The 142030-nt window shown below is 40.9% G+C and overlaps 6 protein-coding genes across 13 annotated transcripts in view; 5 read left to right on the top strand and 1 right to left on the bottom strand.

Moving 5' to 3' along the window:
- The window catches only part of LOC102104294 (Fc gamma binding protein), a 30450-nt gene extending 27686 nt beyond the window's left edge, over positions 1 to 2764 (top strand). Inside the window, exons 21-25 of the mRNA XM_088061143.1 lie at positions 1 to 139; positions 1050 to 1188; positions 1637 to 1765; positions 2116 to 2227; positions 2577 to 2764. The exon at positions 1 to 139 is cut by the window's left edge and continues 61 nt beyond it. Coding sequence (XP_087917269.1) covers positions 1 to 139; positions 1050 to 1188; positions 1637 to 1765; positions 2116 to 2227; positions 2577 to 2730 — 673 coding nt within the window. The 3' untranslated portion in view covers positions 2731 to 2764. The remainder of the gene's footprint in view (positions 140 to 1049; positions 1189 to 1636; positions 1766 to 2115; positions 2228 to 2576) is intronic.
- A 2740-nt stretch (positions 2765 to 5504) lies between these two features.
- On the top strand, positions 5505 to 7846 carry PLAAT1 (phospholipase A and acyltransferase 1). 3 transcript variants are annotated; one of them, XM_088061195.1, is made up of 4 exons: positions 5505 to 5588; positions 6394 to 6604; positions 6800 to 7068; positions 7433 to 7846. In XM_088061195.1, exons 2-4 carry the CDS (start codon positions 6487 to 6489, stop codon positions 7553 to 7555), a joined length of 510 nt encoding a protein of 169 aa, XP_087917321.1. In that variant the 5' UTR covers positions 5505 to 5588; positions 6394 to 6486; the 3' UTR covers positions 7556 to 7846. The 3 variants fall into 3 exon arrangements, with proteins under 3 accessions (XP_087917321.1, XP_087917322.1, XP_087917320.1); XM_088061196.1 differs by lacking the exon at positions 5505 to 5588 and adding an exon at positions 5800 to 5950; XM_088061194.1 differs by lacking the exon at positions 5505 to 5588 and adding an exon at positions 5800 to 5957.
- A 2158-nt stretch (positions 7847 to 10004) lies between these two features.
- LOC148183601 (phospholipase A and acyltransferase 3-like) lies at positions 10005 to 11782 on the top strand. The gene is made up of 4 exons (XM_088061197.1): positions 10005 to 10122; positions 10559 to 10763; positions 10962 to 11230; positions 11510 to 11782. Exons 2-4 carry the CDS (start codon positions 10652 to 10654, stop codon positions 11612 to 11614), a joined length of 486 nt encoding a protein of 161 aa, XP_087917323.1. The 5' UTR covers positions 10005 to 10122; positions 10559 to 10651; the 3' UTR covers positions 11615 to 11782.
- A 2116-nt stretch (positions 11783 to 13898) lies between these two features.
- Positions 13899 to 15612, top strand: LOC102112842 (phospholipase A and acyltransferase 3-like). 2 transcript variants are annotated; one of them, XM_088061198.1, is made up of 4 exons: positions 13899 to 13951; positions 14388 to 14592; positions 14791 to 15059; positions 15339 to 15612. In XM_088061198.1, exons 2-4 carry the CDS (start codon positions 14481 to 14483, stop codon positions 15441 to 15443), a joined length of 486 nt encoding a protein of 161 aa, XP_087917324.1. In that variant the 5' UTR covers positions 13899 to 13951; positions 14388 to 14480; the 3' UTR covers positions 15444 to 15612. The 2 variants fall into 2 exon arrangements, with proteins under 2 accessions (XP_087917324.1, XP_087917325.1); XM_088061199.1 differs by having other exon boundaries at positions 13917 to 13944.
- Positions 15613 to 27976: 12364 nt separating this feature from the next.
- On the bottom strand, positions 27977 to 68282 carry LOC102100803 (putative cation-transporting ATPase 13A4). 2 transcript variants are annotated; one of them, XM_005527102.3, is made up of 30 exons: positions 68157 to 68282; positions 60523 to 60696; positions 57942 to 58076; positions 55661 to 55731; positions 55488 to 55568; positions 54610 to 54679; positions 53661 to 53795; positions 53183 to 53255; positions 52425 to 52556; positions 51045 to 51215; positions 50459 to 50616; positions 48838 to 49026; positions 48460 to 48521; positions 47586 to 47736; positions 46906 to 46992; positions 46100 to 46253; positions 45395 to 45506; positions 43693 to 43817; positions 42705 to 42868; positions 41582 to 41704; positions 40875 to 40954; positions 40070 to 40112; positions 39365 to 39474; positions 38476 to 38572; positions 37687 to 37759; positions 36244 to 36418; positions 35617 to 35825; positions 34561 to 34649; positions 32402 to 32482; positions 27977 to 31905 (listed from the first exon to the last, which is right to left on the bottom strand). In XM_005527102.3, the coding sequence occupies exons 1-30, from the start codon at positions 68217 to 68219 to the stop codon at positions 31684 to 31686; spliced, it is 3609 nt and encodes a 1202-aa protein (XP_005527159.2). In that variant the 5' UTR covers positions 68220 to 68282; the 3' UTR covers positions 27977 to 31683. The 2 variants fall into 2 exon arrangements, with proteins under 2 accessions (XP_005527159.2, XP_087917342.1); XM_088061216.1 differs by lacking the exons at positions 60523 to 60696; positions 68157 to 68282 and adding an exon at positions 59509 to 59562.
- Positions 68283 to 72066: 3784 nt separating this feature from the next.
- On the top strand, positions 72067 to 121392 carry OPA1 (OPA1 mitochondrial dynamin like GTPase). Of its 4 annotated transcripts, XM_005527101.3 has the most exons (31): positions 72067 to 72195; positions 75132 to 75450; positions 75754 to 75850; positions 77119 to 77226; positions 78448 to 78501; positions 79441 to 79508; positions 83019 to 83117; positions 87292 to 87345; positions 88404 to 88508; positions 89410 to 89496; positions 90362 to 90475; positions 90839 to 90919; positions 91321 to 91395; positions 91728 to 91799; positions 91939 to 92038; positions 92571 to 92701; positions 93230 to 93302; positions 93394 to 93466; positions 94223 to 94338; positions 94903 to 94967; positions 95556 to 95632; positions 95864 to 96029; positions 96545 to 96697; positions 97296 to 97404; positions 98048 to 98127; positions 99238 to 99378; positions 100712 to 100828; positions 102101 to 102194; positions 102508 to 102618; positions 118869 to 118946; positions 119466 to 121392. In XM_005527101.3, the coding sequence occupies exons 1-30, from the start codon at positions 72167 to 72169 to the stop codon at positions 118931 to 118933; spliced, it is 3033 nt and encodes a 1010-aa protein (XP_005527158.1). In that variant the 5' UTR covers positions 72067 to 72166; the 3' UTR covers positions 118934 to 118946; positions 119466 to 121392. The 4 variants fall into 4 exon arrangements, with proteins under 4 accessions (XP_005527158.1, XP_014111645.1, XP_014111646.1 ...); XM_014256170.2 differs by lacking the exon at positions 78448 to 78501; XM_014256171.2 differs by lacking the exon at positions 83019 to 83117.
- The last annotated feature ends 20638 nt before the right edge of the window (positions 121393 to 142030 follow it).

Raw genomic sequence — 142030 nt, 5'->3', positions numbered from 1 at the left:
CAACGACCTGACCAGCCCCTCTCAGTGTGAATCACCCTGTGTTGAAGGCTGTGAATGTCTCCCTGGTTATGTTCTTAGTGGCTTTGACTGTGTGCCTTACAAACAGTGTGGCTGCACATACCTCAACAAATACTATGAGGTACAGTCTCCCTGTGGCTCAGAAAGCTCCCACAGCATTAAACAGTATTTTCTCTTGTTAGTTATTTTGACCATCTCCTCATAATCCTCAGCATGTTGTTTTGCAGTAGAAACATTAGAAACAAAGAGCAATTGTTTAATAAAATTCTGGTTTCTGGAGAAAGGGAAGAAAGGTCAAGATCTCTTGGTCTCCCTCTGCCTGCCAGTCCAAGGCAGACACTTGAAGAAATTATGTGATTAAATTTATGCTAATTCTTGACCTTTATTACACTCATAGACTCTAAACTTTACAACACACCAGTTACAGAAAAATTGGCTTTGCTCCTCTCAATGAAGAGAGGTTTAGGCAGGGTTGAGAGTCTGTAGAGATGGGTAGGACATGAAGAGAGCCCTGAGCAAAGCTGGATTCTGAGGAGAATCCTCCATTGTCACTGCAGGATAGAACAGCTCCATTATCTCACAGAATTCTGGTTAACCACTAGAGATTTGTTACAAAAAAGGCCTAAACCAGTAAAGATTTACTATTAACAGGTGGCACTTTTAAGAAAAATGGCAGATAGCATTTCCACATTGCCTTGGAGGTAGGATGTGGTTCATCTGCCACTCATCTCCAGCAACAGTTTCCCATTTTGGGTTGCACATGTACCCTGCCTAGGGCTAGGATCTCATGCCCCAAACTCTTCTTTTGCTTTCTTTCTTTGGCCATCCTCTAGTTTCAAAGAACTGCATTAGTAAGCTGTTTGCTTTCTTTTTGTTTTACAAACTAGTTTAAAAACCCCAATCTTCCCTATTGCCATTCATCAGGAAAGCATTGGAGAGAGCATAATGAGGGTTCCAGTGCTACATTAATGGTTTTTTTCTGGCTGATTCTTTATTAGATAATTTTTAACATCTATCTCCTGTTCTTCCAGATTGGAGAAATATTCACCACTGATGACTGCTCTCAGAGATGCCAGTGCACAGAAAGTTCCACTGTTTTCTGCTCTGAGATAGTGTGTGGGTTTGGTGAAATCTGTGGCATTTCAAACTACAGTCATGGCTGCTACAGGAGTGAGTCAACCACTATCATATTGTCTTTGATGCTATGAAGTCTTGACTAACTTCAAAAGACATCACTGGGTTAGGGATAGTTGCAGGAGAGAGTGTGCAGCAGAAAACTGTGGAGACAGGTGAGCCTGCCAAGGCTTTCCCTTGGAGGAATGTGCACTAAAGGAGCTGTGATAAGCTTATCTCAACCCCTCAGGGCACATTCTTCCAAGGGAAAGCCTTGGCAGGCTCACCTGCCTTCACAGGAAACCATGCAAGGGATCTTACTCTGATGTTTCACTGGAGAAACAGTATTTATTTCCCTTATTCTTGTTGTCAGACACAAGAAACATGCTAAAATACAAGGGACGGGCAGCATTAGGAGTCAGCATAATCTAAGCAAGAACAATTCTCTTCCAACCTTCCAGGGCTGGATTATCTGAGAGTCAAGTGTTTCTCCTTTTTTTCCCAGGTGGCCCATGTATGCCAAATCCTTGTAAGAATGATGGCATTTGCTCTGAAACTTCCAACAGCACCTCTCTCCACTTCTGTGAATGTTCAGAACTCTACACAGGACCAAACTGTGAGGCTGAAAAAATAGGTAATAAAACTATTCTGGATTTCCCTGTCTGCATTAAACACGATGTTTTAAAAAATGTATGTTGTTATTGAGAAGACTGGGCTTGCTTTTCATTTTCATGATGTAAGTTAGTAACCCAGTGGGTGAGAGCCTGTGGTCATCCAAGCAGTGAGAAGGGTCAGAATTCCAGTGGAGAGGTACCAGAAAGCAGGACAGCAGGGCTTGGTACAGCACAGGACCTGGGTCTGACACCATTCCAGAAAGCCACAGAGAACACAGTAAAACCAAAAAGACATGCAAGGGTGGAGAAAAAACATTTATGTTCACAGCACAGTTAGCTTCCAGTGACAGGGCTTTTGTTTGTTCTTCAGCTGAAGATCCTGACACAGAGGATTCGGGTCACACAATTGCCATCGTCATTGCAGTTGTAGCAGGTGTAGCTGTTATTGTCATTCTCATCTCTTCTACAGTGTTTCTGTTCAGGTAAGGCTTTTCTCAGCTTTACTACACTCAGCAAATTAAAGACAACCTCTTTTAGCACCTGTAAACCTCAAAATTCCCAGCAGTCATATACCTGCAATACCAGAAAGGAGCCACAGCACTGGGGATCTCTCCTGAGGAAAGTGAGAGAAAACTTACCTTTTTTTTTGTTAATCAAGAATGAACACATGCCATTTCTTTTACATAGGGCATATGTGTCACTTATCATAAGACTCCAGCTTCTCCAAAATCCAGTTCCATTCATGCTCACAGCACTGTATGATCTCTCACTATAAATAAGAATGGAAATTAAAATTTATTATTCCTTTTTTTTTCCCCCTTCATTGTACAGAAGGAAGAGAAAGGTGGATACAGTTACAATAACAAGGGATTCTTCTTTGAAATGGTCCAGGGATGAATTGGATGCCAGAGTACGTGAGCAAGATTATGGCTGCATCGTGAACAGTGCATTTGATCAAAATGAATCCCCAAATACACACCTATAGTTAACAATATTATTATTTGTCATACTTTTTACTCTTGTATTTTAATTGTATTTCTAATACTTTGAGAAGAAAGTATTGAGAAGATAAATAATAAATTTGTCATTGCATTTGTTGAAAAGCTTTGAAATTGTTCATTTAAAATGTCTCTCAGATCTCATGTTGTAGACCCAAACTGAAATGTGTTCTAATTGACAGAAGAGACTCTGTTGTCTTCAAAGGATGTTTGAAAAACACAAATTCCACACAGACCTTGATGGCACAAGTGGGCTGCACAGCATCACATACACACCTCTGAGAGATGCACAAACCGTAGATTGATGTGAATTCTGTGATGGTCAGAATTCAAACTGAAAGATAGTAAGTTAAGGTTAGAAGTCAGAAAGTAGGTTTAGGCTAGATTTTAGAAAGAAATGCCTTACTATGAGGGCAGTGAGTCACTGGAATGGGTTATCCAGAGAAGCTGTGGATGCCTTGTCCCTGAAAGCGTTCAGGGCCAGGTTGGATGGAGCTTTGAGCAACCTGGTCTAATGAAAGGTGTCCCTGCCCATGGCAGGAGATTAGAACTGGATGATCTTAAGGTTCCTTTCAACCCAAACCATTCTATGATTCTACAAACTAGTTATAGCATCCCAGGCAGGTCTTCATGAGATCTTACCCAAATCTTTCCATGGGGAGGGGATTAGTTGACTGACATGGACACAGTTCTTTACCCATCTTCTGGCAAGACATGTACAACTGGGAAGAGAAGGAAACAAGACACTGAGCTCACCTGAGGACAGATGTAATAAAAAAAGGATGACCCCCATTATTCCCTTAGAGTGGAGGGGACAAGAAGCAGGCTTGTCATCAGTCCCCCAAACTGTGGGGGCTAAGCAAGTGCATAACAAAAACTTTCAGCAGAATAAGATCACATCATAAACTCTCCTTGGGGGTCTTTGCAAACTCAAAAGCTGCCACACTGATGAATGTGAGAGGAGCTCTGCATCAACTCAGCCCCAGACTATACTGAGGACTCCCCTACATCAGGAGGTATTTGCAAAGGTATTTGCAGCAATGCCTAGTTGCATGCTGTGTGTGAGACCCACCTCACGACAGACCACTCACAAAGCTCAGGGACTGAAGCATTGCCTGAGCCTTGTCCAAGCCCAGAATGGATTATCAGGGCTATGAGTGAAGCTTTGAGATGTAAAGCACCATGAAAAAATTTTCTGGTGATTTTCTGGTTCATTGCAGATTACTTTTTGATTGTTGAGAAAGACATATAGTGCAGGTAGCTCACTGTACAGCTGCAGTGTGAGATGCAGACTGAGCTCTGGATGGCAAAGCCTGACAGAACTGGTGCCACTCTTTACATAACAAAGGGCACGGGGACCTGTGACACAGGCATGTGGACAGACATTCAGAAATACAGCAGGGGCTGAGGACCTCAGACTGTGAGGCCACAAAATCCACAGGGTTTATTTTGTTTGGGGTTCCTCCTCAGGCATCCAGCTCAAGCTGTTGCTTTGTTGTTGCACCAAGATTAATTTATTTTAAGGATCCAGATGTTTGAGACTCCGCTATGGGAAAACTGGGGCTGAGCAGGTAAGAAGACTTTGAATGTGTGTGAGGTGTACAGGGTAGTCAAGGGGGACACCTCAAAGAGGCTCTGATGGGGCCTCCCGTCCCAGCTCAAGTGCAGCAAGTGTGACTACTAGAGTGGGTCCTGGTTGGTCAGAGAGCAGGGTTTCCTTAACAGGGCTTGCTGTTGTTCCTGCTGTAATGTTGGTTATTATTTACTTACCCTTTCTCCTTTCCCTTGTATTCATAAACACATGTGTACTGCTGGCCAGAGAAGTATTTGCAGTGTCCATGGTGAGTTAGGTTATTCTGGTCCATTCAGGAACACCAGCTGTCAATACACACAGGCCACATCTCTTTTGGAGAGTATGAATAGAAAGGGCCTTTCAACCTCATTACACAATGAAAATGAATCAGTGAGAGAGACCTACTCGTGCACAAATGAGCTGTCAACTTTATGCTGGAATTTCACTGTGTTTATAATGCCATCTCTGCCTCCTGTTCAGTGTCAGTTGCTTTTGCACTCTTGCGCCTGCTACAGCGTGATTCAGTGCCTGTCGAGCAGTGCTGACCACGCTCACCTCCCTTTGCACTGGGTGGGAGCACAGGCCAGCCCCTGCCCTGCAGGATCCCAGCTCAGGCTCCCCCAAGCAACAGGACCCTGCTGTGCCCAGGTAAAGCAGACATCTGGATTTCCATGTATAAGTTTTTTGGGTTTTTTTTTTTCCATACCACAAGATACCATTTACATTACCATTTACTTACATACCACCAAGATTTCTATACTTTGGTGATTCAATTTCCACTGCAAAGCTTTGCAAATACTTCAGACTTAAAGAAAGGAATGATACAGAAAGTGGAGCTGCTGTTCAATGCTCCTCTGAATTAACAATTTCATGTCACTGGAAGACTGAAAGATGACAAATCTTCCACTGCTCTCATCTCTTAAACAGCTTGCTCACCTGACTTTTGAAATGCAAGGCTTTAAATATGCTGCTTAGTTCAGCTTACCCAGAGGACAGTTGTCTTGCTTGTTTTAGCACACGGTGCCAGCACCACTAAAGGAGATGGCTGTAGGGGCTCAGCTGCGCTTATCTTTTGGATCAGGACCTTTGCTGGGCACAATTATGAGATTCCACTGATGTCCCAAAGGAAATGCCCAGGCCAAGTCATAAAAACACATCCTGAAAATCCCTTTGCCCTAAAATTATTTTACTCAGGGCTCCACCTCCTTTCTTTCTCATCACGGTGAAGAAATAGAACGACAGCACCCCGTTCTTCTCTCGAAAGGTTTCCTGGTAAGGGACGCTCACTCACCGCTTGGTCGAGTGGGATGGGAATCCCTCCGCGACTGGCGGGGCTCGAGGGGCAGTGGCAGTCTCCGGCAATGGCACGTCCTCCTCGGGGATAGGATCGGATTTTCCACTAAACGATTGGTTTTGGCAACAATCTCGGGAGTGGAGCGTCCGCAAGGGAGGGGGGGTTGGAGGGAGAAAGCGGGGGCGGTGGGACAGGCCGGGAAGGAAGAGAACGGCAGAGACTGGACAGCTCTCGGTCAGCGCCGCCAGTGAGCACGGCGGGATCGGCTCAAGCGCCATCTTCTTGCTATTTATAGCGGGACCATCGGGCCGGGAGCCCGGGCGCGGCAGCAGCGGGACAGGTGCTGGGTGAGCGGAGCTCGGGGGATGCGAGCGGTCATTCCCAGCAGGATGCGGCCCCTCCAGGCTGCGGGCGCGGCTCTGCCGGGCGGCCGGAGGTGCCCCAGAGCCCGGGCACGGGCTGGGCAGCGCGGGCAGCCCCGGGCAGCGGGCCCGGCCCCGGCAGCAGCGGAGCCCCGAGCGGAGCGCGGCCGGAGGGGAGCGCGGGCACCGTGGGCGGGCGGGGGCAGCCGGGGACGGCGGCAGGCGCCGGACGCGCAGCCGGCCCGGGCTCGGCCTGCGGCGGATGCCCTGGTTGGCAGCGGGGCCGTTCGGTGCTTCGCCCTGCGCCGCCGGGCGGCAGCGGCCCCGAGCCGGCTCCGGTGCTCCGAGCGGGGCCGCCGCTCCGGCAGCCGCTGCCCTCGGGGCCCGGCACTGACACCCTCCGTGCCTGCGCTCCCGGCAGGTGCCCCTGCACAGCCCTCGCCTCCCCGCTGCGCTCTGCCCTGCGCTGAGCCCGCACAGCCACAGCTGCACGTCCTGACTGCTCGCTGCTGACATGGCACAGGACAGGGGCCACCCCGAGCCTGGGGACCTGATCGAGATCTTCAGGCCAATGTACCAGCACTGGGCCATCTACGTGGGGGATGGATATGTCATCAACGTGACACCTGTAGGTAAGGCTTGTGCCACCTGGCAGGGTGCCGTGTGGGTGTTGGCATGCCCCAAGAGCCCTGTCTCCCTCTATGGGCTGCTGGTGGACACTGTGTGTGTAGATAACCTTTCCAGGCACAATCAGAAACTCGTCTGAGTTCCTGGGGAGGCCAGAGAAGGTCTGCCTGCCTGCATTATCTCCTCTTTGGCTTATCCAGATGAAGGAGCCCCATCCCTGTCAGTGAGCACCACATCAATATTCACCAGAAAGGCTAAGGTGAAGAAGCAGCTCCTGAAGGAAGTGGTGGGAAATAATAAATGGCGTGTCAACAACAAACACGACTGCTCCCGCACTCCTCGCCCCGTGGAGGAAATCATCCGACGTGCTGAGGAATGGATTGACAGGGAGGTGCCGTATGATGTGCTTGGCAGCAACTGTGAGCACTTTGTGACAGAGCTCCGCTATGGAGAGAGAGTCTCTGATCAAGTGAGTGACACTGGCTGAGCCCCCGGTGCCTCCCAGGGCCCCTCCTGGCTGCTCGCTGTGAGCCCACGCTGGGACACAGCCGGCAGCCTGCATGGGGACAGCTCCAAACCAGCGCTGCCTCTGGCCTCCCAGAGCCCCTGGGCCTGGAGGGTCACTGTGGTCTGTCTGCACCCTGACAGTGCCCTCTCACTGAATGCCAGCACCTAGGGGTAAAAACCTGGGTATTACCCTTCTGCTGCTGGGGCACGTGTCCCACTGCTTTATTCACCCTGATTGTCCCTGCCTATTCTATGTTATCATGTGGGGGAGTGTAAATGTAGGTGCTCCTCATGTTTCCAGCCTGTGTTTTACTTTCACCTTACAGGTCACAAAGGTAGTTATTGGTGCTACAGCAGCCGTAGGAGGTATCATTCTTGCTGGACTTGCCACTGCTGTTGTGAAGGGTTTCTGTGGGGACTCATCCAGGAAAGAGAGAAAATACTACTGATGGGCTGTCAGGAAGAGCTCAGAGCAAGGCAGGGGGAGCACCAGGAAACAGCCATCACTGGTCAGCTTTTGCTACACCTGCCATCAAAGCTGATTAACTACCATGCCTTCTGTATACATTAAATAAGCCTTAATAATTGTTAGAAACCCAAACTTTAATTGCCCCCAAAACCTCTTTTATCTGAGAATAACTTTGTGTCTAAGTTCAACAATTCAACCATGCTTTTCCCTGCTACCTCTTTAATAAATAAAAAGTCAAGATTGGCACCCTTTAAGGTGACCTCCAGCAGCACTAGTGTGGTTGCCTGGTTACTTTTATTTCATTATCTATGATGATTTTTGTAGTAGTCTGGGCACATTTACACTGATGCAGGCTTTTCATCGCTTTCCATCAAATGGTTCCTGTAGCCTTTTTCCGTATATCCCTTATTTTAACTTCAACTTTCCAAAAAAAGTAAGAAAAAAGTACTGCTGAGTGTTCTCCAGCGGAGGTTCTATGTAGGTGGGAAAGCCCTGGGGGCAGTGTCTGCAAAGGAGCAGGCAGGGCATGTGCAACGTCTTGGAGCCTGTACTTGTTCTGCCTGAAGTGAAAAATTCCTGGGAGGTCGGGAGGTCGGGAGGGCAGGTAGGTCTTTGTAGCTGTATCCTTCAGAGTTTTAAAGGAGTGCTCTTTTAAAGGAGTTGGGCGTAATGGTGTTTTGCATGTTTTTTCCCTGCCTACAAAGTGTTAACAGATGTAGAGCCACGCTGTTTCCTTGTCACAAAGTTGATGTGTGGATTGTCTTGGAAGAAAACCTCCAAGGGAAGTGTGCTTTATTTTCCTTTACCTGGAGTATCTGCTTTAAGTGTTTGGAAACATGTTATCTGAATCTCACTTGTGAGACACAGAATGCTGTGCTGCTTTTCTTACAGGCAACTGCCTGGACTGCAGGGAGAGGTGAGAGCAGAACAGCTGTCTGTGAGAGCCTGCCTGGTTTTGTCTGCTCTGAACAGGTTGCCCAGGGTTAACCCCAGGCAGCAACAAAGGACCAGGCAGCCACTCCCTGCCTCCCCTGCCAGCCCCATCAGGGAGGGAATCACAAGAGTTGAAGTGAAAAATCTGTGGCTTGAGAGAAAGTTGGTTTAGTGGGTAAACTGATAGCTGTGCAAGCAAGCAAAGCAAAACAGGAAATTAACCAATTGCTTTTTTAAATGGCATTTTCACAATGTTTGAGATAACCAAGCATAGAATCCTTGTTCTGTTTTGGACTACCCTTTGTTACTACATCTATTTAAAGTTCTTAGTTTTAATACAAAAAATATACTGTAATGAAACTGAAATTTAAAATCCTTTCTGAACTCATGAAAATGGAATCAAAACTTCTTTCCTGGCTAAGCTATTGAGGTGGTTATGCAGCAACCTGTGAGCTTTAATCTTTCTGCATGCAGAGCATTCTCTCTGCACACCCTGGCAAGGGAACACTGTGTGTAGGCAGCATATGGACATCTCTCATCTCTACTTCATCCTGTAAGGGAAGAATACAGCAATACTGGAATTACTTCATCTGGGGACTTACCTTGTTGTTCTTGGAAGCTGAAACATTTCACAGAATGCAGAAGTTTGCAATTGTACCGTGCTTCTCTTTGCTGTCAATGTGATGTTGCTCATTATGGGGCTGCCTTTCCATGGAGCCTGCTGAGTGCATTGATAGGATTTGGTGCAACACTGCCTGAAGCATGAACTGAGAGTGTGAGGAGGAGCAGCAAAATCCACCACTTGCTGTATTCAGAACTTCTGAGCCTTTCTGGGAAATGTTGGCAAGGCCCAAGACCTACTCAAGTTGCCGTGGGGTAGAGTCAGTGCTATTCTTTTCCCAACAGCTGAAAGAACAATCTTTGCCTGTGCTCTGGGGCACAACCAGCACAGGTACAGTGTGTCCCTAAATGGAAGGGCTTTTTTAGGGATTTCAGCTATCTGAACCTGGAGCAGAGCAGAGCATGAAAACCTGGGCTGATTCAGTGCAAGCCCAGGAAGCCCCAGCAGTGCGCAGCCCCGAGCCCAGCTTCAGGATGTCACCTGCTCCTCTCCTCTGTTTTTGTAGTTGGTCTTAACATAAATGAAATCCATGCATTTGCTGCAAAGTCCTTTGCCTTTACACAAGACCATTTGAAATCCCTCAGCAGCATCCTCTGCCGTCTGTGGTCCTGACTCGTTGAGTGGTACCCAAGGCAGGTTTTACTCAGCATCCAGAGGTGATTGTTCTGCAAGATAATGTCCTGTGGATTGCAAAGGCACAAGGTCAGTTGTCCATCAATGGACAGGAGGAATTCTCGAGGACAAACGGACCATGCAACGAGGCAGTGGCCCGACTTTGTTGGGTAAAAGATTAGATTTTCCAAAGCGGGCATGGTTTTGGCACCGGCCTCGGAAGCACAGCATTCCCAGGAACAGAGGCTCATATGAGTCAGACGGGATGGGTCCGGGGCGGTGCTCTCAGTCATGAAGCTCTCAAATTCTTCTACCATGGTATTTATAGCGGGACCATCGGGCCGGGAGCCCGGGCGCGGCAGCAGCGAGACAGGTGCTGGGTGAGCGGAGCTCGGGGGATGCGAGCGGTCATTCCCAGCAGGATGCGGCCCCTCCAGGCTGCGGGCGCGGCTCTGCCGGGCGGCCGGAGGTGCCCCAGAGCCCGGGCACGGGCTGGGCAGCGCGGGCAGCCCCGGGCAGCGGGCCCGGCCCCGGCAGCAGCGGAGCCCCGAGCGGAGCGCGGCCGGAGGGGAGCGCGGGCCCCGTGGGGGGGCGGGGGCAGCCGGGGACGGGGGCACGCGCCGGACGCGCAGCCGGCCCGGGCCCGGCCTGCGGCGGATGCCCGGGGTGGCAGCGGGGCCGTTCGGTGCCTCCCCCTGCGCCGGCGGGCGGCAGCGGCCCCGAGCCGGCTCCGGTGCTCCGAGCGGGGCCGCCGCTCCGGCAGCCGCTGCCCTCGGGGCCCGGCACTGACACCCTCCGTGCCTGCGCTCCCGGCAGGTGCCCCTGCACAGCCCTCGCCTCCCCGCTGCGCTCTGCCCTGCGCTGAGCCCGCACAGCCACAGCTGCACGTCCTGACTGCTCGCTGCTGACATGGCACAGGACAGGGGCCACCCCGAGCCTGGGGACCTGATCGAGATCTTCCGGCCAGTTTATCAGCACTGGGTAATCTACGTGGGGAATGGATATGTCATACACGTGACAGGTAAGGCTTGTGCCACCTGGCAGGGTGCCGTGTGGGTGTTGGCATGCCCCAAGAGCCCTGTCTCCCTCCATGGGCTGCTGCTGGTGGACTCTGTGTGTGTAGCTGGATTTTCCAGGAGCAATCTGAAACCCATCTGAGGTCCTGGAGAGGCCAGAGAAGGTCTGCCTGCCTGCAGTATCTCCTCTTTGGCTTATCCAGATGAAGGAGACACATCCTCTTTGGCTAGCAGCTCATCAATATCTGCCACAAGAGCCAAGGTGAAGAAGCAGCTCCTGAAGGAGGTGGCCGGAAAACATAAATGGCGTGTCAACAACAAGTACGACCGCTCCTACACTCCTTTCCCCGTGGAGAAGATCATCCGACGTGCTGAGGAATTGGTTGGCAAGGAGGTGCCCTATAATGTGATTACCAAAAACTGTGAGCACTTTGTGACAAAGCTCCGCTACGGAATAGAACTCTCTGATCAAGTGAGTGACACTGGCTGAGCCCCCGGTGCCTCCCAGAGCCCCTGAGCTTGGAGGGTCACTCTGGTCTGTTAGTGCCCTCTCACTGAATGCCAGCTCCTCGGGGTAAAAACCTGGGTGTTGCCCCTTCTGCTGCTGGGGCACATGTGTCCCACTGCTTTATTCACCCTGATTGTCCCTGCCTAGTCTATGTTATCATGTGGGGGTGGAGGTTGAGGGCTGGGTGGTGTAAATATAAGTGCTACTCATGTTTCCAGCCTGTATTTTGCTTTCCTTTTGCAGGTCGAAGAAGCCAAAGAAGCCGCTAAGGATGGTGCTGTATCAGCAGCAGTAACTATTTTTACGGGTTTTGCTGCTCTTGCTCTGGCAGCATTGTTGAAGAGATAGTACTGCTGATGAGCTGTCAGGAAGAGCTCAGAGAGGGCAAGGAGAGCCCCCAACAACAGCGTTCACTGATCAGCTTTTGCTACACGTGCCATCAAGGCTGACCAGGAACAGTGTACCCTTGGTGCTAAGGTGAAATAAGCCAAAATAAAATTTCTGAAATCGAAACTCGTACTGCCCTAAAATCTTCTTTTATCTGAGTATAGCTTTGTGTGCAAGTTTAACAGTTGAGCCTTGCTCTTCCCTGCCATCCCATTAAGAAATGATAGATCAAGAACATCACTGCTCAAGATGATCCTCAGCAGATCAAGCCTGGTTGCCACATCTGGTTTTATTTCATTGTCTGTGATGATTTCTGTCATAGTTGGGGACAACTTGCAAGCAATTTCTGCCATGCTTTCCCCTTCCCCACACCTCCCCACCAGTGCTTTGCTGAGGACTGGTGCAGACTTTTGTTCCTGTTTTGATCAGCTGGTGCTACCCTGGAGGCTCTTTCTGTGTATCACTGAAATAAAAGTACTGCTGAGGGTTTACTGTGCTTTCCAACTGAGGCTCGGTGTCTGGGGGCGTTTGGGTTTAAAAGACAGATGTTTGCCAAAGAAGGTGAGAACCTTCCTGGAAGAGAAAGAAGACCCCTCCCTCCAAATGATTATGACTTCGACATTACGGGGCTTCCAGGCAAAAATTTGGAAAGAGAAACAAGAGTTCTGTACTGGATGTACAGAACAGAGCAGCCAAGAGTACAGTCCCTGGAGCTCCCGAGTCGCGGAGCGCCGCTGTCCCTCTCGGTGTGTTCTGCAGGCAGGGGCTGCAGTGCCACTGCAGCGAGGGAATCACAAGAGTTGAAGTGGAAAATCTGTGTCTTGAGAAAATGTTGTTTTAGTAGGTAACCAAAAGCTATATACATTAAAGGAAAGTAAAACAAGGAATTCATTCACTACTTTTTATCATCTGTTTTAGGATGTTTGAAATACCCAAGTCAAGACTTCTGGTTCTAGGTTCTTTTTTGTACTGCCCCTTTTTATTACACCTCTATAAAATTGCTAAGTTTTACTACTGGAAAATACATAATAATCAAACTGAAACTGAAAATTCTTTTTGATTTCTGGAAATGGAATCAAAACTTCTTTCCTGGCTAAGCTATTGAGGTGGTTATGCAGCAACCTGTGAGCTTTAATCTTTCTGCATGCAGAGCATTCTCTCTGCACACTCTGGCAAGGGAACACTGTGTGTAGGCAGCATATGGACATCTCTCATCTCTACTTCATCCTGTAAGGGAAGAATACAGCAATACTGGAATTACTTAATCTGGGGACTTATCTTGTTGTTCTTGGAAGCTGAAACATTTCACAGAATGCAGAAGTTTGCAATTGTACCGTGCTTCTCTTTGCTGTCAATGTGATGTTGCTCATTATGGGGCTGCCTTTCCATGGAGCCTGCTGAGTGCATTGATAGGATTTGGTGCAACACTGCCTGAAGCATGAACTGAGAGTGTGAGGAGGAGCAGCAAAATCCACCACTTGCTGTATTCAGAACTTCTGAGCCTTTCTGGGAAATGTTGGCAAGGCCCAAGACCTACTCAAGTTGCCGTGGGGTAGAGTCAGTGCTATTCTTTTCCCAACAGCTGAAAGAACAATCTTTGCCTGTGCTCTGGGGCACAACCAGCACAGGTACAGTGTGTCCCTAAATGGAAGGGCTTTTTTAGGGATTTCAGCTATCTGAACCTGGAGCAGAGCAGAGCATGAAAACCTGGGCTGATTCAGTGCAAGCCCAGGAAGCCCCAGCAGTGCGCAGCCCCGAGCCCAGCTTCAGGATGTCACCTGCTCCTCTCCTCTGTTTTTGTAGTTGGTCTTAACATAAATGAAATCCATGCATTTGCTGCAAAGTCCTTTGCCTTTACACAAGACCATTTGAAATCCCTCAGCAGCATCCTCTGCCGTCTGTGGTCCTGACTCGTTGAGTGGTACCCAAGGCAGGTTTTACTCAGCATCCAGAGGTGATTGTTCTGCAAGATAATGTCCTGTGGATTGCAAAGGCACAAGGTCAGTTGTCCATCAATGGACAGGAGGAATTCTCGAGGACAAACGGACCATGCAACGAGGCAGTGGCCCGACTTTGTTGGGTAAAAGATTAGATTTTCCAAAGCGGGCATGGTTTTGGCACCGGCCTCGGAAGCACAGCATTCCCAGGAACAGAGGCTCATATGAGTCAGACGGGATGGGTCCGGGGCGGTGCTCTCAGTGAATCTAACAGGATGCACGCAATTTCCTCTGCCCGGATAGTTATAGCGGGACCATCGGGCCGGGAGCCCGGGCGCGGCAGCAGCGAGACAGGTGCTGGGTGAGCGGAGCTCGGGGGATGCGAGCGGTCATTCCCAGCAGGATGCGGCCCCTCCAGGCTGCGGGCGCGGCTCTGCCGGGCGGCCGGAGGTGCCCCAGAGCCCGGGCACGGGCTGGGCAGCGCGGGCAGCCCCGGGCAGCGGGCCCGGCCCCGGCAGCAGCGGAGCCCCGAGCGGAGCGCGGCCGGAGGGGAGCGCGGGCACCGTGGGCGGGCGGGGGCAGCCGGGGACGGCGGCAGGCGCCGGACGCGCAGCCGGCCCGGGCTCGGCCTGCGGCGGATGCTCTGGATGTCAGCGGGGCCGCTCGGTGCCTCGCCCTGCGCCGGCGGGCGGTTGGGGTCCCGCGCCGGCTCCGGAGCTCCGTGCGGGGCCGCCACTTCGGCAGCCGCTGCCCTCGGGGCCCGGCACTGACACCCTCCGTGCCTGCGCTCCCGGCAGGTGCCCCTGCACAGCCCTCGCCTCCCCGCTGCGCTCTGCCCTGCGCTGAGCCCGCACAGCCACAGCTGCACGTCCTGACTGCTCGCTGCTGACATGGCACAGGACAGGGGCCACCCCAAGCCTGGGGACCTGATCGAGATCTTCAGGCCAGTTTATCAGCACTGGGTAATCTACGTGGGGAATGGATATGTCATACACGTGACAGGTAAGGCTTGTGCCACCTGGCAGGGTGCCGTGTGGGTGTTGGCATGCCCCAAGAGCCCTGTCTCCCTCCATGGGCTGCTGCTGGTGGACTTTGTGTGTGTAGCTGGATTTTCCAGGAGCAATCTGAAACCCATCTGAGGTCCTGGAGAGGCCAGAGAAGGTCTGCCTGCCTGCAGTATCTCCTCTTTGGCTTATCCAGATGAAGGAGACACATCCTCTTTGGCTAGCAGCTCATCAATATCTGCCACAAGAGCCAAGGTGAAGAAGCAGCTCCTGAAGGAGGTGGCTGGAAAACATAAATGGTGTGTCAACAACAAGTACGACCGCTCCTACACTCCTTTCCCCGTGGAGAAGATCATCCGACGTGCTGAGGAATTGGTTGGCAAGGAGGTGCCCTATAATGTGATTACCAAAAACTGTGAGCACTTTGTGACAAAGCTCCGCTACGGAATAGAACTCTCTGATCAAGTGAGTGACACTGGCTGAGCCCCCGGTGCCTCCCAGAGCCCCTGGGCCTGGAGGGTCACTGTGGTCTGTTAGTGCCCTCTCACTGAATGCCAGCTCCTCGGGGTAAAAACCTGGGTGTTGCCCCTTCTGCTGCTGGGGCACATGTGTCCCACTGCTTTATTCACCCTGATTGTCCCTGCCTAGTCTATGTTATCATGTGGGGGTGGAGGTTGAGGGCTGGGTGGTGTAAATATAAGTGCTACTCATGTTTCCAGCCTGTATTTTGCTTTCCTTTTGCAGGTCGAAGAAGCCAAAGAAGCCGCTAAGGACGGTGCTGCAGCAGCAGCAGTAACTCTTCTTACCGGTGCTGCTGCTGCTGCTGCGGTGGCATTGTTGAAGAGATAGTACTGCTGATGAGCTGTCAGGAAGAGCTCAGAGAGGGCAGGGAGAGCCCCCAACAACAGCGTTCACTGATCAGCTTTTGCTACACGTGCCATCAAGGCTGACCAGGAACAGTGTACCCTTGGTGCTAAGGTGAAATAAGCCAAAATAAAATTTTTGTAATCCCAATTCATATTGCCTTAAAATCGTCTTTTACCTATTGGAGGATAGCTTTGTGTGCAAGTTCAACAGTTTGGCCTTGCTTCTCCCTGCCATCCTGTTAGAAATAGTCAGTCATGAATGTCCCCATTCAAGGTGACCCCTGGCAGCACTAACCTGTTTTCCACATCTGCTTGTATTTCATTGCCTGTGATGATTTTTGTGGTAGTCCGCAAGCACTCGCAAGCAAATTTTCCATTCCTTCCCCCCCACCCCACTACTTCCCCTTCAGTGCTTTTCTTCAAGACTGATGAAGGCTTTCTACCCACATCCTGGTTTTATCAGCTACATTCTATGGGCTCTTTCTATGAATCATTGATTTTAACCTTAGCTTTATGGAAAGGTAACATAAAAGTATTGCTGAGGGCCTGAGGAGGTGGAAAAGTCCTGGTTGCCAGGTCTGCTAAACCGCAGGCAAGGCATGTGCACTTTCTTGGAGTCCCTGCCTTTGGTGTCTAAATTGAGCAGCTCCTGTGAGGGTGTGAGGTAGAAAGAAGGGAGTTGAGCATCCTAAAACTTGCTGGCAAGATGGATCAACAGCTGCCAAGGGCTTCCTGGCAAATTGCTAGCTGTTGGGGAGGAGAGGGGGCAGAGCTAAATGGGTGGTCAAACCAAGGGAATTGCCCTTTGATTTTTCCTATGGGTGGTTGCTAAACAGAGCTAAAACACATAGAAGCATGTGCAGATTTCACAGCTGATAAATCCTCTATCCCATCTCAGCCAGGCTGCTTGTACCTTCTTTCTGGTCTTGCCTGTCTTCTGCATGGGATAAATGCTCTGTGCAATGGGCTTGGTACCAGAATGGTACCAACAAACTGAATCAGGCCCTAAATGATCAGGTGTTCACAGCAAAGGCAGCAGCTGGACCTTCTCTGCTCAAAACACAAAACTAACAATCCTACTTACAGCTACAATACTGTGGGTTTAGTGCTGCAGATGATTTCTGTGTTTAGGATCTACATTTAGTCTCTCTCAGAAGAGCAGAAAACAGTTCAAATTTCATAGACAAATATTTTTGCCTTAAGGTATTGCAGAGCTACTTAACTACCCTTCATCTGCAGCAGTTTGTTTCTTTTGTTTTACTATGCAGCTGCAATTTTAATACCCAGATTAAGCTGCTGTTGCTTTTACATTACTAATTTGCTCAACAGTTCTGGGAATCAATCAATTTCTACACAAACAGGTTATTATCTTCACATACATTTGGTTAAAAGGCATTGCTACTGGCTGCTCCATGTCTGTCTGCAGCATATGAATTGAAAATTTCTTTAATGGCAGACAAATCTGTTCTGTGGTTACTGTTATATTTTTCCATTTCACATGATTCCACTTCTGTACCTGATCCAGAAATATTAGCTACCATGCACAAAGCTCTTCTAATATCACAAAGAAACTCCCAGCACTGAAATTTGAGGGTCAGACCAAATTCAGACTCCTATTATTCTATATTTTTTACAGTTCCTGAGGAATTAAGATGTTTTATCAACACTTTTGAGAGCTGTGCTCTCCCAGTCACAGCCCCATACACCAAGCTCAGAGCAGGCAGTAGTACCCCATGACCAAACTCACCTGATCAGCTCCAGCAGACAGTGGAGGTTGGGGACCTGGGAGGTGAAAGATGAGGTCACAGACACCTCCTGTTCTAACAGCGACATCACTGCATGGATCACTTTCAAAGCCTGAAATCCATGGCAGTCACAAGATGGAAAAATATCCTTCCCACCTTGCAATTAATAAATAATTAACTGTTGCTTTTTCAGAAAGGTGTCGTGTCTTGTTTATGCTTAAAATGCAATATCCATAATTAGTAAGAATCATTTCTGGGGGAGAAAGCTATCCTTTGGGGAACCCGGAGAAGCATCTTTGGGGTCAAACCCCCAAAGTATTCCAGGTTGTTTTCAGCTCTGCTAGGCTGCTGGACAGCACCAGCAGCCTTGGAGGATTTGCTGGAATTTGGGCTACTCGTAAATGTGGGGGTCTGCCTTGGGGTTTTTCTCTCAGCCTCATTTGGTGCTGCCTTCTGTGCTGTGCTGGAGAGAGGCAGTGGCTCTGTCTGGGTGAGGGGTGCTGGTACTCCAGATGCAGAGGGATGCTTGTAAGGCACCTGGAAGAAAAGCAGCTGCAAAGGATGCAGAAGGGGATTGCTTGTGAAGAAAGGGAAGGTGGAAACGATCAGCCTGGAGCAGCACTAGATGGGATAATCACACTTCAAGAAAATACATTACTGATTTGGTTCCAGCAGAAAAAAAAAGGGACCCTTATTTGAGTTCTGAAACCCTTCAACAAGGCTGGACTTGCGGCCAGGAGACATCCTGCCAAAGACAGGCACATTCACCATTATCTGCAAGAAAAAGCAATGGCCTGTCATAGAAGTATTTGTGCTTCCATTGCTCCACTGAGGCAAGATTAGATCTCCCTGGTGGATCCCTGACACTTGTAAAATGCCCTAATCCCAATTCTTAAACCTTGATGTGGTTTTGCTTCCCTTAGGGTTTAGGTGTCCTGTAACTTCATATTTATTCTGCTGTTTTCTGCCTTGCCTGTTCTGTCAGAGGTGCTGCAAAGCCAGAGATCACCACTGCAGCAGTCTTTAGAGTAGCCAGGCATTGTAAGGGCTTCCCAAGTGCAGAACAGATGGTTGATGACAGCAGCAATAACACTGCTCACCCTGAGGTTTCTTACACATGAAAATCTGGCTAGAGAGTATAAAATCTGAGAATCTGTCCCAGCACCAGCTATTTTATGGACTGAATGATAGGAACCGAAGTTCTCTTCTGCTAGAGGTGTTTATTTCACATTCCTGATGGCCCTGCTGAGCAATGCCATTTCTGGCTGTAGAAGCGGCACATGGTTGTGGGGTTGATGTTTTTAATTACACTGGAATTGAGAAGGTGACCATGGAGTAACTCCACTGCACAGCTGCTCACAGCACCACAGCCACCCCTGTCATCTGAGGTGTTACAAGATGCTGAAAGCATGCTGTTCAGGTTAAACCTCAGGCATGGTGGGAGGTTGTTTGGAGTTGTCAAAATGTGAAGTAATGTTATAGCTGCTGACAGAAAAACACTTTCTCCCCACAGAACACCACTGATATGAAGTAAAATAGGGGGACAAGTGCATTGCTTTCTCTGAACCTACTTTTGGCAGCAAGCTGTAGAAGTGCTTGACAATAATCTGAGAGGACTTTCCATTCACTGCAAAATGGTTTCAGTCTTCTTCTTCCAAGGTGATCTTACTTTAGTATGAGCTTATACCTACTAGAAATAAGACAACCTTTAGTTTCAGGCTGAAACTAAACATGCCATAATAACATGCCATTTCACTTTCACCTTGTCAGCCTCCCTCCAGGAAGCCAGGGACTCAGCCTTCTGCAACACCCCTTTGTAAAACTTTGGTTTTAGTTTATAATACTTGATTCTTTACACATTTTCACACATACCAGCCTGCTGTTAAGCCACAGGCTGCTGGTTCAGACACTGAAATTTGGCCCAGCAAATTGTCACACAGACAAGTATGTATAACTGCTTTAATTCTGTACGCTTCAAGCATGACTGAGATGGCCACTGCATCTGCAAAGCCCTGCCAGTTAGTTGTGTAGTAATGTCACAAGTCCTGAGGAAAGAACCACTCTATTAACGATTTCTCCCCAATGGATGCATAGTCCTTTCCACTCTTCCATATACCCTGGGGTAGATATGAACTAGCCCCCAGGTTTCCTCTGTTCCTTAGAGCTGCTTCTGAATCCTCAGCGAGGAGACAGTTATTAGGCATTAAAGGCATTAAATTCCCCTTGGCTCAAGAGCAGCTATCCCTGGCTGTGCTTACATAGCGAGCAGCTGGGTTTGCCTTGCATTTTTCTGCCAATCGCCAGGCAGTGGAAGCTGGAATAGAACCCTCAAGTTTGTCTGCCACAATGAGCCTGACTTTGCTGCCTGTCAATAGTAAATCACATGACGGAAGAAATTGCTTTTATGCTTATGTGTTAATGTAAGAATTCTTCCAAATACTAAATTTTCAATTTTCTGATAACTCCTGTGATTCTAAAAGCAAAGAGTTCCTTTTAACTCTGCAGCATTTTTCTGCATATACTCACTACTACACACTGCAATCACAGCTTTACAGTGCAGTACCTAATGATTCATTAAGCTGCAATTAATAGGAAACAACCTAGAAAGTATAAGAGGAGCTATTGAGAAACCTAGAAAAGTAGAACATAATTCTGGAGACATATCTTTTGCTGCTGTTGGCTTGTTTGGAGGCTTGTGTCATTAGATCATATGTGGTTCTAAACTAAATCTTTCTATTTACCAGTCTGTTAAAACTGTTTTCACAGAATCACAGAACTGTTAGAGTTGGAAGGGACTCTAGAGATCATCCAGACCAACCCCCCTGCCAGGCAGGGTTACCTGGAGCAGGTGACACAGGAACCATCCAAGTGGGTTGGGAACATCTCCAGAGAGGGAGAACTCCATGACCTCTCTGGGCAGCTCTGGGTGCTCTGCTGTCTTCAATAGAAGGTTCTCCCTCGTATTGAGGTGGAACTATCTGTGGTTTAGTTCATGGCCACTGCTTCTCCTATCACTGGGCACCACTGAAAAGAGTGTGGCACCTTCCTCTTGACACCCACCTTTGAGATATTTATAATATTAATTAATGAAATTTCCTCACTTTTTGCCCAGACTAAACAGGCCCAGCTCCCAAAGTTTCTCCTCATAAGAGATGCTCCAGACCCCAAATCATCTTTGTGGCCTTTTCTGGACCCTGTCAGGTATTTCCTTGTCTTTCTTGCACTGAGAAGCCCTTCACCTCTTTGCAGGTCTGTGTTTGTTACTTGAAGTAACAAACCACGGAGTCACAGATCATTGGTTCTGTGTTTGTTTGGGATTGTTTTTAGGTATTCAGTGAATCACAGAAGTGACCTGAGTTTCAAATTTGCAGACAAATTTGAGTGCAAGCTTATAATATTCTTGACAGACAAAACAGAAAAGCCTGTGCTTATTTGCAGCAAGAGGACAGAAGCCTTGGCTCAAGTATTAATATCAATTATCCTTAATAACAGTAATTTGCATGTCCACAGTGAGCTTTGCACTGATAAGATTTAAAGCCTTAACAAGCTGGGTCAGTAACTCAATGCTGAATTTACACAGCAATAAATTAGGAGGAAATTCATGAACTTGTACAGCACAACACACTTGATGTGACACACAATTACTGTGATCCTACATCTGCTCTGAATATTTTGACATATCAGTATTACTTATGCACTAAATCTTCAGCAGATGCAAGTCAGCTAAGAGATGTACTACAGCTGAACTTGAGGTTGTGCAACCCTCTAGTTGGGCTCTGTGAATCTTTAACTTACAAGCAATGGAAACTTGTTTGTAGCATTAACTAATGGAATTTATTGAGCCCAAAGCTTGTTTGCAGGAGGGGTCAAAGACATGCAGTTGCAGTGGGGCCAGTGGAAATTCTTTTAGAATTTGAGCCTCAACATAAGCCCTGATTAAAGTTTTGGTTAAGGTCAAAAACACAATAAAGTTTCTCTTTTTGTGTGAGTATAGAAACTCCACAAGAGTGTCTTGAATGCAAAAGCTGGACAGTATTTCTGGTGGTAATTTCATGTACATGTTGTACTGTTCCTCCTCAATCTTCTGTGAAACAATGACTACTCTCCACAGCCCAGAAGAAAACGGGAATTGACAATTTCACATTCTGGCTGTGTAATCAGACCACTGATCTCAAGTTTATGAACCATTGTCTCAAGAACGGTCATCTCAGCATACTTCCCAGGAATCTTGGTGTTTTTCTTTCTATTTCACTTGTTTTCCAGATTTTGTCCTAGCCTTTCTCTTAATCAGCACACATTAACACAATATTCCTGAATCTACAGCACTGTAAAACTGGAAGCTGAAATTTGATGAGTTACATTGTCATGGGAACAGAGCAACCTTTGAAACAAGACAGGTTTCATTGTTGCCATAGCACTGTCTTCCTGGTATTGTTACCAGGAAGAAATCCAGCTCCTCCTGCTTGGAAGAAGCTGGTTGGGTCTATGCTTTCAGCTGTCGGAACACAGAGCTTCCCAAGGGCCTTTGAAGATGAAGCCCATAGTGTGGTCTGATCATCTGCTTTCAGCAAGCAGCGACCAGGCTCTCCCTCCCCTGCCTTACACTCCAGTGCTTCCAAGTAAAATTAAGACAGCGAATGCAGGCAGCCCCGAGTCACTCAAAACCTTTTCATGTCCAGGGGATTTCCCTGAATCTCCTTATCCAAAACCAGCGGATGACAGGTCTCCATGCCTTCACATACAGCTCCCCAGGCAGAGGATGGAAACTTAGGGATTTTCTGAAACTTGAACATTGAAAGCATATTGTTAGTGGGAGTGCTTTTAAGAGGGCCAAAAAGTACACAATGATTAATTCTCATAAGTTCAGCTTGATGTGGAGTAACTGAGATGGTAAAACACTCTGATGGGCTGGGACAGAAGTCCTATTTAGCAATTGCTGTTTGAGCAGAAACAGCCCTACTGGAGAGGAAACAACTCACAGCAGGGATCTCCCAAAAAATCCTGGCAATGTGCCCTTGGAGAAGGGTTGTGAGGCTGCAGAGAGGGAATGCATCTGCTCAGGCTGCTGCTGCTCACTCAGGGCTGGATAAGCACTGTTAGCCTGCTCCCAGTGACCCTGGGAGCAATTTGAAAGCCATAAGGAGGCCCAGTTTCACTTCCAGCTGTAGATTTTACATCTGCATAGCCACAGGCACTTGTTCCTCCCACTCTGGTGTTAAAAATGGGTAAATTGGTTAGCCCCTATTGACACCATGTCTCATCATAACTCCAAGATTCATGCCCCAGTTTCTTTCTTTCTGGTTCTTTCTTTTCTCTCTCAGCCCAGCCTTGAGGTTTATTCCCTCCTGGGCACAACTGAAGACATGCAAGGCTGGGCTGGGTGAAGACACTGTAATTTCATCACAGAAGTTATTTAATGTATCAGAGTCCTCTCTTTTCATACGCACACATTCCCCCTGAGAAGCTGCTGGCTGATAAGGTGTGTCTGCCAGACCACAACACAGCCATCACCATTTATTCTGGCCTGTTAAGGAGAACTTTAAATAGATATATTTATATTTGGTCACCACTAGCATCCGCTGTTGCTAGCACAGGCACAGTGAAATGAATCTGGAATTAAGCAGCTCTATTAAAAAGCACAATGAATCCAGGACCTGTTGTGCCTCTGGGCCATCAAAGCCTCTTCTGTTTCCAGCGCATTATACCTTGTTCTCAGCCTGATCATAATTGGCTTATTAATTAATTAATACTTCAGAGACACCGTGAAGTTGCTGAACATCACATAAAACCAACAAATATTTATATCTTATTAAACATAAAATAGGATATTTTGAAAGAAGAATTAAATTCCTTTACTGGCTCACAGTTTTGAGCTTAGCTGACAGCTAGATTTACAATACATTTAAAAATGTGAACATTTAGGAAAGAGTAATTATGCAAATAGACTAATGAGATCCATGCACACAACAGTAGCTCCTCCTTGTGTTCCTGGCAAGTGGTCAGCAGCACATTCTGAGTCAGATGCACATTGGACACGTCTGCAAAAAGAGCTTTACATTGTGATACCTTACAGGGGATGTTTTTTCAGATTAATTTATTCTGACACATGGATCCAGTTTTGTTCTGCTGCTTATGTGAGACACTGCCTGCAAGGGTATCTTGGTGAAAATCACTCTGGTGCTGCTTGAGCTGCCTGCCTTTTGGTGGGCTGTGAGCCTGTTCAACATGCACCTCCTCAGTGGGGCTTCCCTGGAGCACTGGAGGAGGGCCAAGAAGAGATTATACGACATGCCTGCAGTCTGGTCCCACTGGAGGAGTATTTTATTGGTTGACACTTATTAATTTAATCTCATTAATTTACATCAGATAGTAATTTCCTCTCTGCTTTCTTAAGAAGTATTGGGAATGTGATTATTCTCCTCTTGCAATGAATTTCTTCTTTCATTCATTATGGCATAATTATCTTTGTGGTGTTGAAGTATCTGGTACTAATAACTACTAGTGATCCTGGGAGTTGATATGGGGTGTATGATTTCTCCTGGCCACTGGAAAAGATTAACATTTTGAGTTCGGCACCTCATGCACTGAAGTGCTGACGTCTGTTATTCTATTTTGCAATATGAATAAAATTTAATATAAGTAAAATTTTGAATATAATCCACTTTCATGTTTATACTGTTATTCCTTTAGGATTTCAATGGTCTTTAGGCTTGGAATTGAGATGTAGCCTGCCAGGGTTTAGGGAAGTCCCTAAAGAAACGTGACCTTTGCAGCTCTGATCTGTGGTCTCATAGATTTTGCAGAAGGTAGGTGATATTTGGCAAGCACCAAAATCAGCAAGACTTAATTTCAACAGAAGGAGCATTATCCTAACATTTACAAGATGAAAGGTTTATTGACTAGACTAAGAATATTTATTAACTGTGCTGAGAATGATATAATTGAACAGCCCTGTGCATAGTCTCCTAATGCCCTCAGGGTAATTAAAAGCACTCAGGATGCTGTTAAGTTCTGTTTGCCTTGAATTAGCAGCCTCCTTTGTGGCTACACCTGCCACAGTAGTGCCCAGGTGTATTCCTCAGAGGGAAGGAGCTGAGCAGGAAGCAGGGACACCCATTGCACTCTGCCTCCCCAAACATATCTGGTATCTCTCTTGAGAAAAAGTTGACAAGGAAGGAAGAAAAATGACAAAGTAGTTAACTGTAGAGATCCAGAACCACTCCAGGCCAGGACATGGCAGAGAGAAGAGCAGCTCCTTTCCTTCTCTTGCCTTCTCCCACCCATGGTATGATAGGTTTTTCTGAATATTATGTATGAGGAGATTGGGTCACATTTTGTCCCTGAACCAAGTTTATGCCTTGCAGTGCCTTGATGTTTAGGGTTAATACTGGCCTCTCTGCTCTGAACTGCTGCAACATCAGAATCCAAAAACTAAAAAATACATATTCAGTGTATTTGAGTGTTTTCACTTTCTACTCCTAACAGTACATTAATGCTACTTGTTTTTAATGTGGATAAGAAATGCATATTAGACAATGGCAGTGTCCAAAAGCTTAAGGCAGCTGTGAATTATTCAAGCCACAGTTTTTCTCCTCCTGCTGCAAACTACACGAATAAATAGTAAAAAACTTGCTGTCAGAACAGATAGAGACACTTCCCTTTCAGAGAACCTTAGCATTTCTATCTCCAGTTGCACCTGAGAACATTCCTTCATTCACAATGTGGCTTCTGTCAATCAGGACAGCACCACAGGGGAGACAGAACTTTTTAACACCTAAATGAAATGTGTCTCCAGGGACAAAGTAACAAGACTCCTGTAGAACAATACAAAAACAAACTTTACTTGTGCACAAGTTTTGGGCAGTTAAGTCTCAAGACACACAGAGTATCAGTAATCTTCTCCACTGTATTATTTTAAAACAGTGCTTCTTAGAAATAATACTGGCTGTAAAACAACAGCTCAAAGATCAGCCCTTTAAGCCTCTCTCTCCAAGTGAGCATCTTCAGCTTCATTTGCCTAGTGTCCTAGTGAAACACCCTGACCAGGAAAACCTACCCAAGGCCTTCACATCTCCCACCAACCTCAATATTGCTCATCTCAATGCCTTTGGGAGGCAAAAATAGCCATAACCCTTATTGTATGAGTAAGGAACTGAGGCTGAGAAAGAAAACACATATCTGGATGGAAGCCATGTGTCTAGACTTGCTAAAAAAACACTTGCAAACTGCTTGACAAGATTGTGTAAGCAGCCCATAGCAGAGACATAGCATAGGAAACAGGTCTTGGAAGGCCAGAATTGTTATCTAGTTGCTTGTTTTTGAAATTAAATTTCCAAGCTGTTCTTGACTCTTAACACAAATTATTTGGTTTACTTGTATAATGACAGATGCTGCAGATACAGATGCATCATTACTGCATCATACAGGCTGTGTCCACACTTCTTGCTGCCCTGCCCACCTCACCTCCCTCTGCCCCATTTCTCCTTTGCTGTGCAATTCCAGATACATTTCAACATGTTAGTTCATTATACAGGCTGGTGAGGAAAAAAAGGTGCAGGTGACTCACTCCTCTCTTGGTGCAGATGGTAACCTGAACTTTGTTATACTCCTCAGCGATGTGATGCAGCTTGGGAGGCTGCTGTGGATGGGAAATCAACTGCACTGTTGAACCACCAGTACTCAAACAGGAAGTTACAATTTGGTGGCCATGCTCATAGCATAGAAACTGAACTTGGAGTTATCCAGGGAGGTTTCACATCACTCACGAAAAGTCAGGATGTGAGTTAATTAACATAAGACAAGCTGTGGTGGGAACATAAATTTTCTGTTTCATTCCAATTCATGTCCCTATATTTCCCCTGGCCTTCAAGGAGCAATTCCTGCTTCATGCCAGAGTCAGCCCCCTTAACTGTAGCATTGCTATTTGCAGTCCCTTAGTAGAAGGTTTATTTGTGCTCAACAGTTGCAGGATATCAACAGAACCACCAAGCTGTAAAGACTATCATTACAAAACTGCCATTTCAGGAAGAAATACAGAAATTCTAATTTAGTTGTGTGTCTGAGCTTTGCCAGTTATTGCAATCTAATTCATACAATTGGATCTCCTGAGATAATGATGAAGTTAATTGTCATTGCAAGGCCATTAGAGAGAATGCCTTATCTTGATTTAAGAGTTACAATTGCAAAATAATGGAGAGCAATACTTTAAGTACAAAGGTACGCTGGCATCTCTGAACACTTGTTCAGCGTGGGAGAGCTACTTATCCTACAGATATTGCAGATACAAAAACATGATGTGCAGACAACACACCTGTGCTGGCAAAAGCCCCAGCTCTTCACATGGACTTTGCCAAGATCAGTGAGAGGCAGCAATGACAGTGCTCCTGGGCAGCACTCCACAGATAGCACTTCACCTTCTCAAGTTACTTCTCAGAAGGCTGAATCTTGCCCTTGCCCAGTAATTCAGTTCAGGAACAATGATATTAGAGGTGAATTTGGAGGCAACATAAGCTGTGCCGTGCTCTGAGCAGCACGTGATCGTGACAAACAGGTCAGAGCACCTCAGAGCTGCCATCCCATCTTCAGAAATTGCAATGCTCAGTGTTGACCTCTAACCCTTATGTCTTCCTGAAGATAAATAAAACATTAATCAGGAGTCAGGAATCCCCAATTAATTTTTGCTTTTAAATTTTAACAATACAGGGGAGCAGGATTTCTAATATCCAGACCTGAGAGACTAAACTGTTCTCTTCATATCACTCCTTCCCATACTTCCATTCACATAATTTCTCTCTTTTTCTCCCTATTATATAGTTTCTTCATGTGTTTTTACCTTCACTGAGTATTTTTAAAGTGGACTCAGAAATCATGGAAATGTTTTCCAAATTCTCCAAAAGCACTCAGACCAAGTGACTTCAGCCACTTCTCATATGGCTTCCCCTCAAGACCCTTTGCCATCTTCTCTGCCCTCCTCTGGATGCTGTCTAATAGTTTGGTGTCTTTCTAAACGCTGTGATGCCCAAAATGCCCCCAGCCCTCGAGGTGAGGCTGCCCCAGCTCAGAGCAGAGCAGGACAATCCCCTCCCTTGCTCAGCTGGCGATGCTGTGCCTGAGGCACCCCAGGACACAGTTGTTCTTCCTGGCTGACAGGGAAAATCTTATCAGCTTTCACATGTCTGTAACTAGAAACTGTTGATAGCCAATTCCTCTTTGGCAACAGAAACTAAAAGTGAGACTTTGTCATAACTGTAAGTCATGTGATTTCCCAGCACAGCCATCTAACAGAGGTGACATTTCTGATTGCTATGTAACTGCTACTCAGACAGTACCCAAATATGCAGGAGGGAAAAGACTGAATTAGCACAAAAGTCTTCAATATTTTGGGATTTAAGAAAGTCACTGTGAATATATTTATTTGGAAAAAAGAAAACCTGTCTGTGAGGTCAGCAGTAATCAGCCTCAGACTACTGCTAAAACGATGGTTTGATTTCCTTGTACTTCCACACTTTTAGCTATGTTACATTCTGTCAGCCTTATAACAACAGTCATCACTCACTTTTATGTGTTATGTCAAAACAGGCCACAAGCCCCACAGACATCTGAGAGCATAATTTTTGTTATTCTGGTAGCTAGCTAACAGCAAAAAGTTTCAATGAAGTTTTTCAGAGATTACTCATCACTCAGATTCTCAGAAGCAGTGACTTCAGACTATTCTGTAGAGCTAGTGGAACTAAAATAGCCAGTGAAAATGTTTTCTGCGTAAAGATTGGAACTGAAATGAATTATTAGTCTGACAAATTTGGTCCCTCATTGAAAATTTAATGCATTCTTCGACATTCACTAGAACAAAGAGACAGACACTAAATCAGGGTGCCAGCCCTTGGACACTGAAGCTGCATCTGGCCTGAACTACCACAAGCTTATGAGGACCAGTCTGTCTCCAGGCACTACCATTAGTATTTCAAACATGAAGTTTCAGTCTTGAATGGAAGTACAAAGTTCAAATTAAATAAACTTTTCAGAGTGCCATGCTGGAGTTCTCTTCAAAACCCCTTTCCAGAGGGCACTGAAAGGTTGGTAACATCAAATCTAACCAATTTCAAAAGTCCTGGAACTTTTCATTAATTTTGTAGGGTTTCAAACATACTTCACTGAAAGTTCAGGTATCCATAGGTGTCTCCCATTTTAAGGACACTCGTGTAGCATCCATATCCCAGTAAAGTGAACACAAACAGCATAACAATATCCTGTATGCAGAAACACATGCCTGGTATTTCTATATGCAAACTCAGCAAGTAATTATCCATAACTATTTCCCCTCTTATCCACAATATCTGTTTTGTCCTCTGTAGAGGAAGATCAGTCCTGCAGTGTGTCCTTATTTATGCAGAAAAAAAAAAAACAACGTGTGCCTATGTCAGGAGAAAAGGAAGTTATAAGGTGAAAGAAGCAATTAAAAATAGTAATTCTGCAAATATTTTCCTCTATTCTAAAACATGCTTTTGCTTTACCCTGCTGTTGAGGCCACAGGCAAGTCCAGCAGCAGCAGCAGCAGCATTTCTCTGGTGATTTGTAGTCTCTGGACTACTAAACCAAGTCTGTTAAAGAGGAATGAGTGTGCCTCAGCTATGCTAAAAAATATTCCACTAAAGATCATCAGCAAGAGCCTCCATGAAAGGGCAGCTATGATTTGGCTGCGGTCCCAGCAGCTGCAAAAAGCACGAGCTCTCCAGGTCTGTGTTTTTGTTCAGTCAGGAAGCAAAAATATCCCCGTCCACAGGAAAAGTTCTGTCAGGAATAAGGGCCAACAGCAGAGGAGGAGGAGATCAGTCTTCGACAGTACTGCTCTCCAAGAAGGGACACAGTCAACACAAGGAAAATATTTAGCTGTTACAAGTATGCAGCATCTCCTTAGCTTCCTATTAGTCCCTGCACCCTTCTGCCAGGAATGTGCGCTAACAGCCAAAAAAGAGGTTCACCACCATGGTTCATTTCCACCATGGATTGTGTCTATGAAGTATCAGTTACCCCATCCCAAAGCATCCAGGTGAAATCTTCGTAACTGTCCCCCCAAGTGCTGTGCTCAGAGTGGCAGAGGTTAATCATTACCTACCATCTGAATTCTGTTCTCTTGCAGGTAAGGCTGTATTTCAGCAGCAGGCAAGCAGGTCTTTATCTCCCCAACCCAATTATCACAGGTTTACCAAGACTTGATACTTTCATATTGTCAGTGGTTTCTATAAGTCACATGCCCGGTCTGCAATACTACTGCTGCTGTCACTGAAGCACATGCAGCAACATTTCATTTTGTGGGGGAGTTCATTGTACAACAGTGAATTTTGTCTTCAAGAAAAATGTTACTGTATCTAAAAAGGCAGGATGGCAGGAGTAACTCCATTAACCTGCTCTTTGGTGCCTCAAGCTGTAAAGAATGCAGAGAGCATCTAGCCTTCCCCTTCCAGTGGATTTTGCTGTGAACTGAGAACTCATGAAAACTTTGGAGTCACTTCTAGGAATTAATACAAAATATTTCTAGTTTGTTTCAGGTTGTGTGGCTTTGTGACAGACATTTACCATTAGGTAAACTACTGTAGGTAGGAAAACATTTACTCCATTTGCTTATATCAGACTTGTCAAAAACAGATGATAAAATTGCTTTGAGTCAAATAAATGTTTTGTTCAAGTTTTGAAATATTGTTTGATTGAGTTTGTTGGGGTTTTGTCTTTTTTTTTTTTTCTTAGCTATTATTTCTTTATTTTCTTGGTTATTTTTAGATTCAGGCTAGATTATTTTCAGACTCTACTTTGGTGCAGATATGTTGACTCAAAACAATTAAGAATTTCTTCTGATTTGCTCTTTGTTTTCCAAGCTGCTTTTTAAGTGTAAAAACCAAAGAAGTCTTTCCCATGATTTCCAGCTTGCCTGATTCCTGGCTTCCTGTGACAGCACAAGAGTGTTTTAGCACACAGTGGTGGGAAAATACAGTTTCCAGTAATAAAGTGCTTCTCAGCCCCACCCAGTAAAAACATGGAAAACAACCTGTGAAGTCAACTCAGAAGGCACAGCTCCCCTGCACACAGAAGGAAGTGTTCCTCTTGGTCCAAAGCCATTGTGATTGACTGTCTTATTGTTTTATGCAGCTGGGGACCAAGATTGCAAAATGCAGTGAGGAAAAAGGCAGATTAACATCAGTAGGCTAAGAGAGTATGTGCAGGTAGAAGCTGCATTTTTTTTTTTTTGAGTAGGTAACACTTGCAGGAATGTGAAGTGTTGTTGCATTTATGTATGGCAAACACAGCACAGCAAATTGGGTAAAATTCTCCATCAAAGATTAACAGATGAGGGGTATGAGCTGATGAATGAATTGCACCTGCAATTATGGAGAAACCAGAGACTAAACCTCAGATGGTTCAACTTAAGAATGTTCCACGGAATTTTAAAAAGTTATTTTGAGACCTGGCTGGCTCCACATCTTTTATTTCAGACCTTAGGTCTTTGGGGTTAATAACCCCTTCGATGTTTGCTTCTTTTGGCACTGGTAAAGCTGATGCCAGGAGGCAGCCCAGCTATGCAGCACCTGCCCTAATAAAGCAAGCTCACCCCATAAGGGACACAAGTGTCTCCTTGAAGACCCACAGGATGAGATCATAATTTGTAATTAATACGATCTACTCTAATTTTTTTAATGGATATCCTGAACAATACCTCCCACCAAAAGAAAAGAAAAAAAAAATAAGGTTAAATAGTGAAATCATTCTGCTTTGCAGGTAAAAAAATTTTAGCCATAAAATACAAGTATCACTTGCTAAAAACTAAGAGAGCAAACAGGTTTCCTGGTAGCAGTGAGCTACCTAGAGAGCTCTTTTTGTTCCCATCATGAGAAGAGCACAGTGGTGCTGGGAGTGGACACTTCTAGAAAGCTTTGCCTGTTTGCAGCTCTTTTTAGCTCTGGAAGCCAGTTATTGCCAGAAAGGTTAAAACCTCAAAAAAAAAAAAAAGCAAGACACTGAATTGCAGTATCTGAAACTCCGTGAAGAATCCCAGGAATGCCTGTGCTCAGCAGCCTCTATCAGGAGTAAGTTCTACTTGTTTTCTCAAAGAGGATCTGCCCAGAGGAGTGCTGCTATTGCAATTAGCTACTTTTCATCCGGAGCATCCCCCACCCTTAGGGACTGCATAATGCTGTTCAACAGAGGGATGCAGCAATGGAGTGTTTCAACCACAAATACTTTACCAACATTCAGCAAGGTGTTCGATTTACAGCTGGCAGCCATTTGTGTATGGGCAAGGGAACAGAGAAAACATCATTGTGACTTTATGTTCTGCAGATTTCATGCTTCCAGTTAATTTAGATGTAAGCAAGAGAGCTGGTTATTCCTAGAATGGGAGAGCAGTAATGAGTCAGACCTTCTTTTTAAGTCAGGTTCCTTTTAAGGTGAAATGCAACTGTCTTGGGCGTGTGCCCACTGCAGTTTCCTTCAGAGTGAGTCCTCACTGCTGTCAAACGTTGGATTGCTATGGCCTCCCATATTTCCTTCTACTGTTACTGCCACAGAATCTGAGAAGAAGGTTTCATTCAGAGGTGGCCAGGCTGAGTCCTGCTCCAACACGTGCTGCAGCTTCTTGTAGTGGCTCTTTGAGCGATACCGGAATGTCTTTTTCAGAAGCAGCCACAGGGCTCTGTTCTCAATAACAGCTTCCTGTACAGGTAAAAGCAAAATGAAGGTTTAAGAGGAGGTGGACAGCAGTTTACTCTTCATCCAGAGTACACACATATGGCAAATAGTGAAAACCGAGATCTCACACTTGCCCTGCTCATCCACGACCCTTAAACAGCCTTTTATTGACCACATTTCATACCAGCTCCTCCAGAGTTCTCCACCAGAAAACTGTGACCAGCTCCTCCTGAGAACCTTCAGGATCTGAGCAGAAAACACCACACACCACCCATATTTTTCTAGCCTGGGGCAGGGCTTGATAGATCCCACTCACCAGAGGAAAGAAAAGGTGGCCAGGCCTTGCATTCCCTTATCATTGAGGACTTTAACAAAAGGGAGCAAGGGTGAAGTAGCAGCAATTACTCCTGCTTTACTAGATATTCCAAAACTGGGCTGTGGAGGAGGGAGAAAGAGCAAGACTTGACCATTTTGCCTCTCCAATTAGTGCTGACCAGCACATCCAAAGATGCACACTCACCTCAACAAGGAAGGACACAGCAAGTGTGACTGCAAGCATTATCACCATGGAGACTCGCCACATGGTAGGGGTGCAAACGAGCTGGGAAAAAAGCAGGAGAAGGTATTCAGCAATGTGTCCAAAGTAAACACTGGTGGGTACTTGTGCAAAAAACACAGAATCATTTAGGTTGGGAAAATCCCTAAAGGTCATTGAGCCCAACCATAAACCTGGCACTGCTAAGTCCACCATGTCCCTAAGTGCCACAACTACACTTGTTTCAAGTACTTCCATGGATGATGGCTCAGCCACTTCTCTGAGCAGTCTGTTCCAGTCTGTAACAATTCCAGTTTAAAATTTTTCTTAATCTCCAGTCTAAACTGTCCTTGGCAGAACCTGAGGCCATTCCCTATCCTCTCTATCACTTGTTACATGGGAGAAAAAAGTGGCACCCACCTTGCTGCAACCTCCTGTCAAGTAACTGTAGACAGAGTTGAGGTCTCCCCCGAGCTTCCTTTTCCCAAGATTAAACAAACACAGCTCCCTCAGCCACTCCTTACATGACTTGTGCTTCAGACCTTCAGCAGCTTCATGTTATAAAAAGCCAGACTCCCAAACTGGCTTACCCTGCTGCTGAGCTAATACTGCTATTTGTCTTGAGGAATTACTGATAAAGATACTTTAAAATCTACAGTGCTGTAGAGAAAACAAAGGAAAACATTCTTTAGAACTGAAAGAGGAATTCTAACTGCCTTTTTACTTTCTAACATTAAGAAATAGTTCGAAGTGAGTATTTCAGCTGCAAACTCAGTTCCAGCTTCCTAGAGATGGGACTGACTTTCTGTCTGTAGCTCAACTGATCCACAATTGATCAACAGTTTCTCCAGGGCTAGGCTATTGCACAGGTTTTGATTGCTACTTCCTCCTTTTTTCTTCTCAGCAGTTTCAGTGAATTCCCTCCAGACTGCTTGGCCTGGGAGTTTTTAGTTCTCCCCAAAAGCATTTTATCCCCTTGCAGCTGCAGTGCTGAAAAATGTCCTGCACCACCTCAGTCCACAAGAGAACGATGACTTGCTTTAAAGTGCCATCTCGTGGCAGGTTCTCTAACTGGGTCTGCCCGCTGAGCCGGGCTCTGCAAATAGTTACAGGCAACAGTGAGGCAACTTTAGGTGGGCTGTTTGACATTTAAAATCGAAACCCGGACCCTTTGACTCTCTTTCCATATTTCATTAATTCCATTTCTAAACCGACTTGCTAACTGACATGCAAACATACAGGACTGGAAACTGCATTGTGTTCAGCACTTGTGGCTCAAAGCCACTGTTCCGATTGCAAATGCACAAAAAAAAAAAAAAAATAGCTGTGTGGTGCTTTTCTTGTTTTGTTCTGTGACTCCTACTCTGTGAAAGTGTCACAGCAGAGAAGGTTAACATCTCCCAGTCTTAACATACTAATTGTCAGGTCCACTGACAACCCTGTCCTTCAGCTGATGTAGATATTATCCTTCCCTCACATTTCCCTTGGGACAGATTTACACAAGACAACTCCCAGCTTGCATTCTGCCAGACTACATAAGTCAAGCCTTACTGGTATTTATTAATCAAGGATCAAGATAGAGCCTCTCTTGCCATGGCAAGTCTTTCTCTTCTAGAACAGTTGTTCTAAACACAAATCCTGCTTTGGGAAACTGCAGGCTCTCTAAAATTTAAACAGGGAGCCTGAAAAGATTTGGGACTGGAACTGAGAGCCGCTCTGAGTGCTAACTGGCAGATTTTGGCATGAGGGCCTTTGTTCAGAGCAGCTCAGCTTGAGAAACATAAGAACATGGTGCTTTATTGTAAACTCACAGAATTCAGCCCTGTTCTGCTCCTGGCTTCACAAGCCATCAACATACCACACATAAGCTTAGCGATGTTATCTTCTGTTGCTTGGACAATATGTTGAAACAATCAAAATTACATGTGTAGCTGTCCTGCTGAATGCACAGATACTTGTTTGGAGCCACCGTATTTCCAGAAGTTCCTACAATCCCATCATCTAAAATCCACCTCTTTAAATATGATTTGTCTTTAGAGATGCCATGTCTCCCTGCAAAAGTCTGTGCCTTTTGTAAAAACAATCCCAGTGTGCTTATAATGGACTGGTAGCAGGAAGAAAATGCTCTTTGGAACAATACTCACATCCATCTTGGAGTAGAGATCATCAATGTCAGCAAACATCAAGAAGAGGCAAATGCCCAGCTGCCCTGTGAGCACCAGTATGAAGACATCTGAACGGGTAAGAGCAAAGAAAGAAACCCACAAGTTTATGAGTAATTTCAGGTGCTTGCCTTTACTGTAGAAGGTTGTAATAATTTCCTGTGTTACACAATCATCAAATAATATGTGGGATAGAAAGGAATTTTCAGCAAAAGAGAAATGAATAGAGGAAAATCCCAGGTTTACTCAGTCAAGTAGCTATACACAAGTGTGGGACAAGCATTGTACCCACAGGTTTAAAACAACAAATGGGTATTCTGAATATCTGGTTTGACCTTTCACATCTGAGAAGCTTTACAGCCTTCCAGTGAGTCTCTCTCTGATCACAGTATAGCCTGTGATTCAGAAAAACATCCAGGATGTAGTCTTGATCTTGTTAATATGGTTAGGAGCACTGCCTTCAACTTCAGTGATGTCAAGACTTTGCTCTTGATCGGGATTTAGAGTCTAAGTAATGGAGAACCTATTACCTTCTCTATCTGTAGGCAAAGGCTCCAATGATGAGTAAATTAAATTTCTCTTCAGTTGGCATGCACTGAACTTCATCCTCCACCCACTCATTTGTGTTTTGCCTTGTTCTGGGAGACTGATGACCAATTTTTCTGCTCTCTACAAGGAATGCCCCCTCCTCACTATTACTATACCTAAACATCAAAGCCATTAAATCTGCAGCATTATGTTAACTCTTCAGTACAGAAATAAAAAAGAAAAGAAAAGAAAAAAAAAAAAAGGGCTTTCTCTAAGAGCATGCTGCAGGATTTGTCCAAATGAGAAAAAGAACAGCTCTTCCATGACTCACTTCATCTTCTGGAACCGTCACAAACATATGTGCTCATCTTCCCTTCACATGATGGTCTTTTTCTTGATTTTTTGACTGACGTAATTTTGGTCAAGTTTAATTTTTCCCTATTAAATTTGACTATTAAACTTGACTATTAAAATTGACTTATATGTCCCTTCTTCTCTCCCCATACTTACAGTTGGTGTAGATAGGTTGCCTGAAAGGCTTTCCCTTGGAAAACACTAATGCTACAATGAGGCAGTTGATGGTACTTAGCAGCCACACTGTGGTGTTTTCATAGCTCTTGAAGCCATTGTCTGTTTGCTCATGGGCTCCATCTTCCACCCCGTGGAGCCCCAGGCTGGAGGATGAATTCCTCTCATGGTTGTTCACTGACAGGCAGGCACTGAAAAAGAGTGACACACTGGTCAGGGAATGATCCTGGCTATTTCCCCCATCTTCCACTATTAACTCTCAGGAATCCTCCCTTACAGCCATGATATAGGTTATTGGCGATGCCCTCAATCTCACCACTGGTTGAGCTTGCTGAACTTGTCAGAGCTTGAGCTCACACCTGGTTTCTCTTGCAATCAAACTCTCTCTGTGCTCAGCAGAAGCATTCTTACCGTATGAACAGTGCATGAAGGGTTGCTGGAGAACTTAGGGAGCCCAGACAACACTGGTTAAAGTTTGCACCCTGTGGGCAGCACAGGGTCTGCTGCAGCTGCTCATCAGGCCTGCAGTTACGCTGATCAATAGTTTCACACTGACCTGCCCCACTAGGTCAACCCTGTGGTATCCAGAGTCCCAGAAAGGGGTCCTACCTGTGTATATTGGTCTTGGAATACCAAGGCTGCTCCTGGACCATCACAAACCCGAAGATCTGCATGCCAAGGCTGAAGAGGATGTTAAGTACAACAGAGAGCAGCAATGGGGGTGAGATGAGCTGGCTTGGAGGCCTGTAGGGGACCAGCTTTGGATAGGCACCTGTGAAACTCACTGAAACATGCACAGATGTGTTTACTAGTGTGTCCAAAATACAAGCAGTGATGCTGTGTAATACTGACTGTATCAATGACACTTTTGCAGTCTGTAATATTCTTAATAAACCATACAAAGATTTTATGAAGTGCAAAACAGAGTTTGTTTTCTTACAAAATTGTATTGACAAAGAAGAGGTTAACTAATGCCATCTCATTACCATGAGGCATTTTTGAAAAGTAAGATGTTGGCTTCTTATTTTATTTGGCTGCTGTCAGGGCCAAGGATATAACATACTCTCTTCTGTTCTCTTTCTGTCACTTGTCAGCTGTGGCTTGGGATTTTTTTCTGCCCATGTTCTGTTCATCCTCCTGCACTAAACACACAGTGGCTGGTTATCTGAGCTGGAGAAGGACAGCATTACCTGACACAACAGGTTTCCTTCTGTTCTTGGGTTTAATAAAGTTATCCAGACTTTGAGTAAAAAAGCTATGTACAAAGCTTTGATGCAATTCCAGATAAACTACTTACAGCAATGTAGCTTTTGGCACACGGTGTTGTTGTGGCTGACCTTTTTAGGCTTGATTTCATCAAAGTCTTTTCCTGTTGTCTGTGTTCCAGCAAGTATGGAACATACCAGGATGTGGTTTTGATATATGCTTTTCATGGCCCTGTCCTTGCCATTCCTGCTTCTAAAACTCTCCCTGCACTTATTCTGTCTCAATAACATTGTCTTTCTCTTTCTGCCTCAGCACCAGTTTCCCTTGTTATTCTTGGCTACAACTCCCTGCTCTGTAGTGTCTGACATATCTCATTTCTTTCTACTCCATTTTCACCTCTCTCTCCTTTTGGGGCTCTGGCCTACACAGCTTCAAATGTGAGCTGGACTCAAAAAAGTTAATCCCTACTTTTTCATTTGGGCATGGAGTCAGGTATCTTCTTAATCTGACTTCCAAGGTCAACCAGAAAATAAATGCCTGGATAGACTTTCCACTGCACTAGGTGTGGGCTTACTCCTTGGTCCTAAAGATAGCACCCCAGTTAGCAACAACCTACATGTTCAGCAAAAGCACTACTGAGCACTTCCCATCTTCAGGGCTTTTCTCAAACAAGACCCCTCTTCTACTAATTTAAACATCCTCTATTCTACATAGAGGATGTTTAGTCTGCAGAAAGCTTGGCCTCCATTCTCTCTCTTTCTGTATGTAGAATTATGCATTTCCAAGGGGGAAAAAAATATTTGAGATCATTCTCTCATTAATACATAGGATGACTAAGGGGCTTACTTGTCACACCAATTATGGTGGTAATAGCGAGATCTTGGAACAAAAATTGGTAATTCCCAAAGGAGTTTAGTTGCTGAAAAGAGGAAAACAAAGAAAAAAAATCACAAATCAGACATTTGCCTTGGGCACGTTTGTATCATCTCCAGAAAGCCACATTATATCCATGCAGCTACTGTTCTGAAATGCTGCTCTGCAGATAAAGAAACCACACATTCCACCACCCTGCCAATAGGTTCCTCACCATTGGGTCTGTGGTGAATATTCTCATTTTGCACACTGTTTGGACTAACTACACTTTCAGTTCACTCCAGGCAATAAAAGAGAAGAATATTTCAAGAGACTGTTTCCTCACTGCTGCATTACTTCTGAACAGAAAGCCCTCCTCTCCATCTGGGAAAAAGCTATGCAAAAGTGGTTTAAGGCACTCCAGGGGATTTGCTTACTGTCAAGTTAATTCATGCTTTAAATGCTGAATAAATTGTAACAGCATATGCTTACACCAGATTCTTCCTTTTCACAGACATATGCCCTCATCCAAAACACCATTCAGTATCTCAGCTTTCTTTCTGCCCAGCTTGGATCTTGAGCCCTCTGGCTGAAGTTTATGGGAAGAATCTTGCCAGTTTTCTGCTAAGGTTACAGGAGGACCATTTGATCACACCACAGAAGTTTGCAGCTGGGGTAAAGGTAAAGCTCCATCTCCTAGTTTCATGTGGCTTTTATGCCCTATTTCTCCTACAAGGAAATAGTAGCTTATCCAGTTCCAGCCAATGAGTTCCCAATACATACCCAGTAAAGCAGGAGAACACCAAGGTACTGAATTGTGCTGTACAGTGCCATGTACTTGAACATGCAGAAGGAAGTGACAAGAGCAGCACGGCCTTCCCTGTGTGAAGGCATAAATAAAGTACAGTAATTAGATGATGGGTCTACTCCTGGGGCCAGTTCTTTCAAAAGGCTGTTGAAAAACAAGGCATGTGTCACAGAGAGGCCTCTACCAGTATCTTGCTGGGAGGTGAAATAAATGTAAAAGCAAATGAAAGTAAAATCTTTACTTGCAGATATCTTGTTCAATGAAATGGGCTTGATTCCAGTAGTCTGTGTTCTGTAGACTACAATTTACCTCAGCAACGTTTTCTGCTGACATTAATAGTGTAGTTAACAACTCCGTATGAGGAAAAACTTAGAAAGCCAAGCAGCTGCTCAGTGAGTTCAGAACTAACAAGTCCTCTCCTCCTACAGTGAACATACAATATCCAACCAGGATAATGCTCTCTCCCTGGTGGCTCAAGTGCCCCAGAGTAAGCAAAATCAGGATCCTGGCATAACAGATGCCATATTTTTCTAGCATAGGGTATCAGAGGTAGGATCTAAAATTCATGTACAGGTTGGATGGTGGACATTTGATTCAGCTTTATGGAGCATTGTTCATTTTGTTATTTCTTTTGCATTTAAAATATTTTTGTTGACATAAAGCTCAACTGTAAGTGTCCTCCTCTTGTGATAATGAACCTTAAAGGAATTCCTCCCAGATAGGGACTAGGCAAATGGCAATTTTAAGGTCAAAGACATTTATTTTTCTCTAGATACTGTGACTTGATGGAAGCACCTAGCCTAATGTTTGAGAGGAATGGGAACTTTCTTCTTTATGAAATAAGAAACAAAACCCCATGCTTACCTGATTAGCTCTGGAACACAGGCTATGCTGGGCATTTGTGATGTGAAAGGTGAAGCCACAGACGCCTCCTGCTCCGACAGTGATATCCCTGCATGTGCCACTTTCAAAGCCTGAAAGTCACATTCCTCCTCAGTGCTCACCAGGACATACAGCAACTTACATGTCAGCCAAGCAGTGACCCCTTATTACAGGATGTGTTCTGTGACAGCAGTCCCCCTTTGCTCCCTGGGTGAGCTCCACCCTCAGGGTTCCTCCAGTGAGATGCCAAGTTCAGGGAAAGAATGGGGATGCAAGCATGGGAAAGTTCATTTTCCACAGACCACACAGCCATCCACTACCAGATGCAGAAGACAGGTTTGGCTCTGCCACCTTTTTTAGGAGGAGAGGAGGGAGCACTTGTTTGCTCCCACACTTTACACAGGCTAGGTTTTCTGCTTGCTTCCCCCAGAAGAATCTTCTGATGTTTTTTGCAAGGAAAATGAATCAGTCTTTGAGATCACAAACTGCAAAAATCTCTGCCTGGGAATAACTCTTGCATGGTAAAATGCACAGTGGGATCAAGTCTAGATCAGTACTGGTGGTAGCACAGCTGCTCTGTGAATAAGTGGTACACTCCATCTCCAGCATGTGCTCAGTTTGGAATATTCTACTGGCATTGCATTTATTCCTCATTTTTAAAATATACTGTTAAAAAATTTCACTTACCCCACAGTCATTGGCTCCATCTCCACACATGCCCACAAAATAACTAAAAAATAAAGTGATAAGGCAAGTGAAGAATCTGAGCCTGCTCCAGGCAAGTAATTTATGCAAGTCATGCAAGATTTTTGTTAAAACCCTTCCTGGAAAGTTAAAGCCTGTCTGGCCAGACAGCAGTTTAGGTGCACACACCAGGTTGATAATCTGAAATGGCCCAAAGCTCACCTTGCTCTAGGACAAGGCCTGGGCTAGCTAGGTAAAGTAAGGGTGAGAGTCTTCAAAAGACTTGGGAAACAGCTGAACATCAGGCAACAAGATGCCTGTGACTCAGGAGTATATATATATATATATATATATATATATATATATATGTATATATGTATCACTGTAACTGTGAACAATCCAGACTGCCCTGCCACATTTTCTAACCCATCACATTGAGCCAGCAGTAGCACAGTAAAAAGACAGCAAGCTCAGAGAAGCTGCAGTGGTGGGAGAGCTTCTTAAGAATCTTGGGGAGACAAGTGTCAATCCTTCAGGCCCAGAGAGAAGTAAAAACGAAGGATGGTATGAACAAACAAAAGCCAGGACCATGGAAGTATTTGATCTTTGACAAGTTGCCAAAGCAGCATGGAATTCAGTGTCTCTATTTTAATAGACTTCTGGAATTTAATTGCCAACTTGCAGATGTGTGGAAGTTTCAGTTTTGTGCAGTTCCATGAAACTCTATGCTAGACAAAAGTTAGCTCTTACTAGACTCTTTTCAAACCTAGGAATTCAACAAACACTTTCAAATTCATTAGGAACTTACTCCAGCTTTTGAAACTCTTCTACAAGGCTGGATTTCTGACTAGGAGACATTCTAGCAAAAACTGTTCCATTCAGCAAGAGCTATAAGGAGAAAAACAGGAAATTACTTTTAAAACACTTGTAGTAAGTGATTTCACTAATAATCTCAATTAAAATTGCCAAATATCACACTTATAAACAACTGATTCTAGAGTGAAGCAGGAAATGCTGATAATCAAAGATAAAGGGAGCCTAATGAATATTTTGAGAAAGTAGCAATGACAATAAGGACAAGAAACCTGGTATGCCATTTGAGTTTCCTAATGAACACAGATTGCCAGGCAGAGAGTTATAAGAAGAGAATTCATGAGACTATCCTGTCCATGGAACAGACAAGCTATGCTGAATTTTTCCATGTGTAATACTGTGTTCTCTTGTTCTCCAGAACAAGTCAGAGTCAGTGCTGTGCAAGGGGTAGGAATATCAACACAAATGTTTTAAATCACACCTTAAGGCATGCCTGCTCCTCTCATGTGCAGAGAAAAACACAGGGATTTTCAGATCCTTCCCCATATAATAATATCAGAGATTCATCCAGCCTATAAGTATTTCAGGGTTATAATTGCTCCCAGAAGATATCCTGATACAGGTCTCTTCAGCCAGTTGTACCAGGACAATTCATGTCTCCTGAATGGCAAGGCTACTCCAGTTAAATAATCCAGATCTTACCTTTGGAAGTAAGTGCCTGAAATGCTGTGCTACAATTTGGTAAGACTTTCCACTCATGGCAAAATGATACTGGCTTGATCCCAATGCCAGCGTGACTCCTGGCTCAGTCTGACTGTCATCTTCCTATAAAATAAGAATAAATAAAAAGAATGAGTACTGTGCCCAGGCCCTCAAAAGTTACTCTACATTTACACAGACACTACTATAGATAAAGGACATACCATGAAGAAGTTGCTTTTGAAGGCTCTGGGAGAGTTGGATTCAAGGCCCATTGCCTTTGCTTGGATTTGTAAAAGGATTGTGGCATGTAACACAAATAATTTCAGTGTTAACTGGGTGTTCATTGCATGAGTTCTATCAAATGGATTGTTGCATTTGCAACAGTGCCAATCTGGTGGGCTGAGCTGGAAATAAGAGGGACTAGAGACAGCAGATGGACACCACATCAAAGCAAGTCTTTGTGCAGTGAAACAGAGGGCAGAAGTTGCTCAGGCTGAGGAGCCACTCAAGAGCCTCTGCAGATATTCCCTACCATCTGCCTGACTCTGTACTTCCCAGAGAAGGGTCAGCACCTTCAGACTAACTCTTCAGGGAGAAAGTAACTGGTCTTCATTCCAGCTTCTCTGTGAAGATGCTTGATAAAATAAATTTTTTAGCCTGGCTTGCCTATGATTCAGTGTGTTTATGCAGTTTCTCAACAGTGGATCCGTGTTTTAATTCTGCAGGTATGGGGAAGTGCCAACACTACCTGCTTGAAGCGGGCTGGTTTGTTCAATGCAGCTCCACAGATTTTTAAGTCCACATCTATACCATCAAATTTATCTTGCAGGGAAAGGAAGCATTTAAACTGGCATCAGCTAAGCTTGAGGGCTAGAGACAAATCTTTCTGGGATCTCTGCAAATCAGCTAGGCAGTTAGCAAAAAAGTGTTCACAGGATAATATGCTAGGTAGTAAGCTCTAGGGGAGTGCATTTTTATGTCCCTCTTCCTAAACACTCTTCTAGCACATATTCTCATGGTAAATTGCAGTTCTCTGTTATACTAGCATAACCTCACTCCTTTTTAAAGCATTCCATCTTAGTTTGTTTTCCTGCTGCACAAAACCTGCTTCTGATATGCTCACCATGCTTCTGTAATCTTCAATTTTGTTTTCTTCTAGGGATTTCCAGGTTATAGATGCTGAAAAAGATCCAGGCAGTTTGCTTGCTTCCACAAGAATCACTTTGTGTGTTGAAGGAATCATGCCAGCATTTTTGGCAACTGTTATAGCTGTCTGAATGTTGTCTCCTACAAAAATCAAAGGAAGTGTTACCTAAAAATTTCTGCAGTGAGGAATTGTTTATTCATTAGCCTGAATTCTGAGTTTTCAAATATAACCAGAAGAATCAGTAAGATTTCAGTGCCTGTGCATAAGAAAGTTTTTTATAAAGATTAAAACTTTGCAGATAAGGTTTCTCTCAATCATTAAACATACTTTCATTTGGAAAAGAAACATTTTGATCTGAACATGAAGTATTTTCATATTCAGCTTGAAGAAACCCCTATGGGGAATCCATAGATTATTTGTTTTAGACAAAAAACAATAAGGGATTCAGTGCTAAGTTGCTGCTGGTATCCCTGATTCTCATTTATTTGCTTTGGTGTATGTGGGCTGAAAGGGGCGAGGCCCAAGTCTTTGGACAATGGTAAAACTTGGGGTTATTTTATCCAAACCCTGGTCTGGATTTGGATAGAATAGCCTTTCAAGGAAAAAAAAAAAAAAAAAAAGGGTAGACAGGCACTGGTGATCATGAATTAAAGATGTCAAAAAGTTTGAAGATTTGTCCTGAGCATGCATGCTCCATTTCTGCTAATTTCAGGAGGCCCTATAAAAAAGGGATCTTGCATGACATGCCTTTATTAGAATCAGACACCTAGAATCAGAAGCCCGGGGGAGTTGCCAGGGACAACATGGTCCACCTTATATCATTATTAAAACACACATGCTTTTTGGATTAAACATCTGTGCCTTCCTACCAGTGGTGTTGACAACAGCAGACTTTTCACTTAAACATTGGTGGACTCCCTATCTGGGCCAGTGACCATAAAAATAATCCACCTTTTTTAAATACCTGTGACCATAACACTCCTGATGCAGGCAGCACTGAGCTCTTCCAGAACAGGCTTTGTCTCCCTCTTTAATCGATTTTCCATTATCAGCAGACCCAGGAATGTCAGATCGGATTCTACCTCCTCCCTAACAGTCAAAAAGAGACAGATAGAGTTAATTACTTATTTTACCTTTATCACATTGGATTTGATGATAGCCAGTTATAACTACCAACCGTCCCATCTAACTCAAAAGAATTAAAATAATTTGTCAATTTTCTGCAGTCCCAGGATTTCTGCCTTTTGTGGTGCTATTTCAAAATCAGCAGTGCTAATTCAGTACTAGAACCTCGAATTTCCTGCAGGACTCCCAAACTGTGGTGGTCTGATTTGGAAAGTTCCTGCACACTAGACTTTCTCATTTGAGGACTGTATAACAAAGAAACACACCTTATTTAATGTGTCTGCTCCTCTTAACAGCTGGACCTAAGCAAACAGCCTGTGGCAGCTCCAGTTCTGTTTTCCCCTATATTTTTCTTGCCACCTACACTATTGTTTTTATACAGTTGAACACATGCAGTTTAGAAGAGAATTTATTAGACACCCCATCCCTGAGGCAAGAGCTGGAGGTCTCTCAGGGACAAAGGTCAACTCTGAAGAATCTGAAAAGAAGAAAAGCTCTCAAGCACTTTTTTTAGACACCAAGCACTTGCATTGCAGTCAGAGTAGCTGAGTCAGGTGGTGCCTGAATGGTCACTGCTTTCACAGCAGATCTTGTGTTTGACCAGCAGCTTTCTCCTTCCTCCTGGCAGCATAAACATCACACATGCTGTAACTGCATGCACAACTGAAAAATCTGTGCCATTTCACACACATTTACTCATTGGGTTGGATAGGTCTGTTATGATACCTGCCACAGGAGTTATGTAATCACTTGCACTCTGCCTCAGTGTCATCAGCCCTCTCAGCAAAGAAAAAAGCCCTGTGAAAAAGCAAGAGAGCCTCACCTGGATTAGGATCTGCAGCTAGTAAAGAGAGGACAACAGACGCTGAGTAACTGCAGATATTTCAGAAGTGGTGTTTCTGGAGTATCACAAGCAAAAGCGAAAGGGATTTGGGAAAAAACTATAGGGATTTGTGTGTAAGTGTTCTTTTGTGAGGCTTGTAAAAAAATAATTCCATGAGCATAATAGAGGAGTTTGCTGCCTTCTGTAGAAACTGAACAGGGCTAAAGTTAGAAAACTAAATGATTGGACCAACACAACAGCAGAAGGTAGTTTGCTGACTTTGACTGGGCTGGAGAACAGTAATGGGGGCCATCTACTGCCTTTGCTTAATGGAAGAGTGTGGATAATAAAAAAAAATTGAAAAAACTTCTCTTCAACTGAAAGCATGGGTAAATCTGCAAGGAGACTAGTGTAAATGATGGAATGAATGGGGAGCATGTGCTAGTCTTCAGAGTGTAATAGGATTATGCTTCTTATGTTCATCCAGAGTTGAGAAAGTTAAGAAATGTGCAAGGATTCTGTACATGGTCTATAGGACTGTCCTCTATCTATTCCCAGACATATATGCAGATTTAAATCCGATTCCATCTGGCCTGAATCTAACAAAACTCTGTACTCAGACCGTGCTCCTGGCAGGGGTGATGTGGTGATTGTGCTTTGTGAGGCACCCCTGGCCCATGGCTGAACATGGCCAGCAGCAGTGCTTTTTATGGCTTACCTTGTTAGAGCAGCAGGAGGCTTCCCTGCCTGCAGAGATTTACAGGCCAGTCCAATGACCCGGAAGCCCTGTGCTGTGTAGAGCAGGAGCTTGCTTTCAAAGTTTGATGGGACTGTGCAAAAGACAAAAAGACAGTTTATCAAAGCATTTAACTGCTTTCTAATAAAAGGAAGCCTTGGAGCAGGGGAGGTTTATGTCCCAGAGGGCCTGTAGACCTAGAGTCTACCGATAGGCCAAGCACATCAAAGAAAGGAACTGAACTTAATTTTGTTCAATATGAAAATCTTTGCCTCTCCTTTATCATTTTGAACTTAGGTCCTAAACTGCAAAGATTTACCTTCTCCCAGGGTGTGATGAAGGATCTGTGCTTCTCTAGCTGTCCTCCCAAGGTTTGGAGGAAAAAAACCCAACCTTTTTGAGATGGGACAAACCTGTAGACAACTTTTGCAAATATCTATTCTGCTAGAGACTGTACATCTTGTCTAGGAGTTGGTAGTTACTTTTATCTCTTACCTCTCTCAAAATCCTTCTTTGCTGAGAAGAGCTGTGTGAGAGCTTAGCCTTAGATTTGGAATACAACAGAGACACTTTTCAGGCTTTTTTAAGTCTTAGACAGAAATCTCATTTGCGCCTTCCATTTCATTGCACCATCCAAAGTCACTTATACATATCTATTTCTAGGATGCATTTATAAATATTTGTTACCTGTTTCTGCTCTACACAGCATGGCTACGATTTCAGGGGCCCCTTTTACGAAGGCTTGTGGATCCCCACCAATTTCCTGGGCAATGACAGACATTCTTTGCAAGGTTGAGGAAAATGGGAACTGATGTAAAATGATAATTCCTTCCACAGGGGCCTAGGAGAAAAGCAAGTGGATTACACACTCTAGCAAGGATTCTAGACTCAGACTGAAGGATTTTAGGTCTGTCCTTTGGGCCATAGTAAGAAGCTAACCATGTATAATGGCTAATTTATCACACTTGGACAGAAATTACTGTCTCATAAAGATGAGATTAAATTTGTGCAGAAATATTTAGCTTAAGCAGTAGGAAAAGTTCATTGACAATTTTAGCAGACTACTAAATGTAATTTACTGAAAGTAATTTACTAGTCCTTTAGTAAGACTTAGGTTTTACACTGGTCTTGCAAAGGGAAAATGGTTGTCAGAAAGTGTCCCACCAGTGTATGTCACCAGTAAGGGTCTGACATCAGCCACCAGACTCTACTGCATTCCCTACTCAGCTGAGTTAGGACTGAGTCTCAAGCCACGAGGACAGGCAAATCCCTGAGCTGGACAGTCTCTAATCCAGCATCCTCCTGTTTCTGGTGTGAGCAGCAAGCTCCCCAAGGCATCTATAATCAGACAGAGCAAGGCAATCTCTCTGCAGACAGTACAAAGTGGGGAAGAGCTCACTTGGACAAGACACCCGAGCTTTCCTACACTGAAAGATAACCCTTACACTGACAGACTAACTTGATCATGAATGTGAATCTTGCAAATAACTTACAGAGGTGGCTTTAAGTCCAGGTCTAACAACTGTGGCATGTGTGGACCCTTGACCTTCAATCTGGTGTCTGCTGGAATCATCTATTACCTGTATTGAAAGACAAAAATATTTCAGACTGCAACACCAGTATAGCTGAAAGGAACCTCAAGGATCCATTTTGAGCTTTTCCTTGCCTCTAAACAAAGCATCTAATTCATTCCTGGGAGGGGTCTGTCTGATGTCAAACTAAGCATTTCCAATAATGGAAAATCCACTGCCTCTCTTTGCAGTTGAGTAGAAGACCTCACCAGGTTCACTGTGACAATGTTGTACCCTTGCACAGCAAATAGACTATATCCTCTCACTGTCAAGAAATCCTTCATTCATTACAACACAAATAAAGAAAAATCTTTATAGATATAACATAGACTCAATGAGAAAATAATACACAAGAATTTGTATTCATGTAGAAAGCTCTGCTCTTGAAGTATTCCACAAATAATCTGGATTTTTTTATCATCACAACATGATTGTGAGGAACAAAAATATTGAGTTTTCAAAAGAAACTCAATTATTCCTGTTTCACAGGAGTTATTTAACAGAATTCATGAGTTTTTCATGACTTTGATAGGTATCTGGCTAAACCAGAGATGACAAGGTGATCTTCCCACTGTTTGCATAACAACAAATCACAGCTTTACCCAGTTAGTGGCCTCGAACATTTTCACATCCAATGGGTCTCCTTGGATCTTGCCCTCCCAAACAATCAATGAATGACAAACTGCCAGTGCTTTGAACACTGGGCCCCAAGGCAGGCTGTGGTCTGCAGGGAAACTGTGAATATCCTGAAAGCTAAAGCAAAAGAGAACATAAAAGTTACTCTCAAAGAGCACCAAACAACATAATTCTAACAGAAAAAAAATTCCTAAATTGGAGGCAGTTAAAGACCCAATCCTGAGATCAGACCACATGTATGTTCTGGGGACTTGTCCTCCCCCATGAACTTCTTTTCATGCACCTATTAAGGCATGCTCAAATGGGGTGTGTTATACCTAGTTAGGGAGTTCAATGGGATGGAGGTAGGAACAGATTATTACAAAATATCTTCCTTGAGGTGTGTGCAAAAATTCTTTGAGTTCTGAAGCTGATGTAAGTTTGAGCAACTCTGTGTATGAATATTTCTGGAAATGTAAATGGGCAAAATCAAGGCCACTGAAAGAACAGAGTTTCAGTTTTGTGGGTATGAGTGACTTCCTCTCATAAAGGCTGGGGTTACACTGCAGCCTTGAGACCAAACCCAGCCTGTCTGCTGAACACTGTCTGCCCAGACATACTGTGCCAAATGCTGGCAACAGTGGCTGCATCTTTTCATGCGGAGCAGGACCCCTGGAATAAGGCAAACAATTAATTTTCCAGAGGATATAGAAATAAAATTTAAAATCTAAACATGGGGAACTTCAAGCTGCTTAACTGTTTAACAATAACTGTGTTTCAGATTTGGTCCTTTGTCTAGTAGAAAAATCTAATCACTACCCCACCAAATTTAGATGCCATTGGTGTGTCAGGGAGCCTTACCAGTTTCTTTCAGAGGGCAGGAAGCCCCAAAGATCCAGGCCATCTTCTGTTAAGGTGCCAGTCTAAGTTAAAACATACATTTAAATTAACTTCCCACATGAGAGCTCCAAGAGGAATAAAAATCAAGACTTATTTAAGAAGTTCCTGTCCAGAAAATACCAGCACGGTACAGAGCGAAAAGGCTACCAGACAATTCCTAGATTCCAAGAAAAACAAGAATTTGCCACAGCTTCTGTTCAGACAACAAGAACTTAAGTACACAGCACTGGTCATTGTGTTTCTAAAATAAAATGGAAATGCTCAATCAAACCCCAGCCTCCCACCCCCCCAGCATGGCTCCCTTTACCAATGAGGGCATAACCACCACGCAGCCATTACTTTGTCAAAGCAGACAAGGTTCAGCTGTCCACACATGTTGATCCTCTGTGGGCTGATGCAAAAGATGCCCTTTTTCTTCAACCTCTGTTGGGTATAAATGATTCCTGTTGTCAAGGCAGCTGGCAGAGCTGGTGGGACAGCAATAGTGATAACATCCAAAGCCTTCTTCACCACTTCTCCTGTCTCCTCCTGACATAATAACAAGGACAGTTATCAGGAAGAGAGTGGCAAGGAGTGCTGCTTGCACTGGGTGTAGACCTCTCCATCCCTCCTCTCCTCCACTGCAGGTGCTCCAGGCTGTACTGTTTTCTGCCTGTGGTCCATCACCATGTATTCATCTCCATATGAAATGAATAGGCTTGATTTAACCAGAGGCTTTAAAGCCTCATCACTGCTAAAGAGCAGCCTCCAGGCCTTCATCCATTCTCCATGCAAACAAACCTGCCAGGCAGAGTTCAGAGCCTCCTCCAAAACACATGTGTTCAAACATGCCAGCTAGATCATTGCACCCTCATTTTCCCATGACACAGCACACAGGAATCTGCTATTTATATGGGCATTCATCCAAATGCCTACAGGCATAGGTCTGGACTTCATGTTAAGGTGACAGGTGAGACATATGGGATGGTTATAAAAATGAGGGTAGAACATATGAGCTAATGATTTCTTCTGACCTTATGTTCTAGGAGTTGTGAAAGAATTTTTTTTTTACCTGCAGGAAGAGATATGGAAGTAACAGTTACATTTGTAAAAACAATGTATAATTTGGGAGCTTAGAGGTCAGTGCAAAACTGACTGCCAGGATGCTGAGCGTGGGCACCATTATTCTGGACAGTTGATATGAAAGCTAAAGAATTGAATGCTTTTCCAATTGGGGTCCCAGGACTGAGACACTGCAAACTAAAGCAAATTTGAAAACCATCATAGAGATTTACTATTATTACCTCTGAGCTTGGGACTTCGACCACAAATCATGCTGCACTTGATGTGCTGAATTTCCATCAGGTTCTAGTTCTCCCTTCATTGATATTGTCTCAGAACACAGAACACACCAGTTTGATAGTATTTTGTATCTATTTTATGTTAGAATGAAGTGCTAACCACCCAAATTTAAATAAACCCTCACAGAAGAGGAAGCATTTAGTACATCCTGTGATTCGATCTTAAAAGATTGACAAGACAATTTCAGCAATTGAGATAGCATCACATGTATTTTACATATTACAATGGGGAAGTTAAATTTAAAAAAAGAGGAAAAGCTTCAAAGCAGACACATGAATATATTCTTAAACACACTTTCTTTGACATCCTAAGGGGAAATAATCTTCTGAGCCAACAGATTGTAGATTATTCCCCAGGAGAAAAATGATTCAAAAGCTGAATTACAGAATCAACCTTGCAACTCATGACTTGGACTTTACATTGGCAGATAATTATTATGGGATGAAATTATTTTTTTTGTAAGTTTCTAAAAAAGTTCTAAATAAATAAGGCTTTAAAATTTGTAGAGTTGCTGTTTACAGTGTATAAGTCTTCTCACATTGACCTTCGTGCATGAGAATGAGTGAACCATTTTAAAAGGGTTTCAGGTGAACCATTTCTCTCGCATTTAGTAACTCACCCCATTAAGTGCAAATACACACACTGTGTAGATCATTCCAATGGCTGCAAATGCTATGAGGCACATCAGGAACCGGAGGGCATCTCTGTACAGCTTGAAGTTCATGGGTTTAGGGTAGAGGATGGACCTCACCAGATCCCCCTTGGCTGTGCTGAAACCTGGAAAGACAAATTAAAATCATTCCAAGGGGAAAATATTTCAAATTCTCTGCAAAGAATGGGGGCTTCAAAATAATTCATAATTTCTGCAACTTATGAAAGAAGGCACAGGTGTTTAATTTTAGTGTATGTGACCTTATCTGCAGAACATAGAAAAGAGTTATTTTTGTCTTAAGGGGAAGGATTTTTTCAATGTCTTAGAAGCAGAGCAAAATTCTTCTTCATAATTATATGCTGGCAGTTGTAGAAGTTACACCAAGCAAAAAGAAACAATGCATAATAACTTACCCCAGCCCAGGAGAATGATTTTCCATCTGTCTGCTGTAAATATGGATTAGTGCCTTTAACTTAATGTGATTTGATACATTGTCAGACTGTTCCAGTGAGAAAAATCATGGAAGGAAAAGTGAATTCAAGTGTTGACTGACCAGTCCGCAGCACCACAGCTTTCACTACTCCTCTGTCATCTGCCTTGGTCTGGATGACCTCTGTTCCACAGAAGAGGACATGTTTTTTGTAATCTTCTGCACAGTACTCTCTCCAGGTCTTGAAATTATCAGCTCGGGGTAGGTGGATCTTTGTTACAGGAATACTTTCTCCTAGGGAAGATTAGCTCAGATGAAGAAAACTGCAGAACACTTAATAATGGCCTGCTGACTTTCAAATAAGTACCTAGACATCTAGGCAGTAAGTTAAAGGGTATTTACTAGAGAAACCAATTTACGGAAAATTTACTTTTATATTTTGACATCTTCATAGTGAATAGAGCTTAAAGCCTAGCAAACAAACAGACGGCCAGAGAAGAGTTTTACTTTGCATCAGTACAGCAGCTTCATGTAAGTCTGAGAACTGAAAGCAGTCCAAGGACTCCAAACTCTGTTGATGTAGAGACTTGAAAAGAGGCCTGAACTGGTGTTGCGTGATTGCTGCTGAATGGTCACAAGTTGTTTACCTAATTTGAACCTCATGTACAGGTCACTTCACTACACATTCCCCCAAGCAGATGGGAACATGATATTCCCTGCTTTCCCTCTAGTAAAAAGGAGGGCCTTTAGGTCAATGCTTGACAGGTGACAAATACCCTATTTATGTCAAAGCAGACACTAAGGTGAAGAAGAAATATTTTGTGACAGCTGAAGTTTTCTAAATGAAAGGTGTTTCTGGATTTTCTCATTTATGTGAAATTTCAGAACTGTCAGTTTCAGTTTGATTCAGATCAAGACCAAATTTAAAGACAAGAAATAGAAATAGAAAAATAAATAGAACTGTGACCTCCTCCTGCACCAAAAATCCTGCTTTCCACTGACCTCTCCCACCTGGCATGTCCTCCACTGCTATCACAGGAACGGGAGGCTAAGTGTCTGGAGGGCTAGGCAGACACTCCACAGGTTGGAGATGTTGCAGCAATGAGACATCCAGCGAGTGACAGAAACCCCTGCAGCCAGAGTGGAGTGTGGGCCCTTTGTAGGAACAACTTTGCTTCATATCCATTTTCTTCTCCTGTCCTGCTCACTCCTCTCCACTGTCCACTCTTTCCCTTCTAATCAGATCATCTCTTCCTAAATGCTGCACCCCAGGAAGGTAGAAAAGGATAAATTGCTCTTCCTAAAGTCCATAATGTCTGTTTAGACAACTAACAACAATTAAATCTCTTTTCTATTGAACCAAAAGAATCCCCTTCTAGGCCAGCTATGGACTGTCTCACAGAAAGGGATGCACATGATAACACTGCCTGTCCTGTGTCACTGGCTGAAGCCATGGGGCAATGATGGTGTTCAGGTGACAAACCTGGGAAGGATGGGCTGTACCTGTCAGCATGCTTTCATTTACAGTGCATTGCCCGCTGACCAGGATGGCATCACAAGGCAAAAGGGTTTTGCCCTCTCTCAAAATCAGCATATCTCCAGGAACAAGATGGTGTGATTCCAGCTCTTGGAACCCTGAAAGAGACAAGAATGCAAACTTTGTGCTTCATATATTTCTCTGTATCAAGAGGACAAAATACAAGGAACTACTTGCTGAATATAATTCTTTATAATGGCTGGTAAACAAAGGCCCACAGTAGGACCTAAGTATAAAACCTGCAATATTTAAGAAAAGCCTAGGCATCAGTTCCAACTGAAGAATTCCTCCTTATTTACCAATGGTTACTGTTCCAATGCACTGAGCTAACTGAAGAGCCTTGGATCTACATTCTTTTACTTGACTTCATCTCTTTGGCTTGTGCTCTAGATACCTTGATAATGAATAGACTTTGCATGGTGCAATTAGGTGGTCTCTGCCATTTAATAGGTACGATGTTGACTATGTCAGCGCTGCTTTAAGAAAAATTACTTAGTTTTCCTGATGATTTTCTGCTAAGGCTGCACTCAATTATTAATAAGTTTGATGTGCCACAACATATTTTTAAGTTAAATTAACTCTATGTGCAAAAGTGAGTTAACTGAGCTGAGAAAGAGAAGAGAAAAGCCACTTTAGAATGAATCTCTTACTGTACATGCTTGGGCTTGATATAAATTGCTGTAGAAACAAAACACATTGAAAAAAAGAAGCATAGAGGAGTCACCTTCCTTATTTCTGCAGACAGTGACCATGATGTTGTTATGAGACTCAACCAGTCTGTGCAGTTTAATGGATTGCTATAAATTAAAGAAGAACACACAAAAGTGTCACATCTTACTTACATTATGCAATTTGTCCACTAACAATTATTACTTTTTGTTGTTTGTGGTTACGAGAGCCTTCAGAAACTGGGTTCCGGCTCTACCAGGAACTATACAACCACTCAGAGAAAGAAATTCCCCACCCTAATTACTGAGAGCAGAACAAAATGTTACAAAGTGAAGCACTGGAATGGGGAAGGGAGGATGTGGGCAAGGTACCACACAGAGATTACCATGACTAGGAGGCCAGGCCATTGCACCTGCCTACTGCATGATGTCACAAGACTAAACCTCTGAGTAAGTCTTGTAGTACTGCAACATGCTGGCCTTTCCCAGACATTAGAAGTAAATCTGCCTTGTGGCAAATGTGAGGTGTCTCACCTTTCTAAGATCATATACAGTCAAAAATATTGAGAGGAGAGACATGAATATGATGGCAGTGGCATACTCCATGTAATCTTCAGCAAACCACAGACACACACTGAACAGCTGGAACACGTAAAATGGATTTAGGACCTGTTTGGAGAGACAGCAATAGTAAAAAGCTGGCCACATTTAAGTGGCCCCAATATACCTAGACAGTACAACCTGTTAGAAAAGGTCTGGAATAAGAGACATTAAGTACTGTGACTTCTGAGCCCTGTTGTAATTTTCTTAGCAATCACTTTAGTCTAATCAGATCAGACCATCTTCATCTGACCAAAGGGCCAAATAATATGGACCAGTAGAATATTATTTAGGATGTGAATGACTCGGCCAAATCCTTTGTTTTTTTTTTGCTTCTTACAAGAAATGTAACAAAGGTGAGAGAAGAACAGATTGTGCTGTGAGCATGGAGCTCACATACCACAAGCACACCACCACAAACACCCTGTTTAGGCTACATACAGGCTATTCCTGTCTGAAAGAGGTATTGGTGCTTTGTGTGGTGCTGTGCCCAAAATCATGAGCTAAAGGGATCTCTCTGCAGCTCTAGGCATGTACCAGGTACTGCTGTTCACTTAACCTCTGCTGATTAACAGACAGCCCTTGTCTGGAAGGTTTGATTTCTAGCGTAGCTTGGAAACCTTCAGTGGCCCTCAGAAGGCAAACAGAATGAGCTCCCAGGACACAGATACATACAGAGAAATACCAAGCAGACACACAGGCATGGGGATGGAGAATATGGAACAAGGGAAAATTAATTAATTTATGATGATTTCATGGAACAGCTTTCAACAGGATTTGAAAAAGAAATGTGCTTGAAGAGTAAGTAGTGGGAAGTTAAATCAGATGTAGAATCAATTATATGCACATATGGCCTCCCAAGCAGCTTAGAATAATTCTTAACCTCTTTGATGAGTAGTTTCCAAATAGGGATCACTGGAACATCGATAGTGTTTGGCCCACATATAACTCTCCTGTACGGGATAAAAAACATCACTCACATATAAAATATGTGACAATGTCACTTGCTCAAGAAAATGCAGATTTCAGTAGTCCTGAGAGCTTCTTTTGATCCCAGTTCAAAAAAAAGGCTGGGAGGATATTTCTTCAAAAAAAAAAAAAAATTAAATGTCCCTACAGTGCTTATGTCAGAAAAGATGGCTGTATCAGTGGCATTTACTTATGCAGACAAGAGGTGCAACAGAACCTATTAGGCAAATGTTTCCATCATACAAAAATTACTTTAAGACACTATAAACAAAGGAATTCTGCATCTAAATAAAACTTAATTATCCAAGCCCAAATAATTTTGCAAAAAGTTAAGAGTGATTGGAATGCAAGATTTGACATCTGAGGATGCTGGATTTTCAATATTCAATCAACTGAAGATTAATGATACAGTAATTTATGAGAATAAGTTCAAAGACCAGTACTAGTCAATTTGGAGCCCCAGTGAAGAAGCTAACATACCTTATTTGCACTCTTTTACAGAGACTTTCTCTTACTCCAAATAAGAATTGCTAAAAGTTAGTTACAGGACATAGTTATTTCCTGATTGAGAACAATAACAGAGATGAATACTGAGACACTTCAAAAACTTTGACAAGGACTAGAATTCATTCTCTAGCCCTTTTCATTCAATATTTCCGTGTATGGCTGTTTCATCTAAAATGATGTGCATATTAATAAATACACAAAAAACTCCTGGGAAGTGCAACAACAGAAGGAATTTACATCTCTTTGAAATCCATATGTTGAGTGCTCGTGTTTTAAAATGCGTACCTGACATTCTGTTCATTGCAGGTGAGACCAGAACCAAATTTATCATGTATAGCTGAGCAAGTGTAGTGGTCTTCTAGGACTCTAAAATAGAAAGGGAGTGTTTTCCTTAGGACATTATTCACAAAGACACTTGACTTCCTCAGAGACTTCTGCAACCTGTGCAGTGAACTCACCCAACTCTCTGGAACTGTTTTGCATAGATATTCCAGACATAGCAGATTTTTTGTACTTGGATAGCTCTCACCTGGTAAACAAAACAGGGACAATAATTCATGCAACACAGCAAACAAAAATACTCAGACTTGCTCACAGAGCTCATCTAGGCATCCTCACTGTGATCAAGTACAGATAAAGGAAATTTTATGGGGGCAAAGAGGGAGAGAAGACAGGATTGCATACACTGACTCCCTAGCTGAATTATAGATTGGGATCCTCAGCTCAGTGCAGGTTCCAGTTTACAGATCTTTAGGTCAAGCAAGTGCAAAACAGTGTTCTTTGTGAAGAAAGGAATAAGCTTCACTCTGATCTTGCAGAATGAACCTAAGAGATCACTGATGCCACAGTAGGTACACAGGCAGCTGTCTTCAGCCAACAGCTCCCTTGTCTTCCGTCTGGCTTCATGGAAAGCAGGGGGCTTTGGGCCATTTCCAGTCATGGTGCTGAGTCCTTCAGCTAAACAGATGTGCCAACAGACAAGAAAGGCCATCCCAGGATACTGAGTCACTGCTAATGCTAAGTCCTCGCAGAGCAGTTATCCATTAGGAACACATGTTGTCATTTATAACTTGCAAGAGGAGTCTGTCCTGTCCTGAGCAACAATAATGAAGCCTATTAGAGATAATGGCACTTCCTATCTAGCTGGCAGAGGGCAGGGCTATACACCTGTACACACGAGTGATAAAGAAATCAGCTTCAGGGAACTCTCCCTACCCAGTGCAATAAGCATTGTTACAGGCCAATGAAATCTAGACTCACCTCATCCACTGACTCAAAATGGAGCTATAACCACAGTCATTAACTTAACAAGAGGTCTGAAGTCAAGATTTCATGCAATAGGAGCTGCAACATCTGCAATGCTAAAAACTGGAGTGGGAAGCGAGGGACTCAGCTCCCTGTTGGAAGAGGTCCTTAGACAGCTCTTGGGCACAGCATACAACTCTGTGGATTTAGGTAGCTTAAATGGCAAAAACACTTTATAACTGACTTATAAGTAGGGGTTTCTGAATTGCTAAGGAAGGATTAAACTGTTCTCTCTTTGCTGATTTGAAATCTGGTCTTTTCTATCTAGATGTTTTGATTGATACGAAAGTGGTATTCAAAGGGCCTATTATTTGAGTTTATATTTGGCTTTTTTATGTTACTACTTTGATCCTCAAAAGAATGTTACAGAGCTGTCTCCACTTTCTTCATATTGTGCCAGCTGATTAAACTAGTTGGCACTAAACTTTCCTGGGCACATTCATATATGTCCACAGCAGAAATAGCAACAGCTTTGCTCAGCTAAAGTTAGGTTTATATTGAAAATACTTAGTAAAAAATGTTGTAGATATAAAAATAAATTCTAGTAAGTTAGAAATTATTTCCTGAAAGGGAAAATAGCTCTTTTCTGGATTCCTTGGTGCAGTGCTCTAGTATCTATAATTAAGAGCCAGATATTAGCAAATGTATCATTTTGCATTCCTATTGCTCACACAAACTTAACATGTAATGCTAAACAAGGCACCTAACTGAACTGTCTGGTACATGTTTTAGACATGGGATAATTACATTCACTCAGCTCAGGAGGGACATTGAGATCTGCTTGGATCAATCCATCACCTACCTTCTCCCCAGTGTCTCATCAGGATCTCAAATCTATGGAACTGGCAGAGACCAGGATACATTTTTGCAACCGTTAACAATGACTCCTGTTAACCTGACTCCAGCAAACGCACTTGAAAGAACAAACTGGTGCATACAGACGCAAGGAAGCAAAATGTGTTAATGAAACATTTCTGGAAAGACTGATGTCGCCCAGGCACTTTTCTGTTCTATTCTGCATCAGCTGCATTCATCCCTGTTTTCATGTTACTGGGGCAGCAGTGTTCAGTTCTCCACAGTCTCCTTTCAGACACACAGTCACCCCTAAATTCCCTGATTCCTATGTCAGGAATGATTTTTTTATTTGGAACTCTGATTCTTCACTGCCAACCCCAGTCTCCTGAAGCTCTCCTACTTATAGGTTTTCTATCAGAAATAGAGAGAATTCTCATTTCATAACCTCTCTCAGAAAAAGAGAGAATTTTTACAGAGGCAAGAACCATTGAGTACAGTTCTCTTCTTTTTCCACAGCTCACTGTGTTCCTCAAGCTGTAAGATTCTTAGCTGGATGTGTTCACAGGTCACTTTCACTCCATGAAGTGTGACTGAGATTTGCCATCATCTCCCAGATGCTACAGGGAATATTTTACTTACTTGCAAACTTGGCTTCATTATGGCTTTACTGAAGATTGAGTCTTCCTCAGTGGCTGGATAATCTGATTTACTTTTGATAAATGCAGACACAGAGATCCATGTCACAGTCTTACGAGAATAAGTCCGAAAATCATCCTAAATGAGTATAGAAGAGTCACAACTTGCCCCAAACACCAACCAAACTCATTTTCACCTTGGAGTCAATGATTACAGTAGCCTTTCTAGAGCACTGCTCTGGCTTTTTTTAAGGATTAACCAACAGAAGCCTGCCAACACTTGTGACTGAGAGAAAAATCATTAGAATAAGGACAGAACCACTGTCCTGTCAAAATGCAAGTACTGCAAATACTTCAGTGACCACAGGTCCAGTGTTTGGCTAATAAGGATGCAATGTGAACACCCAGGTCAAGATCTAGGACAGGCAAACAGCACAGGACAATCTGAGATGCAGTGACCATGCTGTAAAGGGAAGATCAAAGGGAACACAGCGCTGTGCTGCAAAATGGATGTTTAGTGCCAGTACCTTTACAGTCACTCCTGAGTAAACACTTCATTGGAAGAAGTGTGTCAGCACTTATGGCACCTTACACAAGCTTTTGCCACAAAATGAGTTCATGACCTTCCCACTTTTTATGAAGTAAGTTGAACATTAGAACTGCCTGATAACAAGTGTTGGTAGTACAGTCTGAGAGATTAGAGCAACTACCATAGTAAGTAGCCTCATGCTAAATTTCAGTCCCAAACACTGAACTACATGCATTAAGGCCAGCTATGAGACTGACTTACATTCTGTGTGTGAGCAGTTTTGCAGTTACAAAACTTTAATTAGAAAAGGGAACAGTAAAAAAAAATTTTGTACCAAATATGAGTCCTTTGGAATAATTTAAGTGTGAAAAAAAGAACTTCAATAATGTTTATGTATCTTATTTGCCCACTTTTCTTCTAAAATCGATCTTTTGTGTGGAATAGCATTTATTTTCTGATATTTATCTTTAATTTAGATTTCAGAATGAGTAGACATTGGCATGCAGATTGAGATGGGAACCAGTGAATAACACAGGTTCTCATCATTCGAACTACAGTGAATCAAAATTCAATAACAACAGTAAGCTAATAGGCTCTTATATTGCAAATGCAGAGATAATGATAACTTAAGAATTAAGGTTTTATGTGAAGTAAAAGATAATTACAAGGATCAAGCTGATGAAATTACTTGTATCCTCATCAGCAGTAGCCATCATCACATTTGAGGACTGATATAATCAGAATGTAGCAAAACAAAACAAAACTGTCGTTTTAACACAAAGAATCATGAAGGAAATCTCAAATTTTCAAACACCCAGAGCATATTTGAGAAATCTTGATAACAAGAACATACGATATGATTCAATTCCTGCTTAATTACACAAAGGATCATTTAAAAACTCATTTATTTGAAAAGTGCTCGGCATGGCACATCTTTTTAAAATTACACACAAGAATAGGTAATTAAAAATGCAAACTGAATTGAAGATTTAAAAGGGATATTAAGCCTAATATGATGTTTTTAATAAAAGAAAAAACATACCCCCAGACTATCAGGCTGCAGATTGTTTCATTAGGAAGTATTCAACAGGCAGATCTGTGGTTTTCAAAAGGTGGGATTTTACATGCTGCTGTTCTCACTTAAGAAGGCAGCTCAAACACAGAGGCAGTAAGTGATCCATTTTGCAGTTGCAAACATTGAAAATGCCATTGTTCAGGAATCTTTGAAGCAGAACAAATCAAATTTTTGGAAGTCAACCAACCCTGCCAGATCCTGGAGTACTCAGGCTCAGCTGGGATTCAGACCCAAGTCTCAGTTTGTTTCTTTAGTGTTGTGGTAGCTTCCATGAAATAAAACCAGGGTTTGCATATGTTGCAGTGCTTCAGTATAGTCCTCAACAGACAGAGACCAGTATCAGGAAACTACTTGCAAAATGTACCAGCTCTGAAAGCATTAAATGCATGATTGCAAGCTTGGGGAAGTGCTGATGGAAAATGGAAACAGAGCCAAGAAAATAAGCAGTGTAGGCTTGGCCTCTTCTGTGTACTGATCCCTCATGACACACTTGGACACTGCTGGGGACCCTGCTAGACAAATCTTTAATTTGGTCCAGTGGATAAATTTTGGCAGAGAGGGACATCTTCACCAGAATAGCCAAGTGAGGGAAACAGGATCTGCTGGATATTGCCAAACAAACAGGTGATTTAGAACCTGCAGCACACAGCTACAATGTAGAAAGCACAGGGATTGTAGAAGGGAGGAGGAAGGACTGAGAACAAATGACAGTCTTGAAACCACAGATATCGCAGGTTTTATCATCCCAATGTCTTTCACGAACCTTGTCTGATCAGCTGTTACCCTCCATTCCCACCATCATCATGCACATAATTTGTGGAATACTTAGAAGTTCTTTAGATCAACAGTGGTACACTTAAGATATTATTGCAGGAAACCAGCAATGTAAGAGATTTCAGCTAACTGGACACCTTACAGTTAACTCACCTTTCAAATAGCTACCTACTAGGGACTAATTAAAAGACTAAAGTAGGCACCTACTGTTGTTCTAAGCAGAACAATATCAGCTTCTTCCAAGCTGCATCGGATGCAGTTTACCCACACATCCCACTCTGGCTTCCAGTAAAACAGCAGCCTCAGAGCACCACAGGACAAGATGTATCCAGCAATGCACAAAGCCTTTCGGCAGCTTTGGGTTTTGTAGCCAAATATGTCCTGTACAGCAAAGAGAAGAGGAAAATCATTATATTTCTCCTAAAGAAATGCCTGCAATACTATACCTTCCTGTCATTCACTGCTCTCCTGTAGGTAGTGTTAGGTATGGTACTGTGAAAAACAAGCCATAGAACTTGCATTTGGCTGCTTTACATGTCTTAAACATGATTACCAAAAATTTGCATCTTCAGCTTTTCATCCACGTTCACAAAATCCAGATCCAATTGCTATTTTTCTGTAGCTGTGAAACTCCACGAGACACTGTTTTGTGTGTGCATGAGCAGGAATGATAACATTCTAAGGTTCAAACTTTTACTCCAAGTCTGGAATTCAGATTTGACTGCCAACTTTTTTAAGGGTCAGATAGCTGCAAAGTTTAAGTACATCTGCACCAGGGGCTGGTAAGTGATCAGTGCAGAGCTGCTGCATTAGAAGGGCTGCTCCCCTGCTCTAGAAGTGATCTGCACTAATGCACCTATACTTCAGACACTCAGCCAGTGCCTCTGCTTGGTGCTGAATGACTGCTGTGTGCCTGCATGAGCTGGAGCTGCCGTGCACAAATTGGCACAGACACAGCTTTTGTAGCTGTTGCCACCTTCCATGACAGCTCCAATATGGGAATTTTTGAGCTTGCCCATGTGCCATTGGTCTAACATAAAAATACTACTACTAATACTACTACTAATACTACTACTAATACTACTACTAATACTACTACTACTACTAATACTAATACTAATAGTTAGTAAGAACATCTAATGAACACTTGCAGAATGCTTTACATGTTCAGAGGACCAAAGAAGCTACTCATTTTAGTTGTATGAGTAGGTGTTATTATTCCATTTTAAAAGCTGGGGAAATTGTTACAGTGAGGCAGGGTGACTTGCCCAAAACATCAAAGAGATGTCTGTCAGCATTACATTTCAAGAGCTGCAGGTCTTGGTACCATGACCAAATTTCCTCACAGTACTGCTAGCAGGGACTTAGAAAACATGAAATGAGATGTATAGTGAATTTATAGAGGAGATGCAGCCAAAACTAAGATGGGAGATTCCATGGCTGCAATTACATCAGGTGACCAGGAGGATTTGCTAACATAAGGGTTAAGGTTCTTCAATTCCTTTCTTCCGAGTATATTTCCAGCAACTGTGCAATCTGCTTCTGAGGATCAGATGTCTGCAGCCACAGATATTGCAAGATAAGGTGAGAAGAAAAGGCAATGTAATTGTAAGGATGACTAATGCATAATTCCTGGTTGTGTGCTGGTGTCTGCTTGTTATGTGAAATGCAGGCCCTGCCCAGTGGTTCCACATGCTGCCTCGGCACACCTGCTCTGTGGCATTCCCCATAAGACAGACTCTGTCATCCTAAGCAATCTCCAAGAGGTTTCTAAGGGGAAGAAGTTGGCAACCATGAGGAAAAAGTATGGTAAACAACGAAGGGAAGTGGCCTGCACTGCACAGGACCTGGTTATACCACATGTGAGATGCATACACAGCATTTTCAAAAGCTTCTATAATCTCTGAGCAGACCAAGAGAATAAGGCAACTCTACAGCAGATAGAAGGAAGCCCATGGAGGGCAGCAGACAGGCAAGCTTGCTAGGAGGTAGTTGGTGTGGCAGTCATGTGCAATTAATATTCACATGCTCCTATAAACAGGTAAAGGGTCTCCTTTCAACTCTCTCTTGCTGTAACCTTAACAAAAAGGTTAAAGAAATAGTGTCAGCACCAGCATATAGAACAATGCATAGGACAATGTGAACTTACTCTTCACAGCAATTGCTTACTAGCAGGATCCAGATGTTTGGATCCAGACTTCACAGCTTGTCAACAAGGCAAAGGATCTCCCAAGAAGAGAGAGATGCCAAAGGGAAGAACTGCTAAAAGAACACGCCTTTGGACTTCCTTCAATATATGGCTGGACCTGGAATAACTGGAATAGTATTTTGGGATGGGCATGAATATCAGGGTGGGGAAGACCAGGATTGCTGCCATGTGCATCTTGCTTCTGCCCATGAATCACTCCTTTAATTTCCAGTTTTTGTGTCTTACACACGATGCCTGAGAAGTCAGTAAGGCTGTACTAATAGAATTAAGAAGAGAGAGGGTGAATGCTCTGATTGGCAGTCATTTGGGATCATCTTCTGTTGGCAGTGTTCTCCACTGAAATGGTCAATGGTTTCCCAAGCCTGATACATAACGTAACCACAAAACTAGAGTAAACTCTGTATTTCTCTGTATTTTTGCCTAGGAAATCATGCACCAATATTTGAAAATATCTGAGTCCCCCTATGCCAGCGTATGTTTTAAGGCCTTTTTTTTCCAGAATAGTTTCAATTCAAAAAGTGATTTGAAACCACAGATTCCAAGAAACTTCCCAGTACCAAGCATGTATCAGTATTCCTCATCCTGAAATACAGGAGATGTAAACAAGGAAAACAGATCATCTTGGAAGAAAAGATCATGCTCCTTAAGATATCCATTATGCTGTGTGCTGGATCTTGAGCTTCTCACAAGGGACTTTCTTGAGACAGACAGGGAGACAGATTGACAGAGGGATACCATTAAACTGTTCTGACCCTTCAAGAGCATGATTTGCCATATGAACAGAGATGTTGGTTCAGGTTTGTTGGTTCATGTCTTGATGAGTGCGACATTTCTTAACGCAGCTGTACAGAAGTTCTACAAGGAGTAAACTGGGAAAGAATAAACATCAGATGTTTGCTGATGTATCTAGATGTCCATGAAGGAATCTACTGCCAAAGCAAATAATTTCCCACGGTTTGGAAATCTCTGGAGTGGATCACCTGGGCCACATCTCTGAGAAGTAAAGCTAGGCAGGGAAATAGACTGAGTTCCAAATTTGACTTGTGCCAAAGTCCCCTGAGCCAGAACCTTTCAAGCTTAACTTCAGTACTGAATGTTCCTTAGGTTGAGGAGTTTTTTCTGGCCCTGTGCTTTCAGCTGGAAGGATTATAGCAATGAATGTTGTATTCATAAAAAAAAGTAATTAATACATTAATAACTCCTTGTTGAAGCAGAAACTTCTCACTCATCAGATAAGTCAAAACACAATTCTTTAGAAGAATTCTCAAAACCATTATCTTCCACAAAGCAGATGAATATTAGACCAATAACAGAGGTATTCAAAATGTGCATGAAGAAGGGAGGAACAGGCACACACATGGCGCAGGTTTGTTCAGCCACATTAACAACGTATAGTAATTAGGGTTTAGAAATTCTTGAAGTTATTTAGGATTCACTTGGCCTCTGCTACAAAGGTCTCCAAGCAAATGCATGTCCACTAGGGCAAACAATACTTTCAAGGCTGGCAGAAGTCCTGGTGGGAGAACTGCAGTAAGTACACGTCTGTCACATTAGTTTTATGCTGTTAAGGAAATAACTTTTGCTGTGTTTCATTTTGTTGTGCTGTTGCAGACATGCTTGTTTTGAAGAGGGTCTGATGAATAGAGATTTGCACCTTGACAACTTTTCTAATGCATGAACAGGTTTTTAGAATTCAATCAGTGCATTGGCATATAAAATAGTTCACAGTCAAATAATATGGGTTCTTGAGTGCACCAGACTAGGAAATGGTGGAAAATTGAAGTGAAGATTAGCTGTCTTTAAGACTCCAAAGAGCTTCTTATTATCTCATAGGAGGTAACACCATCTACAAAATAGGCTGGTGTACAGTGTTCATCTCATCTCTATAGAATAATTTTTAATTAATTGTAGAGTATAGTAAAATTTTATTCCCTCATCTGTTAACATTCCTTTTCTCTCGAGACTCACAACAGAGAAGTGACTGTAACAAAATGGGTTGACTTGTGAGTGAAGGGTCTAAGAAGGAGCCAGGATTATTGGACAGAAAAAGCTGCCAGACCTGCTCAGTTGGCAAGTAAGGTTCTTAGCTGCTTTTATGATCACACAAAGCCAGCATTCAAGAGCTTATCACTCTAGTGCCCAGCAAGTCTTTGTTACTTATATTTAAAAGAAATATTGCTTCTAACTGCCAGGTCATCTGCACAGCAGAATTTAAATGCAAAAGTCAAACAAATTCAGGCACCTTTTTCTTTGGTGAAAACAAAGCTTGTAGCTACAATCAGGGAGCCTAAGCAGTGGCTGTGAATGGTCATATTTCTGGCAACCCCAACACCAGGTACCCTATTATGTACAACCTGTTGCTATAACAACAGGTAATAGGATTAGACTTGAAAAACTGGCTAAGTTTCACAAGCAATTTAATAACTGAATCTCATTCTTACCAACCAGAGCCTGTTTCATAGAGGTTTGTTCTTGTTCACTCTGAAACCAGTAGTAACATTCACTATTGTTCCTTTAGCAACAAGATTGTACCTTTCAGATTTTATTTCAATTTTAAAAGTTGCATTATTCAAATTCAAAGTATATAAAATTCCTGTATCAGATTCCCTTCAGAACTGTGGCATCTCAAAGGACGTAGACAGCTGCCAAGATGCAGCAATAAACTGGGGTTCACCAGCTGACTGACTGCAGTTCTCCCATTCCTTCAGCCAAAGCAATAGGAGAATACATGCTCAAGACAGGCTGCTGGCAAATCCTTCCCAAGGCAGTAGCCTGTCAAAGTCTATCACAATCTTTTGCACTGCAAGACTTAAGCTTCACACTTTAGGTTTTGTGAAAAGGGAATGATTATTCCCAAGCTGTGCAGAGAATAACTTCAAATTGGCAGAGAGCATAAAGTTGTGTTTTAACTTCCTCTTCATACTCCACATTAAATGTACTTCTCAAAATCTTCAAACAGAAGAAGGGAAGTATACTATTAGCCCTCTCTGAGGCAAGCTCCGGAGCTCTGGAGTGTCCAGAGTTCTCTCACACTACTAAGATCTTTCTGGTACTACAAATGGTTATGGAGAGAGAGTTTATCTCATGCTCTGAATATACTTTGCTAAGTTTTAGCTGCATAGCGGAAGAGTGAACTTTCATTCAAGCAAATGTTCTGCAGCAATTGTAAAGTAAACCCAAAGCCATACAGAAGGATATACAGGTTAGTTTTTGTAAATCAGAGTGATTATTCTTAAATCCAGGACTATCTAGCACCTCAGCTGTACTAAAAAATTGAAATACAGAAGAAAACTTCAAAGCATTTCTTCCTGTTAGAGTTCCTGAACTTTCTGCAACAAATTGGACATCTGGTTCAACACAGGGAAGCATTGCATATCCAGAGTCCAAATTAATTCCTTGCATGCTTTCAGATTACTTGAACTATTCCACTCTGGAAGAACTGGCACTTGCACAGTGTAGGCTGTTACGTTATTAGACCAAAAGATCTGATCTTGTTTGAGAAGAATTGCTTGTTAATAATTTGGTTCAGGCAGATGAAACTGGCTGTTGAAAACAACATCAAAAAATATTCTACATTGCTTTGAGTCTAAAAAAAGTCTTTCTCTTTACTTCATGTATTCTTCTTCACTTCTCTACTTAAAGACAGCCTTTTCTCTTTCTTCACAACTACTCTCATTGACATACTACTTTCTTTTTTCCTTTAACACAAATACACACATAGTTGTTCTCTTTTTCTACACACGTGTTGCTTTTTTTCTCATCCTCCTACAGTACCTCATATATCCTCAGGGATATCTTCCAGTATCTCATACTTTTTTTCTCTCTTACATTTATACAGCAAATACACATGCATTCCTGCCTATTTTAGCATAATTTGGCTACAGTTTTAATTGCATTTTCTACTCAAGTGCTTAACAAGCCTTTTTTCTTCAATTTCCATTTGGGAACTCCAGGTGAATGAGCACTGACCATACTCATGGAGAACATGGCAACTGCCAGACACTCTGGATTCATAGCGAAGACTGACTCAGCACTGAGCTCACAGAGCAGCTGTGCATGGAAAATTCACAGTGCAAATCCCTGAGCACCAGATTCAGGACACATGGGCTCAGTATGATACTGGTGAGATGGTGATATGATACTGGATACTGGCTCCATACAAGCACAGCTTGTGCGTCCTGGCAGTGCAGAGCTGGAAGTGAACATTCAGGGTACAACAGTGACTGTACACAGCACCAGACAATCCACTTAAACCTAATTAGCTCCAGCTCAATTCTGGCATTGCTAGAGACAGCACTAATAGTGGTGAGAGCACAACAGGGTGTTTATAGTCCTAGAAGGACAAGGCAGGGTGGAGCAGAGGCACAAACGCAGCAGCTGTTTGGAGCTGGGGAGCAGTGGCACATCAGCACCAGGGCTAGAGCCAGGAATGGGGTGCTGCCAGCCGGTTTAGTAACTGGGTGGCAGAGCCAGTCGGGTTCTGCATTGCACGGAGATAATTAGTCCCCACCCTCGGAGCCAGTGCCTTGTGCTTCCTGCGCTGTTCAGTTGATGCAGCTGGGTGACTCTCTACTGCATTCCCCAGGTTTGCATTAGACAAAATGTGGCATCTCCCTTTCCCTGAATGGCTGAGACAGCTGTCTGAAAATCTACATTTTTCTTTGCAAAATAACAGGTATCCATGTTTGCAAAGACAAAAACCAGTCTCTTTCACTAGAACAGCAATCTCAGTGAAGACTTCTCCAGGATTTCTGAAAGTGAACAGCTGTGTCAACTTGTAACTGTGTTTCAGTAGCTTTGCTGTTGAAATCCTGCAGGCATTCACATCAGCACTCCAGTGGCTCTGCAGCACAGGAATTTTGAGAAGCACTGCATTTACCGGATATGCCTAAGAACTGTTGTTGTACAGCTGTATCGTGGATCTGACATCTCCAACAGAATCTATTAGAGGGACAGAATCCATGTGAATAGCTGACTCAGAACACACAGTAATGCCAAAGCAGCTCAGAAGCACCGAATTCACTTCAATCGTGCACTGGCGTTACTACTAAAGAGCAGTGCCATGCAGGAGACCAGAGATTTTGTGTAAACATAGAATGTTACAAAATGCATGCAGATACATTTCTCCCTGGAAAACTCTGGAAAGAAATACAGCAGTTCTGTATTTAGGAATCCCAGCTTCTGAGATAGTGTTGGCAATTCAACAGACTGCATTTGCCAGTAATTTGTGAAAACATAACAGGTGTTTTTATGTTTTGGAAAAAGCCAGGGTTTCTAGTTCTCTAACTGGAGCTTATCCTGGAGATCCAGCTGTCAAGTGGTTGGGGATGCTGGTTTGGCCCATCACTCAAGCTCATATTAAAGCACCTCCATCTAGATCTGTAACACCACATGAATAATCTGTTGAGCCATCATCACTTATTGGAGGGGATAACCGGTTAAAACCAATGAACACAACCAACCTTCTTTTCTTTCTGCTAAAAAAAGATTACATTCCTTTCTAACTGTATGTTTCTGCCAAGGAAACACCCCAACTACCAATAACTCAATTACAGTCTGTAGCATTTTATTGCAGAACACATGTCACCTTCTGCTTCAAGCTGAGAAAGACCTAGACAGAAATACAACTCACCATCTCATTCTCTTCTCCCTGGTTAAGCTGTGCATAATGGTTCTTGGCAGGATTTTCCCCCATGAAATGACCCTCTGGAGACTTTCTACAGCACTCTCAGGACAGGTCTTCAGCATAGTGTGCTTGAACTTCTACATTGAGGAAGTGCTCTAAGTACACACCTTCCTTATAATTCTGATGATGTTTGAAGTAGGGAGCTCCTCCCTCTCTGGGGTTAGCAGGTAACACTTTATCCCTCCTCCCTTCATTCTGTTGTTGGAGTTTTGCAATTGTGAGGATTCATGCAGAATTCACTCAAAAACCATGCAAGAAAGAAAAAGTCCAATGTTACAAGTGTTTGCCACAATATGATTCCAGAGCGTAACTCTGCTAGGTGCAAGCAAGCGCTGTTGGCACAAAACTTTTAGGGGAGGGCAAGAGGGGAGTATTTTTCTTCAGGAGATTATGGAATCACTGGAGACCAGGAGTGTGTCCAAATAAGAAACAAAATAGGCATTGCTACTGTTAACACTCTTAGCAACAAGTCTGAAATAATTGTCCAGCAGTGATCCCCACATATGCCATGGAAAATAAATCAAGCTCTGGCACTGTAAAAAGGGGCCCCAGTTCATGCAGGGGGATTTATGCACTAACTGTATGTCAGGATTCCACCAGGTAGGATCTGTAACCAGGACCTTTATTCATTAATAAGAATATCCTCATAGAATGTCTTCTGACCTCACCATATAGCTTTAGGAGACATCAATTAGGTTATTTACTCACTTCTGGGGAAAACTGGAGTTCACCACTGATGTCAGTAAGATGGATAAGATGTCTGTGACCTTTAAATCAGAGCCAAGAGGAAGCTGGCAGGAAAACAACACTGAATGTTTTACCACCTCTTTTTTTTTTGGCTGCATTTGCTGATTAGTCTCGTGATTTATTCTTATTTCACTACTATTTCCTTGTACTTTGCTATTTTTTAAGAAGTTACACAATAAATATTTTAGGAGTGAGGTCAGGAAAGGCAAACCTGTTCTTCCAGCAAGTATGTCAAGAAAAGCAAAACATTACTTCTAGGGTGATTGAAACAGATCAAGAGGTATTAAGTTAGCTCCTATTCTTCAGCATTTTGTTGCCATGAGGCATGGGTACAAGTCCATATCTCAAGCAACAGGAACGACCACTGCCTATCCTGCATTGGGCAGGCTCAGAGAAACTGAAAGGGAGAAATGCAGGAAACAGAGAAGAGAAAATGAAGGAATTAGGTCAGTTAATACAAGCAGATGTGCACCTATGCACAGCACAGAGACAGATTCATTTGAAAATGCTGGTGATAAGCACTGGAGCAGAGTTGTTCCACCCTGACACCTACCACATTTCCAAAAGGAGCCCAGACCAGAGGCTGGACTGACAATCATACATCTGTACTAAGCTGTGTAGAGGGTGATTTATTGCACAAGATCAAGTGGGAACAAGGCTCTCTCCAGATACAACTTCAGTGCCACCCTCTCCTTCCTCCCATTGCAACTTGCTCTGAACTTCTCAACATACCATTTTATTCCTCTGAGACCGAGCAAAGGGAACTCCAATTATATGACAGTCACAGTATAAACTAAAACTTCAAAAGAAAGAACATATTAAATTCCATTTCTGATAAACCTGACTACATGGGCAAAATGAGCATTGCTATCTAGAAGCTGTAACAGACAGGAAACAACTGCAAAGGTACCTTTTCTAAGGCAGGCTGATGATCTTGGGAAATAATTCATTATTTTGGGAGGTGCCAGGGATGAAAAACAGGACTGTCACACAGGATTTTTCTGCTTGGTCAGCTTTTGCCACTTTCCCAAATATCACCCTCGCTCTTTCAGTGTCTGTAGCAGACTAGGGTGCAGCAGGGATCCTTGGTTGCTCTGGCACAGAGATGAGAGATGCAGAGATCCCACAAAAGCAGGGTCTCCAGGGAATAATAAAGGCTCATACAATCTCTTCACTATTTGTAGTTTTATTCCAGCTCCAAGGTGTTCTGCCCTCCTGGAGAACACCCCTATAGGAGTATTTATACTGTCACTGAAAATGAACTAAAACCAGGTTAAAGGTGCAAAACGTTCATAATTTCCATAGTCTGACATCCTGTCATAATAATTCAGCACAGTATTAATCTAGAATCAAAACTGATGGTAACATTTGATCATTTTCTTAAGCCTGTTCACCATTGCCTGGAGAAAAAGCAGCCTGAAATGGAACGTTGTTATATGATGCTCTCTACTGTTTGGAGTAAGAATTACATAGTATTTATTGATAAAATATTGTTTGTTAGCATCATCATTCATATTTTTAAGATGAAACTTGCCTTTAAAAGTTATACATAAATTACAAAAACAACTGGTCAAGCTAAAATATAAAAGCGAAGTAGGATTTAAAATATTGTCCCTTAAACTTTTAAATAAATTAGTCACAAAGTAGGCAAGCAAGAGACAAAATCACTTGCCTCACCTCATTACAACAACTTTTATCTCCATCCTGAAGATCCATGTATGTATTACGTCATCCTTACGCAATTTATTTTTCTTTGAAAAAATCTCACTGTATAAACAGAAGCCTGACCTCTAAAACATCCCAATTTTCATTTTCTGTTTCTCAGCATGTGACACCCAGTTCTGGCTACATTAGAAAGGAATTCCAGAAAGGAAGCTGCGAATCAACTGGTGACAGTTCATAGGAGAGTGAACCGAGAAGAACGACAAAGGAATCATAAAATATGGAAGAGGTACTTAGTGTTCTTCCTTCTAAAGAAAAGGAGACCAAGAGGAGCCATGGCAACGGTCTTCAAACACGTAACTGGAGAATGCATTATTATCCATGTCCACTGTGGACGTGTTAGAAGAAAGATTCAGATCAGGAACAAGCGAATACTTTCTGTTAAAGTCAGCAAGCACTGGCATTGCCAGGTGAACACTCCAATGTCTGTGGTCTTTAGGGACAGGTGTGGCATGCACTGCTCAGAAACTTCCTAACCAGAGGTGAACCTGCGTGAGGATGGATGGAGCTGATGAACTCTTCTGGTGCCTCCAAAGCAACCCAACAGTTCGCAGAAGCCCACTGGGAAACACCTTGTGTTTTACAGCTTTCAAGGCAGCGCTGCCTTACTCTGCACTCCCCAGCCACAACAACAGCTGGGGACTCACCAGAATCTTATCCGTACGAGAGTGGAAGACCCTGGTACCACCACCGGGGCTGGGTTTCACCTCCCCACCCTCTCCAGCCCTGCCCTGCCGGGTGCCCGAGAGGAGCCAGGGGCACAGGGACGAGGCCCCGAGGCCATCACTGGGGTGTGAGGGGGGCCCAGAGGCCGCTGTGAGGGATCCAGGACTCCGGTGCGGGGATCCAGGACCGCGGTGTGAGGGATCCGTGCTCCCGGTGCGCGGATCCGTGATCCAAGTGTGAGGGATCCGTGCTCCCGGTGCCCGGATCCGTGATCCAAGTGTGAGGGATCCGTGCTCCCGGTGCCCGGATCCGTGATCCAAGTGTGAGGGATCCGTGCTCCCGGTGCCCGGATCCGTGATCCAAGTGTGAGGGATCCGTGCTCCCGGTGCCCGGATCCGTGATCCAAGTGTGAGGGATCCGTGCTCCCGGTGCCCGGATCCGTGATCCAAGTGTGAGGGATCCGTGCTCCCGGTGCCCGGATCCGTGATCCAAGTGTGAGGGATCCGTGCTCCCGGTGCCCGGATCCGTGATCCAAGTGTGAGGGATCCGTGCTCCCGGTGCCCGGATCCGTGATCCAAGTGTGCCAGCCCCGGCACCTCCCGGCTCTCCGCTCCTGCCCGGCCAGCCCCCGCGGTGCTCCCTCTAAACCGTCCCTCCTTCTTCGCCGCCGAGCCCGGAACCTTCGCTCGATGAGGCTCAGTTTCCGGCGGGGCGGGGCGGGGCGGGCCGCGGTGCCCGGAAGCGGTGCCGCTGCCCTTGCCCTCAGCCCGGCCGCGCTCCTGCGGCTCCCGGGCCGCTCCCGCTCCCTCCCGGCCCTTACGATGTGGCGGACGCGGGCGGCGGCGGCTTGGTAAGCGGGACGGGCCCCGGCGGGCTGCAGGCGGGCCGGGCACCCGCGGGGGAGGCGGTGCAGCACAGCGGGTTGGGGTGTGAGTGGCGCAGGGCTGGGCCTGAGGCTGCTGCAGGAGGCAGCCTGGTACCCCCGGGCTGGGCAGTTTCCCATTCTCCAGCTCCCCTGGGACTTGAGGGAGGTGGTGCATGTAGAAAGAAGCTGCTTCTCCCGCGTTCTCGCCCTGGGGAGCTCGGGCCGCTTTCGTGCTCAGGCGTTGTCCCTCCCAACAGCTTGTTTTCTACCGTTCTACTACACCATTCCAGGCCGGAGCAGTGACAGTGAATGGTGAATAATAGCACGGTGTTCCTTGGCAGATTTCACGGAGTCTTTAAATGGTTTGGCTCGGAAGGAGAAGATCGTCTAGTTCCACCCCTTGTTTGGGATCGGCAGTAGGAAAATAAGCGTTGTCTAGTGCTGAATGAGAAAGAAAATGCCACGTGGTTTTTGTTGGGTTCCATACGCTTCGTTGTCACAGGCATAGCAGGCCGCTTTTTTGTGTTTTACAAGACATTATTTATAATCTCAGTTGCAGCCTGTAGTCAGGCAGAGCTACTCGTGTCTGGAAGGGTTGTTTTTCTTAAAACCAACGTTGCAGAGGCTTGGCATTTGGAACTCATTAAGTACTTAATTTAATAGTATTTTTCTGCCATCCTTTTAAATCTAGCTGTACTTTTCATTGAAGATCTCAAGGTGATTTTTTGGTCAGTATTCATCAGGAGACTTAGCAGCAGGAGGATAGGAAAATGGAAGTTTTGGTGTAGTAGAGGAGTAGTGGGGGTCTTAATGGATTGTAAGATTTCAGATGTGCAGGTAAAGCAGTTGAGTTCGAACTATGCAAGAACACTCAAAAGGAAGTTGTAGATCAAGGTTTTGCCAGGAGAGTGTAATGGAGTTCAATTTTTCCTTCAGTTTAAACACACAGACTGAATGCTGTAAAACACAATGTGTTCTAAAAGAAAAATCACAGAGAAGAAAGTTATGTAATATTAGACAAAATGCCTTTAGCCCAGGTGAATATGAATAATGAAGAGTGACTGCTACAGTATGTGCTACCCATGGTCTCTGCTGAAAATAATATCTGTGAAATGGTAACGTCTGCAAAACAAAATAATGAACAGCCATTGGCACACTTCATATAGGCTTATCACACCTTGATTTGAAAACTTGGCTTCAAAACTGGGAAATAAAACATTTCAAGTGTGGAGGCATTTTTGTAATGTTTCTACTTGTAGTTAATTTCTGAGCCTCTTCTAATTCCATGTCCAAGAGGAGAAATACTTTACTGTTTTAGGGATTGTTCTGGTCCTGCTTATTAATCTCTTTCTAGGTTCTAAGTTTCTTACTGCCAAAGCCCAGCCTTGCAGAGATGGTTTTCTATGACCTGTGATCTATAGCAGCAAAGGGTGTCCTTCACAGCCAAAGTGACTTAGGAATGGGAACTTGTAGATCAGTCCCTGGAGTTCCTTTGCTGAGCTTTCCATTGCACTGAAGGAAATTTCTAAACTTAGATCATCGGCAAAAGTGGTCTTTAAGAAAGAAAAATGTCTGAGTTCTGTTTTTTAACTTCTCTTCCAAAAGTTCAGTTTCTGGATTAAAAGTCCTTTTTATGACAAAGTCTTTCACTTTGGATATTGAGAATATGCCTGTCATCTCTAGTACACTGAAAATCTTGAGGCAAAGAACTGTATAGATCATAGGGCATGTTATTATGAAGTGCTGCAATGTTTTCTGCTAAGTATGGTTCATTTGTTCTTGTTAAGATCTGTTCATTTTAAATGTTTTAGGATTATGGGATTAATAATTTGGCATTTCAGTGATATGAATAACTTTTTTTTTTTTTTTCACTTGTCCCATTTGGAAGTAAATGCACTTGATAATATTGAAAACCCTGAAGAAAGCATCAGAAGACAAGCTTTCATTTCAACTTTTAAAATTTCAAGCCTGTAACTTCGCACATGTTTTGCGTTCACTTAATGATTTAATATTAACCATTCTGATATGATGGTACATCCAATAAATTACAGAAGAAAGCAGTTGTCATTTCCTTAAACTAACAAAATTACCTCAGACTGTTGCAGTGTGCAGATAGTGTAATCAAAAGTACGCAAGTTTTATTCCAGGCCATGTGTTTGCATAACATAGGCAGGATTGATAAGGCTCCTGTGTTTTAACATGTCTTTTCCATGGCTGAGCTCTGCTTTCAGAGTCAATTCTTCCACGCTTTTCCCTCTTTAGTCTGAATTCCTTCATGAAAGCATCAGCGCACATGGTGCAGCCTTCTCCAAAACTAAGCTTATCTATGCATGACCCGAGACAAAACCATAGTCCTGTAATCCTAGAACCACAGCAAGTGAAAGGAACTGAAAGATGTCATTTAGCACGTGCCTCGACTCCAAAGGAGAATCTGCTCGGCCAAATAGGACAAGTGTATTCTACAAAGGATTTTCTTCCGTGTATTGGGTTTTTTTAAAGTTTGGAAATCCTGTACTAATTTAATGTTCTCTAAAAGTTGCAATAGACAGTAAGATAGGCCAAACTGCTATGTTTTCTTGTATGTTACAAGTCTTCTGTGGACTCTTAGCCCAAATGATACTTTACCATGTACATGTTGCTTGCCTTATTGCAATATGAAAATTAAATGTAATTCATAACAGACTTCAGAATTTGTAGTTAAGGTTTTGTGTCTGTAATCACTAAGAATACTGTACCCGTTAACGATGTTTGCAGCTTTTTATTTTCCTCATAAGCATAGCAGTAGTAGCTAAAATTGTGCCTTCAGGGTGATGTAATAAGGTTATCTGTAACCAGCTAAAATATAATGTGGATTGCTTCTGTGCATTTGAGTTAATGGTGTGTTGAAGAAATCAGTTAAAGTTTTTATGTCTTTCTTTCAGTGTCATCTGCCGGAGTCTAACAAATAGCAGCTATGGAATAAAGAGAAAATCACCGCTTCAAAACCTACATCTTGTTTCCCGAAGTATACATCATCCCTACTATCCAAGTTCAAAGTTCCAGAGACCTCCCTTAAGGATATCCATTCAGCAGTTCTCTTCTCTGAATCGTCTTCCCCTTCACAAAACAAAACTTTTAAATGTAAAACATGGATACCAGTCCCACAGGAACTTTTGGCTGGCCAGATTAGCCTCCAGGCTTCTCAAAGTTCGCTATCTCATCTTAGGATCTGCAGTAGGAGGTGGCTACACAGCTAAGAAGGTATTTATCTCTGGAAGCTACTTCATGCATTTTGTCTTTTTTATTACATACTTCAAAACAGAAGTTCTTGTTATAGTCACAAAAATAGAAGATGCCATTGCTTGGTTAACTTGGATAATAAAGATGAGTGAATATGGAAAACATTGTTTAGAAAACTGCTATAGATCTTAAAAGATCAAAGTACTACTCCTATCTTAAGATGGTGGGTTAGTATGTTTTACGTGTAGGTAGTAGTTCTCATGCACTTCTCTATGTACATTTCCTTTTCTATTTCTACCATGATTTTTTTCCTTTCTCTGTTAGACATATGAGCAGTGGAAGGACATGATACCAGATCTCGAGGAATATAAGTGGATTGTTCCTGACTTCATTTGGGAGCTTGATGAACTTGTTGACTTCGGTATTACAAGGCCATGATGTTACTCTGTCTAAAGACTGGCATGTGTAAAACTTGAACATAGGAGTGTAGGTCATCAGGGCCTCACTCCAGGAGTAGTTTTTCTAATGTTACTTGACTGGAATTTTATTTTTGGAGTTTGGTGTGTTTCTCACCAAGGCATTTGTATCAGTGTGTTTGTAAGAAAAAATTAAGCTCTGTTTAGCATGGATATTCCCTAATGCATCCTTCAATTTGAGAATGTTCTTGGTCCTTTCATAAAGCCATATAATCTCATTAGTGAAAGGAAAGTTGCAGCATGATCAAGGGGATTCACACAGGTGTTGGTAGTATTATGCATAAAGTTCTTTATTTCTGTATTAATTACTTACAAGTGAAGATATAAGTAGATCAGTAAAAAATGTGTGAGTAAAAGACCAGTTGAAAATGCAATATAGTGAACCTGCCCATCTACAAAATTATCTTGAAGATACAGAAGGAAATAAATTAAAAATAGAGACTTGCTTTCCTGAGCATTCAGGTTGCAACAGAGGCTTTTGTGTATTTTTAGATGAAAGACAGAAATCTGAAAATCAAGCACTGACATATATTTTATATGCAGGGTAGAAATGTAGTGTTCTTTTTTTAAAAAAAAATCATCTCTATGAAGATTTTACTGCATAGACTCATAGAATGGTTTGGATTGGGGGGGACCTTATATATGTATTTAGATCCAACCTCCATGCCACGTGTGAATATTATATAGATAAATGCAGAGATTGAAAACTGATTAAAGTTTTTCTTGTTCTTACTGCAAGTGGACACTACATTTTTATAGTACTGTAAAGCTAATGATTTTTACTTTTAATTATGACAAAATTGACTTGTTTATGAAATTGAAAACTAAGCTTTTCTTAAAAAGATTCAAAACATGAGCACAGTTATAATTTCAGGTAATTTTAAAACATCCTCTACAAAGTATGTGAAAGAATAATGTATGAAATGTGGTAAAATGCAGCAATAAGTTTTCAGCAGTTTTAAAGTACCTGAGGCAGCCAACTTTATCAGGAAGTTCAAAGTCTAAAAAAGCAAATGGTTTTTCAGATCTCATAGTCTTTCCCAACATCAGTGGGGGGAGGTGCATGTGGAAAGAAACTTCTTCATCCTCTTTTTAAAAAAAAATTAAAAGCCATATCCTGAAACAGTTGCTAGGTTTTATAGCCTAAGCCATTTTTGTTCACAAAAATTATAAGAAAAAGCCTGACTCACTGACTGTTGTACTGTTTTCCTAGAAAAACTTCTCAAAGCCCTCCCTGATGCAGATGACCTTGCCAAACTTATGCCTGACTTTGACAAGATTGGAGAGAGCCTTGCTTCACTGAAAGGATTTCTTTCTCCTGGTGAGAGCAAATTTTCAGCTAAGTTTTAATTTCAAATGCTGAACCTGTTTCATTATGAGGGTATAGGTATGTCTTTAGACGATAAAACAAAGCACATCCTGAAAATGTTTGTGTTTGCATTGAATATCTCTTCTGAAAGTGTTGTGGACATAGGTAAGTGTGATGTATTTTTAAAACTGAGAATTCTAGTAGCAAGTGCAGAGAACTAAAATATGAAATTTAATATGAAATTAGAATTCTTGTACAACTCTAAATGAACAGCTTGAAAGTTCAGTTCTTCAGTGAGTCAGAGAAGCTGTATATGTCCTGTTAGAACTTGGTGAGAGTGTCACTGGACAGTAACAATATCACAGCTGTTACAGGAGAAAAGAGTTGGATTATTAAGAGCGAAGGTTCTTAATGTTGTGAGCATGTGAAATAGGGGATTTCAATACAAAGGTATTCTTCTGGGTTGAATGATGTTTTCCATGTGGTCATGGACCCGGGAAAATGTGCTTGGAGATTCAGGTTAGGTGGTGCAGTGTTTCAAAGGAGCAGGTAAAAGTTTTAAATCCTTCAGAAAAGGCACAGGGGTGGTTTGTCTATTCAGCCTGTGCAGGCAGTAGCAGGATTGATGGTTTTCAGGTTTTGGCAGACTTAAATGAGACATTTCTATCACTGGCCTTTTTAAAACTGGGAACAATTAGATTTGATCATCATATCTGACTTGTTAATGAACACAGCTCAAAACTTCATTCATTCTTATAATAAACTGCAAGATTATTTGTATTACATGCCTTACTAATTATCAAACCACACAAATTTGTATTCATGAAAGAGTCTATTTGTAAGGGGTTATATCATTGTTGTAAGAATGTTTTAAAATATTTTCATACCAGTGTTCATAAGAAGTTTTTGTTTCTTTCACATGCTGTTAATGGCAGAACTAATTTTTTAATCTTACAAACACAGTAAGAATCTAAGTAGGGGCCAAGTTCAGCAGAGTGACATGTAGATTACAGTCTCCTATGTATTTTGGCTGTTAAAAATTTTAACAGTTTAAAATCGTGTTGTTATTGACTGAGAGTGAGATGACGCCTATAACTTACCATATTCACACTGGCATAGTGGCCATTTATGATTGTGTAGTCCTCCAAATGAAACAAAGATCCCTCATCTTTATTTTGCATTTTGTTTTGTGTTTATAATTTTTATTTCCCCTCTTCTGCTGATTTTTCACAGGTTACAATTTGGTTAGTGAAGTCATAGGAGCTTCTGAACTACTTCTGTTGTTAGGTGTGTAAAAGCCCTTTTTCCTGCCCTTAACTGCTTTTTTACAGCAAACTGTTAAAACACTACTATACTAAGAGGAGTGAATAGCAAAATAAATACAACTATTTACAATATAACTTAATATGGATTTATAAATACTTTCCTATACTAAGAGGAGTGAATAGCAAAATAAATACAACTATTTACAATATAACTTAATATGGATTTATAAATACTTTCCAACTATTTTAAAAATACTTCATAGAATCAGAGAATTGCAGAATATGCTGAGTTGGAAGGGACCTATCAGGATCATCAAGTCCAACTCCTGGCCCTTTTCAGGGATATCCTAAAAATCCCACCATGTGCCTGAGAGTCATGTCCAAAAGCTTCTTCTGCTCTTCTAGGCTTGGTGCTGTGACCACTTCCCTGGGGAGCCTGGTCTAGTGCCCAGCCACCCTCTGGGTCAGGAAACTTCTCCTGACCTAGGTCCTCCCCTGTGAGATTGAACATGAACAGAGATGATATATCTCTGCCACAGTCCTTAGCAGATGCTTTTTATTTCAGGCTTGTTCCAGAAGCTTCTTTTGAAAACCTGTCATTACAATAGAAAGGATTTTTTTTTCCTCATTTCAGTAACATCAGTGGATTTTGTATTATCCTTCTGTCTTTCTCAAAAATTAATTCTGCGATATTTTGAGAATTTTTAATAGTCTAAATGAAGCTGCCTGCTCCCTTGTGATATAAGTAATCTGAGTCATAAACTAGATAAAAAAAATTTAGATGAGTTTTAAACTGATTTTCTTCTTCAGTTTCTTAAGATGAATTTTTTTTATACGAATTGCAAAGACTATTGAATTACTAACTCATAGGGGTTGAAGCTTTAATTTTCTGGTAGATGTAGTTTGAGAATTTTTAAATGTCTTTTGCATCTTATTATTAGTTTCTGTAATTGTGTCCTAGGTTCTCCAGGAGAAACAGCATTCCGGGCTACTGACCAGGGATATGACAATGATAAACAGTTCAAGAAGGTAATTACTCGCTTGCAAACCTGAAAAAGTCTTTATAAACAGATATTTATTGCTTGAAAGTGCATCAGTAGCCCATTGCAGAAGTTCATTTGAAGCAACTTGAAAAGAATTTATTGTTGAAAATTAGTTCAGTATGCATTACTGCTTTTTGTATATAAAAGTAGTGCAGTGATAATAAACATTTTGGTGTAAGGAAATAAAAGGCAGACATGAAAATGTTTAGTAATTGCATTATTAAGAAAATTGGTCTGTAATAAGAATGTGATTTTTAAGTATTGTATGTGCATTTGCAATTTTCCAGGATTTGGTCTCCATAGCACTTGAGTTTATAACTTATTACTGAAGTTGGTTTAGGCATTTATATTTCTTTTTAAGCATTTCTGCTTGCAAACTCATTTCTGTTGACGTTTTCCATTTCTTAAACTGGTCTTTTACTTTTTTTATCTAGATAAAGCATGCATCATACTTTTGTTACTATTCTCTGGAAAATAATGGTACTGTATTTTGATAACTTAGAGTTTTAGCACTTTTTTCTTGAAGTCAAGAAGGTGAATTTTATTTTATTTTGCTTTCATGAACATTTCTGTTAAATTACTAAATTGTCATGTTGGTCATTCTTTAAAGGCTTTTTATTTTTCCTGTGTTTATTTTTAAAACATGTTTTACAAAAATTGGAGGCAAACAATATGTATCAGGGAATTTATAAATTATCATATAGTTATTTATGAACTGAAACTTTTTGAACTATAACTGTGGCTTTTCCATAACTTTTCTGTATATGCAGGCATGTATACATTTATTCTACATTAATTCTGCATGGTAATATATAGTAAAATATTATAATGCTCTGGTCTTACAATCATTTTTCCCCCTGGAGAACAGTGATGGATTTTTACAAGAGAATTAACCTAGCTTTTTATCTCCCTTTTGTCTGTAAATTGTCTATGTTTTTCTCCAGAGTGATTGCTTACACTAAGTTTCACTGTGTAAAACATAAATAACACATTACTATTGATTTGTGAAGAAGTGGTCATCTTAGTTTATTGTCTCTGATAATTGAAATAACTGACACTTTTACCAAATACCAGTAATATCATTAAAACTTGTTACAGTCCTGTGGTTGTTTTCAATGCAGTGATACCTGCATTTTTACTGTGGTATGGAAAATAGCACCTATTAAATCAATATAATTAAGAAAATTTTGTCTGGTCTAATAATTAAATCTGATAAGAAACTGATAATTTGCAAATTAATATGATCAGTTTGGTCAGGATATTTCAAACCAGGCATATATGCATACCTAACAGAGCATAATCACCAAGCTTATTGGCAGGCAAAATTATTATTTTCAAGACAATGGATAAGATGGCCTTTTTGCATTCAATGCCAAGTAATGCTAGTTTAAGAATTGTGGTTGTATGGGTTCATAAAATGATTGTATGGGATATTACTATCATAATAGTATGTTATTAAATGTGCCTGATGAGCTGGTTTTGTTTTGTTGTGAAGAGATTAGTAATTGATAAATCCAGAAATTATTTGTTTGGAGGAATTTTCTGAAGAATTGTTATTGGATGTGGTCCTCAGACAGGTCTCTAAAAGCTGGGAGTAGAATGAGTGAGAAACCAGCTGTTTTGCAAAGTAACTTTGATAGTGAAGGATGTCCTGAACACCAAATCAGGCTGTGCTGCTTCTTGTCAGCTAACATGTTTATCTCATAATCTCTCATTTAATCCAAAAGGTACAATATTTTTAAAAGAGAATTAAATTAAAATTACTGAAGTGTTCAGATAAGTAGTTTAAATATGTGGTGTTCAAATCTCTTTTTACCTGGATTAAAGAAGAAATTTTGTTCTGGGAGAAAGAAGAGTGAAGACAGTTACAAAAACTATATTGAAGTAAAAATATTGTATTGTAAGTGAGGATCAAGACAAAAGGAAATAATAAGTTTATTGATTGATACATACAAAGAAGATGTTACAGAGAAGCCTTTTAAATTACGTCATTTTTTATTTGAATATTTTATTAAATGGTGTGACTGCAGTTGAAAAAGATTCTTTTCATATTTTATTGTGGAATAAGAGTCACATGTACCAGATGTCTTTGAGAGGAATTGCTCATAAAATAATTAGTTTTGGTGACTTCAAACTTCTGTTACATTTCCTGTTTAAATGCTGAAAGGCCTTCATGGCAGATTTTGTTCAGTGTTTTTTCTTGTATTTTTGGACCCATAGTGTAATGTTTAAAGGGAATGTGTTGGGTGATACCGAGAGCAAATGTTTTGCAAAACAGCAAAATATTATTATTGTTCTTCTAATACCAAATGTAGCCGTGAGGTTTCCTCTCCTTGCTGCTGTGTAGCAATGAAATCTTTTGCCTGAGTTCCTGGCACAGCTCTAGTGCATTTGCTAGTTCGGCATAAGAGGCATTTATTAAATCTGAAAGTGGTTCAGTAAAATGCAAATGAGAATATTTTTCTATGCTTCAAATTATACAAATCACTGTTTAACAAATGTTTGTATTTGGTCATTTGATGTGTCTCTCCTTTTATCCATTCTCTTGTGTTGTTTATCCTTATGTGTACATGCCTGTGTGTGTATTTCATGCAACAGGTGTATACCTTGATGATGGATGTCTTGAATTCTTACACCAAAGTTCTGTTTCAGATCTTGTTTTGATTCCTGAAGTATGTTTTTGAAACATTTAATTTCACTGAATGTTTTCTTAGAAGATGTAATATTTTTTTAAAGAGCTTTATTTAAATAGTTCATTAATATTCTTCTCTGAATTCTCTGAAATAAACAGTTCATAAATTCTGGTAAATGCTGGCATAGTATTTCTCAACCAATTTTAAAAGACATCTCGCCATTATAGGATTTTTTGGTGTGGAGGAAGAAGAAAAGAAAACTAAGCTTTGTGGAAATGCTGAATGAGTAAAAGAATAAGCATCAAGTTTTAGGGATTTTTTGAATTATCACAAATGGTTATGACAGCATGAATTTAAACTGCAGTGTGCTACAGAAGTGGAGAGGGAGCTTTTTCTTTTATTATGCTTGAGAAACTATTTTTCTTCTGCTAGTTTGAGAAAATTAGGTAGCAGGCAAAAATCATCTTTTTATAGACTGTATTTTGCTAGGAATAAAAGCAAAGTAAAAAGCACTGAAGAACTTTCACTGACAAAGCTGTACTGAACAGTTTGGTAATATTTTAAAGCTGGGATAGTTATAGACAGAATTTTTTAAATATTCAGACGCTTAGTTAAGGTTGAATACAATTGTAAAATGTAGCTAAATGTTGGTTTCTTTGTTCTACCTGGATTTGCAAAATGCATGCTTCTGCTGGCTCTATCCAGTCCAGCTAGCAAGAGATCTTGCTAATGAAATTTCACTTTTGTTTGAACTGACCCGTTCATGCCTGTTTTTCATCTGTCTTTGTCATGCCTTTTGGTTTAACTTTGGTCTCCTTACACCCCAAATTTTTCCTCTCCTTTTTATTATAAACTCACGGCAGGGCCTGCTTGGGGAGCTCATTCTGTTACAACAGCAAATCCAGCAGCATGAAGAGGAAGCACGCAGAGCCGCTGGCTTCTCTTCCCAGCAGAAGCGAAAGGTGATGGCTTAAGGGACGATATGTTCTGCATTCACTCTAATCAAATACTTCAGCTCTCTGCATTTGAGCTAGAAAAATCTAACTAATTAAACTTTGGACGCAAATAATTGGCCAACTTCCCTACAGATGTATAGTCCTGTTTCAGTTTAACCAAGTTGCATTTTAAGCATGATTTTAAAAGCAAAACAGGTACTTTGTGTCACTTTGAAACTGTATTATCTCTGCTTCTATAAAAACTCTGATTTAAAGTTCATACATTAAAAATGCATTTAAGGAGAGAACATGAATTAATGTTAAATCTGTTTACTGTTGCTTGTTTATGGTAGCTCTTTCTTGTAAGAGTGTAGCTGTTTATGGGGAATATATCTCTGGGAGCTTTTCTCCCCTGCTTTATACTGTTGCCAATCTGAAAATGACAGCAGCTCCTTAGTAATAATTTTGCACAGACAATTGAATACTGCTGATAACAACATATATGCATCAGTGTAGTCCCTTGTCTGTTTTCCATCCTAAGGCTGAATTTTTACTGATTTGTTGTGCTTGTTGAACATCTGCAGTTCTCTTATTTAATTTAAGCTCTGATCATTTTGTTAATTATTTTATGGCTGATTGGAAATTCCTCTTAAATTGGGATATTTTAGTTGTCTGATCTGCTGCAATCTGTAATTCTTGACCACATGGCTTTGTTGGCTGCTTTTGTGCCTCCTTAAAAGCTTTCTGATTGCTTGTGCTTTTCAACAGCTTTGGTATTGAGCACTGAATACAGAATTTGATCTGTGCATCTGAAGTTAAATCCCACAGAAAGAGGAAGGCGCTAAATATGAATTAAACTTTTAGACGTATTTGCATAACTGTAGTTGTCATGCTTTTTAGTCCATCAACAGAGGAAAATCAGTGTTCTCTGAAAGTACAGTAGTACTTCACTGTTTAACTTTCTTGCCATATTATATGATTTAGAGGTACAAGCTACCTTGTCAGATTGTATACACTTTATTGAGAGAGCTGGAGTATGGAATAGTACATTGAAGTAATAATAAAATATGTGAACTTGTAAAAATTTCTGGAAAAAACAACAAAATATTATATATATAAAAGTGTATCAGCCTAATAAACACAATCAGGAAGAAAAATGATCTTGATAATACATTTGCTTCTGATTGAGATTCTACTTTGTTAGTACTTTGTTGCAACTAATTCCACAATTCCCAAGCTGTGAAGAAACTGCAAGGGCTGTCTTATCCTGCCCTCCATGGCAGATACTCTGTTTGGAGAGGATTGAAGGTTTACCTTCCTTTGCATGTAGAAAGTTTTCATTTAGCATTCAATGTGCTATTTGGCATACATGTCTTATGACTGGAAATGAGTCTTGTCACACTAACCTTTATGTTTGAATCAATTTGAAAGAGATGGTAAACTATTTTGTTTAATACCTTGATATGAGGATATGGGTCAAAGAATCCAATCACTGATCCACATTCTCCCTTGGAAGAACAAATTGTGACTGTCATTGAAATAAGTCATTGCAGGTCCTTCTGACAGGACATAAACTAACCTTTTTTATTTTTTAACTGAGTTGGCTTGCTTGCATGTCTATAAGAAAACATGGTAATTTTATTTCTGTTCTCGAAAGTTTTATTGCCCAATTTACTTGCATATTTTTCCATTTTAATTTATTTACTCAGTATTAAATCTACTGCATTTGTAAATTGAGTAACAGTAAAAACCATCTCACAATCAGGAGAAGATATTAAAAACAAAAATTGAATCCTCTCCTGTTGATTTTTGGGGGGAGGCAGGATATTGATAAATATTTAGCAGTAAAATTGTTTAGTCTGGTACAGCCGCACTCTGTATGGCTGCTTGAATGCATTTTGTCTGGGCCTTGATATTTTCATTTGAATTATTGGAAATCATTATAGTTCTGCAAATAATCAATTTAAAATTATTTGTAGTCTAGTTAGAGAATATACAAGACCAAAAGCTGTAGTTTCAAAGGTACTGAATTTTCAGATGCACGCAATTATTTCACGCAATATGTGACAAAGGCTGTTGAAAAGCAACTGCTGTGCAAAATGTGTAACTATAAGGAGCTTTTAGGTATCTTAGTGATCAGATACCTGTGTGCAAGGGCCCTTTGATTAAAAATAAGTCTCCAGTATTCTTTTCTCATAATTCTTTATGGTGGCAATGGGAAAAGAGGGAGGAATCTTGAGTTACAAACCATATTGAAGTGGATTAAACAAATACTCATGTGTCTATATAAACATACTTCAAAATGTTTTTTGGGGGGAGTGGGGATAGAAATCAGAGATCAGTCTTATGTGACTGTTAATACTTCAAATTGATACATTAGCTTTAGCTTTTATTGGCAACTTAAAAATTTCTAGCAATATTATGGACCATGTATTCAAAATACTGTATGTACTAACACTGAAATCACAGCTGCACTAAGTGCTGAGGCAAAGACATAATTCTAGAGCTGTTGGTTTTGACATAACTTACTTAACATCCTTGTTTGAATTAATCATTTGGTGCTAGATAATTCTTTGCTTCAGATCCTGCAACTTGAGACTGTGCAGTATTTTGGCTTTCTGCGCTGAACAGAAGCATCAGCCCACACAGACGGTGTCCGTGGTTGGAGGTGTCTGTAGGGGAGCACTTCAGAGGTGCATCATGACCCCACAAGTCCTTTGAAAACAGCAGAGAGCAGGAAAATGTTACCTCCTTTGGAAGTCTGCAGCACATGGAAACACTTTGTTTTCCTTTCCTAAATTTTCTTGCTTCTTTTGGCTGTGCACATCATTCTCTTTGCCTTCCTGTTTTTCTTTTCCCCTTATATCTCTGAGGTGTTGGAGGTGTGTGTATATGTAAATGTTTATTTACATATAGTACCTTGTGGCTGCACACATTAAGTCAACTTAACTGTTCAACTAACCCTATTTCTAATGTACTTTTGCTACCACTGAACTAATTAACAGCAATGAAAAGTCAATTTATAGCATTTTGTCTTTGCTCTTTCTGAAAGAAAATAATTGGAATAAAATGGAAGTATCAGCTTGGATTTCTTGTGTCAGCAGACACAATTCTTCAGGCTTAACAGCTAAATGATATTGATCACTGTAAATAATTGTGGATTTTTCTTGTTTAGTCTGTAACAATTGTTGTAAAGTTTTAGTAATGGAATTAATTTATGTCTAGCTAACAGCTGTCCTCTGCATATTAGATAACATGCTCTTTCTGATCTGAAGCCAGCTTGAGTTGTAAATATCACATGGGCTTTATCACAAGAACTTTATTTAAATATTGACACACTCAGTAATTGTTTAGTTTATCATTTTTTCTAAACTGAATATTTAATCAGTCAACTATTAGATTTTGTTGTTTGTGAATATTTTCATCATAAGAATTTGTATTGCACCATTTATGCTTTTTGTCTTTGTATTATTAAAAGGGGATTGTTTAAAACCACTGCTTACTGCATCGTGATGAACACATTCTAGGAACATTTGGCTTAGAATGTTTCTTTGTGTTTGATCTTATTACATTAATGCCTCAAACCTCAAGATCTCTTGTACTATAATATCCTAATTTTTCCAGTTTTATTGTAATTTAAACAATTTTAAAATAACCCTTCAAGACTGTCCTGCCTATCTAAAATGTATGAAGTTGTGCAGCACATTTAGAATTCTTACAAACAAATATGAAATAAGAATGCTTATGAATATTCATAAATAGTGAATACTCACCTGAAGGTGTTTTCTGTAGCAAGCAGGTGTTCGGTGATTTTATCACATTAAGATGGTGCTAATTCAGAAGATGAATATACAAGATCCTGAGAGTTTGGCCACTAAAACTATATTTAGTTCAGTGGCCAGAAATCTGAGCACCATATGAAGCCACTTTTCCTTAAGCCCACCTTCCCAGTATTAAATCTTGAAGGATTAATTTTTACATTTGCATGTACTGAAATTCAGACAATTCTCTGATGTGAACCTCCTGTTGCAGATGGGGCTTTCCATCAGCTTTAAATTTCAAATGATAAGTGAAGAGTTTTACTTGCTGTAAAATGCATGTCAAGTCACTTATGTGGAATAAAGTTTTCAGTTTGTAATTTGGTTACTTACAGTACTTAAACTAAACAAGTGATGGTAGCCATGATTATTTTTCTTTGTAGGTTTCTGACAAAGAGAAGATTGATCAACTTCAAGAGGAACTTTTACGCACTCAGGTGACTTTTCTGAGTTATTGATGCCTTAGGTAGTGATTTATGTGTAGCAAACTCAGATTTACTAGACAAAAGCACATCTGAAGTATATTTGGTAAAAATGTAGTGTTTTTTCAGTGTCTGAATGTATCAATGCAGAGTCCCCTGTGTTGGCACAGACGAAAGGTCAGTCTAGTTTGTTCTTCTCTGACAATGACTTAGAGAATGCAAGACCTCATTCCAACCAAGTTTTAATCTCCTTGATTAGCAAGGCAGAATTAGTTACTTGTAAAGTAGATTTTTTTTCAGGGATGATGCACATTAGTCATATTTGTCAGTATTTTGGTTTTCTTGCTCATGTTAATGTACAATTAATCTTTTATCTGCAGGCTTCTAAATGGATTAGCTCTTTGGTTCTGCTAAATTGTTTTATCGGGGCTTTCCTAACCTCATTATGTGTTTGCTCAATTTCAGTGCATTTATAACTTAACTTTTTTTTAATAACATATTGAAATTTGATTTGTTTTTAAAAGTACACTCAGGCCAAATATATTTCCATGTTGTAGAAAAACATTTCAGAGTAGATATCAAAACCATATACATCTCTCATCTTCAGAGTACTATTGCAATCTCCTAAACAGGGCTAAGCTGTTACAGTTGTGTCTTGACCTGAGGTCTTATGCTGGAGAAAGGGTATAAATGAGGCTTGCACATTTACATTCATGCTCCATTTTGATTGAATGGCCAGTTCCCACTGACACTGATTTCTGTCTTGTTCCATATATATAGCTTTTTTGAAAATTATGCTTAAGATGCTTAAAGATTGATCTTTATGTCCTGAGCTTTGAACAGTGTGGTTTCATAAAAACTTGAAGCAAAGGAGTTGCATTGTAAAAAAAAAAAAGTAATTCTAACACTTTTCTTTTGGTGACCTTGTATTCTTAATAACTCATGATCACAAAGGTTTCTGTATGTTTGAAGGACCTGCCTGAAGGATTATAAGTTTTTCACAGGTAAATCTTTGCTCATGTGAATCTACTATGTCCATAATTACACAAATATGTTTGTACTACTTTTTATAGCTCAAATACCAAAGAATGCTCGAGCGATTAGAGAAGGAGAACAAAGAATTAAGAAAATTGGTACTGCAAAGAGATGACAAGGGAATTCATCAGAGGAAGTTAAAGGTATGTGTTACAAAACCATATTGAAATATAATTATGCCATATAAATTGCATTTATTAATTCACATATAAACTTTGAACATTTGTTTTAAGATACCTCTGTTAATTTTTTGAGTCATCAAGACATTTATACATCCTTTATTTTTTAACTGTATAGCTTTTGAAAGTGGCTTCAACTGAAAAACACAAAGGGGTTACCGTGTCTAATTAACTAACTTACTTAAGTGATTGGGAACTGTGGCATGCTTTTTGCATGTAGCTTCACTCTATCTTTTGGATAATCTTGCTTCCAACTCTTGCACACGCAGTCCGAGACCTTTGTGCTTTGTCATGGGTCTCATTGAGTTTGGTAGGAGTAAGTTATGGGGTCAGGGAACATCATTTAATGACTGTATAAATCCAGTGAGACGGGCTTTTGTTTTTGTCTGCCAACATCCTCAGCATTCTAAAAATGGATGTTTTCTGCTTCTCTGTATCATTTGTTAACCAATATGGATCTTGCACTTTCCTCTGGGAACTGAAATATGAATCTTACTTGTGCAGAATAAGATATGTAACTCTGTATCCTTGTGAATGTTTATTGTTCATCAAACTAAGTAAGTCTAGATGTTTAATGGAAGAATCTCAAATTTAGCTTGACTTGAAAGCTGTGAAGTTTGCACTCAGTTGTTCTCTTATGCTGTACATAGGAGCTCCCATTTTCCTTCTTCATCCACCAGAGTCAAGGAGTGACTTTACTTGGTATTGTATTTCATAGAAAAAAGGTCTGTGCTGCAGTATAGATAGCTGTGGTTTCAAACCATCAGGAGAAAGTAAAAACATTTTTAGATAAGTTTACAGAAGTAGTCCGAAACCTTTGTTCTCTTATTTGGCTGTGTTTTCTCTCTTTATTTTCTTTTTGTAGAAGTCCTTGATTGATATGTATTCCGAAGTACTTGACATCCTGTCTGATTATGATGCCAGTTATAACACTCAAGATCACCTACCTCGAGTAAGTGAATAACAAATTCAATTATTTTTACTGAAACAGCAGTTTTACAAGTAAATAAAGCATTTAATTATATTCCAGAATAATCCAGAGTTAGTGCTATGCTATTTTCTTGTAACTCACCTTTTTGCTTAAGACATGTCTTTCATTTTAAAAGCAATAATTTTGAAAATAACAGTTAACCAAGCTAAGCCTGTTTTGGCTCTTAGATAAATCCTGTCAAGATTCAGTTGAGCTGCTGTGCTCAGCTTTTCATTTTAAATGGTTTCAGTCCATGCACCCCATCCTCCTCAGCTTTGCGAAGTGGTTGCTGTTTCCCACTGCATGTGAGTGGAGCTGAGAAAGTAAGATGCCCTGCCCATCTCCCCACAGCAGTGCTACTGTTGGGGGTGGATTTGGGAAGGGGTTAGCCTGACTGTTAGCTGGTGTAGGAGAGAGCCAGGAATGCTCGCTGCTTTCTAAACCACCTGTAGCATATAGGAAGCTGCTAAGATGGAGAAATTGGGGATTTCGCTCTTACCAGGCAGAAGCGGCATCTACCAGATGAGTAGTGTTTTGCCTGCTTGAAAGGATTTTGTACAAGAGAAGAGCTGCCTGCCACAAGAGCAACAAGCCCTCTCTCTTTTCATTAGATGCCCTGGCAGGGTGCTTTGTGGATTGTGCTGTCTTTAGCACAAGTCAATTTTTTTGCTTGACTGCAAGTTAGTATTTCTTAGAAGATTCTGTCTTTAAACCAATGCATTTATTATCAAGCAGAATACAGCTGGTGTTCATATGGTGTTCAGATGTATGTCTTCCTAGTCGGCTGATGTCTGTACTTCCAAAATGTCCTTCCAAAAGCCAATGGCTGTTTAAACTTTCACTTAAGGTGGTAGTGGTTGGAGACCAAAGTGCAGGAAAAACCAGTGTGTTAGAAATGATCGCCCAGGCCCGCATATTCCCTCGAGGATCTGGGGAGATGATGACACGTTCCCCTGTCAAGGTAAGAAGCATCATCTCTGAATCAGCATTTGTGATTGTTCTCATACTCAACAATGGTATTTTTGTTGTATCATTGTATTGTTTTCCTCTGATCATGACATTGACTGAAGCACACATGTACAGAGGTTTATAAAATGGCCTTTAAGCAAGGGAGTTGTTTCAGCCAATGACAAAAGCTCTGCAGGTCTGTATATGATCCATGTGTACTGTCTAAGCAGTAGCAGTACCATTTAGTAATTTTGTGCTAAATAAGTATTATGTATAATTGTGTTTCTACAGAGGGAAGTGTACATATACCATGTACTTCTCATGTTTCTCTGTGTTAGATTTGCTATACTTTCTCATTAAAGCTTTTAACATTTAGGTAACCCTTAGTGAAGGTCCCCACCATGTGGCTTTATTCAAAGACAGCTCTCGGGAGTTTGATCTGACCAAAGAGGAGGATGTAAGTATAATAAAGTGACTGGAAGTTAATGAGACTTCTGTTGATTCTCTGAATAATTTTGTGTCTCTGTGATCTCTTAGCCCCTGTTCAATTAGAGTGAAAGATGTTTAGTGAGGCAACACATTGTATTAGTTATTAAATTATCCCTTTGGCTGGCACTGAAGTGGATAAAATGTAGAGAGCTCCTTGTGCCAAGACACTTTTTGAAGCATGAAGGGATCTGTGAGTAATCTATCATTTAGTGCCCTCTCCATTTACCAGACTTACTAAACATGCATTCAAAATAATACTTATAAACTGAGATCTTCATCCCTAACTAAAAGTGTTTTTCTGTGAAGGTAATTGTTCTTCTATCACAGTTATAGAGTTTTGTGTTTGATATTTTGCTTTTCTTGTAACAGCTTGCAGCTTTGAGAAATGAAATAGAAATCAGAATGAGAAATAGTGTGAAAGAAGGCTGCACTGTTAGTACTGAGGTAAGACTTGTCAAATATTAATGGCAAATATCTGTATGTGTATATGTTTTGGAAGTATTCTTCAACTGGGAGACTGTGGTGAATCCAGTTTGCATATGCTTTGTATTTTGTAGTATACAAAGTGTATTTGGACTAAAATTTGGATAAAATCAGTTTTATACAACAATTACTTGCATTAAAAGTTGTCCTTCCTATTTAAAATGACAGGTTGTTGCTGATTAAAACATGTGTGTAAATATGTGTTCATATAGTTTTATGTGTGTGTGTTTGTCTGTGTAACTACATTCAAAGTAGGTGGCGTATAAATCTCTAATTTCAATATTATTTCACAGACCATCTCCTTAAGTGTGAAAGGTCCTGGTTTGCAGAGAATGGTATTGGTTGATTTACCTGGAGTCATTAGTGTAAGTATGCAATAATTTTAAAAATGAAGACATGTAAATGAGATAATGTTATTGGTGAGAACATTAACTGTTGGGGGTTATTTAGCATGTTTTTTTCCTTTGTTTTCTTTAAATATTTATCTCCATATGCTTATTAAAGACTGTGACATCGGGTATGGCTCCAGATACAAAGGAAACTATCTTTAGCATCAGCAAGGCCTACATGCAGAATCCTAATGCCATCATCCTCTGTATTCAAGGTACTAAGAGTCTAAACAATTATCCATTTCTGTTTTTAATCATGGGTCTTACGTTACTCTAGAATCTGTTGTAATGGTATTTTTCCTTTTGTGATAATTTGTGTAGTGTACAAAACAGCATGCTGTGGAATATCTGTTTATAAATTAAGGGAAGCTGTGCAAAATCTGTGGCAAAAAGCAACATTTTGCTAAGAGTTTTTTTAGCATTAAAGAAAAATGGTGGTGATAATAAAATTCAGGTTTTCCACGGAAGTGTTTTTTGGAGGTAGCATACAATAATACTGAATATAATATAATGCTGAATATTTTGAGTAAGCTGGTACTTGTTCAAAACTTACAAAACTACAACAAACTGATTTGTTTTGATTCTGGGATCAAAGCAATTTTTCCACTATGTGTATCCAAAAATGGAACATAAGTCTAATTTTACTGGGTTAAATTTGTAACATGAAACTTACTTGATGGCTACTGTGTTTTCAGTGTGGTGTGTTAGATTACATAGTCCCTAAAATAAACTTTGTATTTATTTTAGATGGGTCAGTGGATGCAGAACGCAGTATTGTCACAGACTTAGTCAGCCAAATGGATCCCCAAGGAAAAAGGACAATATTTGTGTTGACTAAGGTTGATCTTGCAGAGAAAAATGTGGCTAGTCCAAACAGGGTGAGTTCAACCTCTTTTTCTCACATTGTGCTGGCTGAAGTCATATATGGTAAAATACTTGAAATGCTGTCAGAGATACTGGACCTCTCCTACCTGTTCTAGATGGTTTTGAGTGCTTATTTCTGTATTCAGTATGATGATTTTTTTGCACGGTTGTTGTTTTAATCTCTCTCAGGTTTTGCTTTTAGCAAAATGTGATCAGCTATGTGACTTCAGTCTCAGCTTGATATAATACTGATTCCTTTCATGCATGTGACCTGAGCACATTCCATTTCCCAAAAAGGCTTAAGGATATTCTAGGACAGGCATTTTTGTTGTATTTTGTGTTCTGCTATGTTATGCCTTATTATATTTATGCCTTTATTTTTTTCAGATGTTTTGTTTTCAATCTGAGTAGAAATCATAGTCCTGTGACAAACTGCATGCTGCTATAGTCTATGCATAGATATGACTAGATCTGGCCTTAAAACTGTGCTGAAGAATGTCTCTGCAAAGTTAATAATTTTTTTTAATCCTTTATTTTCATAGATCCAGCAAATTATTGAAGGCAAACTCTTCCCAATGAAGGCTTTAGGTTATTTTGCAGTTGTTACTGGAAAAGGTAAAGAGAGCTCTAGCTCTGCTTATTTTGTCCTTGGTAGCCCAGAAGGTTGTCTAAATGGAACTGTTGCAGCACTCTTTTCTTTTTGCAGGAAACAGCAGTGAAAGCATTGAATCTATTAAAGAATATGAAGAGGATTTTTTTCAAAATTCAAAGTTGTTAAAGTATGTTGTTATTTTATTCTTTCTATTAAAATGAGCCTGTATTGGTAAATGCTGGCTTCAGTATTGTTGAATTTAAAAGGATTGCAATGTGCAAACAGTAATTGAGATTTAGTATGTTTAAATTAAATACCATGTTGAGGTGATACCAATTTATCCTGGTTTCCTACTGTTTGCTGTAAGTCAGTGAAGACAGATGGGCATCTTCAGGCCAGCAGTTGATTCCACTGCAGTTCTGGGCCACTCTTCCAAGTTTTGTGTGTCTCTCCATTGGCTCTACGAGAACTAAGTTTCAGCTTATGTCTAAGCATTTAGAGCTGAGAGAAGTGAATCCAGCTGCAAAATAAGTTTTAGTGCCTCTAAACATCAGTTGTCTTGGTGTGACCATGTTGTATTCAAAGGGTTAGTTTCTATGTTCTGAGGGAAGCTCACTGAGTGTTTTGATTTCACAGGCTGGTATTTCTCAGGAAAGTACAGTACATAATCTTTGAGGCTAATATTGCACTCTGCAACCTCTAGAATAAAAACTTATTTAGGGTGGAGTTTTTTGTTCCTGTGTTTTGTTTTGGGGCTTTCCCCCATTGCTTTGGTAATGATCTACATTGAGTATTTTAGGTTAAGAGACTGGAATTTGGTTTAAGTACACAGTTACATGTTATTTTCTTCTCTGAGAAGCAGGGCTTTATTCTAGAGAGGAGAAAATGGCAGCCCAAAAGCATGGGTATGCAGAGAACTTCCTTTAGCTATCTTTCTTTACAGGACAAGTATGCTGAAAGCACATCAGGTTACAACCAAGAACTTAAGTCTTGCTGTGTCAGACTGCTTTTGGAAAATGGTGAGAGAGTCTGTGGAGCAGCAAGCAGATGCTTTTAAAGGTAAACAGGTTTTCAAAAAGCAAGGGAAATAGCAACTTAGTTGTTTCTTCTATGTGCATATAATACTGTTCTGCCAGCATGCTTGGGCAATTGTTTCATACATTTTATATGATCAGCATTTCCCATTAATTGATAGTTGCCCCAGGTAATTTCTAGAAAAAAACTAAAGAAGTAATTTATTTTGCAAAGTACCACTTGCTCTAAAATACAAAGGAGTACATAAGTATGAAGAACAAAAATCAAGTTGGGGTGTTTTTGTGGGCAAAACACAGTTCTTCCCGTGGATTAAGATGTTTAAAATGGCTTCCTGTATAAAGGTGCCATCTGGTTAGCCAGGGCTGAATGACTCCACTTTTTTAATGCATGAGTTCTGCAATTTGTAGACAGAGTATCTTGGCATAGACAGAAAAAAAATTCTGCTCATATGCGGACACATTTAAAGTTCTTGGATAATTTTCCATAAGCAAGATTTGTGGCAATTTTAAGACCTGCTAAACTTTTAAGGTAGTCATGAAGTGCATATAGACAATTTAAAAAATAAGGCCCTATTTCTGATTTTTGCAGCCACACGTTTCAATCTTGAGACAGAATGGAAGAACAATTACCCCCGGTTGCGAGAGCTTGACAGGGTAAATTACACTACTGCTTTCATTGGTGTGCTACAAAGGGTTGAAGATTATGAATTAAAATGTATGCCTTTTAATTTAATTTGTAAAGGTTTCTTAAAGTTAACATAAAGTACTGACATTTCAAAATGTTAAGACAGTGTAAATTACTGTACAGGAAGGAAATACTGTTCTTCAAAATTGGGATACTTCAGCACTTAAGTCCTTCGCTCTTCTAATATACAGTTAGCTGACCCCAGGGATAGGTCAGTGTTTCTTTGTGATCATGATAGAACTGGCAATGAGAAGTTATATTCCCTGGTCTTTCAGATAGACAGAGTAACAAAACAATAGGGATCTCATTTTCTAAGTCTTTTACAGAGATCCTGAATATGGAAATGCCATGCCTGGACAAAGGCATGCAAGAGATGTGGGGGGAAGATGTATGGTAAACCAGGGTAGCTGATGATATGCACACACATTGTTCAGAACATGACCAGGAGGTATCATTTGAGGCTTAAAGGCCTTAAGAAAAAGGTTTTGGGTTTTTTTTACCTTTTATATGGAAACATGATCAAACTATGCTTAATCTTACTATTTCCTTTTGCACAGAATGAACTGTTTGAGAAAGCAAAGAATGAGATTCTTGATGAAGTCATAAGTTTGACACAGGTCACACCAAAGCACTGGTATGGTAAATTTTTTTTTTTTTTAAAAAATAATTTACTAGGAGAAGTTTGCCTTTAAAACAGAGTTCTAGTAAACAACATTCTCAAATATAAGAAACTGTTTTTCTTGGACAATGTATTATATTCCTGTGATCTGTAGTCTTGTTTTCTGTGTTCTTAAGAAATTGAATGCACACCTATTAATCACTTGTGTACTGCAAACCATCACATGTGTTACAACTTTCATTTTAGGGAGGAGATGCTTGAGAAAACTTTGTGGGAAAGGGTATCTACTCATGTGATTGAGAACATATACCTACCAGCAGCACAGACTGCAAACTCAGGGACATTTAACACCACTGTGGACATCAAACTGAAGCAGTGGACTGACAAGCAACTGCCTAATAAAGCAGTAGAGGTGAGAGTTTAGTTATTTAAATAAAAAAAACAAATTGAAACTTAATTAAAATTTAGAATGAAAGCATAACTCCAGAGAAGTAAGGCGATGGGTGAATGTCTGACTGCAGTTCTTTTTACTAGCTTGCTGGCAGGATCTTGACATCCCAGAACCATACAGAGCAGAGACGTATTTTGCTCATCTAGTGAATTTTGCCTATTAAAGAAAAAAACTTGAACCTATTTTTTCAAGGTTAACAAACCCAACCCCTCAAGTAGGTGTATTCACATTTATTAGATTTAGGCAAATTTAACAGAATTCTGCTTGCTACAATGTGAAGTGAAGCAAAATTTAGTGTTGTTTTTATTAGCAATGGATAAGACAGCAAAGGAAAAGTCGGTGATTTATGCTAGCATGTTTTTTTTTGGAAAATCTCCAGATTTTTGTATCTGGGAGAATTGTAATAAATGTGCCTTTATCAGCTGATGTATAGTGTAATGGTCCATTTCAGGAGGAATTGTTTGCTAACTTTCCAGGTGGCATGGGAGACTTTGCAAGAAGAATTTTCCCGTTTCATGACAGAAAAAAAGGGAAAAGAGCACGATGATATCTTTGATAAACTGAAGCAAGCTGTCAAAGAAGAAACTATTAAGCGACATAAATGGAATGAAAGAGCAGAGGATAGCCTGGTATAATGTAGTGGGTTTTTTTACCTTTAAATGTTTTTATTAGAGTTGAATAATCATTATATTTTTCATTCTTCTGCTGTAATCATAAAATGATTGTTGTTGTCCATCTCACCTTTTCTATATAATGTTTTAATTCAGTGTTTCTCAGTTAATTTCATTATTATCTTTTATTAGTTGCTGCCCTAAATAGTATCTAATCAAACTGTTTTGGTTTGTTCATGAATGTCCTCCATAACCCACTGTCTGCAGAAGCACAGCCTGGCAAGAATTGTTTGGCATCAGCTTATTTGTTCTATTCAGTGTAGCTATATAAAATAACATCATTTCATTTCCATCTTTAGAGATTCTGTAATCCAGAGGGATTTCCTATCTTTTGCTCTATTTTTTTTCATTATTTATGCAGGCTGTAGAAGAGTGAGAGGCACACAAATAATTTTTGCAGTGCTTTGAAAAAAAGTGCCTCTTGAATATCTTGTGCGTGCCCAATATAATCTGTTTTAGCAGCCATTAAAAAATGAAAAGAATACTAGAAATGGGTTGTTAATTAAATCCTGAGGAAATGATGTACTGCATGCTAAAGTGACATTCTGTATTGCAGCGGGTGATCCAGCACAATGCTTTAGAAGATCGGTCGATATCTGATAAACAGCAGTGGGATGCAGCCATTCATTTCATGGAAGAGACGCTCCAAAGTCGGCTCAAAGACAGTGAGTGATGTTATGTATTCCACTCTTCTTCCCTTTCTAATCTGAGCCAGTCTTAATCTAGTTCACTTTGTTCAAGTGCAGCTTTTGTATCAGCCCAGCTGACACAGTGGTGACTGCTTGCAATGGTACTGATACTGATAGAAATACTGAATAAAATACAGCCTCAAAAGCTCTCATGCTCTTGCTCTTAAAATGTGGCAACTGAATAAGAAGCAGTAGAGATCTATAGAGTCAAAAAATGGTCTAAATGCTCATGTAGGAGAACAGGATAAATTCAGGGAAAATAGTTCATCTGTTCATGGTTTCTAGCATAATCAGTTTTGATGCAAGTTGCAGCCAAGGTAAGATTTGAGGTTTTTTAATGCGTGATTTGGAACCATGGTACAAGGAGGGTGGTCACAGTAGAGGGATGCTGAGTTTTTTATATACTTCTTGAAGTATCTACTGGTTGGAAGTAATTTTTAAGTCTCAGTATAATGCATCAACCATTGCTTGAAGTGAAAGACACCTGACTTAGTGTGGTGTATTTTATGCTCTTCAACATAAAATGTTCATTCTTGTTCACGTACTTAATTTTGAAAGTATAAATTTGGCTGGTAGCATATATTTTGTTTGATAGTTAATATTATATCTCCTTTTTCAGCTGAATCTGTTATTGAAGATATGGTGGGTCCAAACTGGAAAAAAAGATGGTTGTACTGGGTAGGCCGCACCAAAGAACAGGTAAAAGGAAAAAATTACAAAAAATTTATAGTTTGCTGTCTTTAGAAAACTTTGATTACTACTCAGTAAATTTTCAAAACTACCAATTCTCTTCACACTATTTAGATAACTACAAAAACCCTCACTTGTTGTTGTTTTAAATAGTATAGAGAATTCAGTATACTTTTTCCATGCTCCATCTACAGAGTGACTTGTTAACTATTTTCCATTTTTCAGCTGAATTACATCTTTGCTATTATGCCATTGACCTATGTATTGAACTTCTTGCAGTAGAAGGAAATCACAGGAAATGGGTGGAAACTGGACTATTTTCTTCTATGCTTTTTATGCCTGCCTTCTAAACAGAAGTCACATGCAGTTTCCTGTCATGCTGTATTTGGATTTAATTAGTATGTGACAGCATTATCACTCCCATTGTAATCACAGTTATATCTTCTGATTTGCCATATTCATCATAACATCTCCTCTCATTTGCTCATAGCTTTTGGAAATTTCTTTTGAATTTAAATTGCTCCTTTTGTTCGATGGCCAGTGATGATGGGCTTTTTATATTACTTTTTCTAGTTGTTTCTCAAACTGATTCATTCTTTGAAGAAGTAAGCAGAATTTAAAATTATAGGGCAGGAAGTAATGGTTTCAGAGTTGGTTATATGCAGCCAGCTATTGGAGCAAGGTAGTGACTTCAGCCTATATTAATTCACTTTTATGAACAGCAGCTTAAAGGTATGAATCCATGAAGAATTCCTACTAGCTAATAGGCAAAAATTAGAATTCTCATCAGTGTCACAAGTGGTATATTAATGTGAATCTGCTAGCAGTTACTCATTTTGGGGAAAGGAGGCTAACACTTTTTTTTCCACCCTTCTATTCTTGTTCTGCATTTCTGTGTATAATGAAAAGGAAAAAAAAATTGACAGTGAATTATCCATTAAAAACACTATATTTGATGTGTCTGCATAAATTCCTTTTGAAGTAACTTAAAGTAATGGCTAATAGTGTCAGAAGTTTTTTTCTGCCCTTGCTTATTAAGCAAATAAAGTGTTTATTGAGGAGATGCTGATGACCTCTGAGTCTCTAGAAATAAATTCCAACTAATCATTCCCATCCTAGAATATTCGTAATGAAACAAAAAATGAATTGGAGAAATTAATCAAGTGCAATGAAGATCATCCAGCTTATCTGGCAAATGATGAAGTGACGACTGTCAGAAAGAATCTGGAAGCAAGAGGAGTAGCAGTGGATCCATGTCTGGTGAGATGCAGAATTGTAACAAGACACATGGAAGCCCCCTGTGAACACTTGACTGTTTTCTAGATGGCAAGGAAAAGACTCCATCTGAATACTGAGTTTGTAATGCAGATGTTTCCAAATGAATCACTAAGTGACTGCTTGCACGCAATTCACACACTTCTGTTGGCTGGCAGACAAAGGCTGTACAGCACTTTGGAATCTGTCAATTTAGATTGGAATCAGAATCTGCTGAGCAGATTTTCTTGCCTACATTGTAACAAAGCTTGTTAGAAATTATTGTTCAGATGTAATCAAGGCCTTTGTGAGCAAGTTACAGTAAAAACATACTGCATATTCTAAAGCTTTCAGTGTGGTTGTATGTGAAGCTTGCAGTACATTGGTACAATGAAGAGAGAGAATTTTTTTTAAAAAATACTTAGAAAAAGGCATGATTTTTTTAGAGTGTCCCAAGGGATTGTACTGTACATTTGAAATGTTCTGTAAAGTTACATATCTCATTGCAGTGCAAGGCCCTTAAGTGAAATTAGAACTTTTATCTAATTAAATGTGAGATTTTAAATAAATGAGAATTCAGACATTAGTAAGTAATAGATGTAGATTTCCTATAGCAGTGATTTATTTTCTGCACTAACTTGGCTACTTTTCTGCCATTAATACATGCACTTCTTCTAGAAAGAAGAGTTTTTGTAGTATCTGCTACTCCTTTCCTGTACAGCACTTACCATTTTTTATAAAAGTCACAGTAGTGATCCTCATACAGAGGATGAGGAGGATCGAGTGCCAATTGAAGTTTTTTCCTAGCTAAGCAACTGACTTTCTTAATAATGTTTTATGGGTTTTCCAGGGAGGCATCTTGATACACATATTTAATTTTGAAGAATTGAAACATAATAAGCCTAATCAAGGAAAGTTATAAATGTTTGTTTACGTAAGACCCATTAAATATTTCTCTAAGCTTTAATCTGGTTTAATTGGTAAATTAATGGGTACAACTCAAAAATGTGTTCTTAGTGTTAATGTAAGGAATGTTTTGTAGTATATAATTTAAACGTGTTTTGGCTGCAGACTGTATTTTTAAGCATTCAGTTATGTGCATGGAAGAGTAGGTTTTTTTTAATTGACAAGTCATCTGTAGTGTTTGCCAAGTGTAACTAACACATTAATCAAATCCCAGTTGCAGACAAATTGCTAAGAAATATTTAGACATATGTTACATGATAGCAACAGTGGAATTTGCAGTTACATTTTAAAATTAAATGCAATCATTAATCTAAGCACAATAGTGAGTGCACGTATTTATTTATTTAGTCAAATTTAAATACTCTTTTCCTAGATTAAAGACACGTGGCATCAAATTTATAGAAGATACTTCCTGAAATCTGCTTTGAACCACTGCAATCTATGTCGAAGAGGCTTCTATTATTATCAGAGGCATTTTGTGGACTCAGAGGTAAATTGAGGATCAGATGTTCTTAATCTACACTGGTGTTTTGTCTTAATATTTCTATTTCAGTTGAAAAAAAAATCTAAAAATACTTCAAAGTAGCTTGACCAGATAGCTGGTGATCTCAGATACGTTTTGCACGAGGCTTGTAATGGATAAAATGCCATCCTGGTGGTAATTACGTAAAATGACCACTAGGTATCAGCCATGACCTAAACATCTGTTTCTGATCAACGTGTATTGAAAATGTAAGGTTAAAACCAGTAGTGTACAGCTGTTGATGCGTGGTGAATAGCCATTTCTCCTGCTTTCCCATTGATTGTTATTTACTTCACTTACACTGAAAAATTCAGAAAACATCCCTATGGATTTATAGGAAAACTGTGGTCAGTAAATGTTTATAGTTAATGCTTAGAACCATGTGTGATCAATGGGAAAAAAAAAGGAACAGCTATGGAGTTTCCAAATAGATCTTTATAAAAAAACTTTCCAATTTTGTGAACCCAAGCTTGTGCAATAAATGATGGTTTGCATCAAGTGACACAAAGAATATGCTGTTTTCTTACCATTATATTTTAAATCAAAGAGAAATTACTGGAAAGGTAGAGCTCCTCACTTTGTTTTTCTCTTAATGAGCCAGGAAGCCAGAAATCTTTGTTACTTTAGAAATACCTTTGCCTGTAAGAGATAAGAGAGAATGAGATCACATATGGAGAGTTGCCTCTTCATGACACTTAAACTCCTAGTCATATTCCTGTCTTTTTTAAGGTGTCCTAATGTGAACCTAATGCTCCCTCCTGCCATCCTTGCAGGTGTAGAAACTGTCTTGTCTGTTATTAACAAATGCAGCCCTTAGCCCGGCCCTTCTTCAGAAGCATTTGTCGTGCAGGGAGGCACAGCCCAGAGCTCAGCTGTTGTCTCTCAGTGTATTTGCTATGATCAGTGGTGTTCCAGTGGGCATTAGGTTACTCTCCCCAGCCTGCATAAAGTTTGTGCAAATTGTTTTTCCATGATTTCCCATGGTACAGCTCTTTCTGTTGAAAATAGCAGATGCGAAGGTGATGCAGTCCATTAAATAAGGCCAGTGGGGTTCTTGTGAAGTATTTTTCATGTGTTTCCTTGTTACCTACACCAGTAATTCTGTGGGATTTTTGTGCAAGGTCTGGTTATATATACACAAGGTTACAGTTGCTACTAAAAGTGTCAGAAGAGATTCTTGTGTGTGTAGGATGTTCAGTGGACATCAGAGGTCTGACACCCCAAGTTCTGTCGTTCCAGCTCGAATGTAATGACATTGTCCTCTTCTGGCGAATACAGCGAATGCTGGCAATTACAGCAAATACACTGAGGCAGCAGCTCACTAACACTGAAGGTAAGGCTCAGTCAGTGGAAGGGTTTGAAATCAAAAATTAACTCCTCCTAAAAAAGTCATCCAATACTAATTTTGCTTGGAGGGGAAATAACCCTTTGAAATTTAAAAATCTTTCTCAAAGAATTTCCATTCTTAAGAAAAGAAGGGGTTTTTGTGTTCAGAAGTTTGCCGTTTCTCCTATCAGATTATTAAGTATGGTAATATATTGTGTTTCCAACAGACCTTCCCAAATTTTTTTCCTTAGGTCATTGGAGTTGCAAAAGTGTTGCCACTCACTTTTTTCTGGTTGCTTTGTTGTTTTGGTTTTTTACAGTAAGGCGCTTGGAGAAGAATGTAAAGGAAGTGCTTGAAGATTTTGCTGAAGACAGTGAGAAAAAGGTGATGCTCCTAACTGGCAAGAGAGTCCAGCTTGCAGAGGATCTCAGTAAGTACCCAGTCTATGTGTTTTGGAAGAGCTTGAAATAAAGCAAATTCTGACCACTGTTGTTGAGAATATTCAGTGTGATGTGGGTTGTTCATGTGCTGGCATTTATCATACAGATCTTTTTTAAATATGGTCAGATCTTACTGATTCTAAGGTGGGCATGGGTAGTATAGTGTGATAATATAATTTACACTAGATGTAACTTCACTTATATAAATATATTGAAAAAATGTAGTTAAAACAGAGTAATATTTAAAGGGAGATTCCCCTTCCAGAGGGATTACAGTTGTGTAATGCTTTGGGTAACTCAAAAGTGCTCAAAAACCATTAGGGTTTTATGATTAATATAATAAGCTTTTAAACAGGAATGTTTTTAAAGTGACAGGTCCAGGTTGAGGTTGTCTCCTGTTGTCTGCCTGCACATCCAGTAGGGTTTAGACTGACTTTTAGCTGATGGACCTTGTCTTGCACACATACCATTGTTTTTTTGGCAGCGTTCTGCCATTCTGTGAGACTGCCACTTAAACCCCAGCTGTGCACCTGGTCTGTGAAGGGAAAAAACAGTGCTGTGCAAAAGGGAAAAGGAAAAAAAAAGCTAGTGATAAATGAAGTTCCTGTAGTTACATAAATATCTGCATGTTCATATCACAGGTGACCATCCTTCTTAGACTTCTGTTTTGTGTTTGATGTAGAAACTAATTTTTGTCTTAAAATATTACTTGGGATATTTAATTTAGAATAAATGAATATTGTGATCAGTGTTTCTTCTTTTAATTAGCAAAGTAATTAGGAAAGTTCTTATATCCAGTTCTTATATTCAGTGGGACAGAGCCTGCAACATCCAAAATGTAATATAAAGTAAATGTTTTACTTACAGTAAACTCAAAATCTAAGGATTCATTTTTACTAGTGCTGGTTTGGCTACACTGAAAATACTATCTTATTGGGAGTATTGTTATTGAAATCCCAGTGAACTGTATTTGTTGTCCTTTAGAAAATGTAATATTTTGCAATTGTGAGTAGGAGTTTTGGTGATCTAGGGCAAATTGCCTAGGTTTTTTTGACTGATCTCTGAAACAGGTGCTATGACTGTATAATTTTCATGATAGGTACATATTTTTCTCCAAATATCCTGTGTTGCTTTTGAAATCCTATATCAACCTTTATGTAAACATTCTTGTAGAGTAGGTAGAATGTGTTTTACAGCATAAGAGGTTCTCCTCCTCTCTGTGTATGTTGAGGTAGAATAAATGGTAACTGCATAGTAGGATGCAGACCTTTATTGAGGAAGTTCTATTTCTCAAGCAGTGCTGCTTGCATTATTGCTTTGATGCTGGATGCTGATTTTTTTGGTTTTTTTCCTGCATAAAAACTGTTATAGAGTGACCCTGGGTGATTTTGATTTATCCTCAAGTATTCCATGTTTTAAATCAATATTTAAAAACTCTGACATGCCCATGATGTTTAAATTAACATGTCTTTATTTTGCACTGAAATTGACTTAGAATTTTTGCATTGTCAACTTTGCTTTTCCCCAGTCTCAGTAATAGGCTCCCATTTCAAAGCAGTGGCAGCTGAGGTCATTATTTTGTAAACTAAGACTAGACCTGTGTGTGTTCATAACCTGAGGTGTCAGTGTGCTGGTATGAATGCTTCAAGTGTGTAGTTTGCATTTCATAAATTACAAAACATTAGCAAAAACATAACATAAAACATAAATTAGCAAAAACATGTCACTGCACTGTATTTCTTTAAATTCAGGAGGTCACAGATCCCACACATATTATTCCAAAGAAATAATTGTTATTCAGTACAAAACAATGTATGATGACATGTTCTGCTTTATTGTACCTGTGGGAAGATTTTAAAACTACCACTGCTCAGCTCTGTACTCAGATCTGCATGCTTTTATTACTGAGTGATTTTTTATGGGAATATGACAAAAAAGGGAGTTTCTTTGCCTTTTCCTTGGTGAATAGAATGCTTTTCTATGGTGCAGAAGTTTTTTTTATACCCCTGAGACAGATTTTGATAGCATAGAGCATTGAACTCTCAGATGGCTATAATTTCCTTCTTGTAGCACTTAGTAAAGTTCAGGACTCTCCTAAAGGAAAAAATCCTGACTGCTGTGACATATATTCATAAAGTATTGGTATTTCAATTAGGAAGGGATCTCCTGAATCACAAAGTCCAGTCTCTCTATTCCATGCAGCTGTGTTTATATAACCCAGCTGATTCAAATACCTTGAGCTCTATCTTCACATCAGTTACTTATTGGGGCTCCCTATTGACACTGAAAACATGTTCCAGGATGTCATTCTTCTGGTGGTTACAAATAGACTTCTAATTTCCAGTCTAAATTTGTAAATATGGGGCTGGGATTCACTTCCTGATTAGAAACTCTACTTGCAAATGTAAATTATTTATATACCTGAGGTTGGGTTGCCTCCTCTTGATGCTGATTGTATGGGAACACTGTCTCACTGCTGTTATATCAGTCTTTTAATGCTGAAGCACTTAAAATGTTTTATTGTTTATTCAGGATATTGGTTAATGGCTATTACTAACATGGGTTACCGAGTCTCATGATGAGAGCTCACAGAGGACTCAAAACTTACTTGAGCAGGTTTTGGTGTCTGTGTTCTACAGCCTTGAATGGTACTTTAATCCTATATAAGAATATTCCTTATATGACATTTATGCCTGAATCTTGCTGCTTCTCACTGTTCATACCTCAAGTTGTATTCTAGGTGTTTTAAAGAGTGTAAACAGATCTCTGAAATAAATTATTAATTTTTTAATGTACTGAAGGTTGCTTTTTCTTCAGAAATATGCTTTAAATGTAATGTAAATGTACTCCTTAAGGTAAGTATTGTCATGATACTTGTACCAGTGAATGGTTACTTAGTTTATGGAAATAAAGAAGTTCTGGGGTTGGGATTTTTAGAAGAAAGGTTTATAAAATGCAAAAAGGGACAGAGGAGAACATGTATAGCTGAATAGGGAAAATTGACTTCAAAACTGTCCTAAAATGCACTCACTCTATAAGAATGCTTGTGCTGAAAGATACACCTGTGGTTGATGTATCCCAGTGTCCTGACCCTGGCAGTGAGCAGGCATGGGAACAGCATAAGCATACAGTACTACTTGCGTGTTATGCTCTCACAGCAGCCCACAATCTGTGGTTCCAAGATTTCCTAATCCTGAGGTAATATCTTTGTGATTAATAGGCATTCATGGATTTTTTTTTCCTCTTGTGAATTTCTCTAATTGCTTTTTGAACTCATGTAAACTTTGGCATCTGCAACATCCTGTGGCAATTAGTTCCAGGGTTCAACCACACATTGTGAGAAAAAGTACTTACTTTTGTTTGTTTCTGAGCCACCTGCCAGTTTCATTTGGTTCTCCTTAGTTCTTGCACTGTGAAAAACATTCAGTAATCTTTTTCTATTCATTTTTTGCCATTCATGACTTCACAGACATGTATGCTACCTGCACTTGATGTTCTTTTTTCTGACTTGAAAAGTTCTCATGGTGTAGTTGCTCTTTGCATGGACATTGTTTCCTGGTTTCTGTCAGCAGTGCCAATCTTTTCCTCTTTCTTAGTTCCACTAAAGCTTTTTTGAGGTGAAAGAGCAGACCTTGCACAAAATACTGGAAATGTATCTACATTGTGGATTTATACACTTGTGTTATGATGCTGTCTGCATTTTATTCTGGTGTTTTTATAGTAATTTCTTGTAGTCTGCTTCCTCTTTTGGCTGTTACTGAACAGTGAGCTGATGCTGCAGTGGTCTATCTGCTACAACTCCCAAGTTCTTGTGTGAAGAGTAACAGCCATGATATTTTCATTTTCTTGTCATGTTTTAAAACTGTAGGTGCAGTTGAGATATGTTTCTTGGATTTTTATTATGAAGATTCAGAAACAAGTAATTTGCTGTCTGTCTCTTACATGTCTAACTGGGTACGGTAGGTTTATTCAGCATCCTCTTTTAATGCAGTTGTTCACAAGCTACCTCACAACCCTGGGGCATTATTTTTATTGGAAGTTCTTCACCAAAGTTGTCTGGCATTTCAGGAACACAGCCCTGACTTGGACAGTTTCACCAGAAATCAGAGGAATTACATTTACTTTACATTTGGCACCTGCGTCTTGATTTTGCTCATGGCTGAAGGACAAAGTACTTTGATTTGAAATTTGTATTCCCCACAACTAAGTATTTGCTTAGCTATATCAGTATCTTAAATATTCTGTATTCTATAAGAAGTGAAATGGAATAGAAGGAGCTAAAAGTATAATGGTAAACATTAATATTTTAAAAGGAGAATTTCACAGAAAAGCCTCTTGGCAAGACTGCCCTGTTTGTATTGCAGGCTTTAAGGCACTGCTTCAGGCTGGAGGGAAAATCTAATGGTGGCAACTCAGTCCCTTCAAATTCCTGCAGCTGTTACACACAAGCGTGTGCAGCTCTACACAAATCTTTCCACTTGCTCTTGTTTTTTAGATATTAATTACCCTTTATTTCTACAGTACCTTTGGAATTGGATGAGTCAATATATATCTTTTAATTTTATCAGTGATCTTTTGCAGTATTTGCAAGTTCTTATTGTTTTTTCCTGTATTTGCGTTAAACTTTCCAAAGTGAATGATATTGAACACTGCCTCGGAAGGTACTGAAAGTTTTAAATGTTACATGTATTTTAAAATTCCAGCCTGGTTGGTTATTTATAAAAGACAATTATTTGAAATCACATCATCCCTAGAACTGTATCTGAATTATGTTCTTCAGTATTGGGCAATACTTTTTTTTTTAAAGAAAATAATACATAGATGAAAGACTTCAATTTCACCATGAATAATGTATTTTCTGCTGTTATTATTTTTAACAGAAATGCCAGATTAGTAATTTCAGCAGAAATACCTGATAGCGTGTGGATGAATGTTACCTTTCCGTAGACTGTTTGTAAGATGGTAATTGTTGAAAATGTTGAGTTCGTGCACGGGGCCAGAGCAGCCGCCGAGCTCCGCCGGTGCCGGTGCCGAGCGCGCGGTGGCGCTGAGCGGCCGCCGAGGGGACACTGCTCCTATCGGGGCTCCCCTCCCGCCTCCAGGAGGAAGAAGATGCACTTGCCTGTCCTTGTCCCTCTTGTTTTCCACTTCCCCTCAGGGTTTTCTGGTTTGTTTGTATGACGTGTAATTTACGAAGTTTGGAAAGGATGGTCATTTTTTTTTTTTCTCAGCTGCACTTTTCTGGTTAGCAACTGCATGGAAAGTACTAGTTCAGTAAGCTTTATTAAGAAAAAACTGTTAGGAACTGAATCCTTGAATCATTTCAGAAGGAAGTGGATCTTCCAGTGTCTTATCTTAAAGCTAACTGCCATCTCTCCCTATTGCAGTAGCATCTAAAGCATGCTAGAGGGTGCACTTAGGTGTTGAATGCTTCAGGTGAATCCAGCCTTCAGGCAAGGCAGCAGGAGTTTTGCCATGACTTCAGCAGTTGAAATCTCACAGACCCAAAAGAAATACATATGTCCTATCTTCATTTATTTCTTCTCCTTTTAGTCCTTTTGGACAGCAAAATGATGAATGTTGCAAAGCTGTAGGATAAACCAAACATAGAATCTTTCCTAGGTCAGCATACTATTCGTCCAATATCCTGTGTCCTCACAAGTTGGAAAAGAGAACCCAGTTCTTCACCAAATTATAAGTAAAACCATGTGCATGGGAGAGTCATTGGCAGGATGTGGGAATGCCTATGGAAACTTGATCCTGAAATTGCTAGGTATGAATGTGAATGGATCAGCCTCCAAGTTCATTTGTCAGTAATGCTGACACCTGTACAGGTGTCGTGGGCTAGCTGAGACTTCATTCTGCACAAAAGCTTTTTTGAAACATTTGAGGAGTAAGCCCTCACATGAAGAAAATACAGCTTAGGTCCATTTGTTTGAATTCTGTCATACGTTTGTAAGCTATGAAATGTAATAGTTTTCAGAACTTAGTTATTTTCTTGTAAAGACTTAAACATATAAAAACTAAACAAACCAGAATTACAGTAAAATACTTTCAAGTTTTATATCTAAAGTCATTGCTTTGAAGTCACAGCATTAAATTTTTTATTTACTTTTTCTCTTGTTTAATGTAAGCCATTTGCCAGCTTGGAGCATTAATGGTTTAATATCATATAGGCATATAATAAACTTGCCATTTTAATGGAGTTAGAAGGCTAAGGTTGGCACTTCCATATGCAAGTTGCTGACTCAGGACCTGAAGTTCCTGTGATTTGCTAAGTGGGTTCTGTTGTGTCTGTTCTGTGTAACAGAATGGTTTGAATCCAAGTGAGTCCCCTTTTTTTGTTATGCATTTATGCAAAGTTTGGGATAAAATCTGTGAAGAGTACTTTGCATATGGATACATTTTTTCTTTCATTGCTGTTAGCTGCAGAACAAAAATGTTGTGTGAAAGTAATCCTGTACTGTGGTCATTACTGTAGCCTAATTAAATTTCAGTTCCTTCAGATGACTGCCAATCGTGCTTTGATTTGACCTCTATCCTTCATGACATTGTTGATTAAATGTGCTCCTTAAAATCAGGCTTTGACTTGGCTTTCTAAAGTGTTTGCTTCCATTTGCTCTTCTATTATGAGCTTTAACTTCTTTTTAAAAGGTCACAGTGTTTCAGAGGGGCAAAGCTCAGCTGTAGGGGGAAAGATCTCTCAAATAAGCAGATCATAAGTCATTTTCCCCTAGAAACTAGAGGCAGACAAAACAGCTCAAAAGGCAGTGGTTAGTAGTCCTTAAAACAGAGCCAGTGTTTACAAGATACTGAAAAAAGGTGTGGTTTTCAAGATACTAAGGTAGTACCCAAATGTCATCCCTGCTGCCCAAACACAGATATAGGAAAGAGGAAAGCATCTTATGAAATGCAAATGGAGGAGTAATTTTATTAGAAACTGAAGAATTATGGTTATTTTGTGCTCTTATTTCTTCCACAGTGCCTAAATATTGGAGTTTTAGAAGCTGCTTAAGTAAAAATATGGTTGCTTTGTAGTTGTAAGACAATTCCAGAGGTGTCAGCAGTCTTGCTTTTATCTCATTCTCCTTTAACCTGGTCATAGCAGTGAGGAGCACTCACTCATCTCATCCTGGGCTGTCAAAATATGACACCAGGAAGATGGTGTGGCCATCTGCCCAGACAGACACAGAGCAGCCATTTCCCTCTGGGAATCACCAAACAGATTTCCAACTTCTGCTAAGCATGTGCAGGGTAGCTGCTATCTTCACAGTCCCCTGCCAGCAGCTTCCCTGAGGATGTTACTATAGCCTGTATCTTATCAGAGACTGCTTGTCATTTAGAGCATATTCATTTCTGCCCAAATCCCAATCAGTCACAAAGTGTGGGCTGTCTGTTTCTTAACGAGTTCAAGCTTGTGCTGGTGGCAGCATGACTCCTGTGCTCCCTTTGAGCTCTGTGCAGGTCCTGGTGCTCCATGATGCAGGAACTTGTGCTTGGAATCAGTCTGTACGCTTGTGTCTTCAATTTCCTCTAATTTTGAACCAAAGCAATATCTCACAATAGACTTGCAAACTTCCTGTTAGAATGCAAATTAATTCTTTTTGCATGACTATCATGTTTTTAATTCCATGTAGATAATCTAAGAAATCAACCCAAGCAAGTGTGCTTTGATGTGAAAGACACTACATAAATGTTCTTTTTTTTTTTTTTTTTTTCTCTTGAGTTTTGGGGCAGCAGCATGAAACTAATGAATTAAAACCAGAAGAATGTGTAGGATGGTCTGTGTGTCAAAGTGCAGATAAGGTAGTTCCTGCTTTGTGTCATGGCAGAAAGTGCCTTAGAAAGCTGCATCTTCTCACAGAGGGAAGTAATCCTCAGGGGAGAACATACATCACTTGTAGACATCCTGTGATGGAGTGATGGTTTACTTAACTTAAGAATCCCAGATGACCAAAGCCTGTCTGCTGTGATTTCTTAGTTATTGATGAAGAGTTAGGCAGTGATGTCCAGGTCCTAAAACGGATCCATACAAAGTTCACCACATTTTTCACTGACTCAAAGAAGCCTATCACTTAAAGTTGACATTGAAAAATAGTGATAAACTGCTACATGAATAATGACATGTTTAATTCCTATTAATCTTACTCTAGACCCATGTCTTTTGTACTTGAGGGTCATTGTGGTGTTGTCTGCTGAATTTATTTTTTTCCTCAAATTTTCTGAATGATGCAAAGATGAAAACATCTAATTGGGCACTATCTTCTCTTTAGTACTGGTTCCTTGGAAGGGTACTTATTAACCAAAATTTAAGTACTTATCATGAAGAGATTTACTTACCATGGAGAGATTTACTATTGGTATAAATTACAGGCTTGTAAATGGACAAATACATGCTTTTGTTCTAAAGTACTATGGGGCTGTGGAATGTAACATTCCCATTTTCAAAAGCTGGAGAGATCAGTGTTATGTATGTTACACTTTGTTAGTTGTAGTAGACTCCGCTTTGCCCATAGGAATGATAGCAAAGAAAAAAAGAACAATTTGGATATGGTGACTTCAGTTTCTGACTATTAAACATTATTCTTATTATCTAAAAATTCATCTAATCACCACTTCATTTTCTGCCATTTTCTAGAGAGACTTTAACTTAAGTAGTCATGATGGCATATTGATTCATTATCTAACTAATTACTGAGTATACTTTCTTTTGGGTGGAGAAACAACATATATCAGTTGTTTTTTATGTTAAAATCTTTTTACAGTTTCATAGCCTTAAGGTTACAGTAGACTTTACGTAAGTAGTTTAACATCTTTGCTGTGTATATCTTTCCTGCATAAGGAAAAGTTCATATTTTGTTACATCACTGGATGAATCATTGGGATAGTATTTCTGGTTTGCCTCTAGGCTTTCCACTATTTGCACACAAAATAATGAGTATCACTGTATTCTGATTTGTTCTCATTTAACAGTTTTGATTTGGATGTTCAATCTTCTGTAGCCGTAAATATGAGATTCAGAGGATGAGATTATTTTATAAGGTTGCCTTGTCATTATGCTACTAAGGTCCTTCCAGCTGTCCAGTAAGCAACACAGCCAGGTTCTGCTGAAAGACTGAGTTGTTAGAGCAGTTTTAATTAAAAAAATCTGAGATGGAAATAGAGGACTGAAAGATGCCCAAGTCCTACCTCGATACTGCAGACCTTGTGACACTCATAAACTTGCAACTTAATACAGGGTAATGATCACTGGTACATTGGCTAACCTCAATGACAGTGTAGAAATAGTTTGTGACCTCACATCACAGTTTGGTAATATTTAGTTTCCTTTCTGTGGACAAGCAGAACTGATGAATAGCTCATGGAAATGTCTGTTGTTTAAAGTCAGTAGTCTGTATAATTGTCAGTTTTGCTTCAGCCCCATAGCTCAGTTCTGAAATGCTCTGTCAGAGACAGAAGGATTTCATGCTTACCAGCCTGAGGAGCCCCAGGGATTGCTCCAAGAAGCACAGCCAGCTTCTGTTCTGTTCCACCAAAGAGGGGGCAAACGTGTGGCCAAAGCCGTTCTGTTAAACTGAGAGCTCTCACCAGTGAATCTGGAGCAGCTGTAGATCAAGACATTGATTAGTAATCTACTATTTCAACAGCACAATACACAGTTCCCATTTCTGGGGCTAAACATCATTCTTAGTAATGCAAAATTATTGTTGCAGTGTTCAGTAGCTTGCAAAAATAACTTGTGAAATAAAGGTAATACTGTTTCATAAAGGCAGCTGACAGCTTTGCTCAGGTGTGCTATGAAGGGATTACTAATTAATATAGTAATACTTGCAACAAAGTAACTTCAGTGATGGCACCTGTGACTTGGGGGTTTTTTCTGTCTTAAGATTTTTTTCTTAATTTTATTTCGTTTCTACATCAGGCTAAATACACAATTTGGAGGTGATGTGTTCCTGTTTAAGAGGTGGATTTGCCTACAACAGGGAAAACAAAGCTGTATCTTCATAGGAGACAGGCTCCTTGATGTTTTCTTCTGTTATGGTCCTGGAAAAGGAGATCAAACTGTATGCAAATTCAAATGTCATGGTAGATTGCAACACATATAAGAAATATAACATTAAAGGACAGCTACTACAATGTAGCATCAGCTAGCATCTTCATTGAGTCTAACTACTGGTAACTAACGACCATGCCAACTAATTTTGCAAGCTTGCATTTTAAAGGCTGTATATTCTTAATGATGGATTGATTTACTATATGAACTATTATAAATTCCATTTAAACTTTTCAGGATTCTGCAGTGCTTTTATTACTCTAATGAGCTAATTGTTTAAGAATCATTCACATGATTCATCCTCCTGCTCAGTCTTTTTAAAAAAAAAAAAAAGCTTCTAGCTGCTGAAACTCTCTTGACAAACAATATTTATAGCGGTTTGACAGCAGGATGAAGAATGGCGTTTGTCTTTGTAACAGCTTAAAGAAAAGGCCTTTCCAGCACCCAGCCATGCAGTTACAATCTTGACCTCTTTCTCTTGCTGGGAACATACATACAGCATACAAGCAGCACCTCCCATGTGTTTTCTTGACCCTTTGACTGTCCATTCACTTCCCATCTGTTTTACAGCCTTAAAGGAACAGAGGGGGCCCTCTACTTATAAATCTGTCTTTGCAGCTGACAAATTATGTTCTGTCTCTTTAAGGGCAGCCTGGGTGGTTTTGCCTTTTTATTTTCCTTCCTCTCCCCTTAAAACTTTAGCTTTCCTCTCAGCCTTATCCAGAGGAAAATATGGTATGTGAACAAGAGGAAACTGGCAAAAAATGTGATAGGTGGTTTTAAAGGATTTTCTAAAATTCAGCAGGACATGACCTTGCAGTGATCAGGGAATTACCGCAGTGTTTGCACGAAGCATGAGTAAGCGTGTTACTGCAGGTAGCTGTGGCTGGGAAGTCTACTTTCTGAGGCATTGTTTGGAGTGCCGGGAGTGTGTTGTCTCATACAATTTTAACAAGAAGTAAAGCTTTTGCATGGCCCTTAGAAAATCAAGGAATGTGGCACAAAAGGCTGAACTCCAAAGAGATGATTCCCCCCCCTTTTCTCCACCTGGCTGCTCATGGGGGTTGTATACAACTGTGGAGTTTGTGTCTTAGCCCTAAGGTAAAAATCAGCTTTCAATAGAAAACTTTGGATTGACATGTCTAGTTTTAATGGTGTGTTTCTGGGCATTGTGATGAATCCTGACTGACAGGGCTTTCCTTTTTAACAGAGGAAAGATGATGCATTCACAGCAGTAAATTCCAAATTTCTGCCTCTGTGGTTAACTAACCATAACATAGAAGTAGCACAGCAAGCAGTGAGAATGTTCATAAGCAAGGAAGGGATTAAGAAAGGAAGGAAGATGAAAAAAAAGGGGAAGGGGAGAACTCTAAAGAAGAAGTCTAAACACAATCCAGAGCAAAAGGAGCAACAGCCATGAGCTTTCAAATATCAAAGCCATGTAAACACTAGTTGGAGACATTAGTCTACATTAATGTAGAACAGGAGGATTTATAATAAGATATTAGCACATTTTTGTGGTCATTTCATACTGTAGGTTTCATCAAAGTACAAAATAAAGATGGATTTTTGTTCAGAAAGATTTTAGAATTTGTTTTGTTGCTGCAATTGAAATTTGATATCATATGTGCATATTTGTAATTTGGAAGGGAAAGCTTTTTGATTTGCTCAAAGTAGTCATGTACTCTGGCACAGACAGACATGAACGTCTTTAAAATTCTGTGCTAAAATTATTGGCTCTTTATGGGTAAATATGTATTTGAATATTTCAAAATAAATTTATCTTCAGAGCCATAATCAAGACAGAGTGGCCACGTCTCTTAGTAAACCAATTAACACAGCTAGAAAATACAAGAAAACCTTTTATTGCCTCTAGGATTCTGTTTGAAATAAATCACTAATATACTTTGCTTTTGTAATTTATATTTAATATTATTTGGCTTTAGCTCAGGAGATTTACTTGATAACTTGCTTCAGCTGTTTCATTTTAGCACTGTTTCTTGCTGTCTAAGCTTGGGTATCTCAGACAGCAGTCAGAAAGCATACCTTCCTTGTAAGACTGAATATTTCAGGGGGGTTCCCTTCTGACCAGCTTATGATAGTAGGAAAAGCAAACTTTATCTGTGCCTGCATCTTTCTGCGTTCACAGTGTATTCCAAATCCTCATTACAGTTCAATTAGTCTGGTTCTGAGCCTTTTAGATTTGGGACCACAGGATTAATGAAAATGAGTGAGTAGCAATATCATTTCATATGGAGATAAGGAGAGACTGAGCATGAATGAGGATCTCAAGACATCTGAATAAAGAATTTCCTCATTCTGTCAGTGAAGTTTTACGGGATATGGAGGGAGGATTATGGGAATATTCATGACCAGATCAAGAGGCATAATGAGTTGATGTATGAACCAGCTTATCTTTTAGGTAAACACGGGGTAAATGGGAAATAGAATAACCATTCATGGCCCCTAGGCCTGTGAATTTTACTGTTCTGAGATGGAAACAAGGGTTTAGTTACAGTTATTCTTCATTGATTTAATTTGATTTTTGATTAGTGTTTAACAGGTGCTGGAAGAATTGCTTATTTGTAACTTCAGGTCTGCATTAGAGCTAGCAAAGAGCACATCATCTTTCTAGAATCCGTGTAAGCAGTATGTGTATTAAAACTCACACGGTACCTTGTAATAAGAGTGTAGCACTTTTGTTAAAATTCCTTTTGTGACATGGGAGGATTGTATAAAAGAGCTTGGGTGGTTCAACCAGTTACAGAAGTAATTTGCTAGCAAGCTGAATGCTTTTAATCTGTGGCTTACTTTTCCTTGGAAAAACACATAGTATCACAAGACATGGAGCAAGAGGTCGCTTTTTGTCTACTCCTAAATTTACTTCTGCAGTAAGTATTCTTACCTGAAGCCCAGATGATTTTCTGTATTTGGAATGTTGATTAACTTTCCTCAAAACAGAATGTACTGTAATTTACAAATGTAAATGACTGATAGTTTAATCTAAGTCTCAGTCAAAACCCTACAAATGTGGGTATTGAGCTTGTGCATTTCACAGAGGCAAGAACTTCCCTGAAGTTGGGTAGCACCTGATTCTTGAATTGTGAGAATGAATGTTCCATGTACAAAGTCACATGGTGCTGATGAAACTGTAGACAGCCCAGAACTGCAAGGCCTGCCCTTGCACTCCTCTAGTTTATTAAGATGAGTGTTGTGTAAATGCATAATTCTGCCCTCAGCCTATTTCTAAAGTAAACCAATTCAGCAGACTGCTTCTCTGTGCTACAGAATGGACATGCAGGAGAGTGTTACAGGTTGCCTGGGATCTGCTGCTGCAAAAGGCTTTATACTATGGCAAAAAATACAGGGCATGAATAATTACAGCTATTTTGCACTCATTGTAGCTGTTCTTTTGTAAGAATAGCCAGCATATTAATTGAAAGTATTAAATTACCTCAAGACCTCATAATTACTACAGTTAAGTAATCATTTCAATTCAGTCCAAGTATAAAAACTAATAAAGTGCTCATAGTATGCAGTCAATTTTAGTATACATGTTCTCTGAGCAAACACAGCTGATTCAGTATATTCTGGTGGAATACATATTTGCTATCCTGTTATTTTAATATGCCTTAATCAGAAAATTAGAATAGATTTGTTGGCACAAACACTTTTTTAAGGGTAAAATAATAATTGCAGGTTTTTGCTGATGGTATTAATTTTCAGAGCTGCAATATTTTGTTAGCAAGAGGTTGAGAAAGGAAAATACTTGCATTTAATACTGCTAAATCTTCCTGCTTTCACTGGATCTAATGGCTTGATTAATACAAAGAACACCCTTGGGAAAATGTTGCAATTGGGAAAAAAAGTGCCACAGAAAGCCACTGAAAGCACAACATAAAGAGATCTACTGGGTCGTGAGATATCATCCCCAGTTATCACAGGCAACTGCTGCTCATTTTGGAGAGCAGAGTCCAGGATTAATAATTTCTAAACCCAGAATCATTATAGAATATTTTGGGTTGGAAATGACAGTAAAGATTATCTCATTCCAACTTCCCTGACATGGGGTCAGGGGCACCTGACCAGGTTGGCCAAAGCACCATCCAGCATGGTGTGGTCAAAAAATATGTTAGTTCTGTCCAAAATAGTAGAATGTTATTTATTTCAAAGGCTGATTTTGTAAACATTCATAGAACAACAGTATTGGAAGCTAAGTAGTTGCCTGAATAAATGCCCTAGAAATAACATTTTCTATACACTAGAGGTTTATATACTGTCATGCCATGCATATTCTTTTCTTGATTTAAAAAGATAGTGTTTTCACTACTTGAAATGTGTTCAGTAAGGAGACGTGATCATGGGACTACCTTTTTTTTTTTTTTTTCATTCATGGCTTTCAAAGATTCTGCTGAACTGAATCAGAATTTTTTTTTAACCTGGTAAAAATCAGCTACTGCTGTTTCTTAATTTCCAAGGTACAGCTTTTGCCCTCACACTGACTGTACTTTTCATTTAATATCAAAGTGCCCTAAAAGGAAACAAAAAATCAGCTGTAATTCAAGAAGCTTCATTGGTTTTGTTTTTTCTTAGGACTTAGAGTGTGATTCAGCTTCACTGTACTTCTGTTTGTAGATAAGCACCACTGGGGAAGGGCATGCTGAAGTGTTGAAAGTGTCAGTGGCTTACCCTTCATCACCTAAGAATTGCAAGATAAAGAGAGAAGCTTGAGGTTTCTACATACTTGTGGAGGCTATTTTCCATACTTTATTTCAAATACTTAGTAAAATTCTCTACTTCTGTTAGAACAGGACTGCAGGAGTTAATTGAGTTGTTATTACTATTACTCTAAAATGGATTTTATGTTTGTGGATTGTCATTTTGTTAGATTAAACTTTCAGTTCCCGTAGCTACATTCCTGTTCTCTTTGTAGGTAATTTTTTTCCACTTATGCTTACATATTCCATTTAAAGCTGTTTTATTTTTCTTTTTGTTTTGCTGATACTTCAGCTCAACAAAGTTGATAACATATGGTATTGATAAAGAGAAGAAAACATAAAAGTTTTTTTAAGAAAGCTTAAACCCTGTATCTCAAACATGGGAACATATGGCCTTAATCCAATAGTATTTTTAGCTTGGAAAAAAATATTTTTCTGTGTTTATGCTCATCTAACTTATTTTTGTCTGTCCTATTGCTCTCCCCTCATTCCTTCATATTTCTGAAGTGTGTTTTTCATGCCTATAATCACACACAGAAGGAGCTTCAAATGAGGATGTGGTGAGAGAGAAGCAGGAAACCTCACAGGCTTTGGATTCCAACTGTGTTCTAAATCTTGCTTCATAAGCAATTTAATTAATCAAATAGGTTATATGATGACAAGTGTTGTGTGGAATTGAGAAAAGAGTGGGAAAATGCCTAAGCCCCTGGATTTTTTGCAATCAGTTTTGCCTTTTCATTCCTTGTAACTATTTGTAGTTGTGGTCAAGTCGTGTTTTGGTAGGGGAGTACACTCCCAGATTTAGTTTTTGTATAAAATGAGTTTCTGCCCACATCCGTCTGGTTACTACTGCAATGCAAGAAAATAAAATGCACATTTTAAACAATTTTAACATTGTGTGTGCCCTTTGGGGGAGATGTCCTAAACACTGACCTGTGGCTCCCTGAAATTCTCCTGGGTGAAAGGACGTGAGTGTTCAGCTTTATTTAGAATGGTTAGTGGTGTTTGTTACACTTGCTGTGGGGAATGAGGACATTTGGTTAAAGAAGAAAGGGACCAGAGGGCATTATTTAAAACCTAAGAGCTCTCTGTGTGTAACAAGTGTGCAGTAGTTCTGCTGTGCACAATCTGATGGAAATTTCAGTTTTTTGAAATATATTTCTGGTATTGGATTCCTTCAGTAAATTTTTGAATTATTAAATTAGCAAAATAATCATAAAATATATCTGTAGGAGTTCTTTGAACAGGACAGGGTTTTTTTTTTTCTGATGTAGAAAAATGTTGTAAACCTCTGTAATTGAGAAAAAATATGCTTAGGGTAATATTGATGACAGCATTAATTTTGTTTGTGTTTACATGTTTTTGTTCATTATTTTTGTGTGTGGTTTTTTGTTGTTTTTTTTTCTCTCGGTACCTGTCCTCAGATACTTAATAGGTACTTGAACAGTGATTTTTTTATTTCCACTAGAAAAAGTTCGGGAAATCCAGGAGAAACTTGAAGCCTTCATAGAAGCCCTCCATCAAGAAAAGTAGATTGTTCAAGCAGGTAATTATGTTTTGATCATAAAGAGATTGCTACAGTTGCCTCATTGCTTTATATAAAATTATCCATCTCATTTAAATGCATGTTTTGATACAGACTTTGTGGAAATTCCTTTTTCTTTTATTCCATTGTCTGGCTGCTGCTGCTGCTTCTTGCTTCTAATCTGCAGCATGATACACTTTTACACTACAAGCAGATATGAAACTTAGTGAAAAAACAATTACTGACCAGTTATTTAAGTATTGTGAGTCACTGTAGTCTATTTGATTACTCTCAGTTCAATATTTTTATCTGTATTAAGAGAAGTAAACATAACTAGTTAGAATCAAAATTAATGGAACACTTTTCTATGGAAGCATTTTGGTTCTTTTGTTTTTCTTGAAGACACTGTATATTGTTAGCAAAAATATTTGTATGCAGGTAATTCCCAAATCTCATTTCTGTTAATTCTCAAATCCATAAGCCCAAGTGCTGTCATACATTTGTACATATTTTAAAATAATGGTCATTCTGTTTCAACAGCAACTTTACACAAGAATGCAGCCTTCTCCAGGATACCTTGCACAAAGACTGAAATGAAATGGCTTTTGTGTCCCATTCTCTTTCCTATCCTTTGGGGAGCATCCTGAAATGTTGAAGGAGAAAGAAAATAATGTCTCGTGGGATTGAGAAGTTCAGTTAAAATCCACCTGCTTGTTTAATCTTTGAAGCTACATACACAGAAGAATCTGATTTGTGTATTAATGAGATAGCTTGGGAGCTTGCTGAAGTTGTACATTTAAGGGTTTTTTCCTGAAAGGGAAAAAGCTTTTTTTTTAGTATCTGTCTTGTATGGTAGAGCTGGATCAGATTCATAAATGTGTTGTCATTTTCTTGCCTGCAAATGATTCTGGGAGTTTGACATAACGTTTTAGTGTTTGTATATACATTAAAATGTCCTTCTAAGTAATGCCATTTTTATTTGTTATGCTCTGTGTTGAAGCATTTGCTGATCACTGTGGTGCACATCTAAAAGCATTGTATTGAGATCCTGAGAGGAAGTGGTGGATTTTGGTCAACTCTCAAATTATTGAGAGATGTCAGCCAAGCAATTCTCATAGTTCTTTCACCTGAAAGCATAGACTGCTATTCAATGACATCTTAAAAGGCTTAGGCTCAGGAAATAATGTCAGCAGCTGCTCCTTTTACCTGTTCTTTCCTGATAAATGTTGTTACTCTTGAATGTCAGCCGATTACATTTCATTTCTGGGATTGCACAGACTCTGATTTCCTTGTTAACTCCTCCCTGCACCATAGGTACAGAGTAACCTGATGGAATACATGTGAAATTTAAAAAGACAGAATGTACAATTCCAACTTCTCCTACTTCCCATTTAAAAAAAAAGAAGGAAAAATGTCATTAATTTCATTTTTATTAATAGCTACTGTAAGACCAAAATCACTTCTATAAGAATATTATGCACAAGGTCCTTCTACACCCACTTGATGTCTATCATTCAGGAAAATTAGTGAGGCACTGAAAACCGCCTTTAAGTTTTGCCATAGAAATGTTACTTGTGACAAATTTAAGCATGATACAAGCTGTCTATCATAGGTGCCTGGTGGTTAATCTCCACCACGTTTCTTTGCCCACATTTTGCCACAAATGATCTGGATGCACCTCTGAATACTTGTGTGGAAGAAGGTGTTAGGCCTGAAACACTTTGTGTTGCAGTTGTCTGATTATGTACATTGAAAAACTGAACTAGATTTATTTTCCCTTTTGAAAAGGCAATTGATTTTGATATGTAGAAATGCAAAGAGAGGAATCTGAATGTTTTCCAACAGATATTGTTTTGGTTTGCTCTCAGAGGAAAAAATACAAAGTTTGGAAAGATGTTCCCCAAATGTTTGGACATCAAATATTCAGCCATGTGGACAAAAAGCTAACAAGCTAAGCAAAATTATGTTGAAAGGTTAAATATTTCAGGGTGATCTAACTGAATGTTTGGAGATTTTCTGTTTGAAATTAATTCCTGAAAATGAGTGTTTGAGAACCGAAAAATAAAAAAATGGCTTGTGTCATGACCATCCCCTGAAGATAACTTTAGAAATGTAAGTTTGCACAATTTTGAAGGCAGACACCTTTGTGTATAGCAAGTGAAATAAGTCTGTACTTTGTAAAAAAACCAAACAAAGAAACAAACTAAAACTTTTGCATTTACCTAGAGATCACTGTTTGAAACTTCTGTGTAATGTAAATGTTGCAAAATATTGCATCCACTGGCCCAACGTTAATTTCTTTTAGTGTGATGTTCCTATGGGTTTAGTTCCAACTTCTCTGTGCTGCTCATCTAAGACTTAGCATGATGTATTCCATGGAAACTAGGTATTTATTGAATAAAAATGTAACTGAAGGAATAATAAAATGTGGGTTTTGAACATGGTGCAGTTGCACCTGATTAAGTCACTTTGACCTTTTTCTCATTTATTGTGAACATGTGTACAGTAATGATATCAGTATATATTAATGATACCAAAATGTCTGATTCCAAAGAGCTGTGTCAGCACCAGGTTAGCGGTGACTGTACCATCACCTTTACTATATAAATTAATGTACCATTTTTGTAATACATTTAGACAAAGATCCTATGTCAATCAGCATAAGAAGGATGTGCTGAATATTACAGGTTTTGAGACAGAAAACACAATTATTTGAACTGCTTAAAATTCATGTGGTACTGAAGAGTATGTTATTCCAAACTGGTCTGCAAAGTTCATGGTGTTTTTTCTGTATTTCATAGGCTACCTTCAGATTCTGGATACAGCAATTTTTTTGTAAGGAGCAGTGACTAGTCTGTAATTTCTGTATCTTTTGGAGCTTAGGGAGGAGAATCACCGAATGTAAACATTGTTGTTTCATAAATGGATATTTCATTTCCAAAGCATGTTCATTACTGTTGTGTAGGTATGCTAAGTTACTTCTGTTTTTTTATAAAATTAAGCATTTATGAGCCAAAGTTTAAATACTAATGGCCAAGAGGTATTCTGACACTTTTTCATGAAAAAGATACAAATAGTGTCTTTTCAAATGTCAAGAATTACTTCTTCTCAATAGTTACTAGTAATGTCATCCTAAGTTATCAGACTTACAAGAGAAATTAAAATCTTGGAAATGTAAAAAATGTAAAGCGTAAAAACCAAACAGAGGGTGAATACATCAGTTCAGTTCTTGGTTATTTCAAATTCACTGGTGTGCTCTTTCACCATCAAAGCCACATGAATCTCGTTCTTTGCTGTTTACATTTTTGTACATAAGCTGAGTTATGATGTAGTTCCGAGGATGAAGTTTTAACGAATTTTCATGTATCTTTAATGTAGCTTAGTAATTCTTAACAATTGTATTTTAAAAGATGCAAAAGATTTCTATCACTTGAAATGTTGAAATACTGGGATCTCTAAACCTGACCCAGGACCCCTTGAGTCAGCTAGAACTCTTTGTTCATAGTGGGATTTGGTACTGGAGAGGTCTGTAGGATGTTCTTATGCCAGGGAAGATATTACCATATGAACTGTCTGTGTAGATACCTCTGTGTTCTCACAGAGTCGCAGCATGAGACGTTTCTTGACTGCTTGGAATGTGTTCCTGGGTCCTGAGGTGCTTTTGGGAAATCTTCCAGCAATGCTTCGTTGCACAGATGGGCTGTGCAATGGTGAAGTTTACTCATATTCTGGGAATACCCTCACAAGAACTTAACATTAATGATTACCTGAAAAAAAACTTACCATCTTCGTGACTTACCATGTCCAAAAAAACCTTTTCTTTTTAAATGTCAGTTTAAAGTTCTTGGATACTGTTCTATTTTTTAATTAGTTCAGTAATACATCTTCCCTTGCAGTAATCTTTATAGACCATGATCAATCACTTGCTAGTTTTTATTCAATAAGATAAATGAAATGCATTGTAAAACCCTTGCAAGATAGGTCCTACACAGTCAGGTAACTCCTAAAGCTGTCGTTTCACAAGTGCAATAGTTCTAGATGGCTGTTATCACAGAGCTTTCACAGCATCTGGCTGTTGCCTGGAATTTTTTTGTATAAAGTACTATATAGAAAGGATGAGAAGAAGCAGAAATGGTACAGATACTGTAATAGTTGTTTATACTGTGATACTGGAATGGAAAACCCATGCATATTTCTGTGTATACAAATCTTGCTTGCATCTGCCATCACCTCAGTGCTTCAGCACGTCAGAAGGTGAAATTATCCAGCCTGTTCTGTAAGAAGTATTGAAAATCAGAGACGTGGTTTTAGTTTTGACTAGCAGTGATTCAGGAAGTAGTTCTGAAAGTACTGGTGAAGCAGTTATAGAGCCAACCTCACAAACTGTTCTAGAAACGTTTCTGAAATTGACTTTGAAATTGAGTTTCTTGGGATTGGCTTTAGGTGCTGTTCCAGTGCCAATTCCAGAAATATTTCTAGTCTTACCTGCTGAAAAGTAATTTATCGTTCATAGCTGCAAACACTTGTGTGTTTGTGTTGCAGAACACTGATAGATTACTTAATTTGCTGCTCTTGGGGGTCTGTAGGCTCCAAGAGGACTTCCAGAGCAGTGGTGCTTTCCCAATATGACTTAAACATGTCTTTCTAAACTATCCTTAGTAGTGACAACCAGCAACGTGAGCTTTGTTCAGGTTCTTCACTCAAAGGATAACAAACTTTTTGAAGGTTAGTCAGTGTGGTGCAATAACACCTTGCCTTATACCATTACTAATGTAGGGGAAGATGTGAAGTTTGAATTAAAAGGATGTTTTATAACAAGTTTTAGAATAGAAGCTTGAGTGTTACATCCTCTATAACATTTTAGGGACCTTTTCAGGAAACACCTGGGTGAGCATTACTGCACAGGACAGACAACTGCCACATCCTTAGAACAGCAAAGGACAACCTTACAATTTGGAAATGACATAAACTCTACCTTGGACTGGATCTGCACATTGATGTTTCATTGAGGATCATCTCTTCCAGTATGCTGGAAAACAGTAAATTGCACAGCAAAAGCCTCTTTAGATCTAGGTACTATTTCACTGCAGAAATCATAACTGAAGACCATTTTCACTTCTGTTTCAAGCAACTGCCGTCTCTTTGCCAGCCTTGTGAAATAAGTATAAAGGTAACAGTGTGCCCCCTGTATTTAGGAACATTGCAAGCAGTGTTTGCCTCATGTCCACAAGCCAATTGCCTGTAGCTTTTGATGTTTAGAGATGGAACATTCATTGCAGCCATCCTTACAATGAGTCTGTTCTGGTTCATGTGAAAATCAACATCCTTTTTTGTGTTGCTGCCTGACAGGATGCTACAATACTATTAGCATTTGCAAAGGGTTTGCTCTGTCTAATAGTGCAACCCCCAGATCACAGGCTGCTCAGTTTGTGTTTCTCTATTATGTGAAAGACACAAAGAAGCTGAAGGCTGGCAAAGGCCTGTCAAATCTTGTAATGTAGCGAGCGACCCCAGAGCTTCATTCTGCTTTATATCATTCCTTGTTCCCCATCCCACCCTGTTCCTTGAATGGGCTCTGAGGTAGGTAAATGAATTCAGTGGTATGGTAGGCGGATGATTCCTTTCTGACCTTGTTCCTGTACCATTTGTTTTCAGGCTTGTTGGAGGGAAAGGGACATATCTGAACCTTTTGTTTCAAATAATTTTCTCGCAGGTTGGGGAGTTAATGCAGACCTTGTCTGAACTCACCCGAGCGGAAAGTGCTCTGGGTACAAGTCGTGACACGCTTGGTCCCTTGGAATTGCCAGATTAAAGGAGAAGGCAGTGAATTGGAATTCTTTCACATTTGGCGTTGCTTAAACACCTGGACACCTTTTTTTCTCCCCAGTGTGCATGTGTTTATATCCTCTGTCATGCCTTGGAACATCTGTCTTAAGAGCAGTCAAGAAGCAAACAAAGAATGACCTTTGAACAGCCCAGTGTTATGTGTTTTAGTTGGGAAGGAGGTGAGGCTGAGGCAAAAGCTGACTACAGCACACACCAAACACCAGTGGCTTTCAAAGAAGTATTTCAGACTGATGTCTGAAATTGGCACAGCACTTCTTGAGGAGAGGCAGGTTTGTTTTAGGGATTGATCTTGGATCATATCTTTGATGGGAATGAAGGCAAAGCTCTCCTGCATGCCAGGACTGAATCTTGGGAGCTCTGCATCCTTGAAGATTCTTTTGTAGAAGGAAGACCAGAGGAATGTGACCAGTAGCAAAACACAAGGTGGGAATACCACTGCAGCTGTCCTGCACAGTCATAAATTTGCCTGACAGTGCCATGATGTTTGGAGGATTGTTTATACTTCCTGAATAATGGATTCCAAAGGTCTCAAACAGAGCACAAATTAAAGAATCAGAGGCTGTCCTGAGTTGGAAGAGGCACACAAGGACCATTGGAGTACAGCTTCTGGCTGAGCAAAAATACTGCTCTCTCCAGGTCTTAATTATACAGGGGATGTTTGCTGTGTCTGAAGAGTCCAGTTCAAGTCTCCATCTGCTTAGCCCAGCACACACCTGGTGAGAGGCCTGGTTAGCATTTGAGCCCATCACTTTGTGTTGCCTTTACTAAAGGCTTCCACAAGCCAAAACAGACATTGGGACAAATCTGTAACATCAGGCCTCAGAGTTGATACAAAAGACACAGGCATAAAGGGGAGGAATGAGGATGGTCATACCCCATGTTGTTTCAAAAAATACTGATGCTTATTATTTTCTGTTGGTAGACTGTAGCTTGAAAGTGCAAGCATAAGGGGTGCCACCTATCCCATCGATGCCTATGCATATTAACGTATTTTCTGCATATAGTTATAGACTAATAATAATGACATGTTATGGAGTAAGTAGTATTAAGTTTGAAAAGCAAACTTCCACATCCTGCAGAGATTCATGGCATCCCCAAAACAAACTCTGCTCATGCTTCATTTGTGATTCCTCTGTGCTATGTTCGTATATCTCAGGGGGACGATGAGTTCATCTAACAGTTGTAATCTCAAACCCACCTAAACTGAAAGTTATTTGCATGTGCCGACTATTTTGTAATTTGGGACTACTTATGGACTAAATATTTAATCCAAATGGAATTGCTTTGCTGCCCCATTTCCTGGATTTCTTGCTAAAACACTTCATGCTTTCACAGGATTCCAGTATTGCAGATGTATAGCTTTGTGTAGGCCTTCCTTATTATCTCACAAGCAAGACCAGCAGGAATATTATCTGTATAAGGCCCTTCAAAAAGACATACAAATAACTAAATTTTTTTTAATCCTCCAACAATAACCAGGAAGATAGTGTTATCCCTTTTGTTTTTACTGTACCTGTGCTTCCACCAATGGTCAGAAGATTAGTTTTTATCTGGAAGTTCTGATCAATTAGACCTTTTTGCAAGAAAGCATTTTTTAAGCTATTAAATGTTTCTTTTATGACCCAAGACTCGTTACTCGTTACCACTGGAAACTATTGCTATTAGGAGAATAAGAGCTTCCCTTTTAAAAAGTCCTTTTTTCCCTCCTGTCAGTTTATGCAAAGTCCATCCCTTCAGCTGGAAGAAATAACACGTCCCTTGTCAGAAAAAGAAAATAATTTTCCACTGCCTAGTGCCTGAAAATTAAAATTCCATAAAGCTTATGGAAGTACCGCTAGCCGTAGGTTATCCAGTGAGGTTCATTTCTGGACTCTGCTTTGTTGGATGTTTTTGCACACCCTGTTTGCTTTCCCTGCCACAACCTCCTTCCCTGTCCTCCTCTGCCCTATGGGCATGCAAATTAGGCCCTCAGCAGGTGTCATCCTCTGGTCTGTGAGGTCCTGAAAGTCACTGAAAATACATGGTAAAATTTCTCTGTCTATTACTGCTCATATCCCTTTTCACTTTTGTTTTTGCTGTCTTGGTTTTAGCTAAAGGCGTGTATCACATTTTATAAATATACCTGTATCTCAACATTTATATTACATATGCATAATTATGCAAGAAAAAAACATGCTGACTGCCTCAGAAATCGTGACTTGCTGACTGATCTCTGCCTAGCCCAAAACAGAATTTATCTAATCTACTCTGAAAGACAAATGCCATTAGTAGATGAGTAACAGAGAAGATACATTGGAGAGTGGTTCATGGCAAGAGGCTGGTTTCATGTGGAAACAAGGGAATATTATACCACTTGCTGAAGCTTAGAGCAACTCCCAGATCCTCACTGAAATCAAGCTCTGTGATGAAAAGGCCTGTAGCCTGTTGGGCCAAGAGATGGGGATTATGAGAATATTCATGACTCCTGAGAATCAGCAGGTGAGACCTAATGCACACTATTGCCCCTCACCCTTTTCCCCAGCTCATCCTTTTGGTAAACAGTACATAAAGGCTGGGTTCCCAGAGTGACTGAACTCAGTTCCTGATCCTTTTTTTTTCTCCTCTTTTTTTTTTTCCATTCTTTATAAAAAAGATTGCAGTGGTTTTGCCACTTGTCCCAAGCAGAAGCACGGAATCTCCTTTTCATTTCTAAAAAGCAACTGTGTGGCCAAACCAGAAGTCTCGTGACATTACTTAAGAAAGCAGAATGGTATCTTAGCATCCAAGGCCTCTTTTAAAACTTAATGAAAAGCCTTTCTGAGAGCTTGGATAAGCTGGAGAGGAATCTCTGTGACATATGTGCATTGTCTTAGAAAAGCATGGGTTGGAGCCAACTGTGGGCCTCTGCCTTTAATGTACTGGGTATTTGTCATGCCTGTTTTGGTGTGCTTGATAATCAGTAAACATTCTGTGTGTAGAGCCCATGCAGTTGGAAGAAGTTGCAGTGTGTGATTGATGCAGGACACTGTTCCAGGACAGTGAGTGGCAGGGGATGCTCTGTGAAAGGGAGATTCCTTGGGCAAGATGGGAAAAAGTATTTTGACAGCTTTTCTCCAGTGCAGCACAAAGGCATATTCTATAGCAGATTTCATCAATCAAGTTTTTGTAAAATTGTCTCACTGTGATGCAGGTGAAGAGGGATTTTCACAAATGCTGATCCTGTCCTGATTCTGACAGCTTTTACCTGCAGGCATGAGGTTGTATGTTCAGGCTGGTGGAGTAGGGATGATTGTCAGGTCTTTAGCTGTAGTCTAAGTGGTGTGATCCCTGTGAAGCCTGAAACAGTGCCTATGGTAAACAGAGGAGACCATGCTAGATCTTTGCTTTAACTAAGTGTTGTTGCTTGCTTTTTCTCTGCAGGAGTGTGTCAGCCCATTCTGCTGGTTTGTGACTCTTGTACCTGGATTGCAGCTATGGATCAGTGATTTGGCAGTGGGAGGTGTTGCAGTGAATGCAAGCACAGGATATTGACACTGCTGTAAGCCTCAGGCCTGTGCCACTTTTCCAGGACTCAGTGAAACTGGAGTACTACTCCTCCCTATATGTGCCCTGATATATGACAAGGGCAGGCACTTTTCCAGGCCATCATAATCAGCTTGAGCCTTTTTGGCTGTGCTGAGGCAGGTGATTACTGAATTATTGTTTGGTAAAAATGTACCCTCATGCCAACATTTGCTGTAGCCTAATGCTTGCAGGACATCTCTCCATGAAGCCATAGTGGTTATTCTGCATTAAGGCAAAAGTAACATCTTTTTGAAGGTTTTCCAAGAAGGATGGTTACATCATTTTAAATCCCTCTTGGAATTTCAGTCTGTAGGAGCTGTAGTGCCTGGTTCTGACAAAACTGTTATTACAAACTTGCTTTCAAAGTGTCTCAACATAAGGATGTTTGTTTGTTGTATCCATGTGACAGCATCCAAACAACACTTCAACAGTTTTTTCTGTTAATCTGAATGTAAATAATAGCACTTAGTTCTGTGGCTGGAATTTGGTCCTCAACAATTGAAACTGAACTGCTGTCTGCTCAATATAGTTTTTCTAGTAACTGATGCATCTAGGTCAACAAACTGACAGGCATTGCTCATTTTACTGCTTGGCAAATATTGAACTAAAGTCTTCAGCACTGTAACACTGTTGACAATTGCAGGATAAAAGCATTGTCCTCTTTTGTTACCATGAAGTGCATCTTCACGTCTGATTCTGGCATAACACACTTGGTAAACAACAAGGAATGTTGTGCTCTGGAGTCCCAAGTGTTTGCTCTGACAATATAAACTTACTGCCTCCTCTCTAAAACCAAACATCTGTCTCTGCCATGGTTACTTCAAACTGATATTGAAACAATCCAGTCTCTTCCTGAAAACACTGGAGGGTGACAGCATGACTGCTGTTGAAGGAGCTCTTTTCTCTTTTTGAAAGCTATCTGTACCACACTCCTTTATTATGTTGCAGGTCTACGTTGAGGAGCCCCAGCTAGGCTTCAAGAGTCTGAAAAATAATACTTGACAGAAAAAAATCACTCTGGATTGGTACAGTTAACACTAACCCCACTGGAAAGGAAAAGCTATGTTGCAAGTCCATTGTCAATTCTTTCTTTTCCAGGAGAGCATGTTAGAAAAGACAAAAGAGTAATGAGCCAAAATGCAGCTGAAAAAATTCCATCACACACATTCTGTTACCTGAGCAGAACACTGCTCCTTGCCTCTTCCTTCTCCTTTCCAAAATTAAACCTCCCCACCACTACTGTGAAGGTTCAGGGTCATTTGCATCCCAGCACCCATAGCATCAATCCGTGTCTCTCCTGCTTTGCCAGCATCTCGTGTTCACTCCTTTGCTGCTGTGAGTGACCCCTGCGGATCAGACTGGAGCGATTCAGCTGTGTGGGATTCTCTGGGGATGTGCCCCATAAGAATGGTGTCATTCACAATGATTTTGTTCCCCAATACCTTTGGTCTTTTCCAAATTCAGCTTTGTTATTTGTTTCATATTTAGGTCAAGGGTGAAGATTAAAACAGATCTGCCCTTCCTTTGCTTCACATATTTCACCTAGTTTGTTTTGCATGGAATCTTTATTTAGACCAGCATGAAAGCTATGATGGTAACCTATATCACACTGAATCTGTTTGAAAAGTCTGTAGCTGCACACCTGCAATTACAATATTACATATGAAACATTAGCCCCTACAGTGATTGGAGGTGAATATGCAAGAAAAAGCTTTTACAGCCAGTTGCATCCTGCTGCTCCAGACTGATGCCAACCAGCTTGGAGGATTGGTCCTCTCCACAGAAGTATTAAAAAATTAATCCATAGCTTTTTATATCCTCAATGGAGACACAGATAGTGACAGCATATTTTGTTTGTTGTTTTGTTTGTTGTCTTTTTGGATTGAACTACTGGTGCTTCCTTTTCCTTTCTGCCTGAGAAAAAAAACAACAGCTTTGCCTTTGAGGCTAATGCAGTCACATGCTAAAAAGAAATTTAAGGCCTTAGAAAAAAGAAAGAGGCCAGCATGGATTTCACTACCAGGTGCTGAAATGGGACAAGTCCTATGACCATTTTGCATTTCAGACTTGTCTTTGGTCACACAGAACTGAAGGGAATGAGAGATGGGATTGTGATTGTGTTCCCAGCAAGAAGGGAGAGACAAAGCTGCACACTTCAGGAAAATGCCATCGTAATTCTTCCTATATTAGTTCAGAGGTTCGTTGATCATGAGGCTGGAGGCTTTTGTGGCTGATGTCAAGTGACTGCTTTTGGGTATGATTCACCTATTGTCCGTAGGGCTCCTTTTACCAAAAAGCAGCTGGTGAAGCCTCTATTTCCCTTAAACAAAACTGTCTTGAACTTTCAGGGGAGAACAAGGCCTGCACTGTGCTGCCTTGACTGAAATCCCAGCCAGGAGGGAGAAGTCAGACCTGTTTCTTGCTTTTGCAAAAGCAAGTACTTTTTTTTTCCCCCAGCAATAGCTGTGAAGTAGACAAAGAAAGAAGCCTATGAGAGAGATGAGCCTGACCATCCCATAAAGCAGCAGCATTTTTATGTCCTCCTGCAAATGTGGATGGCAGAAGTGCCTGCTGTTCTGGCTGAGCCAGCCAAGGCTTGATACTGCAGATTTCCCAGCTGCTACCCAGTTCTGGTGTCTGAGTTTTTCACAAGTTTAAAGCTCATTTTTATACAATATGCTCAGCTCATGTGATTTTTGCTGTTAGATGACATACATCTATAAGCACTCTATGCTACTTGCAGATCCTGGCAGTTCCCAGAAAGGCTCAGCTAGAGCCTGTGGGCTGTTTGGGTGAAGGAAGCAGAGGGGGCAAGGATAGCCTGGTACTTCAGTAAAGACAGTAGTGAGTTCATGTGGGAAGGGGAATGGCAGCCTTCTGATGAATAAGTTGGATTCTGTGTGAGGCAGCATCTTCCAGCTCCCCTCCCAGCAGGAGCTCATCAGGGCAAACACAGCCGGCATCAGCTCTTCAGCCTGCTGAGACTTTGGAGTTGGACTTATGACATGGTAACAAACTACCATTCCTGTACAGATGGACAGCTGGTTCTGTATTAAACAAAGGCAAGAACATTTTATATTGCCATTTAAAATACTTGTCTATTTATTTCACAGGTTTGGTTGTGCCTGCCTTGAAAGCTGCGTACGACACCCTGGGAGTACCCAATGGACTGGTGTCAGCTCATTAACTCTGCTCCTTCAGAAACTGCTGTCTTCAAATGGGTTCTTCAAAATGATCCAAAACCATGTCTTAACCCCAAAAAGGCAAATTTTTAGTTACAAAGATATTTGAGAACTAGACTTCTAATAAATCTGAAGTCCAGTTCCTAAGTAAAGAAGCTCCAGAGATTCTCAGGCTTTTTACTCTATATTCAAGTGCAACAAAGAAATTAACTGCAACCACCCAACCAGCAATTTATTGTGGACAGTTACATGTTGGTAATGGTTCTTTCAACCACTGATAATCAGAATTTATAATGGAAAAGAGCCAAGCAGTCTTTAAGTGGCCTCCATCAACTCCACCTCAGAAAAAGTGGAAATGTGCATTAAGCCATATTCAGAGTGTATTGTAAGCATTGAGCTTGGAACTTTTGGCTGCACTGGTTTTTACCTGCACAGTTGATTTTAGGATGAAAATAATCACTGAATAAGACCTAGAAATCCCTGAATAAGACCTTTTATCTCTCAAAATGTTCATTCATGTATGGTAGGAGAGTTTTCCCAGAATTTGTCAGGTTCATTGGGCCTGATAATTTTAGAATAAATGCTAATGTGAAAACTGCATTCTGATTTAAGGAAATGCTCACCTGAACAGAGGCTTCACTGTGACCTGATCTGGGTATTTCCTGGACTTTACTTATACTTGATCCTAAACATTATCAGAAACACTGCTCAAACTCAGCAAACTACAACTCTGTTCCACCATTTAGGGAGAAAAAGGTTTGCATGGAGCAGAGGAGCTGCCTCGGGCAGACAGACCTGCAGAGAGAAGAGAATGGGCATGGTATGCCACACTGCACACTCACACAGGGCTATTCCAGGCTCAACAAAGCCCTGGAAGAAACTATTGTGTTTTAATTGTGCAAACCCACGTGGCTGATGAGAAGTACAAGGGTGGCTTTTTGCTTGTTAGAATTCTAAAACTAGTGCTTCACTACAGACTTATTCTCTGGAAATGCCTCATGGTTGAAATATGCTGTGCCTGAAATCCCCTGTTTCCAAGTCCTTCTGGAAATAGCTTTCCTGTATGTAGGGCTTAATTTGCAGTCAAGAGACAAAAGGATTACCTTGAAATCACATCAGGTTAGACAACAAAGGAATGATAGGGTGTGCAAAGTCTAAGTCAAAACCTTTTGGGAGAACTATGGCATAAATTCCCAGGAGTTTGTGTATATCCTTTTGTTTCCAGTAATTTTGCCTGTATTCCAGTTTTCAGGTCCCCCAGAATGTCATTCCTGTTAGTTATGTTTTGCTCGGTCATCACTGGGACAGTGCTGTGAACTTTGCTTGCAATTACTCTAATGAGGAACAAAGGCAGAATTTCCTCAGAAAAGATTGTCCCAGTCAAACACCCTCATGCAAAATTGAGGGTTTTAGGTGATAATGAAGACAATGGGGTTATGGAGTGAGAGGTATAACATTTCAGGCAAACATTTTCAATATAACACCGTTTCATCTATAATAAGCTGAAAACAGACCTGTTAGGTCCAAGATACAGAGGCAAGGTGAGGTGTTAGCTTGGTCAGAAGGAGTTTCTGAAGTATAATGCAGCCCAATGATCATCTGGTCTCCTTCTGTCAACATTAATCTTGGATTTTCAAGGTTGTTTGATATTGCTTGGGTGGGGGTCCACTGAATAAATGAAGTTTTCCTGCTATTTTTTTCCAATTACACTGGAAATCAAAGGAGTTCAACAGTCCTTGACATGAAATATTTGAGGCAGACACAGCGTTTGTGCTTCTTCTTGCTTGATTTTTTGTTTTTAAAAGGAAATTTTCCAGTGCAAGGCAAATATTTCATAAAGAAAAGTATTTCTACATCTGAGATTTTTCCCTTATTTTCCTACAACAGATTTTCTTGGGGAATTTAGAGATGTCAGGGAGAAAATAAAAATCCATTGCCTGCTTGTAAGCAGTTTGTTACAAGTGTTTGTATTCATACTCCTTGGTATTTCTAGGTGGTAAGACCAGAATGGGTCACTGTGACCAAACTTCTGCTGGCCTGAAGCAGACTTGCAACAAAGAAGCATCAAGGGCTAATGTAACAATCCTCTCTGATGGATCTTGTCACCAGCTAAATTGGCTAAGCTTATTACAGTCTTTGGTAAACACCACCACCTTATTTTGTCTAAGTTTATGCTGCAGTTTCAAGCACTGAGATTTCATTCTGCCTCTCTCTGATGCATTAAGAGCTGTCTTGAACTGGATGTGTTATCACAGAGTGTTAATTATGACTGGATACTGAACTTGGAGGTTATTTACTCTGTTCCCTACTAGCCTGAGCAAAGGTTTTGAAGCTGGGTTTCCAAGCAGACTCTCCCAGCTTCAGCCAGAATTCTTTTCAATGCTCAGGGTGTTCTGTGCCTGCAGAGATTGGTACTCTGCTTTGCTGATGGAAACTAAGAGTGGCTGAATGAGCCAAACAGGCAAAACCAGCTCAACAATCCTGGCTGCTGCTCCTCCACTCCCTGACCCCAGGCCCAAGGTTCTGGTCTGGAACTGGATCATGGTTTTACATCTGTGTGGCCACATCTGGCTGGTTTGCCATCCTTTGTGGGATAAGTCATGCAGTGAGCATTCCCAAAGGTTGATGGGGTCTTCAGTGCAGTCAAAAAATCCTTTCTTGGAGCTGATGATTCCCCAAAGTCCCACCCTGGTCATCTGGGGATGACTGGTAGTTCAGCCCCTTTCATCTTTAATTTTTTTAACCAAACTTGCAGGGTCTGGCAGACCTTTAGATCACTTTGCTTTTCATTTGGCATTAGCCCACTTGAAGTAGGAAAGTTTATGCCTGGAAACAGTTGGTCAAGACCTGAAAGTAGAAAATATTATTTCCAGGCATGGAGAGCTTTTAAAATTTCATGGAAATAAAACAGTCTAGTCTATTAAGTTCCTCTCATGGACTTTTATGAGGACAATTATTAATATTGTTGAAAATTATACTCATGAAACGTGTTAATGGGAACTGTGCTGGCTGCTGCCAGAAAAAACTGCAATCTTTACAGCTCATTTGGAGACAGAAATATTCAGCAAAGTAGCCTACAGGGTGCAAAGGTTCGCGTGGTGCCGGCTTAGACTAACTTAACATATGCCCTCCGTAGCCTTGGTATTGTCCAAAACCTAATGCCCATAATAAAAGAGAGGAAAATTGGACCCCAAGTGGCAAGGATTGTAAGCCCTTGGAATTCTCCTAATCAGAGATATTCAGCTATTTTTAGTTCATAATGTTTAGTCAAATAGCAACAATGATTTTTCTTCTTTTTTTCAACTCAGCTGCACGGTGTGTTGGAGGGGGTCTCGATGGCCTGTGACCTTGCCTTTATCTGTCAGTCTGTCACCACTGGTCTTCAAAGTGCAGCTTAAAGGATCTGAGGCTTCTGTGTGGCCTTGATGTGATCTGCTTTCCTGGTAAAGTTTTTCATTAGCGGGTGCTTTTTTAAGCTGGTTGGAACTTGCTTTGCTTGCTCTGTGGGATGTTACTGGCTTGGGGGCTCTCTGACCCCCACAACCAGGTTTAATAACCCTGCATGGCCTGTATTTGCAAGCATTGTGTGTATGGTGGATGCTGCTTCTGCACAGTGGATGCTGCTTCCTGCCTCATTGATCAGGCTCTTTCTTTTCTCTTCCTGCCTCTGAAATATCCATCAAAGACTCTCAAAAGAGAAATATTTTTTGAAGTACAGTTGGTTAGATACAGTGACTGAGCAACAAGCCCATCCATCTGCACAGTGCTTACCCACCTGCTAAGGGTACTGCCCTGCCATCCAGCCCAGATCCTTACTGCTGCTGTGTCAGCCATACATTTCCTTTCCTCTTAGGGAGAGGACATACCTAACAAAAGAGCAGTCCTGCTGCACCAGACCACTGGGTTGGGTAGCCCAATATCCTGTCTCCAACTTTAGCCAGCAGCACATGCCTGGGGTAGAGTGAAAAAGTGTGTGCATGATACTCATGGTTAGGAGCTTTTTGAGCCAGAGCTGTTGTCTATGTATTCAATATAACTTAACTAAGGACAAAAATTCTGGGGACACGTGGTTCACTTGTGTGATCCCTGCATTTGAGTGGCTTTTTGTGGACATCTGGATGCAATTACTGATGATGCTAAAAGCTCTGTCTCTGTCACCAAAGGAAAATTATTTATACATCCATGGCTGGAGCAAAGGTGTTGGGTGCCCCTGAACAAAATGAGTGGAAGGGCTGAGTGTGAAAAAACTTTGTCACAGCTGTGGTTGGCTTTGAGTGACACTGTCCTTCCTCTGCCATGGCAGGGGGCTTGACTGGTTCCTCTCAGAGGAACAGTGTGTTCTTGCAAAGATGCTTTCTCACTGCAGCACAGCCAGTCCTGTGTGTTTTGCCCATCAATAAACAGGAGGGACAGCAGGATTGATCAGCTGGTGTCCTTGCTCAGCAGGTTCCACAGACATTCGACTTCAGCTTCTTTGCTTAGACTGTACTTGGTCTCAGCCAGCTGGGGACCAGTGGAGCACTTCTGGAGGAGTCCAGACTGGTCACTGTGCACTGGTGTGGGGAGCTCTCCTTTCCTGCAGAGCTGGCCATCGACATGCAGCAGCTCTTTTTCCCCAGCTCCAGCAGAAGGGTCTGACAAACACTAAATCCAAGAGACTGGAAGAAGGATTCCTCCAAAATGTTTGGTTTGCTTTAGTACAGTCTGTAAGGGGCAGGCCAGGGCAATTACCAGCATGCACAAGATGCCTGCTATGTTGCTTGGAGTGTTTTTCTTTACTACGTGTCAATACAACCCCAAAGCCATTTTTCAGAGTTTGCCAATGGCTATAATTGAAAAGGCATGAATTGCCCTCAAGAGATTCCCCACTGCTCTGCATTATTATCTGCTGGATGGCAGCTCTATAGGCCATGTATCATTTTTTTCAAATAACCAGTTAATTACTAAATAAAACAACCTAGCTTTCAAGCTGATTAGCCTAGATTAATGACCAGCAGCATGTTTCACTCTCCTCAACAATTTATCATGGAAAAGAACTATGTCTTTAATGATTTAGGTACCTGGTCTATTGAGGCTTGCTCCAATCTGTACAGCCTCCAATTTGATTTAATTGCTCTTCTTAGTTTGTGACCTGGAAAAAAACCAAGTGACAGCTCCCATTAGTGAAGCCCAGCTTGCAACTTGCTTACAGTGTTACAAAGGCTCACTGGGTGTCTTTCTCTGCTGACTTCATTAAGAAGATATATAGAGGTCAAGTGTCACTTTGGCACAGAACAAGTACTACACCATTTATCAGCTGAAACAGGTTGAATCAACCTGTGTATTTTATTTAAGTTTATATTCGTTTTTTTTCCCCTCTTACTGTTTTTAAAAGATGTTTTTAGAAGCTCCTTGTTTTGTTTAAGCTAAGATTGAATTTACAGACTGGCCTTAAAGGCATTAATTGCAGTTCATTTATTGTTACTTTGGCATGGAAACTTTGGCATTGCACTCCTCTACGGTTATTCAATAAAAGATCTTTTGTTATAAGGGCTTATTCAGGGCCCTTGAGTTTGCTTCCTAATTAATATTAGACTTCCTTGCAGTTGTGCTCTGGAGTACAAATGCTCACTTCCCAAGGATGTTGCTGCAAAGGCACATTGAATGTGTCTTTAAGTGCATCCTGAATTACTGACTTATTATTGGGCAAATCCCCGAAGTCTTCACTTAGCCAAAACTCCCACTTAAGACAATGGGCCCATGGGAGTTGTCTCATCATTAACTGAGCTCCAGCACTTGTCTGGCACTCAGTGAACTGAGTCATGGTCACTGGCCCTGAGAGTTTACCATCTACACTAGAGACAAAGACTCAACAAGGCTGGGAAGATAATGAGGCAGCATGAGCTGGAGCTGGGCTCCCAGACCTGGCACTGCACTTTGGATTCAAGATGTTTCTGAAGGGCAGAGGAACCACTGCTAATACCACCGGTCACTGTTGTGCTCTGAAAGGCAGATTTCAGTGTGAGCTGTTGCTAACCTGCTCTTTCGTTGTGCTTTTCAGCAGAGAGGTCAAAGTAGATTAAGTCCCTTCTATGTCCTCTCTTTCTAAGGAGATTTGTGGCCCTCTTGGACTGGGAGCTGCTGTCTGCTGAAAGGGGTTGCTCTGCACTGTCCTGTTCCAGGATTTTCCAGTCTAAGGGACTGGAAGCTACTGTCTGGCTGACCTTCTCCAAGATTTTAAATCCCTGAGGTTCAATTGCCTGGTGGCAAGGTCAGAACAAGACCATCACAAACACTTGGATAAATGTGTGAGTGGTACCAGCCAGTCCCTAACTGCAGCTCCCTGATCCTGGCTGTGCAAGTCACCTGGCAGTGATCTGGGGAAAGCTCTCCTGCAAGGAACAGACGTGGCCACCGAGTCAGTAGCTCTGGGTCAAGTGGCAGGAGCACATCCTGCCCTCATCAGGCTCACTCTGTGGTGCTGGTTACACATGAGGGCCAAGGAGAGAAACCTAGAGAAAGAAGATGCACTGATGGGCTGGTGAGATGGAGAAGGGTTTGAAGAGAGCAGGAGCTGTGGACTGTGCCTAAGGAAGCTACAGAAAGGTGGGGAAGTGTTAAGTCTTTTCACAGATTAATTCTTACCTTTCTGAGAGGGGTAAGCAGGCTCACACAGTAGCCACAGAACCCAACTCCATTTTTTTTCTATCAGGAGCAAGGCAGGTCTAAGAGGGGATGGCTGTGACTTCCTGACATATTCACAGGGATCTCAGACAAACCCAAAATTTTTGTTCCTTCCTTTCCACAGACAATTGTTACTGCTAATCCTTTTGCAAGAATGCAGTTTCTCAGGAAATGGTTGAAGGGGTAGATTGGTACCAACGTGAACATTATTATTAGTGTACCAAACCTATGCTGAATGTGCTGTAAAGATTCCTTCCAAACCTGCTAGAGAGCTCTAGAAGTCCAGAGACCCTTTGATCTGCCCTCAGTATAAGCCTTATTACTGCCCATGTGCCCTCAGTGCTGTTCTGCATGAACACTGAGCTCTCATATTACCACTGCTGGAGAGAAGACTCCTGCCTCTACAAAAAAAATAAAAAAAATCCTTGCAAAGAAATGCAAAATTAATTTCATTTCATATAGTCCTTGCCACTACTCTTGGCAAAAAAAGTACTAGGTACTAAGAACAACAAGGGAAAACTAGGGTCTGTGTAGCAGAATAACTCCCTGCAGTCAGCCTTGGAGGCATTTTTGTGCCATGGATAGGTACATGCACATATCTCCCTGTCCTGTGGCTGGGTTACTCAAAGTATGGAATTCAATATAGTTGAGCAGTTCAGAGTTACTGGTTTACTTGCCAAGGTTGTACAGGAAACAAAGCGAAAACAAGTTTCCAAGTTTTCACCAATTTTCATTCCTGCAGATGGACACCTGTTCGTTCCTATGGTGTGACCCAGTATAGATCTGTTCCTGCAGAAAGTCCTTGTGGTGCAGGAACCCTTAAAGCACTCCTCACTCCACAGGGTTGTGCAGCAGGGCTGGGGACATGGACAAGAGATGCTGGTGGCATTCACAGAGCACAACAGCTCGTGGCTGTGTCAGATCTGGGTTTGTCTTAATCACTTTGCAAGGGTCACAAAGCTCCATCCCCCTGACCCCTTCCCTCACCCACTCCCCCCTGCTGCTTGAGCCATTTGATCAGAGCATGAACCCAGCTGTGAGTGAATGTGGGCAGGTGTAAAGCCCCTTCCTAATCCCCTGGCCATGCACCTGGGTTCCTGTGGTACACTTTGAACATGTGCCTCAGATCTTCATTTTGGGACATAATAACTGCTTCTCCTCTGAGCAAACCGCTGTCTTATGCATGCTTTTTGGGTTTTCCTAAAGCAGCCTTAAAATCTCCTAATCCTCCCTTTCTGCGGCATATTTCCTGCTGGTTGCACTTTTGAGCCCTTGTGCACATTTTTGTCACAAGAGAAGGTGGGTGTTTGCTTTTGCAGTGGCAGTAGCTGCCTCCAGCTGACAGAAGGGATGTGTGACAGAGCCAGTGCTGGTGTCTGCCCCATTCGGGTGTGAGGTCTGACACAAGGGATGCACGGGGGCAGCAAGTCACCTCTGTTGGCTGCAAGCATCTATCAGTGCTGAGCAGTACAAACCTCTCAAGGGAGAAAGAGAAGGGGAGATCTCCCCCATTTCAAACCCTCTCCTGTTACTAATGGGGACAGGTCACAGCCGTGGGAATAAGGCACGAGGCATTGATTCATTGAGCTTTTTCTTGTAATGCTGTAGATCTTCATTAATGTTCCCGGTTGTGCTTTCTGCTGTTCCCAGTGGGGCCACTTAATGACATAAAGAGCTTAACAAGGAGAAGCTGTGGTCACAGATGAGGAGAAGGGTCTGGTTTACTGCTGCCAAGGGTTGTGCTGTTTATCACATGCAGCATCAGCCTCTAAATATTTTTTACCATTGGGACTGAGAGAATCACTTTGCAGAGAAGGTTATCCAGTAAATCTGGCAGGGCAGAAACAAGAGACCAAGAAGGGAGCCTCTCTTGTGACAGTACTGGTCTCTAAAAGCTTTTGGCAAGTATCTGGAGAGGGCTGTTTCCTGTCATAAACTGTGATTGTGTATTGGCCATGGATATGAGGTCTTATGAGCCATGCAGTGGGGTTTTCTATTCCTGTGTTTTCTTACCTGTTCCACTATCTCTCTTTGGGGAATCCCAGAGCTCCAGGCAAGAAACTTCACAGAATCACAGAATCTGCTGAGTTGGAAGGGACCCACAAGGATCATCAAGTCCAGCTCCTGGCCCTGCACAGCACCATCCCCAGGAACCACAGCAGTGCCTGAGAGCATTGTCCAAACACTTCTTGAGCTTTGCCAGGCTGGTGCTGTGACCACTGCCCTGGGGAGCTGTTCCAGTGCCCAGCCACCCTCTGGGGGAAGAACCTTTTCCTGATACCCAACCTAAACCTCCCCTGACACAACCTGAGGCCACTCCCTCGGGTCCTGTCCCTGTCACCACAGAGCAGAGCTCAGTGCCTGCCCCTCCTCTTCCCCTCAGAGGAAGCTGTAACTGCACTGAGCTCTCCCCTCAGTCTCCTCCAGGCTGAACAGACCAAGTCCTTCAGCCACTCCTCACACAGCTCTCCCTCAAGGTCCTTCACCATTCACAGCCTCCTTTGGACCCTTTCTAATATTTCTAATATAATCTTTCTTACATTGTGGTGCCCAAAATGCCTCCAGCACTCGAGGTGAGGCTGCTCCAGCTCAGAGCAGAGTGGGACAATCCCCTCCCTTGCCCAGCTGGTGATGCTGGGCCTGAGGCACCCCAGGACATGCTTGGCCCTCCTGGCTGCCAGGGCACTTCTGATTCTCATTCAACTTTCCATAAACCAGGTCCCTTTCTGTGGCACTGCTCTCCAGCCTCTCATTCCCCAGCCTGACCCTACACCCAGGTTTGTGCCATGCAGAACCCATCACTTTCCCCTGTCAAACTTCATACGGTTGGTGATTGCTCAGCCCACTGCTTTCTTGAGGTCTTTCTGCAGGGCTCCCTGCCTTTGAGGGAGTCAATAGCTCCTCCCAAATCTGTATTGTCTGTGAGCTTGCTCAGCATCCCTTCCAGTCCTGTGCCCAAGTCATTTATGAAGATGCTGAAGAGCACATCAGCTTGCTGATGCTGGGCCTGGTGCTGTGAAACTGGGAAAGCCCAGAGCTCTGGGAAGGAGGAGCAAGCAGAGGGAGGAATCTGGTGTATCTATGAGAGAAAGGAGCCACAGAGAAGGGAAGGCACCTCTGCATGATGTTCCTACTGAAACCATCAGGTGCAAATATATTGCAGTTTATCTTTCCTTCTTGTTGAAGTCATAATGCAGTACATATTATTGGCAAGCATACTTGAAATGTAACTGTACAAATGTGTCTTAGAAGTAGATTTCACCTTATTTATCTCAGCTGCCTTAGCTCCTGCCTTCCCAGCACTTAATGCATTTGCTAAGCATTAATCTTTCCAGTGGTATTTCAGCTGGACAAGTTTACTTTGCAGCTGGAGTTTGGACAGGCAGATTAGACTCAGGTAAGTTATGGTAGCTCCAGATCTAGAAGTCTTTATTTCAATGGGAGAAAGTTGTGTGAAGCCACAGCTCAGCTATGCACTTCAGGGTCTTTCCTCCGTCTGTCCACCCAAAGTCCCCACTAGCAGAGCTTGCTGAGCCTTTGACATTATTTGGGATACCTTCACTAAGATATTGGTGTGCAGGAGGACAAATCTGCAGCCAAGGCAGCCATGGGGTGCTGAGAACTTGTTAAACCCAGCTACAAGACCAGTTTTCATCTTGGTGTGAATTGATGCTCAACATTTATTGCAGAGCAAGTGTTAATGGAAGGTCACCTGAGGCTTCTCTGCAGCATAATTGTGGGGCTATTTCAAGCTTTGTCATTTGGTTTTAATGCAGATCAATGTCATAAATTGTCAAGAATCATGAAGTGTCTGCAATGCTGCTGGATCACCTGCCTTCCAAAACTGCTTCTTGCTATCAAATTTAGAAA

The sequence above is a fragment of the Pseudopodoces humilis genome, chromosome 11 (genome assembly GCF_049639895.1).
Source record: "Pseudopodoces humilis isolate 2021_Gansu_Grassland_sample_001 chromosome 11, ASM4963989v1, whole genome shotgun sequence".
Classification (NCBI taxonomy): Eukaryota; Metazoa; Chordata; class Aves; order Passeriformes; family Paridae; genus Pseudopodoces; species Pseudopodoces humilis.
Note: the sequence above shows the minus strand (reverse complement) of the source record. Positions and strands in the feature narration are given on the sequence as shown.

Excerpts from the sequence above, each read along its gene's own strand:
- PLAAT1 (XM_088061195.1), top strand. The coding sequence starts at position 6,487 with ATGGCACAGGACAGGGGCCACCCCGAGCCTGGGGACCTGATCGAGATC. Across the intron at positions 6,605-6,799 it reads CATCAACGTGACACCTGTAG|ATGAAGGAGCCCCATCCCTG; the intron begins GTAAGGCTTGTG and ends TGGCTTATCCAG. Across the intron at positions 7,069-7,432 it reads GAGAGAGAGTCTCTGATCAA|GTCACAAAGGTAGTTATTGG; the intron begins GTGAGTGACACT and ends TTCACCTTACAG.
- LOC148183601 (XM_088061197.1), top strand. The coding sequence starts at position 10,652 with ATGGCACAGGACAGGGGCCACCCCGAGCCTGGGGACCTGATCGAGATC. Across the intron at positions 10,764-10,961 it reads ATATGTCATACACGTGACAG|ATGAAGGAGACACATCCTCT; the intron begins GTAAGGCTTGTG and ends TGGCTTATCCAG. Across the intron at positions 11,231-11,509 it reads GAATAGAACTCTCTGATCAA|GTCGAAGAAGCCAAAGAAGC; the intron begins GTGAGTGACACT and ends TTCCTTTTGCAG.
- LOC102112842 (XM_088061198.1), top strand. The coding sequence starts at position 14,481 with ATGGCACAGGACAGGGGCCACCCCAAGCCTGGGGACCTGATCGAGATC. Across the intron at positions 14,593-14,790 it reads ATATGTCATACACGTGACAG|ATGAAGGAGACACATCCTCT; the intron begins GTAAGGCTTGTG and ends TGGCTTATCCAG. Across the intron at positions 15,060-15,338 it reads GAATAGAACTCTCTGATCAA|GTCGAAGAAGCCAAAGAAGC; the intron begins GTGAGTGACACT and ends TTCCTTTTGCAG.
- LOC102100803 (XM_005527102.3), bottom strand. The coding sequence starts at position 68,219 with ATGGGGGAAAATCCTGCCAAGAACCATTATGCACAGCTTAACCAGGGA. Across the intron at positions 38,573-39,364 it reads TGTGTTCCAGAGCTAATCAG|GGAAGGCCGTGCTGCTCTTG; the intron begins GTAAGCATGGGG and ends GCCTTCACACAG. Across the intron at positions 37,760-38,475 it reads GTGTTCTCCTGCTTTACTGG|CAACTAAACTCCTTTGGGAA; the intron begins GTATGTATTGGG and ends TCCTCTTTTCAG.
- OPA1 (XM_005527101.3), top strand. The coding sequence starts at position 72,167 with ATGTGGCGGACGCGGGCGGCGGCGGCTTG. Across the intron at positions 79,509-83,018 it reads ATGATAAACAGTTCAAGAAG|GGCCTGCTTGGGGAGCTCAT; the intron begins GTAATTACTCGC and ends AACTCACGGCAG. Across the intron at positions 100,829-102,100 it reads GGCATTTTGTGGACTCAGAG|CTCGAATGTAATGACATTGT; the intron begins GTAAATTGAGGA and ends CTGTCGTTCCAG.